The 135043-nt window shown below is 34.5% G+C and overlaps 20 protein-coding genes, 1 non-coding gene and 1 pseudogene across 32 annotated transcripts; 7 read left to right on the top strand and 15 right to left on the bottom strand.

The window, feature by feature from the left end:
- Positions 1–996: 996 nt before the first annotated feature.
- On the bottom strand, positions 997–2483 carry LOC140866774 (protein S40-6-like). Its single transcript, XM_073271820.1, has 2 exons — positions 2329–2483; positions 997–1891 (listed from the first exon to the last, which is right to left on the bottom strand). Exon 2 carries the CDS (start codon positions 1885–1887, stop codon positions 1312–1314), a length of 576 nt encoding a protein of 191 aa, XP_073127921.1. The 5' UTR covers positions 1888–1891; positions 2329–2483; the 3' UTR covers positions 997–1311.
- A 1171-nt stretch (positions 2484–3654) lies between these two features.
- On the bottom strand, positions 3655–16997 carry LOC140866770 (starch synthase 3, chloroplastic/amyloplastic). 2 transcript variants are annotated; one of them, XM_073271815.1, is made up of 18 exons: positions 16717–16997; positions 16240–16303; positions 15735–16150; positions 14482–15622; positions 13316–13527; positions 12881–13151; positions 12274–12449; positions 11608–11715; positions 10987–11096; positions 9636–9741; positions 8932–9102; positions 8621–8749; positions 7697–7879; positions 6871–7002; positions 6635–6746; positions 6313–6436; positions 5673–5815; positions 3655–3879 (listed from the first exon to the last, which is right to left on the bottom strand). In XM_073271815.1, exons 1-17 carry the CDS (start codon positions 16840–16842, stop codon positions 5686–5688), a joined length of 3711 nt encoding a protein of 1236 aa, XP_073127916.1. In that variant the 5' UTR covers positions 16843–16997; the 3' UTR covers positions 3655–3879; positions 5673–5685. The 2 variants fall into 2 exon arrangements, with proteins under 2 accessions (XP_073127916.1, XP_073127917.1); XM_073271816.1 differs by lacking the exon at positions 3655–3879 and having other exon boundaries at positions 5483–5815.
- Positions 16998–28651: 11654 nt separating this feature from the next.
- On the top strand, positions 28652–29864 carry LOC140866724 (protein S40-5-like). The gene has a single exon (XM_073271758.1). The coding sequence runs from the start codon at positions 29000–29002 to the stop codon at positions 29651–29653; it is 654 nt and encodes a 217-aa protein (XP_073127859.1). The 5' UTR covers positions 28652–28999; the 3' UTR covers positions 29654–29864.
- Positions 29865–40663: 10799 nt separating this feature from the next.
- Positions 40664–43964, top strand: LOC140863137 (protein DETOXIFICATION 40-like). Its single transcript, XM_073266321.1, has 7 exons — positions 40664–41052; positions 41120–41751; positions 41845–41901; positions 42016–42254; positions 43055–43173; positions 43410–43496; positions 43631–43964. Exons 1-7 carry the CDS (start codon positions 40729–40731, stop codon positions 43697–43699), a joined length of 1527 nt encoding a protein of 508 aa, XP_073122422.1. The 5' UTR covers positions 40664–40728; the 3' UTR covers positions 43700–43964.
- Positions 43965–45789: 1825 nt separating this feature from the next.
- Positions 45790–46173, bottom strand: LOC140867798 (uncharacterized). The gene has a single exon (XM_073272855.1). The coding sequence runs from the start codon at positions 46171–46173 to the stop codon at positions 45790–45792; it is 384 nt and encodes a 127-aa protein (XP_073128956.1).
- A 2027-nt stretch (positions 46174–48200) lies between these two features.
- On the bottom strand, positions 48201–52379 carry LOC140863840 (tobamovirus multiplication protein 1). Its single transcript, XM_073267568.1, has 12 exons — positions 52265–52379; positions 51977–52147; positions 51550–51640; positions 51419–51471; positions 50575–50667; positions 50314–50385; positions 49805–49877; positions 49622–49667; positions 49433–49496; positions 48857–48910; positions 48678–48755; positions 48201–48591 (listed from the first exon to the last, which is right to left on the bottom strand). The coding sequence occupies exons 2-12, from the start codon at positions 52127–52129 to the stop codon at positions 48499–48501; spliced, it is 870 nt and encodes a 289-aa protein (XP_073123669.1). The 5' UTR covers positions 52130–52147; positions 52265–52379; the 3' UTR covers positions 48201–48498.
- Positions 52380–53064: 685 nt separating this feature from the next.
- On the top strand, positions 53065–55084 carry LOC140863838 (probable serine/threonine-protein kinase PBL23). 2 transcript variants are annotated; one of them, XM_073267565.1, is made up of 6 exons: positions 53065–53183; positions 53327–53511; positions 53595–53784; positions 53900–54291; positions 54413–54643; positions 54968–55084. In XM_073267565.1, exons 1-5 carry the CDS (start codon positions 53066–53068, stop codon positions 54629–54631), a joined length of 1104 nt encoding a protein of 367 aa, XP_073123666.1. In that variant the 5' UTR covers position 53065; the 3' UTR covers positions 54632–54643; positions 54968–55084. The 2 variants fall into 2 exon arrangements, with proteins under 2 accessions (XP_073123666.1, XP_073123665.1); XM_073267564.1 differs by having other exon boundaries at positions 54413–55023.
- LOC140863839 (N6-mAMP deaminase) lies at positions 54307–57648 on the bottom strand. 2 transcript variants are annotated; one of them, XM_073267567.1, is made up of 12 exons: positions 57499–57648; positions 57259–57329; positions 57005–57096; positions 56871–56930; positions 56555–56767; positions 56389–56465; positions 56227–56296; positions 56020–56133; positions 55832–55898; positions 55555–55659; positions 55290–55452; positions 54307–54577 (listed from the first exon to the last, which is right to left on the bottom strand). In XM_073267567.1, exons 1-11 carry the CDS (start codon positions 57573–57575, stop codon positions 55328–55330), a joined length of 1071 nt encoding a protein of 356 aa, XP_073123668.1. In that variant the 5' UTR covers positions 57576–57648; the 3' UTR covers positions 54307–54577; positions 55290–55327. The 2 variants fall into 2 exon arrangements, with proteins under 2 accessions (XP_073123668.1, XP_073123667.1); XM_073267566.1 differs by lacking the exon at positions 54307–54577 and having other exon boundaries at positions 55191–55452.
- A 2046-nt stretch (positions 57649–59694) lies between these two features.
- LOC140860040 (homeobox-leucine zipper protein PROTODERMAL FACTOR 2-like) lies at positions 59695–64950 on the bottom strand. 5 transcript variants are annotated; one of them, XM_073262789.1, is made up of 13 exons: positions 64583–64950; positions 64056–64236; positions 63213–63480; positions 62990–63107; positions 62686–62874; positions 62145–62582; positions 61954–62055; positions 61628–61828; positions 61360–61534; positions 60897–61168; positions 60624–60719; positions 60159–60537; positions 59695–60068 (listed from the first exon to the last, which is right to left on the bottom strand). In XM_073262789.1, the coding sequence occupies exons 3-12, from the start codon at positions 63431–63433 to the stop codon at positions 60172–60174; spliced, it is 2178 nt and encodes a 725-aa protein (XP_073118890.1). In that variant the 5' UTR covers positions 63434–63480; positions 64056–64236; positions 64583–64950; the 3' UTR covers positions 59695–60068; positions 60159–60171. The 5 variants fall into 5 exon arrangements, with proteins under 5 accessions (XP_073118890.1, XP_073118894.1, XP_073118891.1 ...); XM_073262793.1 differs by having other exon boundaries at positions 60897–61153; XM_073262790.1 differs by having other exon boundaries at positions 63213–63475.
- Positions 64951–74968: 10018 nt separating this feature from the next.
- LOC140865256 (uncharacterized) lies at positions 74969–77671 on the bottom strand. The gene is made up of 5 exons (XM_073269827.1): positions 77178–77671; positions 76613–76779; positions 76404–76501; positions 76216–76300; positions 74969–75430 (listed from the first exon to the last, which is right to left on the bottom strand). Exons 2-5 carry the CDS (start codon positions 76671–76673, stop codon positions 75231–75233), a joined length of 444 nt encoding a protein of 147 aa, XP_073125928.1. The 5' UTR covers positions 76674–76779; positions 77178–77671; the 3' UTR covers positions 74969–75230.
- A 2635-nt stretch (positions 77672–80306) lies between these two features.
- On the bottom strand, positions 80307–82695 carry LOC140859897 (nuclear transport factor 2A-like; annotated as a pseudogene).
- On the bottom strand, positions 82602–83707 carry LOC140859896 (probable dolichyl-diphosphooligosaccharide--protein glycosyltransferase subunit 3B). The gene has a single exon (XM_073262509.1). It carries the CDS (start codon positions 83619–83621, stop codon positions 82602–82604), a length of 1020 nt encoding a protein of 339 aa, XP_073118610.1. The 5' UTR covers positions 83622–83707.
- A 7478-nt stretch (positions 83708–91185) lies between these two features.
- LOC140866247 (pentatricopeptide repeat-containing protein At4g21170) lies at positions 91186–93300 on the bottom strand. 2 transcript variants are annotated; one of them, XM_073271194.1, is made up of 2 exons: positions 91987–93300; positions 91186–91833 (listed from the first exon to the last, which is right to left on the bottom strand). In XM_073271194.1, the coding sequence occupies exons 1-2, from the start codon at positions 93055–93057 to the stop codon at positions 91312–91314; spliced, it is 1593 nt and encodes a 530-aa protein (XP_073127295.1). In that variant the 5' UTR covers positions 93058–93300; the 3' UTR covers positions 91186–91311. The 2 variants fall into 2 exon arrangements, with proteins under 2 accessions (XP_073127295.1, XP_073127294.1); XM_073271193.1 differs by having other exon boundaries at positions 91186–93300.
- An 899-nt stretch (positions 93301–94199) lies between these two features.
- Positions 94200–95545, bottom strand: LOC140864004 (thiamine thiazole synthase 2, chloroplastic-like). The gene is made up of 2 exons (XM_073267861.1): positions 94580–95545; positions 94200–94484 (listed from the first exon to the last, which is right to left on the bottom strand). The coding sequence occupies exons 1-2, from the start codon at positions 95483–95485 to the stop codon at positions 94317–94319; spliced, it is 1074 nt and encodes a 357-aa protein (XP_073123962.1). The 5' UTR covers positions 95486–95545; the 3' UTR covers positions 94200–94316.
- A 1039-nt stretch (positions 95546–96584) lies between these two features.
- TRNAL-UAG (transfer RNA leucine (anticodon UAG)) lies at positions 96585–96664 on the bottom strand. Its single transcript has one exon. It is a non-coding gene; the product is annotated as a tRNA-Leu (tRNA).
- Positions 96665–97792: 1128 nt separating this feature from the next.
- On the top strand, positions 97793–99517 carry LOC140865346 (probable xyloglucan endotransglucosylase/hydrolase protein 8). The gene is made up of 4 exons (XM_073269953.1): positions 97793–98379; positions 98473–98573; positions 98651–98853; positions 98989–99517. The coding sequence occupies exons 1-4, from the start codon at positions 98184–98186 to the stop codon at positions 99401–99403; spliced, it is 915 nt and encodes a 304-aa protein (XP_073126054.1). The 5' UTR covers positions 97793–98183; the 3' UTR covers positions 99404–99517.
- An 814-nt stretch (positions 99518–100331) lies between these two features.
- On the top strand, positions 100332–101958 carry LOC140866841 (uncharacterized). Its single transcript, XM_073271895.1, has 4 exons — positions 100332–100479; positions 100612–100729; positions 101613–101704; positions 101797–101958. The coding sequence occupies exons 1-4, from the start codon at positions 100464–100466 to the stop codon at positions 101859–101861; spliced, it is 291 nt and encodes a 96-aa protein (XP_073127996.1). The 5' UTR covers positions 100332–100463; the 3' UTR covers positions 101862–101958.
- A 595-nt stretch (positions 101959–102553) lies between these two features.
- On the bottom strand, positions 102554–106232 carry LOC140865479 (chaperone protein dnaJ 50). The gene is made up of 10 exons (XM_073270140.1): positions 105950–106232; positions 105802–105864; positions 105637–105703; positions 105130–105189; positions 104346–104396; positions 104130–104210; positions 103714–103826; positions 103396–103513; positions 103098–103224; positions 102554–102822 (listed from the first exon to the last, which is right to left on the bottom strand). Exons 1-10 carry the CDS (start codon positions 106075–106077, stop codon positions 102719–102721), a joined length of 912 nt encoding a protein of 303 aa, XP_073126241.1. The 5' UTR covers positions 106078–106232; the 3' UTR covers positions 102554–102718.
- A 5766-nt stretch (positions 106233–111998) lies between these two features.
- Positions 111999–115362, top strand: LOC140865295 (gibberellin 2-beta-dioxygenase 8). Of its 3 annotated transcripts, none has more exons than XM_073269890.1 (5): positions 111999–112041; positions 112729–112824; positions 113465–113928; positions 114466–114787; positions 114883–115362. In XM_073269890.1, exons 2-5 carry the CDS (start codon positions 112786–112788, stop codon positions 115135–115137), a joined length of 1080 nt encoding a protein of 359 aa, XP_073125991.1. In that variant the 5' UTR covers positions 111999–112041; positions 112729–112785; the 3' UTR covers positions 115138–115362. The 3 variants fall into 3 exon arrangements, with proteins under 3 accessions (XP_073125991.1, XP_073125990.1, XP_073125992.1); XM_073269889.1 differs by lacking the exon at positions 111999–112041 and adding an exon at positions 112272–112427; XM_073269891.1 differs by lacking the exons at positions 111999–112041; positions 112729–112824 and adding an exon at positions 113211–113310.
- A 2161-nt stretch (positions 115363–117523) lies between these two features.
- Positions 117524–119427, top strand: LOC140860280 (probable pyruvate, phosphate dikinase regulatory protein, chloroplastic). Its single transcript, XM_073263217.1, has 3 exons — positions 117524–118071; positions 118299–118938; positions 119075–119427. Exons 1-3 carry the CDS (start codon positions 117586–117588, stop codon positions 119176–119178), a joined length of 1230 nt encoding a protein of 409 aa, XP_073119318.1. The 5' UTR covers positions 117524–117585; the 3' UTR covers positions 119179–119427.
- A 221-nt stretch (positions 119428–119648) lies between these two features.
- On the bottom strand, positions 119649–123257 carry LOC140860281 (uncharacterized). Of its 2 annotated transcripts, XM_073263218.1 has the most exons (6): positions 123131–123257; positions 122887–122964; positions 122475–122681; positions 121877–121991; positions 120394–120619; positions 119651–120313 (listed from the first exon to the last, which is right to left on the bottom strand). In XM_073263218.1, the coding sequence occupies exons 2-6, from the start codon at positions 122890–122892 to the stop codon at positions 120232–120234; spliced, it is 636 nt and encodes a 211-aa protein (XP_073119319.1). In that variant the 5' UTR covers positions 122893–122964; positions 123131–123257; the 3' UTR covers positions 119651–120231. The 2 variants fall into 2 exon arrangements, with proteins under 2 accessions (XP_073119320.1, XP_073119319.1); XM_073263219.1 differs by lacking the exon at positions 122887–122964 and having other exon boundaries at positions 119649–120313; positions 123131–123223.
- Positions 123258–128396: 5139 nt separating this feature from the next.
- LOC140867835 (putative F-box protein At1g47765) lies at positions 128397–130234 on the bottom strand. Its single transcript, XM_073272887.1, has 2 exons — positions 130155–130234; positions 128397–129498 (listed from the first exon to the last, which is right to left on the bottom strand). The coding sequence occupies exon 2, from the start codon at positions 129492–129494 to the stop codon at positions 128400–128402; it is 1095 nt and encodes a 364-aa protein (XP_073128988.1). The 5' UTR covers positions 129495–129498; positions 130155–130234; the 3' UTR covers positions 128397–128399.
- Positions 130235–135043: the final 4809 nt, after the last annotated feature.

Genomic DNA, 135043 nt, shown 5'->3' with positions numbered 1-135043 from the left:
GCATTTACGGTAGCTTCCAGTTCGCAAAGTTGTAAAATGAAAGTCGCTATACTTCCCTAGATATCTATTTCTTTAACTATGCTTGTTTCATTCATGGGAAGAGATTTAAACATACTAAGAAAAAGTGCAAAACCAAAAGGAAGTTATAAAGGAAATTACTTTGTCAATGCATTTACTCATCTCTACCTAAAGGCTTTCAGCTTTTGAACAAAGCGTTGGAGGTAGGTGAAAGAATACATCTTTTTGATATTGTCATTAAAAGCCAATTCAAAAGAGCAAACCACCTTTCCCAGAAAGATACCCTTTATTCTGTTTCTAAGCACTGTTCAACCATTAATCCCATAGCGTAACATTGGTAACTTAAGATGGATGCAATCGTAGCATCTATCCTATTTCTCCACAGAATTAATATTAAGCAAGATCTGCATTTGAATAGGCAAATAATCATAAGATTGATTACCATATCAAGCTAGAAAACTGCAAAGAAGAATAATGCAAGTAAAAATTAATGGATGTTTTTTCATGTACAGAGTCGGTACACCTATACGTGATCATCGGAGAGTGGCTCAAAGCATAACGAGAATAATCCTACTGAGGCTGAATATTTTATCGTTTGAAATTTATTGAATTTCATCATATTAAGCACTTCCAGCGTGCAATTCCATGTAATAGTTAAACCGTGGAACACTACTATTTTTGTTTAGAAAAAAAAAAAAAAAGACTGTATGAGGGCCAAATATTATTGACTGTAATGTGAAACAAAAACACAAAACAAAAACAAAAACAAAAAGCCAAAGACATTGTAAAATTTATCAGATACAGTATGGTACCGGAAGAATGATGACATAAACGGTAAATGTAGTTCGAAACACAGACAGAAGCCCAAAACAAAAATCTTTCATACAAAATCTCAGTGCCTGTTATATATATATATTATAATATATGATATATAACTTTACATTACCACCACCAAAGGAAACAAAGCAAAAGCCCCAAAAAGAGGAGGCCCAGTCTGACAACCAAAAATTATGCTCTGTAACAAATTGAGTGCATAAATGATTATCATAAATTAACTAGGAAAAAAAACCACTAAAAATTAATATAACACAAAAATCACCCCTAGAATGTGAAACACAAAAATAAGCATAGGGTAGGAACATTTCACATTTTCACTTGCTACTGTTGACAAAGATTGATCATGCAAGGATTAATGAACAGAACAATAATACTGTCAAACAGAGATTATCTTTTGCAAAATTTATATTTTTTTCAAAATTTATGAATAAATTTGTTTTTTTTTCTGGGAAAATATTATTCCAGAAATCCAGTCTTGGTTAAAATGGCATTCCTTAATTTGCTGAGATCTCTTCCTTTGAGAGTTCCTCCAACACCTTCGCACATGGAGAATGAAGCAATCTGAGTACCAGCGAGCCTTCTTGCCAAATATTCATGGGGTGGGACCATTTCGTTCCCATCATCATCATCATCATCATCATAATAACTCTCTGCATCACCAACTAAACCATGGCAATTCTTCCATCCCATGTAATCATCATCATTGCCATGTGCAGCAGATGCATCATCCCACAGGTTCTTGTTGGACTTTCTCTTCATAATCTTGGACCAGTCCGGAATGTCCACAGGAGCTGACGACTGCTGAGGCTCCGTCCATGCTGTGGAGGATCCGCCGCCGCCGGCGGAGACCCTTCTGATGTCCCGCGGAGCAGCGGCGTTGCGCCATGCATTTGATGATGAAGAACCGGGAAAGTGGTTCTTTCGGGTTTTTGAGTTGGAATCTTCTCTTGCTTTCACCAGAGACCACACCTCCTCTTCTTGAAGATCTTCATCTTCAAATAATGGTTTCCTACCACCGTACATATCTGCCATGCCGCTGCTACAAGCTGCGAAGACCAGTTAGAAACAGTGGGAGCCAAAATCTTGAAATGCAACTCGAATCAACAAATCCAGTAATTATATGCAGACCAAAAAAACAAAAAAAGAAAAAGAAAAGAAAGAAAAGAAAAGCAGACCGTTTATTTGAGTCTTTAACTTTATATGAGAGAAACAACTAACAAGGGAGTGGGGTGCAAGTGTACAGAGGATATGATGAGGAACAATCAATCATACTTTTGGTTAATAACTCAAAAAGAAAAAAAAAAAAGCACGTATTTGCGCAGTTTTTATCTCAATTTGCACTGTGATTGGTTAGCCTCCAAAAAGCCGAAAGAAAAATGGGGAAAATATCATGTAAAATTCCCAATAAATACTGCAAACTTCCAAAGAAAAATACAGATATCAAGAACTTAAAAAACAAGCATGTAGCAGCACCTGACGGGAAAAAAGACAAAATCCTGAGGGATATACGTGACGGGCTTTAACTCTCCTTGGCCCTCAAAGCAGCAACTGCAATGAAAATGGCCAAAACAACTTGAAAAGAAATGGCCCTTTAAAATGAGAATCTGCGTTTCAAAATGATCGCTATGTGGATTTATTCACTCTCATCTGCATATATGGGTTGAATCTGAAAGGTGGGTTTCTTCTTGTACGGGAATAAAGTCCAAAACGCCCACAGAAAGTATGTGATTGAAGATAAAGGAGAGAGAGAAGTTGGGGTCACTGTACTCCTTGGGACTTTCTGAATGAACCCATAAAAACAAACATGTCAAGATCCCATTTTTCCCCTTCTGGTAAATAAATAGAAGGTGTCATAGTTATAAAGATTTTCCTAAAGTGGTTTTTAAATTTATATTTATACACACATAGATACATTAATATATTTTGTGGGTGTATGGGTTGTTGTTTGTTTAATTGTACAATTAACTACATAAAAAAAGTTCCTCAGAAGTTTCAAAAAAAGGCTGGATTTTGATTGGGAAATGGGAAGAAAACGATTGATCCCAGCTAACCTCACTGATTTCTGTAAACCTTATCCAAGCTATGATGACAATTTACAACTAAGCCCCCCATTAGGGTACTACGACTTGTATTAAAAGCAGATACATATATTACAGTATAGGTACTTAGGTAGTAAGTAGATAGAGGCTCAACTTTATCGAGAACGCCTGTGAAGTGAGGCTATGTCAAAGTTCAGTCATTATATACTGTGGATGGTTCAATTCATGAGTAATTCTACTACATCGAGATAAGTACTCCTTTTTTTTTTTTTTTTTTTTTTTTTGTAGAAGATGTTCGTGTACTAACTTGTGGGGAGAAATATAGAACTCCAAACATAGATAGATTCTTCCCTCCATTCACGTAAAACCTGTGTTGTGTTCATTTTTTTTTCGTGTGGTTAAGTAAGAGTTGAAAGATCAAATCCCAAATGTAAATTACATTCGATGTGTAGTGACTTTAATGTACAAAAGATTCACGATATTGAGACATAATAAATGCTACCAAAATTGATCATTGCTCAAAACACAAAAGAGCTATAAAATAGCCATAAAACCCACGTTCACAGTCATAGAGTTGGTCAATGAGTACTTCTTGAGAACATGTTACATTTAAGGTGAGATATTCAGATCAAAACAACTAAATTCGCGTTTGGATTGATATCGACTAGGTTTTATTGTTTACAATGACGCATCTTATTTATTTACACATTATAATACAAAATAAATTGAATTTTAAATGACATCATTATTAGATGAATAATTAACATGAAATAGTATAAACATATAAGGAGCGGATTTAAAAGGTACAATCTTATGTTTTAACGCAAAAGTAACTCAAATATAGAAAATGATTAAAACCCAAGCACGTGGAGATTTGGGTTTGTGTGTTTTATTGATGGGATCAAACTGTGACTCAACTTCTTATGCATCGTTTCTTGAATGCTCCCCTGTGTCCTGGGTTTTGGGAATTATTGCTGAGATGACCCTGTACATAACATTTACAAGTTACAACCAAATAAAAAAGACAGTAAATTTCACCAACAATACTGAGTACTGTGGCTGACCCTTCAGTTTTTGGCGTTATGGAAACTATCTGAACTGCGTGGGGTATGTTATAGGGTCGTGGTGACAATTATGTGTCAGCCCAAACCAAGTATTGTAAGGATGAGAGGTCCCCTCAACTCTAATCACAATTCAATGTTGCTTTATGTAGACAGGGACTCCACCACCTTTCGGTTTTGGTAAATCATAACACCAAATTTGACAATTTTAAATGTTTAGTATTAGTATTATTTGTTTTGTTTTGATTTTTGAACTCCTAACAAAAATAATATGATGGCTCAAACTAGTGACTACATGTTGATACCGATTGAGATGATTGTCGTAACAAGTTGTGGAAATAATATTTTGTTAATGCCATTTGGTGGGTGACATATGATACCTTATAGTAATTGTCCATATTTGCGGAGCTTTTGTAGTTAAACGAGGACCATCACTAATAGTGCATGGTTTATCATGCCAGCCAATATTGCCTATTTCAATATCTGAATCAAGCGCATATTATTGTAGGGCACTGCTTATTCTGGGTTACAATAAAATATTAAAGCGAAATGTATAATACATTATCCTGTAATGGGGCACAGATAGCGAAAGCAAAGAATTTAATAACTTCACCGAATAACAAATTATGGCCAAAAAAAAAAAATGACTAAAGGCCATCGATAAATTTCAAATTTCTCGATTTGGGAAAAATTGAAATAATTTCAAATTCATTTCATGTGTAATCATAACGCATTTCAAATACACTCGACATAAATATTATTTGAAAATATACTTAAATATCATTACTCAAATCAAATCAATCCCTAAAATTCATACTACCAAGAATTTTGCATGGGAACAAGAGACTGAAGGAAGAGTTATTTTATTCTAGTTTTTTGAACAAATTGTGCATACGATACTAAAATTTTCTCATTCCATTGTTGGGTCGCTCCCTACACCAGATGGGGCCTCATTTGTAATCTATTTAATAATTTAGTTAATAAGACACAATCGTCAAATCAAAACAGGAAATGTTACTAAATTCTTTATTATTAAAAGTTATATATTAATAAGCGGATGCACTTGAACCTGAAAATGTCGAGTCTTACTGGGCCCAAAAAGGTATGTAGTGATGAGATGACGTAGACCCACGTACTGGCCCCCTTTTGGGTCCAACATGCAATCATATCCATCATGTATTACTACTATTATATATATATAATAAAATAAAAGGGATTCCGTAATCAAGTTGGCCATTTGAAACTAATCGAGCATTTCCCCAAAGTGATGTCTGATTAAGAAATTTAATTGGACATAAATCATCCATATATCAAATCATAACTCTATCCTCACTTTTGATGAGATCAATTAGCAGCACAAAAATGCACCATGCTAAACCATTGGCCCATTTCAGTCAACTTCAACTCACTTTTCTTTTTGATTTTCAACTCTTGCTTGCTCTAAATTTCAATTAATCCCATCTTGTCACCAGAGACAATCACTCACAAACTCTCTAGTCACAAAACCATCATATCGACAAAACCATATTCTAATGTAAATTTATGAATTTCTCTAAAAATAAATGAATAAATCATTTTACAATGTCAATAAAATTGGCTGGATAATAAGAAAGTATTTACGGTATCGATAGGAATTCGCAGATTTATTAAATATTTATTTGAAAACGTAATATTTTAGCAGAAACGGCAATTTTAACTAAAGCTGTACAAAACCCACCTTAATATCATTCTCATTTCCGAGCAGCATGGTAGAGCTCCAGATAATCGAGAGCAGGACGATTCCAAGACCAATCTTGCTCCATGACTCGCTTGCATAAAGAATTTAGCCACTCTCTACCATCATACCAAGCAGATATTGCTCTAACAACAGTAAACATAGTAAGTCTTCCCATTAAAGCAAAGATAAAACTTTAACAATATGAAACACAGAGAACCTTACAGAGGATCATCTCTCAATCAAATGCATTTTCCCAGTTATCTTCTTTATACATCATTTTTTTTTGGGTCCGGAATGAGTCATATAATACTTTGATGCATCATTCTGTAGAAATATATCTTCTTCCTTCTCTTCTACACGTTTCATTTGTTCCAATGCAAGTTTAAATTAGTTTCAAATGATACCATTTAGGTAAACTGTGTTTTTTCAGTTTCCCACGTTTAGTTGACTGAAGGGACCAAATTCAACCACTTGGCAGTGATTTGAGAATCAATGGTGAAATCTCTGGAAACCGATCCTTTCCCTTGAGATGAAGCTAAAATGACTGAGCAAGCTATTTACATGTCATACCAGGCTAGAAATGCAACTATCCATGGTGTACCATAAAAAACTAAGAAAACATGTAACTGTGCCTAATTACCTATTAAGAGCATAATCAACACCACCAGCATCTGCACCATCAAAACTAAATCCATTTGGTTCGAGACCATGACCTTGTGCTCTTTCTTTATCATGGTCAACATCAAAAACAGTATCATAGAGTCCTGCAGGGTAAATTTGGAAAAGACCAGCTTAAATAAGTTCAATGTGAAGATAAGAAACAAAGAAAAATGCCACCAAGGAACATCATGCATATTCTACTTAGATAGTTGGTTAGTTGCTCAGAAAGTTCTCACCCGCACCAACTTGGACTGCCAGACAGTTAAAAGCTTTAACAAAACCATCAAACCAGAACAACTTACCACCAGTTTTACGAACAATAGGAATTGACCCGTATCTCATGGCAGTGAGTTGAGTAAGTCCACATGGTTCGAATATTGAAGGGACCAAAATGAAATCTGCACCAGCATAAATCTGGGCAACATACAAATAAAAGTACGTGAAAATAAATCTGCACCAGCATAAATATGGGCAACATGCATTGCACATAAAATATGATAACATACAAAGAAAGTATCTAGTTTCCATGAGAAGATACCAAATGAGAAAGAGGCTCGTCATATGATAGGCATAGGCGTGCACGATCATTATATGAAGAATGCAACTGGTTTGCCAAGTTAACAAAATCATTCTGGATCCGATGATCAGGAGCTGAACCCAGCAAGACAACCTATCAAAAAGCTCACTGTCAGTACAGCAAATTGTAAGTTGATATCTCATTTGTTTCCTGAAAAAATCTCAAATATCCAACAAAAAATAGCTTCAAGCATTAGAAAAATGATTTGATCTAAAACTGAACGAGCTATGCATACTTGTGTATATGTCAACAACACAATGAGGAAGAATCTGTGAGAGGCCAGGAGCAAAACATAAATGAATTGACCACGGCAAAGGAATAGTAGTTCATTCAATGTCCAAACTCATGCAATTCAATTCAAACAAGTAAAAATTGAACTACTTTGTGTAATTCATCGCATTTATTGGACAATTTTGAAAGAAATAAATTGATCTTCCTATCAACATTTGTTGGAATGATGATTCAAACGCAAATAAATCCTCTTGTTTAAATCAGTCTGTCAATTGAACCTGTATTCTTCTTTCTGATAATGGGCATTCTTCACAATGTCAATAGGCCCATTGGCCATTTCCGTCTTGTGCTACCACTCCCCATATTTATCCTCGGAATATATTTCTCTCAATTATTCTATTCTCAGATGTGTGATAGTAGGAATGTTTTTAATACTTCAATAGAAAAATAGTTTCTCTTCTCAAAATATCAATAATATTATTTTCTTTAAAGTGCATCAATGAATAACCCAAAAAAGGCACTGCATGAGTAGATTCAACTGAAACACTAGACAAACCTGTCCACCACGTTCCAGTGTGCGCCAGATGGCATGTTTAATGAGGTGGATTCCCTTTTGGTGAGTCAAGCGACTAATGATTCCTATCAAGGGCAAATCATCTCTTTTCAACCCAAGTCTTTGCTGCAAAGCTTCCTTGGCAGCTTTTTTGCCTTCAACTACGTTTTCTGAAGAATAGGACACCTGTAATTGGTATGCATGAATTTCACACCAGAAAAAGAACAAACGAGTGTAGCGTTACAATTTGAAGTACAAGCATCACAATCGTAATATTAAAGGTCTCAAATCATCACCCTTCATGGTTGTTGACGTTAATTGAAAAGTATTTTAGCAAATTGTTCAAAAAATAAAAAGAAATGGATCCCGGATGGCATGCGAGAATAGGCCAATCATGCATGAACCCTAACTTAAATAGAAGGAGAAACAGAGAGAACTATCGCATCCATCATCATTTCATGTAAAAACATGTTGGACATCCTCTAGGTTATAAGTTTCGTAACCACGCTATTAAGCATAGTAACATCACCCTTGACCAGTTTTACTTGAGCCGATACGGTAAATAAAGGAGTGGCAATATACATCTCTTTCCAACTCAAGAACAGAGACATGGAACGTCAGCAGAGATAATTCTACACTAGTAACATCACCCTCGACCAGTTTTACTTGAGAGCCGACACGGTAGACAAAAGCATGGAAATATACATCTCTTTCCAACTCAAGCACAGAGACATGGAACGTCAGCAAAGATAATTATACACTGGTAAAAACGTAATGCATGACAATACACATCTCTTTCCAACTCAAGTACAGGGATACGGACGTCAGCAGAGATCATTATACACCATTAAGAAGGAAATGTCAACACATCCATCTCAACCTCCAGAAGCCCGAAATGAAAGATAGTTTAAAATGTAATTTGCTCACCGGGATGAACTTATCATTGTATGGATCCCATATGTCTGGGTCAATTCCATTCAAAATACCATGGAACTTGAAAATGTTTGGGGCTATGGAAGGATTTCCCGAAATTTCCCGAGCATAAGTAGGAGATACCTGAAGGCAAAGTAACCAGTTATGTCAAGACAATAAAATATGTAAACAGCTATTCCAATTTATGCTTCTACTTCTTAAATTTCTCAGTCATCAAGATACTGACATAGGCCGAAAGCACAAAAAATAGCAACTAAGTTCGCCAGTCGTTGAATAATTTATTTGAAGGTCTCAGAGGAACTTACAGTAGTAGCCTTGTCCGAGAACTTCATGGCCTTAGCTATTAACTGTGCTCCAAATTCAAGGTTGTGTATGGTGAAGACAACACGGGCTTTACTGAGACCATAATGCCTGTAATGATCCTTGAATAGCCATGCAACTGGAGCGCTAGACCAATCATGACAATGAATTATATCCTGGCATACGACAGGCAGCAAGCAACACATTAGGAGATCGAAGTCGGTAGGAAACGGAAATGCCATTAATCTTTTGACTGCTGTTTGTTTTATTGCTCTAGAACAAGATATCAAAGATGAGAGATGAAAGAAAAAACACAAACTCAAAGAAAACAGCTCGATCCCAAAGTAAAAAATACACCACTACATTGATAAACACTGAATGATACATGTTTCCTCAAAAGAAAGGCAAGGTCTAATATCAAAATCATACATCCCGCCACAGATTTTTCAAGCTTGCATTAAGCTTTCTATTCACATGTACTTCTGATTATGGCTATGCATGACAATGAAAGTAACAAACAAGATGGGCAGCAAAGAAAGATTAATATAAGCCTCATAAGTTCGAATCATGAACAATTTGTTTTAACATAGGAATCCAGTTCGCTTATCCTCAATCGGGAGTACAAATAAATTGGTTTGCACCATGTCAGGGACAAATGACACATGAATAAATACATTAAACTTGATATTTGATGTGAATTAGCGCTTACCGGATGAAATCCACCTTGCAGAAGAAATTCAAGAGCCGCGTGGCAAAAGAAACCAAATCTTTCCCCGTCATTATTGCGACCATATATACAACCAACCCAAAATAATCTAAAAGAAATATATAAAACATAATTTAGCTAGATCCAGTAACCTTTGATGATAAAGAGCTTCAAATGATAAAAACAGGCAGGCTTTCAGATATCAAATGGTACACATTTAGTACTGAAATGTGTACTCAGCATTATTTAGAAAAAATCTCGAAGTATATCCATGCATTAGATATTATAAATGAGGTTTCCATATGGCATCTTGAAGACTTGCATCATTGGCCCATTGCCCTCGGGACTATGCACATAAAAACCTGAGTTATAATCTAAAATACATTCCTTACTAGGGGACAAGATGATACATATTTAAGGACAAAAAAGCGAGGACTTATCCTTAATTCTCCTGACTAGAGCTTGAAAAAATAAAGAAAAAATCATACACCTCCATTCATGAATTGATTTATCTATCACCTCTAGGCTTTATATCTGAAATTTATAAATAGAATCAACATCTAAAATGGTGTCCATCAAATGAATACTTCAATCCAAAACTACGATGAAAACTGCCTCAGTCATATGGCAAAAAATAAAAAAATTTGGGCCATTTACTATTCTACAGCATTCCAGTCTTTCTCAGCAGGAGGGAAAAATTCCTGAACAATGAAGACTCAATTGTTTCAGTTGCACGAAATGAAACTTAAAAGCATTGATATTCAAAAGGGACTTATTTCTCATTTTAATTCAGATAGTGACCAATTATGGTGATGAAAAAGTCTGACATAGTTCTTTCAGCCACCAGGAATAATTTATAGTCCAAATATCAGAATGTGAAAGGACCAAAGGTTTTTTTTTAATAAGGACCAAGGTTAGATCCACTCGATTTTGAAAGCATGTAGCTTATCTAAGAGACATAATTAATTTGGAACGAGGGCAGTTGTATTAAACACCCAATTCAGAAAGAAAAAATATTAAAAACTTGATGTGCTAATCAACCAGAAAGACTTTAAAAATTAACGGGATTGGCTACATTCTAAACCGTTGACGAAACCAAATTGATTAACAGTCAACCAAATAGATTAAATTGACTTTTACTCCGTTCTAGGATAACCAATTAGTCGATTTGATGACCAAATAACTAATATGATGGCTAGAAATATTCTCAACAATAAATAGGAGCAAGTCGCTAAAATGATATAAACAACCATAACGGAGGAATGTCTTTCCAAGTGCAAACATGACCAACAACCTCAAACAAAAAAAAATTCCACATTTACACAATTAATATGAGGGGAGGACTAAAAGTTACCCGTTCTGAGGTTCCAAAAAATAGACAGATAGGCCTTCCACCTTGCCAGACCAAACTTTAATTTCAGTCCCACTCCAAAAGTAGCTTTTATGAAACTGCATATCCTTCACCTATTTGAAAACATGTACAGAAGGCAAAACAGAGGAGAAATTAAAGCAAAAACGATTGAACATCCATGACTATCTAAGCTACATCCATTTCACATTTTCAAATTGGTTCTTCAGAAATAGTTTCTAATAGCTGTACTGAAAACTCCCTGACATAAAAAGCCTTCCTATTAACTTGAGATATAGGAAGGAGATAGAAACCTAAACTCCTGAAGATTATTATATAACAATGTGTAACACCATAAATATTACCAAGAATTTTTTGCAACAATTTAGCAGTTTCACACTAGAGACTACAGACTTGTGCCAATACTTTTCCCATCACATGTTACAAAACATTCACGGGTTTTCACAAAAGGCCAAGTCCATTCATTTTTGGACTGTGCAAGACCATGTATAAATTTTGGAATGTAATAATATTCATCTGCGCTCTTCTATAGATGGAATTTGAAGCATAGTCAAATCCGGTATGAATTAGTTTAACAGAACTCAAGCAACACATGGAAAAACTCACATGATCATATTTCAAGCAATCATACTTAGGAATAATAATGTCCACATTATGATTCATGTCCTGAACAGCTCGAGAAAGACTGGTAACGACATCACCAAGACCCCCAACCTGCAAGAATATGATTAATAAATACAATTCAAAACATAATAAAATCATATATATAAATGCTTACTGATACATCACATTAGTAGAGAAAAACTAAGCAAGATATGAAAAGTCACACAAATATTGGCTTTTAAAAACTAGAAAATAGAAGAAAGATGAATCTTCCTATAATTTCAAATTACTGAGGGCGAAATTATCATGATGCATATTTTTCACTAACACCAATCTCCAACCACATGGATGCCAAATGAATAAAATCTGAACTAATGCCCGTTTCTTTATATTGTTAAAAATTTAATGCAAAATATATATTTTTTAATAATCCTGAACTCAGCAGTTCCACCCCAACAATTCACTTCCTAAAGATAAAGAATAGAGGAGAAAAAAGGAGAAGAAAAAGAGAATCAGCACGCACTGATGGTACAGCTAAGGGACTGTGTCCATGATGCTTCTTCTAACTTCTACATATTGGATTACTAAATATATCAAGGTTGCTTATGTCAGAGTAGATAATGAAAAATTAATCAAAGACAACAGATAATTAATTAAAAAAAAATCAACCTTAGCAATAGGAGCCATTTCAACTGCAATGTGCACAATGTGCATAGGTGGTTCCTTCACAACTCCACCAAGCACGGGTATGTGATAGTCCATACCGTTCTTGTTGTCAAAGACTCCACCGTCCTTACTCTCAGAGAACACAAAGTCCATTAAGTATGCATCCAAAGGAACCTTGACTGCAAAATGTGAAGCAAGATGTGGAGGAGAGAAGAGGAGACTTTGTAAGATAAAAGAACATCAAAAACTAGAAAAGCGATGTGACACAAAAAACCAAAAGGTACAAATCGTTCTAAAAAATTGAAGTGGCACATGACACATCAGCCAACAGAAACAACTACAGATATCAAGCACATTGTGTTGTCCTGTCCATATTGAATAACACATGCAGAAATTGTAATATTACCATATGCATTCAAGTAAATGTCATTGCACGGCGAGGAAGCTGGCGTAATATCAAGATTTTCTATGGAAAATAGATAAGCAAAGATTTTTCATAGAAGGAATCAAATTACCAAGAAAAGGCTCGAGTTATTTGTTACTATGATGAAAAGATATGAGCATAAACATCTGAATTGCATATTAATATTTTTATGCAACTCGATCTCACCAGTTGCTTTGAGATGAGAACCATTTTCATCAGGAGACATTATTTGCGGTGCAAATGGACCCATTCGATGCGTCCAGCGGTTGAATGAATATCGCAACCAGATTTCTGATTTCCCATTGAGTACTGTGTTGGTGGGATTATAAAATACTGTGATTGTGCTTCCAGCTAGGACATCAAGGGGATCAGTATAGACAATATGCTTCTGAGACAACAAAAATGTTTTCAAAGTTCTTGCCTTCGTTTCCACTTTCATAAGAGCGGTTTTTTTTGCCTGTTGAAGGAAGCACAAAGAATAAAGCGAATATGTACTTGTAAAAACAATAAGAAGCACTTAGTATCTGTTCCTAATACCAATACTTTACAATTGGAGAGCAACAAATATCTGTCAAAACCATAAACAGTTTCATCTTCAAATATAAATTCCAGAAAACAGACCTTAGCTTGTATAGCTTCTTCTCTCAACAGCCTTTCTGCCTGAAGTTTATTATATAATCGTTCTTCCTCAAACAATGTGAGTTCCTCGAAACTGGCTTTGGGGACAATGGCATGAAAATCATGGCGACGATTATTGTCAAAAACAATTGCTTTCTGAGGTGAACCATCAGCAAAAACCCAGTCCAAAACTATGGCTCGGTCAGGTAAAACAACTGCAAAAAACAAATACTACTTTGATGAACAATGCAGGTTAATTTCAACAGAGGGGAGTGAGATAAATGAAGAGCACTAAATATATACTTTAGGAAGATTTTTAAGGGAGGAGATGTGTCAAGACTCAAAATCATTAGCGCGTGAGAAGAATTGTTCAACCGTTGAAATGCGTACTCGAACTTCAGCACCGATACGTAGCAATAACTTTTTACGATTTCTGTGTATGAACATGCTCATAAATCACCAAAAGTTCAGAGAAATTCCAATGGATGGAAAATTCACATGATATGAGTACACGAGGTAAAAGGGCCACAACGTTAGTGAATAGTGATACAGTTAACTCAAGGTCACTTTATACATAGGTGGACCCAATTTAATGAAAAGGCTAGTAGCTGATGAGATAAAATGTCCACGAAGATAGAGGAGAAAATGACTGGCACCCCCAAGGATCACTCAAAATATTCCAAACAATAGAATTATCATAGAAGAAACAGTTAAAAAAAGGTACTCATACTCAAGTGTCATCAATCATCAATGGAACCAGTATTAGACAAAAAAGAGAATCAAGCCATGCCTAATGACATAAAACTTGATGCCATACAGAAATGGAAAAAACAGCCAGTTACCGCAAATATAAAGTGATAGGCATTTGATATTATGTGTGACGACTTGTTTGTTTTTTAAATAATTCTGAACTCACAACACTCGAAATAGTCAATTCTGACGATAAGCAAGCAACTGGAGAAAAGTAAATTCAATGAAAGGCTTCAAGTAGAGAAATCATTTGTACAGTACATCAAGCCCAACCATGAATAAGGTGCAAGTGTGCAACATTCTAAATAAACCGAGTAATCTATGAGGCATCTACATATTAGCATACACCATACACAATCCTAACAAATAACAACGATTCATTTTGATGAAAGTAAGAGAGACTTCACATTGGCACTCACCATCAGTGTACCACCAGTCTCCATCCTTGTTCTTAGATTTGATGAGCTTTGAAAAAATGGACAGTCCATCCTTCCAACCATTATGCCCTCCATGAATCCATATTTCAGTAGCTTCAGAAAGTGGGCCCGAGCTCTTGTTATAGTAAAGCCTGACCTTATCTCCACCTTTAAATTCGCTAGGCTCTATGTACCAGACATTATTGACAGATGTAACAGCTCTTTTCATAAACTCTTTCAGCGCACTCATACTCTTTGCAACTTCCTCTCTTGCCTGAGCTCTATCAGCTTCTTTCGCTGCTATATCTGCTTCTTTACGCCTTTTTTCTTCTTCCTCTTTTTCCCTTTCAGCTTTCTGCCTTGCAAATTCCTCCTGCTCCAAGCGTTTCTCTTCAAGCAAGAAATTTTCAAAATCAAACATATCCATCCCACCATCAACAGTAATATGAAAATTTTCTTCATCATTGTTGTCATATGCATCATTTCCATTATGGAACACAAAATCAATCCTGTATGCTTCTTCAGGAACATGCACTTGGCAAGACCACCAATCCCCATTGAGATGGCTCTTGCTCAAATTTATGTTAAATGACTTCCATTTCCAGTCATTATACGCTCCCATGATAATAACAGCAGGTTCATTTTTCAAAGTGGAGAGATTTCTGTTAAAAAAAATTTCTATGTCTTTATCAGGTCTTGCAACCTCAGGGTAACAAAACACTTTATTTCCTTCCTTGAAATTTTTCTCGACGAGCTTATTTATTTCCTCTTTACGTAAGTTCTCTTCCCTCTCCAACTTTAGTGCTAGAAAAGGGTCTCTTATCTTTCCATCATCACCGATTGAAACATCAACTTCCTTAACAGCCTCAGGCTTTACAAACTGACTAATGGTAGTATCATCAATAATTTTCGTACTCTCAGCCTGCTGCACAGTATTTGAAATAGTTTTGTTCTCATTTATTCTTGGATCTGTTTCATATGACGCATTCTTTCCAGCCATATGTCTTGATTTTGCTTCTGTGGATGTGTCCTTCTCGATACTCTTGGGCTGTAAAGCTTCATCATATTTAGTATATCTCTGGCTTCCTCCAACAACTCTTGCAAATTCAGGAACGTCATTATCCTCAGTTGATGCCTCCTTTTCCTGCAATCATATATCTCGATATTTTATGACTTCTGGAATGCTAATAATTGAGGCGTCCAGGGGCTATAATTTTTTATTTTATTAATAATTCTCTACCTGAATATATACTGACCTCACTCTTGGTAAATCTTTCTGCAGTTTTTGGCTCCATAACATTGTCAACCGCTTTCGGAATTGTTCCTTTTGCATTGTAATGACTTATTTTTTGATCAGACAATACTCCATTGGTTGACGCTGCTTCAATTTCAATTCTGTTGCTCTCGTTTCTGCTTTCGTCCTTAACTTCTGATACTTTACCGAAGTTGGCAACCAATTTGTCATCAGTTCTGATTTCCACTTCAACTGTTTTCGTGTCGGAAACCTCGAGATCATTGGACGGTGAAGTGCCAGGACCTTCCTTTGCCTCATTTTGCTTCATGTCCCTTCCCGGGGTGCTTGTAGGTAGCTGTGTTCTTGGCATGAATCCCCTCGGTGTGGAATCTTTAGACTTTGGAGTGGAAGATTTTCTCTGTTTTCTTCGTGAAAAGTCTGAATTACATGGATAAATGAAAAGCATGAGAAAAAAAAAGTAACTGATATTCAAAAAAGACTTATGTCTATCAATCAAAATAACCAACCGGCAGTAGCAGTAAATGGATGTATGATCCTGGTTGCTTTGTGAGCCCTTTGGCATCCATAGGACTGCAATAGTAAACGTTCTAAAATACTTTAAAAAGTCCTCAATCCATTCTATTTTTAGCAAACCATCCAACATCAGTCAAGAAAACCGAATGAAATGACATACATATTTGCAGAGTACATGCTATTACTGTTGAAACACACTCCCTATAGCACTAACTCAAAAGGCAAACAACTCACACAAAGAAAACATCACGGATTCGAGCCGAAGCGCCACACGGCATTAATGGCAACCCAACACAATAAACATACGGACTAAATTTATCACGGGAGGAAATAAGATTGAGAATTCAGACAATAAGTATGGATCAAGCGTAGACCACACACAGTCTCATTCATCATTAGAATTTAGACCACCCAATGACACATGACAAGCGGAATCACAGATAAAAATTGGCATAGCAGGGAAGATTTACAATTGAGGACAAACTAGGGTTTCCATTCGGCGAGAACCCAATGAGTGGGGAAATCTTCAGCTTAGTTCCTCCGCCGAAAAATGTTCTGCAACTGATTGGCCTTTGCAAAGGCAGAGAAACTTCCATTTCCGTACTTATGCCTCCGCTCCGCTACTCTCTTAAATTACTGAACACAAAATCAGAGGTTGGATTTTCCATGAAAATTTAGCAGAGACAACTGCGTTTGATCTCTCTCCCGAGTGTGTGTGGTGTACATGTGATTCTGTGAAGTGCTGGAAACGAAAAATCCCGAAAATTAAGTGGCGCAGTTGCTGTATAGTCTCAAATAATCTTGACCGTCCATCACTTGCTTTGACTTCGTTGACCTCGTGGGATATATTCTTTTTTCTGTATAATTATTATTCTTTATTTAAATTTCCTATAAAATATAATCGGGAATACCAAATAATATTGCCACGTGGCTGATGAGAGGTCCTGCTGTGGCTGATGTTTTCTTTTTTCTTTTTTTCTTTTTTTTTTTTAATAAGTGGCTGAAGTTATTTGCGCTAAAGAACGGAGGAGAAATTCTTAAATCCACGCAAAAAATCCCAGACGGTTTGGGTCCACCTGCACGTATAAATATTATATTATTTTACCACATCTTTTATACGATAATCCTAACTCGGTAAATTTATAATGACATACTATTACGTTTAAAATAAATAAAATACAACTTATTCAAAAATCAAATCAAACAAAACACCACCTTCTTCAAGCCAATCTAGTTGGGTGAATTTTCTTTAAAGATCGTGTACCTCTCCGGCTGAGGAAGTGAATGTGGATCCGGCCATTATAAATCGTGCAATTATTTTAGGGTGAAATTGTAAGAAGATACATTAATGAATACTCAAATTTTATCGAAGGAAAATATCTCATTGTAAGATTTGTACCACAGTTGGCAGAGCTATTAGCGACAAATGAGTGCATAATTAAGGCCTTAGTATCGTATGGAGAACTTCGATAGTGGAATCGGATGCCCTAAATGCGATTCTCTCTTATCGTCGTTAAAACAACTTTTCCTTTCTCCATGTAAGAAGTGAACAACTTTTTCTTTCTTTGCTCGAGCGAGCGCAAAGTTTTCTGTCTAGCCTTTTAGTTTTGGCTAGGCATGCACTAGAGTGAAGAAATTTGCTCGCTCAAGCACACGGTGCTCTGTCTCGCCACTTTTCTTTTGGCCAGGCGTGCTCAAGCTGCCAAATATGCTCGCTCGAGCGTGACTTCTTCTGCCCGCATTAAAATTTTGTCCAAAAAAAATAATAGGATCATAAGACCCCACCCCATCGCACCGTGTCGAGCCGGTTTCGCGCGTGTTTGTTGCATCGATTAGCGTCTTGCCCCTTTACAAAACTTTCGGTGCCCTAAGGGCTCAATCCCATAATCCAAAGTTGAACTAGTTAAGGAAGCCAATACATTGAAATTCTTCCAAATCGTGAGTGAGATAGTTCATTTCATGGGTCTTTAACTGAATGAGCATTCGTCAGTTCAACTTTGGATTATGGGATTGAGCCCAATAAGGTTATACAATTTTTATTAAATCTCAATTTATCGTCAATACGTGTATCAGGATGGATTTATTGAAATTCGTTATTCGCAATAGATCCATTAACCAGAGTCTATCCGAAAATATATAGATTTTGTTGGACATGTACTTTAAAAATGTTTATAATGTTATATAAGTAAAAAAATTAAAAGTGTGTTTAAACAATATTTTTGTAAATTGTTTTTGAAAAACTATTTTTAAAACTGTTACAAAATTATACTTTTTAAATAACAATTGAGAAGTGTTTTTAGAATAAAAAATCATGATAAATATAAAAAACAACGTTACTTATGAAATGTTAAAATATTTTTATAAAATAATTTTTCAAACACATATTTATTATCAAAACACTTAAAATATCATAAATATTTCTAAACGAAACACTTATAAAAATATTTTATAAATAGTCGCCCAAAAAGATCTATTAACATGCGAATTTTGGATTTAACCCGGTCCACGAACTTGAAAAACCTGTTTGGTCATGACAAGAGGCGCAAAGAGGCAAAGAGCCCACAACCACCACAAAATGACTTTTAAAAAAACGATCCGCGCCACAAGAATAGGCGGCCACCACCCTTTTCCCGCCTCTGGAACCAATACTCGCCCCCATTTTAAAACCCTATCTCCCCCCATTCTCTCAACACCATCCCCACTCTCTCTAGGGTTTCTACTGTTTATTTTCCCCCTAAATCCGCACTTTCCTAAACCTTCATCACCATGAAAATGAAAACAAGGGTTCGAGGCGGCGGTTTCAGGTCACTGGCTGCATCGCCGTCGTTTTACACTTATCTGAAGCCCGGAGCTCTCGCGCAGCTCAGATACTCGAGAATCACTGCTAGATCCAAAGAAAACGGGGCCCAGGCTCTGATTGCTCTCTGCCAGCTCAATGCTGCTTCTGATTCAGCGTTCTCACTGCCTCATTCCACGGCTTTTGCCGTGGATGGTATTCCGCGCTTCAATCTGAGGGTTACGACTTATCCTCGATGTCTTCAACGGAAAAAGCTCACTGCTGCTACGCCGTTTATTTACGAGACTCAGTCCTGATCTCCTGTTTTGTTCTAGTTGTTTATCGATCGCCTAGATTTAAAGCCAAAAATTGTAACTTGGGTTATTTCTTTGTAGGTTGTTAAATTCGGTTGTGCCTATCTTTTGTAATTGGAACACAAATATGATTTAGGAGGAACGTTAAATGAATAAATTGAATAACTGATCAGTTGCTATGATTTGTCGTAGATTCCACATCAAAATGCGTTGATTATGTTTGGTACTTATAATTGGCAAGCTGTTCATGGTTGCGTGATATAATAAATGTGGCTTTGTTAGATTGGATTAGATGAGTAGATGCTTGTTGAAAAATCATAACTTGTCTGGGTAAAATTCATTGAATGCAACTTGGGAAATTGGATTAGATTTGGTAGACTCTTGTTGAAACATGGTAAATTATCTTGGAATGATTATTGAATGCAATTTGATGTTTTGTGCTTATGGGAACCAATTATGATCTATACCTTGTATATGGCTGTGTTGTGTCTATTCGATCTCGTGCTGTTTAAAAAGTTTAGAAGATCTTCTCCAACTGTTAGGCCCTAATCTTTGACATGTTATCTTTATACAACTATGTTTTCCTGATTAACTTTTCGCATTTCACTGCCCTGTCTTTCCCTGGGCCAGAATGAGGTAGTGTTGGGGAGATTTTCTGACAAGCACATCTCAGCTTTTCATTCACAAAAGCTCTCCAAACATTGCCTGAGAATATGGCTGTGGGTTATTATCTTATATTATTCCACTCAAAGATTTATGCAATGACTGAAGTTTAGGAGAAACAACATTATTCTGTTTCATGCTTTATGTTTGGAATACATAAAGAATTTGTTTTGGCTGAGTATTTTATATGCCTTGATAAGGCAGAATATGAATGTCCAAACGATGTTGATCAAACTTCTCTTCCGATCCTCTGTTGTTGAGGTGGAGAGCTGCCTATATACCCAAATAGAGTAGAGTCTCAAGACTCAAAAAGTTTCATCTGTTCACAGATTCATTTTACAGCTACAGCTCTTGGAAAAGTGAAGCTTGATTTTCTGCATGTGTTATAGCTACATGGAAGGTGTCAGTTCTTGTAGAAGTCTTATTTTATGTATGTTTTCCCATCAGTTTCAATATGCCTTGTTTCCCCTATCATTGGAATAGTGTGTAATTTGTGGATAGCATGGAAACGTTCCAGCTTTGGACGATCGGATCGGATTAGATTGCCAGTCATCATGAGGCTAGCTGACTAAGGTTTGAAAATGTCAGTTTATTGTGTTAGAAACTAAGAAGTTCAAGGAAAAGTAATTATTATGTTTCAATAAAAAATATAATGATGCATGTCACCTTGAAATGGAACAGACATTTAGTTGCTATTTACGAGTTTAGAAGCTTAAAAACAATACTGAATTTATCAGTCTCCCCATGCAAATCGGCAATGTACATGTGTGAGTTTTTACATCTTTTATTGAGCTTTCAATGCTTAACCACACTGTCTTTGTGTGGATTTTTCATAGATATTAGCTGTTATGCCTTAACTCATTCTAATCATAGCAAGATCCAATCATGCAAATATTAATACGGCAGGTGATGAGTCAGTCGAATGCTAATCTGTTACCAATTCCAGTCATAAAATGTTACCTTTTCAACAACTTGTCATGACTTGGAAACTGAATCCTGGTTTTTTCTGGTCATACAGACCCAAAGTTCCAAACAACAGTTTTAATATCCAAACTGAGATTGGGAAACAAGTATTGTACAACAGCCATGTCATGGACTCATGATGCTTTCAGTGCTGGTTCTACAAATGTAATACCACCCAGAAGTAAGATAGATTCGATATTTTGCGCCTTGCAGTCGAATAGTCTGGCTGTCTGGGAAGAATAGCCCATGAGAAAATTGAAATTCAGTTGGCCCACTAGCCCATAAGGGCCTTCATTTAAGCGAATGCAATTCAGTTAGCCCACAAGGATGAGTGAGTAGCCCATAAGAAGGGAATCCAGTTGGCTCACCAGCCCATGCTGTCTAGTCTTGACTGAATTCAGCTACATGGTCGATTATGATGAAAAATTAATGATTTATCATTTTAAACACAACCAATTTGTAGTGTAAATTCAGATATTGGGTTTATTTTGTTTTGTTATATTTTTCCAAATATGGTGACAGCTGCTTTTATGTACTGGCTTAGGTAGTGTTTGGAAGAAATTCTACAAAGCACTTCTCAGTTTTTTTTTAACAAAATTTTAAAATTTTATTAAGAAAAAGCGGAGAAGTGCTTTCAAGAAGCTCTCCCAAACACTACCTTAATCTTGGTACTGTGGATTGTGAGGTATATTTACTATACATGACAAATATCACGGGGTTTTTTTATTATTAATTTAAAAAAACAAATAAATTGCAAAAATACTACAATCCTCCGTTGCAAATAGCGGAAATGTAGCGTCCGCTGGTGCTGCCAGCACCTTTGACTTGGGGACCTGCATTTTTTGCAGGTCCCCAAGTCACTTTCTTTTCTTTTTTCTTTTTTTTTTAAATTTTTTTTTAATTAATTATATAATTAATAAATAATTTTATAAAATCATTATTTAGATAATCTTTATATTTTATATAAATTTTGTAAAAGTTTGATTTATGTTCGGATCGAGTTTGGTTTGAAAAAAATTTTAATAGTATTTTACGTCAATCCGATCCGAATATAATCGGTTTAATTTTTTTAACCATTAAATTTTTTATTTTTGTTTCCTTAATAATTTTTTTAGTTGGACATCAAATCGGAATTTTAAAATTAAAATTTAGAATTTTTTAGAAACAAAATTATATATTAATAATAAATAAATAATGATTTAATAAAACAATTATGAATTATATAATTAATTAAAAACAAGAAGACCCGAATATATATATCCGAATTAACTCCTTTAGGTTTGTTAATTGAACTGAAAGACCTCCATAAATCCAAACAAATTAAAATAAACCAACAAATGTGCTAACCAACTTTATAATTAAAATATAATATAAAATAAAAAATAATAAAAAATATGTCTTAACCAATATTTCTGTAAATATAAATATCACAAATAAATTCATTTAATCGGTTTAATTTTTATAATCGTTAAATTTTTTATTTTTTGTTCTTTAATAATTTTTTTGGTTGAACATCAAATCTAAAATTTAAAATTAAAATTTAGATTTTTTGAAAAACAAAATTCTATATCAATTATAAATAAATAATGATTTTATAAAAATATTTATTAATTATATAATTAATTTTACAAAAATTAACGGTTAAAAGAATTAAACCGATTAAATGAATTTATTTGTGATCAATTATATTTATTGAAATATTTGTTCACACAGATTTTTGATTATTTTTTATTATATTATACTTTTAATTACAAAGTTGGTTAGCACATTTTTTGACTTATTTTAATTTGTTTGGATTTATAGAGGTCTTTCAGCTCTATTAACAAACATAGATGGGTTAATTCGAATATATATTCGGAGTCTTCTTTTTTTTAATTAATTATATAATTGATAAATACTTTTATTAAATCATTATTTATTTATTATTAATATATAATTTTGTTTCTAAAAAATTCTAAATTTTAATTTTAAATTTCGGATTTGATGTCCAACTAAAAAAATTATGAAGGAAACGAAAATAAAAAAAATTTAATGGTTACAAAAATTAAACCGATTATATTCGGATTAGATTGACGTAAAATACTATTAAAATTTTATTCAAACCGAACTAGATCCTAACATAAATCAAACTTTTACAAAATTTATATAAAATATAAAGATTATCTAAATAATGATTTTATAAAAATATTTATTAATTATATAATTAATTAAAAAATTAAAAAAAAGAAAAGAAAAGAAAGTGACTTGGGGACTTGCATTTTTGCGGGTCCCCAAGTCAAAGGTGCTGGCAGCGGACGCTGCATTTCTCTGCAGCGTCGGAGGATTGCAGTAATTTTGCAATCATTTAGAGTATTTTTTGAAATTTATTTATTTTTTTAAATTAATAATAAAAAACCCCAAATATCACATGTTCGGTGGATTATATATGCATGCATATTTGATGCCCCTAAAAAATATACGAGTTTAATTCGATCCGAACCCAATAATCCATATTTTTGGAAATATACTTTGAGACACATCTAGTCTTATTTTATAAGAATCCAGTCTGGGATGGCCCTGTTAGGGAATAGACTCATGATCATAAATTCATGGGCTTGAGCCCTAACTGATATGGTTGGAGCCCGACCCGAGCCCTGGAAGGGCTCAACATCTAGAACCTTCCAGTACTCTCGGACACATGAAGATCTGCAACAGATAAGGACAATATCTTATGAATCCAAGATTTGATATGATTTTAGACTCATCAATTAAAATCATACTCTAACACATGTTCTATCTTGACAAGGTAACCTACCCCTCCAAGCCCCTATAAATACAGGTATGATTCATGATTTATTCATTATCTCTTCTATTCACTTTTGTTCACACACTCACGCACACATATTCTCTTGTTCTTACTTTTTGTCAAGCTCTTTCACTTTCGAGCACTGACTTAGGCATCGGATGGGTCACGCCGAAACACCTTCGGCGCCCCTAATTTAGCTTCTGTCTGTGCAGAACTCCGTTGTGCCCGATCCGATTTATTGAAGATTTAGACATTCGCTTTACCAGACCGAACCCGGAAGAAAAAATCGATATCATCAATATTGATATTGGATCGAGATATTGTTGAGCGTATATGATCAATTTGAGGACGAGTGGAAATGCCTTTGGGTGTTTTCCTGAAACATTGAAATATAATTTATCATTCGATTAGAATTTATAATCATTCAATCAAAGCTTAATTAAGAGTTAAAAAACAAATTTACTTTGTATTTTCAATCTATCCGATCCTTTCGTACAACTTATCTTTATATAGTGCCCCGACCAAAGAACAACCGCAATCTCATTTCAATGTTTTACCAGATATTTCCCATACAAGAAATGATTGATTTAACGTATGGTTGTCACGTTTAAAAGCTAGCCAAAAAATAAAATAAAAAATAGTCAGGGCCGACGAAATCAAAGAAGGTTCGTGAGTGCTACTCTCGATTTTTTTTATACAACTTATAAATGCGTACATCTGAATTGAAAACATATTAATATATATAACGTCTACGTTGTAAGTCACAATATTTTTAGTTTTAAATTCGAATATTCACACAAACATCTTATATAAAATATATAAAAAATAATATTCAATATATATATATATAAAACGTACTCAGCCTCGATCGGATGCTTAATTTGACCGGTACTGAAAGGGAGTGGACCCTTATGGATCATACGCACTGCCCGTAGTCGATCATTTAATGAGGACTATATATATAATATTGATAAAGATTACTTAGCGTAGATAATAAGTATATAGGTGTCGATTTACAGGCATTTTCGATGGCTGAGCTCTAAAGCATGGAGGCTAAAGACGAGTTAATGGTTGTGGAGAGATCACTTCATGTATTTAGTCAACAAATGGGATTCTTTGTAATTATTAGCTCAATTACACACACACACTCTCTCTCAAATAGTGCTTAAGGCCGGGATTAGTCATTAATCAGACTTTAAAGTATTAGCTACATGTTGTCGTTGATATTAATGACTATATTAATGACTACTTGTGTCGAGACTTATTTTTTGGTTTTTTTTTTCTTGATAAGAAAATTAGATTGTTGTTACATATACAATTGCAGAAAACGCAATTCAAAATTTTCGATAAACGATCACTCGGACTTATAATGATAAACTAATTAATCAATATTGTTTCGAAAAATAATTTGTAAATTTGATTTCTTAGGTTTTTTTAAAAAAAAACTTATTTTACAACAAATTTCACTAATCAAACGAAGTAGTGTGATGGTTAGAAACTTAGAATGATATTATTGAAGTGAAGCCCCAAAACTGCATTTACATTTTAGATTATGATAAAATTAAGTGAATTCAGTTTGGATCACCGTCCCACGTAATAAAGGGTTTATCAACATCAAATAAATAAATAAAAATATTATTAATAAATTGCATTAAAAACCCTACCAGACAGCATTTTCATGTAATTATTACTTGAAGAGAGATACATCATACATATATAGCACTTCATTAGTTTTAATATATAGGTTATATAAATATATACAAGAACGAATCCATGAAATTCAATTAAGGAGAGCAAAAATGATTTTTTATTGGATACGTCGATAGATCATTTAGAAAAAGATCTAATATTGCAAACTTAGATAATAAAATACTATAGACAAAACAAAATTGAGAGATGACGATTGCAACTACTGGCCCCATTGACTCCATCTCTGTGTATATACACACACATTAATTAAATAGTTTAATGATATATATATATATATATATATATATATATACTACATCCGTCTCATATATGTTGTCTTGTTTTCGTTTTCACACGAATTAAGAAAAAATTATTGGAAAAATAAATTTTATATAAACTTTCTATTTTATCCCTATTTAATGTATTAAAAAATGATTGCACAATTTTCAAGGTGTAGTTAATAGGGGTATATTAATAAAAAAATGTAAAAAAATATTACTAATATGGTGTATGACTATATACTTGGGACAAACAAAAAGGAAACGTGGACAATATAATTGAGATGAAGTGAGTATATATATATATATATATATATATATATATATATATATATATATATGCATAAGTTTCAACATAATTGATATTATGTGCATGATTAAAGCATTTAATACATAATTAATTAATTCTACAGAATTATATTATAACCTTTCTTTCGCAGCAAATAGATCAATTATATAACTTGAAAGATGTAAATTCCTTTTAGATTCTATACCCAGTCAATTGTTCCAATCATATCATAATAAAGTAAAAGTTATAAAACTATTTTCTGAAACCTATGATTCAGGAATCTCATGATAAACAAATATCAATATTATAAAACAATATCAAAAAACAACAACATATTAAATCATGCATGCTATAATATATATAAAAAACATATTAAATGTTCCGCAGTTCCATATATTAGTTATTAGTATTATGGAATGAATAGTATATATACATACCGCAGTAAATTTAAATATTTAATAAATCAAACTTTTGATAACAGTAAGAGAAAATAAAAGCAAAACATATTTTTATTAAAATAGTACTTTCTCAAATTAATAAATATCGCGCACACACACACATGCAAATAATATATACGTACGTACCAACAAGGATATATACAACAAACATTTATATGATCTGTAACCATGCATAATTACTGAATAATAACAGAGCAACAATATATTTTGTATAATATCGGTGCTTAATAAATATATATATATTATAATTCGGGATCATAAAAGTGGTGATTTGGTTTATAAATCGAAAAGGTGATCATCACATAAAAAATAACTAATAATTAATGAAACGATCAATCAATACCTCGTGCATTAAAAAAATGGGGTTCACATACCAAACGAACCGTACGATTTATTACATATATACATAAATAAACAGTAGGTGTAATATTATCTCATATGGGAATCAGTAGCAGGTAGGATTCAGATTCTTATTTTAAACCATTTCTTGAAGCCAGCTGGGAAAAAAACTAAAACTTTTAGATCAATTTAATTATTCGCGAACAAGTGTTGTTGTTTTATGAAAAGATGAGATATATGTCATGCCAATGAGGTCTTGACCGGTCAAGACTGAGGCTTGAGACTACGAGATCTCAGGTTCAATTTCCGCTGACCGCGGGTAGATTTTTTAATTTATTTAGGTATCCGTCAGTTGTGCGGGCAAATTTCACTCTTTAGTATTGCCAATATAATGTAATTTCAATATTTGATGTAATTTGTACTAAAAAAATGAGATGTCATTTAATTAATTATTGGAGTCCATGACGTAGAGCAATTAGGTGGCTTGTTCTTTTTAGCTGTCATGTCTCGTAAGTGGTGACCTGGTGGGTGGGTCCACAATATTCTTCCTCCATTAAATTTATTTATTATTTTTTGTACTTCTGATATTTCACCTTATGGGCCACCGCCAATGGGCGGGCCCATGTTAGGTTCCGTCAATGCATACCTGGATCCAAATCCCGCACCGAGCCCGGTTGCACTTGTATTATTCATATACACGTAACCAAAACACTGATGCTAAACGAAGATATGTGCTTCTTCAACATTATTTTGATTTTCTTCTGGCGGTGCGAGCAGTCACTTATCTGAAGGATGATCGTAGTTATAATGGAGCTATTGCAATAGGTATTTCTTCTTTGTTTAGTTGTTTTCAAGATGTAAGAGTTTTCCATGCATGTTCGTCGATCAGTGAACGTGGTTGCTCATTCTATTGTGCATTTTTATTTTTCTTCCCAAAATCTTACCATTTGGGAGCATTGAACTTTTCTGATTTGGTTGGTAGATTTTGTAATTAAAGAACTTCATATTAATAATATTAAAAGTTTTTACCCGTAAAAAAAAAACACCGATGCTAAACAATTGCAACAACTAAGGATAAATTGATAATTTCAACATAGTTTTACAGACACTACCTCAATGATATATTCAAGAGTAGGGAATTATCAATATTTATGGAGTCTACTGAAAAAATAGTAGGACCCACATGTATTGATAGATCTCATTTCTCAACCCTTGAGTTGAGTCTACATTGAGACAATGTTTGTATAGATAAGATCTTACTTACCCGAATGCTTGCAAATCAGTTATAATTGGTATTTATTAATTTCACATACACATAATTAGGGCACGGGCCTAGGTGCCCACATGTTTCTTGTTTTGTCTACGTCAAAAAGAAGGATCGAGGCTGTTTCTTTTTAACCTTTTAAATTAAAATTCATAAACGTCGACACACACACACATATATATATATGTATAATTATTACCAGAGCTCAAGTACATTTAAAATTAAGATAATTCCTTTCTAAATGCAAGTAAAGTGCGCAAAAAATGTTGTGTATTACGAGTTAATAACGCATAAAAGCACGGTTGACTGGTTGAGTCTATGCTATGTACGCACGAAGTGTTTATGAGCCACGCGCACATATTTTTATTAATTAATGAATTAAAGAAATATATATTGAATTAAAACATGGGAAGTCGCGATTGATGCTATGCTTGACCAATAAAGTCCCTGTCTAATCTGATCACCAGGGCAAGTAAATTATATTTCATTATTTAAAATAACAAATCCATTAATTAATTTGATGCATATGAAATGATCTGTGATGAGTTTGAAATTAGAAGCTAAGTGTCGTGTTCATCTTCTCCTTAATTATTCTCACCATACATGCGTTTGCCTTTTTCAATTGCGCAAATGAAAGAAATGCAGACAAAATGAAACTCAAATGAACGTCAAAATGCAAGTGGGGCCAAGCCAACGTTTTAGTTTCAACCGCAGCCTTAGAAGTCGATGCTCCTGTATTACAATTAACAGCCTACGGGCGTATAAGTACATGCATAAGCCTTACATATTTCGCTGTTTTGGGGTAGCCGGAAAGTCACCATTCCGGTAACCTTCACAACTAAACTAAATTTATGTTATTATAATAATCAGTTTCCTTAGCTTCTAGCTAGCCGGGTTGTTTAAGATTTTAATCAGTTTATTAATTATAATAAATCATGGCCAAGGGCCGGAAATTAACCAGCAGTCGCAGCGAGAGGTATTTAGCAAGTTTTGGCTCAAGTAACGGCCACGAAACGTTGAATAACGGCGCGGCGGAGCTGGAAGAACACGAAGTCTGGTCTTTTGTGGATAACACAGCCGATGGGTATGATCACTCTCCCGGACGAGACTGGAACTACTCCGGCGCCACCGCGGACATCCACGTGAGTTCCTTCGGCATATACAACAGCAGCCGCCGCCCACCTCCGCCAGTTTCCCACCACCACCACCGCCAGGTCGGTGGTCTTTCACTGGCTTTCTATGATTCCAAGACCTCGTCGTCGCCGAGGATCGTCCACCAATTCCGGGGTCAAGACATGGAATCACCACGTGGCGGACGCCACGTGGCAACGTCAGCACCAGTGAACGTACCAGATTGGTCCAAGATTTATCGGGTCGACTCGGTTGAGTCGCTGCACGAGTTGGAGGACGACTTCGACGACAATGATCTGGAGGTTGTTCCGCCGCATGAATATCTGGCGCGTGAGTACAGACGCAGCCGCAAAGTGGCCGCCAACTCGGTGTTCGAGGGCGTGGGGCGAACGCTCAAGGGTCGGGACCTTAGCCGGGTCAGGGATGCAGTGTGGAGCCAGACCGGGTTCGATGGGTGATTAATAAATATAAATTTTGGTCATTATTTTTATTTGTCTAAATTAATGGGCTCACCAATGTCACATTTGGTATGCATACATATTTGATACTTCTCAAGAGTTGGTGATTTTTTTGCCTTGACCAAGTGAGTTCATTTGGAACCATTGATAATAATCTTGTATTAGGTCAATTATCATATGATTCAATAATTATGTTATTATCATCTTCTTATTTCTTGGTAGTGCTATATAAACAGTCATGTTAATTAGTCGTGTTAGTGTTAGTGTAGTACTATAAATAGTTACAAATTCATTCACAAGAAATACTGCGTACCATTTAAATGCAATATTAATCATTAATATATATCACAAGATTCTAAAATTATAAATTATAAATTCAATATTCTAGCTTAACTTGAGAATAAATCCAATCTAGCTAAGTGACCAATAACTATAAACAACAAATGAAAACCTAAAGTATATATTTCTAAGTTAGAACATATATATATACTAATTAAGTCATTATATATCGAAAGGTATATACAGGACATAGTGGATAATGCACTGATGTTGTTGGTAACATCAGAGACAACATCAATCAAAATTTAATATGTTTGAATAAAACACTTGAGCACATATAATTATGCAGCGAAAACAATTAATAAAGTAAAATAAATTAAAGAACAGATAACACACGACTGTGCACAAGTCAAGTGTTTGTACATATGCGATGCCTCAAGGAAAAAACAAAATTACTAAAATAAAATAATACCAATTACAAAAAGCAATCGTAGTAATTCATATAAAATTCAGATTCTCAACAAGTTGACTGAACAAGTTGAGAAATCCAAACAACACTCTAAATTCAATCCTAGATTGTAAATAGAAAAGATCAAATATCTCAAACAAATCGAGATATTTACACCACACCCTAACAACTATAAAACAAATATAGAAAAACCAAAGTGTGAGAATAAAAAACAAAGCCGAAAAAAAAAAATGGTCAGAAAGATCTGCAATAGGCAATGGTCACGGTGTTGTTTGTCAGTGTTTCTCAACACGTCGAATAACCCCAAAAAGAGGCGAGAATTCTTCAACAGTAATATGTGATATTTGATGGCTTGGTTTTTCAAAATTCTTCTCTTTCAATTTATGTATATTTTCTGCTCTATTGTCTCTCTCTTTCACGCTTTAAATAAGTATAGTGATTTATTTCTTTTAGATAAAGTGCTATAATATGGAAACAAATCTTCAATTCAAAACTAAACATGATCAAATAATATATCAATATCAAATAAAATATTATCATCTTTTAATTAAGGATAATAAAAAGCACAAGAAAAACAAAACATATATAAAACATATTAATTAAAGGAAAATAATTGAGTAGAATTTATGCTTATATCCAGACATATTTTCTTTTCATATATAAGCATATATATAAAAAAAGATGAGCGGCAATTTAAAGGCCTCAATTAAGTTCTCCCACATTGTTGGACCCATAATATGTCTGCATTGGAGAGTGACCATTTCCTTGGTGATTGGTAAAGTTTTTGGCCTTTTCCTCTGTGCAAACAGTCAGACAAGCACAAGGAAAACCTAAAAAATAAAAATGAAAAAGCACTCATTTTAAATGATCGGAAAGTAAATGGATTAAATTAATCGTAATTATGTAAATTATTTTATATTGTGTGGTGATGGACGAGCTAGGGTGGTGGGGGCATGCATGGCAAGTGGAGTGGAAAAAAAATTGAAAAATGGCACAAATTAAAGAAGCCATGTCTGTGTTGAGCTTTTTCAAGAAAAGGAAATGACTCCATTTTCTTGGGCTCACGAGTGCCCTGTGCCACTGGTTTCAAGTTCCCAACACCTCCAATTTTTGCTCGATTACTTTTGGATTTTTCATAGGACAGTGATAAGAATTGTACCCAAAAACGATAAATAAAATAAATGGTTGTGTCATGGGTGTTGAAATATGTCTTATATCAGTTGGATAGAGTTTTTGTGAGTTGTAAAGATAACTCGTCCTCTTGAGCTAGTATATCGGGGTTGAGTTAGCCAGGTAGGTTCAAGTTTAAATCTTAACATTGGGCTGGATGTTTAAATAGATTACTAATTTTTGTGTTAGAATATAATTTTAGTATTTTCAAACTTTTATTGTTTTTTTTTTGTGTTTTGGAGAGGATATAATGGATATCTTATATTCGAGATATTTATTTGGTGTTTTATTGTTTTATCCTTTTATTTTACTGAGGTTGATGAGTTTTTTAATTTGACATGAATATTTATGGAAAAAATTGGATTATTAAATTAAAAAAAACAGTCATATCACAGGAAACCATTTTATTAATTTATATTTATAAAATTTTATAACGTGGCATTTGACTAGTTCTTGTCGTTCAGGTGATCAAAAGTGTCCATATATTTCCTTTTTATTAAAAATAATAATAATAATAATTAGTGTCCATATATTTTATGTGGTCATGAAAAAAATATCAAACATTGTTTATCATGATCTCCGTCCTCGAAATATCGATAAGAACGCATCAATGAAGAATATATATATAAAAAAGAAACGAAACCCACTCGCATTAAATTTTCAAAATTCAAGTTCAATCACCAAAGTTTGGTAAATTAGAATGTTATTATGCATGCCTTCGACTAATTATCCAAAGATGAGTAGCAGCATTGTCATATAGGAGCCTAAATTATTTTGGACCCCGATTTCGATATCTTAACCCAATTTGTGCACCACGTACAAATCTGATTGGTATGCAATATGTATGCACAACTTGGAGGCCCTAAATCATGGAATGTCCCTACAATGAAGCCCATTAGAGTCCTCTGCCAGATATGTAAAATGGTCGAGCACAACTTTAAAAATCGATCGACACTGCGTGTGTGTTCTAAGAGTTTGAATTATTAATTAATTAATTAACCATCCATATTCAACATTTTATACCTCATATGTTTGGATTTATGCACATTTTTATTTTTTAATCTTTTTTTAAAAAAAATATAAGAAATGACTTTTCTTTATGAAATTTATGAAATTATATATATATATATATTTTTGAATACAATCTCTCATTAATTTTAAAAAGTATATATATTTATGTAACAGATCTATGTCCAATAAATCAATCAAATCTATGTTATTGAAATGGTCAAATTCAACTAAAATGTGCAAACTCTACCTTGGAAAAACAATATAATCTATTATCCCTGTGTCACAGGGGGATCAGGCAGCAAAAGATTTATTGTGCGGCCACTAGCTACTTGATATACTTGTTATACGCTTTCGTGATTAATTATATACATATGGTACTGTTTGGTTTAAGTGATATGATAAGTAATTTATAAATAATTAATATAATATAAATTAAAAATAAATAAAAAAAATAGTTAATACATTATTTGATTTGATGGATATATTATAATTTATTTGATTTAATTGATGTAAAATTATTAATTAATAAATAAATAAATAATATGACAAAAATAAGACAAAATTAATTGGGATACCATTTACCAACTAGCTTAGCCAGAATCTCTAGGAAATAATAGGTCCGCTACTTTAATAATATAATAATAATAATATTGGTTTACGTAGAATAAGAATCAAATTAAAGCATACTCTAAATTTTTTCCCTCTAAATTTCAGTAACAACCAAAATGCATTATATATCGAATTTTCGTAAACTGCATAATTCGACAGAATTAATCTTTATGGAGTTTATGGTGTTTCATGTATATAAAATTAAAGGGAAAATTAGAGAAGATAATATACTTTTTTTCATCCACCATGCATTTCTCTAGCTGGTTCTCGAAAATTTTAATATTATCATATATCGTCATAAGAACTTGAAAGAATAGCGAGGCAGTGTAGAAAAGGACTTATAATATCTAATCAGGAAATGTTTGGACCGTAAGTTGTTTATTCCTTTTCTTTGTAATACAACGCATGCATTATCATATAATTCATTTGACATCAACCACAAACACAGATACAAATATATTTATATTATGTATATAAGGATCATATATATTTTTTAAATCCATTCTTAATTAGTGTTTTTATTATCTATTATTATTATTTTTTTTCATGTTGGTTTGCTATTGTATCTCAGTTACAGCGTGATATCCGAATGTATATTTTGATAGTTTTGTGAAGTAAATTATATATATATATATATATATATATTTATTTGTGTGAGTGCTATATATATGCATTTATTTAGGAGCAACCAACTGTACGTGTGAGATGGATTGGGAAAATGCGGGACATATTTAATTTTTTTAAAGGCAAAACTCGTGGGTACTTTGGAGTTTGGACCATTCATTCATTTATTATTTTTTTGAGAATGACCATTCATTTATTTGAATGACCACATGTGTATTTATTTGGATTAGACATGTATCTGCTGCAAGCTCCACTGTTCATATCACACCTTTTTACCATCCCAATTCCAATCATCATCGACCGATTATATTTGCCAATTATGACATTCATTTTATACTTTATTACTATAGAAAAGATAATTATAAGATCATCACGCTTAATTAATTGTAACTTGCCTAGCTACATAATCCTTGAATACAATTGTTTATAGTATTACTCGATTGATGTGACTTGATTACATAATCCTAACACCAACAGTCCTCACTGAACTATGTGCAAATTAACTCAAATGAAGCCATGCCAATCTGTGCCTGCTCCATGTTAATTAATGATATATACTTGCCCATATGCATACACTTGTCAAACTAAGGGAGTGTTTGCAATAAATCGTGCTTTTGTAAAAGTGATTAATTTATAGATTATAAAAAAGTTAAGAAAAATCAAAAGTTGATAGTGTTTGGAAACAAATGTAAAAATCTAAAAATCAAAGTTTGATAGTGTTTGATAAATAAGTGATTAGAGTGATTTTAACATGACCTTCTTATTAGAATCATTTTTGAAGAATCATAATCACCACATGACTAGTTTTTGAATTTCAATTAATTTAAGCATAAGCTAACACATAATCTAGGTTTAAGAAACAAAAAAACAATTTTTTAAAGCCAAAACCTAGCAATCACTTTTTTTTGGTCATTGCAAACACTCTCTAAGCTTCCAGTGGGAAATCAACACGTGGTCTGATAAAGATTGAAACTTGAATCATTTTTTTTAAGTGAAGTGTGGTAAAAAATTTTTACTAATATTGAGTTAATCAAGATCGATTTTGTTAAAAATTTGAATTAATGTAATCAAGATCGGTTTTACGAATTCGTATGAAAAGAAGTCTCTTCCGTGGAGTGCAATTTTAAAAAGAACAAATTTAAGTCAATAAACATAATTTATATTATTAAAATTTGATATTTTATTGTAAACTTTCCAATCCCAAGTAAGCTAAGGGATAATTTTGTTCATACACTTACAAATATAACATTTTCAGTTTAAGGGTTTTCTTTATAATATATAAAATAATATAAACACACAAACTGACATATATTCACGCAGTTTTAATTAACTATGGAGGAGCACATCTTTTGCCAGAAAAACTTTATGCGATATATAGCTGGAGTGGAAGTTAGATTTCATAGATTAGATTCCATTTTTTTTGCAACAAGCTGCACACAGAGATTTGGTTTGTGACTAATGGAATCTTTCTTTCTTTCTTTTTTTTTTTTAGGAAAAAGAGAGTTAATATATATATATATATATATATATAATTGTAAGTTGGTCAAAAAATGTAATTAAAATATAATTTTTTGGTCATTTAAATAATTAATAAAAATATCTTAAGAGAACAAATAATTAATAAAACTGTACTTTTAACTATCTTTATAAGAATTATGGACTCAATGTAAGGTCCAAAAAGTCCACTAGCTTAATCACGATTAATTGATTAAATTATATGATTTAATGCATGTTATTTATAATGTTTAATTGTTATGTTTAATTATGTGATTAATTTAAATACCTGAAATTGTAAGCATATGTATGATTTTAAAGTTTTCATGTTGAAATTAATCTTGGGACGCAGGAACGAGTCTAGCCTTGAAACGAATTAAGAAAATATTTTAAATTAGGTTTAAAGGGATGCAGTGTATTTTTATTTAAGTGGGAGAATAAAAAATTTTAAAGGATTTTAAGAGTAACTAATAGGTCGTGTTGGAGCCCATTAGTCACAAAAAAAAGCGTTCAGAATTTATTTCTGAACACTCATTTTGAACGCTCACTTTTTTTTTCTCAAAATCTCTCTCGAACACTGCGATCTTCAGGCTAGGGTTCTTCCACTTTTCAAGGCTCGATCGTTCCGCCGTCCAGGTTAATCCCAATCAGACGATTGAGGCAAGTTTTTACTGTTTTTAAACCCATTCAAAAATATATGTATTTTTAAGGTAAAACCTAGGTGTTTTGATTGATGATATATGCACGTTCTTGAAAAATTTATGAGTATTGTAGTAACCCAGATTCTATTTTAAGATAATAATATGATAATCATGATTAAGGGTCCAGTCCAAACTGCTGAACTGTTGAGCTGCTGAACTGCAGCTAGGGAATATCAGCAGCTAGGGAATCTGCTGCTAGGGATTATACAGCTAGGGATTCTAAGGAAGTTTGAAAAGCTGCTAGGGAATCCCAAACTGCTATTAAGGAATCCCGACCTGCTGCTAGGGAATCCCGACCTGCTGCTAGGGAATCCCGAACTGCTAATAGGGAAGCCCGAACCCTCCAGGACAGGCAGGCAGGTGTGTGGACGCTTGCATGAATGACAGTTGGCGCCTAAGCATGAGCTATCAATAATGGTAGTGACTCAGCTCAAGCATCTGATACGTGGCGTGCTTATAGGAGCTCGGACGTCTCGACGTCAGCTCAAGAATCCCGATCACCCCAAATATTTGTCTATAAATAGGAGCTGGGGATTCAGTTATTTTTCACATCACTTCCATCTCACTTCATATCTTTGCCCGAAAAAGAGTAGCTCGGGAATTCGGGAAGGAATAGCTCGGGAATGAAGAGCTCGGGGTCGGACCAAGAGGCCAGGTCGGGTCGGGATTGAGACCAGGTCGGGTCGGGAGTTGACCTAGGACAGCTAGGGGTTGTCTTTTTCCAGCTTAGTTCAGACTTCGGTGTTAGGTACTTACACATTGACTGAGATTGCCAGCGAGTATACATGTTTATATGTTGCATTTATTTGGCATTATTATGTGGCATGATGTATGTTTTACCGTTTTATATATTCATATATCATGTGCACATACACGTTGAACCTATACCTTGTTATAACCTGATTTTAGAGCCGCTCAGCTCTATACTCGATAGTTTGTCACTGAGAGTACCGCGACGGCGGGGACATGTATGTCTGACTACTCTGGTGTACTAGACGAGTGTGATTGCACCCAGAGGTTGATCCGTGCGGTGGCAGCATTCATGTGGCGCCGGTACTGAGCATGACTTTTCAGATGACCATTTACCAGTCATCATGTTGCATGCATCATATACATATGTTTACTCATGTCTATGTACTGGGCGTTAGCGCTCACGTTCTAGTTGTTATCTTGGACACCCATTCCACGGGGCAGGTCGCAGGATGGACAGAGCCGGTAGCTCGAGGCAGGATTAGGGAGCTAGAGCTTTTCAGGGGATTTTATACAGCATGATTTGTTTAGCTGTATTAATGTTTTAGACAGTTTATTTTAAGCATTTCAATATGGTTGTATCACTACAGATTTAAGCCTGGATATGTTTTACTAAGCTGTTATGTAAAGTATGGAATATATTTCCGCACGTTTTTAATATGTTTAAGAATTTTGCTGTATTAAGTTTAATGCATGCTATTAGTTGCCAGTTAGGAGGTGATTCCATGCAGGGTCACTACAAGTATGTTGCTTGATTGTGATACGTGAAGCATTCCTGATGTGTTCAGTTCAAGTTTATTGAGTTTTGAATGATTTGAAGGCAAAAAATCAGAGTGTTGGGGTAAAAGTTGGAATGAGGGTTCTTGATTCAAAATCTTTGAAATGGTTGTTGTTTTGGGAAAAATTATTTTGAAGTTTTGATGTGGTTGAATATTATTTTTGATGGAAAAACGTCCCAAAGCATTGTGGGTTTTGAAATTGTGCAGAAAAGATCAGTTTTTCGAAGATAGGTGTCGCGACGGCGCGCCCGCGCCTGAGCTGCGCAATTGTGCTCATAGGCGGCGCGCCCGCGCCGCAGTTTCGCAACTCTGCGAACGGGCGGCGCGCCCGCGCTACAGGGGTAGCGCGGCCGCGCCGCAGGCTCAAACTTCCCACCCCATTTTACGAGTTTTTGGGTTCCAAAAATCATGTTTTTGATATTTTAATGTATTTTAATTATTTTTATGAATGCCCATGAAGAATTTTAAAGTTTTCAAGGTCCGAAATGGACAGAATGCGTCACATGGATCGGTCAAGTTATGTATTGCATGATTATGTGATTTTCTCATGAAAGCTAATTTCTCATGAAATGTTTTGAAGGAATTTAAGCATGGCATCACGAGAAATTTTATGAGCATGTTACGAGGTTTATGAAAATGATATGATACGATATGATTTGATAAGATGAATGATATGATACATGAAAAATATTTTGATGAATTATGCGTCTTGTGGTGATTATATGGGGTATGCACTTCGAGATGAGCTCCGGAGCGGCTATCCAAACATGGCTCACGGGATGGCTATATGGGGTATGCACTTCGGGATGAGCGCCGAAGCGGCTATCCAAAGAATGAAAGTTTACGGGCGTAATGCCATATGCTTGTTGATCAACAGGAAACCATGAATGGCTCGTTATGACGATTACCATACTACTCATACTCTATCACCTCAAATATTTTTATGTTATGGCTACATCAAAGTTATGTTTATTGCATGAAAGTTTAAGTTAATGTTTTTCTTTTAAAGTAGAAAATCCCTTTTCTGCCTGTTCTTGCTGAGTCTTTCGACTCACTATACTTGAATGGTGCATGTAACGATGATGTGAATGCTTATATTGATGATTATGTCGTGATAGGGCATGAAGAAGAGGCCGGGGTCGGTCCAACGGGCAATGCATGAGTGTGAACGCTTTAGCTTGGGAGATGTTTTAAAAACATATTTTTATTTGATGAGAGGCAAACAAGTTTAATTTTCTTTAGTTGTTGGCCATGTTTGGCAAAGATTTTTAGATATTATTTTATTATGTGCAATTTTTATATGCTCCTTTTAATAAAGAAGATGATGCTTTCGCAAAATTTTTATTTTTACCAAATTTTAAGTATGTATGTTTGAGTAACGTTTCGATTGTGAAATTAGAACGTTACACTCAAAGTACCTTTTTTTGTTCATTCATCAAACTTTTTGATAGTAAAACGTTTTTACTTTGCCAAAAAAGCCTCATTATATTTAAAACTCGAGATTAATATTTATTTTTAAAACAATCCATCATATATGATTTTATTTTATTCCTTCCAAATTTACATATTTTTTTTAGTAATAATCGATTTAAATTTAATTTAGATTTTTGAAAAAATAAATTTATTTATCAACGTGCAAAAATACTTGGGTTTGGATGGGTTGCCCACACAACCCCACAGCAGGGGGTGCTGTTGGGGAAACGACATCCCTCTTTCTTTCCTGTTTTTTTTTTTGTTTTTTTTTTATATTTAGTTTTTTATATTTTTTTAAAAATATTCTTGGTTTTTTTGTTTTTTTTTTCTTTATTTTGGCCTTTTTAAATCATACATTTTAATTTTTTTTTTAAAAAAACATTTATTTTTTATCTTATCATTTTCTTGAATCATTTTTTCGTTTTATAATTTTAAAATTCGATTTTAGTTCCAGAAAATTTCGATTAGTTCAGTTTGATTTTTGGTTTTCATAAAAAAACCGGTTCACCTAATTAACAAAATTATAAATAATTATATTTGGTTTTTTTAATTAGACTTTACATGTAGTTTATGATATTTTTTAAATATTTAAATAGTTAAAATTATACTTAATTTTAATTTGTCGAGCATAATGTGTTTTATTATGATAAAATCTCATATCCAAATATTAATTTTATAATTATCACTTTTACAAATAAGTTAATTTGGGTTTTTATAGAATTACTTATAATTTATGATATTTTTAAATGTATATATATATTTAATATTATACTTAATTTTTTATTTTTTTTTTAAGAATAATGTGTTAAATAATACAAAAAAAAACAAGATAAAAAATGATATATTTTTTTAAAAAATTAAAAATTATAAATAAATTTTAAAAAGTCAGAAGAAAGGAACAAAAAACACAAAAAAAAAATTTCCTCAAAATTTAAACACAAAAATTTTAGCAAAAAAAAAACTGATCATAAAGAGTAAAGACCAAAAAATATAAATAAAAATAAAAACTTAAATATAATAAAAAAGAGCAAAAAAAGAAAAAAAAAAAAAGAAAGAAAAAAGAAAAGAAAGGGGGCTGTGGGGGAAACGATGTCGTTTCCCACAACAGCACCCCCTGCTGTGGACAACCCCATAGCAGGGGATCCAAACCCAGTGTTCATATGTTTGATTATTATTTTTTTATTTTTTTCTTTTAATTTTAATTTTCCTTTTTCTATTCATTTTAAAAAAAATTAAAACAGGGGATGAGAGTATTTGAATATAAAACGTTCGATTTTTTTGAACATTTGCATTTCAATTTTTTAAAATTGTTTGGTTACCAAATTTATTTATTTTCTGAGTAAAACATATAATTATTTATTTTTGTTTCTATATCGACATATTTAATCAATTGGTATATTATTATATTATATATTGTAAAAAGATAAATTATAACAAAAACATTGATAAAAGAGAAATTGAAAATATAAAATTAAAAATTAAAAATTAGACTGTATTTAAAAAAAGTAAAAAAAGAAAACAAAAAACAAGGTAAAATCAAAATATATATAAAATATTTTTTAAAAAAAACAAAAAAAGAAAGAAAAATGATGTTTGAGGGCCACAGGGGATCCATTCCCAATACTTGGTTATATATATAATATAATACTATACACAGAATGAACGACGTTTCATACTGCCCACACTTCTCATTAACAAAGTACAGCGGCTGTAGGCATGGATAACAGAGCCAAGGAGGAGATCCAACAACCAATTCCGGCGGCGATCCAGCCGACACCTGCCGCCGTGTGCCACTCCAGCTCCGATCTGGAGAAGTTGCTGTCCGACACCGATTCGCCATTCTTGAAGCGATATCGTGAGGCGACATGGATCGAACTAAAGCTCCTGTTCAAGCTCTCCGCACCCGCCGTCATGATGTATTTAGTCAACAACCTTATGTCTGTTTCCACTCGAATCTTCTCCGGCCAGCTCGGAAACTTGCAGTTCGCCGCCGCCTGTCTCGGCAACCAAGGCATTCAGTTATTCGCCTATGGCCTCCTGGTACGGTCTGTTTCACTCTTCAGTATGTTATTGGGATATATCGATGACATGTATACTAATTTTGCAGTTGGGAATGGGAAGCGCGGTGGAAACGCTCTGCGGTCAAGCCTTCGGCGCACGTCGGTACGATATGCTAGGAGTGTACCTTCAACGCGCCACCGTGGTTTTGATGCTATTCAGCCTTCCGATAACTCTGGTTTACGTGTTATCGAGGCCGCTCCTGATCTTCATAGGCGAATCCGAACGCGTGTCCACGCTGGCGTCGCTGTTCGTTTACGGCTTGATCCCGCAGATATTCGCGTACGCGGTGAACTTTCCGATACAGAAGTTCCTGCAAGCGCAGAGCATCGTGGGGCCAAGCGCCATGATTTCATTCTCCACGCTTTGTTTTCACTTACTGGTGAGCTGGGTAGCTGTGTACAAGATTGGCTTGGGATTGCTGGGAGCTTCGTTGGTGCTTAGCGTGTCGTGGTGGATAATCGTGGTGGCTCAGTTTGTTTACATAGTGAAGAGCAAGAGATGTAAGGAAACGTGGAGTGGTTTCAAGTGGGAGGCGTTCACTGGTTTGTGGGAGTTTGTGAAATTGTCCATGGCTTCTGCGGTGATGCTGTGCTTGGAAACTTGGTACTTCCAGGTTCTGGTATTAGTCGCTGGATTGCTGGAGAACCCTGAGCTTGCCTTGGATGCACTTTCTGTATGGTAATTATATATATATTTATAATCGATTATACAAAACATTTGATATATTTCATTTTCAGTACGTACTTGTCATGAATTATATTCTTTGTGCAGCATGTCGATAAACGGGCTACTATTCATGATCGCCATTGGATTCAATGCCGCCGCCAGGTTAGTTTTCGACTCGATATATATAGACGTTTCAAATCATTTGAGATTTCTGAGATAGTGTTAACGTATAGAAAAAAAAAAACTGATGAAAGAATGTTGTTTTTTGGAGTTAAGCGTGAGAGTAAGCAATGAGTTGGGAGCAGGGCACCCGAAGGCGGCGTTTTTTTCGGTGGTGGTGGTGACTGCCGTGTGTTTGTTCATTGCGGTGGTGGAAGGAGTGGTGGTGTTGTCCCTGCGCCATGTCGTTAGCTACGTGTTCACTGGTGGGGAGACGGTGGCGGATGCGGTGGCGGACCTTTGTCCGTTGTTGGCCGTTACGCTCGTTCTGAATGGCATCCAACCCGTCTTATCTGGTGAACATGCATTTTCTTGTCCACTTCCTAATTTTGTCCTTGTGGTTTTTTCGTGTTAAATTCGACTTTTGCTTCCAATTTCGTGCGTGTCTCTTGCTATTTCACAAACCAATTAATTAAAAAAATAAAAATACAAAGGAAAAGCAAGAAATGTCTTTCTCAAAATTAAAAAAGGAACACCATTAACAAAATTGTCGAATGAAATGCCAGACTTTACGAAAGAATCCATGCTCTATCTCAGGAATTTGGATCCGGTGGAGCATCTTGATAACATTAACACGTGATGTCTTCAGAGCTTATTTTTTGCATACCAACTTCTATTGTGCATTGGTTTAATTAAAATTCTCTTAAAAAATGCCACAAAACTTGTGACGATAAATATCCATATATATTCTTTGTTATTTAAAAAATAATTTCAAATTTGGCTTGATTGTTTCCTCATAAATCATGATGGAGTACTATATGGGCTCCACAACGAGTCTAAAGTTTTCTGGCCGCAAGTATTCAATTTTTGGCTCGTATATATGCGTCAACTTCATAGATCATGTGACGTACGATGCAATATTACAACACATAAATATATTGATTAAAAGCAATCATTTACGAACTGAAAGGTGTGGTTAATACTCCTTTAATTTATTGTCCAATTTGATGTTGTTCGGTGGCAAAATATTTATAATTAAGTTGTTTTTGTTTTTGTTTGTCTTTCCTCAATTATTGTGTAGTTTTTGTTTTTGTTTTTGTTTTTTTGTCTTTTTTTTTTGGTCTACTTACGGAAGTGAAATAATATGTTATGGAAGGGGTGGCTGTGGGGTGTGGATGGCAAGCGTTTGTAGCGTACGTAAATGTTGGGTGTTACTACTTGGTTGGGATCCCAATTGGATGTCTCCTGGGCTTTACATTCAAACTCGGTGTTAAGGTACGTATTCACGAGATCCTGTGAGAGATTTTCGGGGTTGATTAGACAAATCGATCATTTGAATCATTCATGAAAAAAAATTAATATTTTTTTAAATATCGATATGTTGACCCATCTCACGAATAAAGATTTGTATCATAAGAGATCTAATCATATTTATATGTTACTCAATCAAAGAATATATTTAACGTACACGCAGTTGGGGATTTGAACATTATAATTATTAATGTTGGTAGGGTATTTGGTCGGGGATGATTGGAGGAACCACATTGCAAACTCTCATATTGCTTTGGGTAACATTTCGTGCCGACTGGAACAAAGAGGTGCGTTTGTTTTCTTTATTCATTCTTCCTCTTTTTTGTTTTTTTTTTAAAAATTGGGTGTGAATATATATATATATATATATATATATATATATATATATATATATATATATATATATATATATATATATTAGGTGGAGAAAGCGAGGGAGCGATTGGAAAAGTGGGAAGACATAAGAAAACCACTTCTGATCAAGGAATAGTGTTGAGTTGGAGCTGAACAAACTGTGAACGGTGGAAGTGAATTTGATTGGTCGATCAAGTCATATATACTTTGACCCAAATCAATATATATAACTCTTATAATGGTGAAACATATGTACGGTGTCTGTTATATTGCCAATAATTTCATTTTATGCTTGCTTTGTGTAGAGAGGAAAAAAAAAAGAAATTATAATTTTTAAGTAAATTGAATTTAAAATATCTAGAACTATATATTATTTGGGAAAAGAACATAATGTTCTATATATTTCTTGCTCATGAACAAATGTACGTTTTGGTTAATTTGGTTTAGCTTGGATTAGTAATTTTCAGTTTTGAATTTCATGTGAATTAATGCATGCGATCGATATTGTAATTTGGAAAAAGTAGTCATTGACGCTTTTGATAAAGAATTAAGTTGAGTGAATATTTAATTTGATCATGGACTGGAATGATTATAGGTAAAATACCATAAATTAAAATACTCATGCGAGTTACATAATTTTGCTACTTTTAATCAAAAAATTTGAGCAAAATCTGTGATAAATAAATTTTCAATGTTTGATTACATATCTATACAAACTGATAATCAAATAAAGTATCTCAAAGTTCAAAAATAATCGTGCAAAATTTGAATTTTTTTATTAAATTAATGTAGTTGGTTTGGATCGTTTGTTTTTATCCAAAGTTTTAACTAAGTCAATTCTTTTAGCTCAATTTCATTCGATTTCTAAACAATCTAATACAAATTAATGAAACAGACGACAGATAGAAATGATGAGAAATGAAGCTTATTATACCAGTTTTTTTAGAGATAAAATAACATTTTATATTTCAAAAAATAATATACAATAAATTAAATCTTTTATTGTAAATATTTTCAAATTAAATATTGTGATGTCCGATCTAAACTTGAATTAAGCAATGGGTAGGACAGGACTATGGGCCACGGAGTTGGGTTTTATCCCGTTAGATTAGAGTACTCTTTTCTTAGCGAGGAAGATATTGAGTAATTTGAAGCAGGCCCACTCTGAAATGGGCAAAACCTTGAATTTTGTTATACTCCGGCCTCCAGTATGGCCCAATTATATAAATTGATTTTGTATTTAAAAAATAAATAAATTATTCCTAATATTTCAATCTTCATAGAATCTTATTGATAAAAACAAAATTTAAAAATATGAACATGGAAGAGGATGATGTCCTTTCATTACAATTGGAATTTAGGCTTAATTCATATATGATTTATGCAATTGGCGCCGCCCTTGTTTCTCCAAATTAATTAACTTCATATTTCCTTACAATATGATATATCTATATGTATATATCTATATATATATATATATATATATATATATATATATATATATATATATTCTATTTTCAATATTCTCGTTCTCAAACTCACGTAGCAACTACTTTGTATTCATTAAAAAAAGTGGGTAACCAAGTCGTTTTTAACCAATATATGTTTTCAGAATGAACCTATACCGCTATACGGGAGACGATCGAGTACTTCATTTATCATTGTTTCTAATTCAAACCACGAGCTGCTTGAGATGACACACGATTTTGAACCGGGCCCCGGGGTGACTTGAATCTTTTGGGATGAAACTAATATATTATGAAAAATGCTAGATGTACATTTTGTAGTGTACATCTCGGCTTACATCAACTCATATATCATTCATTTTTTGAAAATATTACATGTACACATTGAGTTACATGTCGGGTTACATATTACACATGAAATTACAAAATTATCCCTTTATTTTATTTGCAAAAACTCTTTCCAAAATACACTAAGGATGTTTATGTAATTTCAAATACATGTAACCCTTCGTGTACATATAGCATCACCCTTCATTTTTTTTCTCGTCCGGTTACATATCACATGTAGCAATGAAACCCTATATTCTGTTACAAATTAAACAAAAACAAGCTGCGGAAAAGAAATGGTCACACGAAGCTTCATAACATATTGTTGGACGGGCTAACCCACAACCCGCTACAACCCACCATCCAGTCTGCCATGTTGAATGGGCTGAGAAACCTATCTATATGACGGTGCGGGGCAACTCCGCAAGCTAGCCTAGCAACTTTTTTGATACATTAGGTGGTTCGGATTTGGCGGGAGAGCCAATCCAACATGCGTAGCCCATTTTGGTGGGAGGGCATTACTAGTTACTATCGAATCCTGTTTGCAGTACTGAAGCCAAGACTTTAACGCGCTAGCAATCTGTCTGTACAAATCCGTTTTCGCAGAAAACGACGCGACGGAGAAACCCTTCCTCAACTTCTTACCAATCTTGATCTTCAACCTCAACATTTTCACTCGCAACCACGATGGCCTTCTCATTGTATCAGCTTTCTGCAACGACTTGTAAATCAAGAACTGCGCCATTCGATGCTTTATTTCATCAGGGTCCTCTCTTTGAAGCTTTGAGTAGCCACACTTTTTGCTCAAAAGAGCCATCTTCTGATTTAGTTTATTATATTGATCAAGGCAAGAGGTTCTTTTTTTCAGACAATTTCTAAGTATATGAATTAGGTGCAGTATTTATAGTGAAAAGATGAAGAGTCGTGGAGTGATGAAACATGGCATGCGCACTTCAACTATAGTTTGACAACTTATAATATAAAATATAGTATAGAGGTAGTATCGATCATGATATTAAAAAAAAAAATAAATCTTATGAAGCAGCCGAATTATATATATCAACGGCTTGGCCCAACTCAAACAGTGTAGTGGATTATGTTTTTTCTTAATGGTTTGATCTCATATTAAACTAAAAAACATTGTGATCACACTATACTTTTTAAAACTTTTATATTTTACTTAATTTATATTTGATGATAAAATAATAATTAGCTTATATAAATGTAAATTATGTAATATATATATATATATATATATATATATATATATATATAACCATGCTTGCGATGGGGAGAAAAAAAGTGTCGAATGAAAAAAAACAAAAAATAAATAGAGTTCGTGATATTATTCGTAGGTAGTATTTACTGAAAAATTTGTTTAGCTTTTTGTAGCAAACGTGGCATCAATAATGGGATAAAATAATCTATATTTGTAGCGTTTGAATTTAATATACATAATTAATTAAACAATAATAGTTCGACAGATCGAACATACAGGGCCTGATGGGGAGTGATTAATTAGACGATGATGATGTAGCTGTATCCTTGTAATTACATATTAATGTTTAATAAATTATTCAACTGGTCAAATGATTAATTACTTTAATCTCAAGAGGCGGCAAAACAACACACTCGTATATATATATATATATATATAGAGATATATATAGCTTAAAATTAAAACGCGAACCTTTAAAAAAAAAAAAAAGCTCTAGAATAAATAATTTTTGTATGCTAGTGAATATTTTTTTTATAATTTCAAAAACACCCTTTAACAACACAATATCATATTCCATGATATATTTTCATACTATTTTCCCTCGTACCGTTTTAATTTTAAAAATCGATAACTATTCATTTTAATTTTTTAATTTTTTCCCCTCGGATAAGTAAAAGTTAGTTTCATATATGACGTAAAACAAGTGTGCAGCCTGACTCTTATGACATAGGAAACATATTAATTGTGATGCAGACAGGTTTAGCTAATGTTGGAGCCCAAAGCATGATTAAGGACTTAATAATGGTAATTTAAGTCTTAAAATGATTTCAGTGTGCCTTTAAAAGTCAAAGTTGGTAGGGACCCGCATCTCCACACGGGCTCAAAATTATTTAGATCTTTTTTTTTTTTTTTTCCCAATCGCTTGCATAATCAATTCTTATCATGAGCGGATGTAAAAATGTCTTGTCAAAGCTAAATTGTGTTTGCTCCTCCACCAGTAGATGTTTCACAAGGTTAGTACGAGGCTATCTTTAAATTATGTTTACATGAAAAGATTTGAATTTGTGAGAAGATTGAAATGAATGAATTTGAAATACATAGTTTTAAATTACTAAAATCGGAGAATGATTTGAAATTGAAGTAAAAAATAACATTTCATCATTCAATCTACAACCTTAAAATATTACTTCAAAACTTCATCTAATGACTATAAAGGCGACCACCCCATTTTTTTTTCATATGACATGAGACAATCCCTTTACCACCATGGAGATAACACTTTATCCAGTGCTCGGCTTTATAACATTAATTATACTAATGTATTATATATAAATCATTTGATCCATGATTTGAACACTACCTTAAGAATAAGATCTAATTAACCGACTAATACGATCGACTAAATTGTTTCACGTAATTTATTAGCTTACGAGCTCCTGAGTTGGTAGATATTGGGATTTGTTTTGTTGGTTCCCAGAGTTTCAACTAATCTGTGCATATTAGGAATCAATCCACGGAAGACCAAGAGAGCTCCTTCTACCAACCAAATTACATTTGGATCGTGTGGCACCTCATGAAAATTGGAGATAACGTAAAAATTCTGTTGAAAGTTAAACGAAACAGGATTGCTACCAGAAGAATTCACCACATCGAAACTTATAACCACTCTGACAAATAACTTGCTTTTCCAAGCACAAAAGCTAGGAAATTAATTTAACAGTCATATCGAGCACAAAATACAGGCATAAGAAACGAAATTCCTGACGCGAGCCATCACAAATAACGAATCTCAGAACAAGTTCTAGGCTCTGAATTGATCTTCAATTCCACCGACTAAAATTTGAACCGTGGGAGCCTTCAAGAGTGATGCAAACACAAAGAGATGTACCTGTGTGATGGTGTGGTGCAGGATTTTTTTGATCACTAGCGGATGGGGTGGTATTGAGCCGATATTCTCTTGGGAGGAAGCTTCCGCAAAATGTACAAAACAAGAGCCGATGGTAGGATCTCGACAAGCTGTTTTAATAATCTATATTAGAACATGAAAATATCTAATGCTCACAGGTGTCAGGTTGGCCTGTACAAAAAGACAGAAGCAGTACCGTATAATAGATCAAATTTAGCACAGGATGGTCCAGTACATCAAGTGTTGCATCTGAATCAAATGCTGATAGCATAACCTGCATTAGAAAGGTATACTTCAGCCAGACTAAATAAGGACATTTTAGAGAAAATTAGAACCAGCAGTAAATGTAGGTCTAAAAACTAGAATATAACTTACCACGAAGCATCTTATAAGAAAACAAGTGAAGCATATAGCTGTCACAGATCCAACCTGTAACAAGAAATGTCTTAAATAACCATCACATAGATAACAAATTCAAATGAAAGCAGGGATGAGCTATATCCTACCATGCAGTACAATACAGAAAGCTCTAGGCCCACATGGCGTAAAATGAATACTAGATTACTAACCAAACACCCACAACCATGTCCAACACGTATTAGAAGTTAAAACAAATTATTGCAAGTATTTATTCATAGACCCATATCAAGATGATGCAGAACACTAGGATGAATGGTGATTCACATAGAAACAAAAACGAAATGCCCCAACACAGTTCCCTCGCCGTTTAAAAAATTATCGAGTACGTTTTTCTTTAGTTTCAACATGTGAGACATCAGCAAGTCAATTGCATCAAGCAGGCTTTCATTCTCAAAAAGCCAGTGGAAAAGCATCCACAGGATAAAAGGCAATTCCACCAAATTAGACCTGCTATAGGTAGTCATATAGCGAAAACTAGAATTTCCTGCACAACACAATCGCATAGATGTAAATCTGGTTCGATTCACAAACCTCGTGCAGTTTCTTTCTTCTTCCTTTAGATTCAATGGGAAAGCGTCTCAGCATGAAAAATAGCCTAAACAAAGAAAAAAAAACAATTTCAGTGATGCAGAAACTTGAGATTGGAAGAAATCAGTTGAAACTTGAAAGAAATTAATGTTGCTCTTCTACATAAGGGACAGATGAGAAGATGTCACTTACTTCCCTCCGTATATCAGAAAGCCCAGAGCTGCTATAAATGATACCACTGCAGAAATTAAAGAGGACAATCAGCAACAGGCAGTTCGTCTATCAGTAAAGCAGGGGAACCAAGAGATTAGAAAACCAAAGCTGCAGCAAAACATAAACATAAAAAATGAAACCAAAAAACTACGAGAGATTGACCTGCAATAAATATCTTTCCGATGAATTCCACAACTGAATTATCATCTATCCAGAGGTACACCCAGATGCAAACCTTTTGTCAACACAGCCAATATCTTATTTAGATAATCAAACCAGATACAAATATGAGAAATCGATTAGGTAACCAGATGTCAGCTCAACACAGAAATTCCTCCAAGAAAACATAATACTTACATTCATATACCCAGCACCATAAGTATGTTTGGCGAGTTGAATGAAAAACTAGAACAGCTTCTACAAACTATGCCTTCCATTTTTAAAAGAAGTTTTCTTTTGAATTTTAATCAAACACATTTTAAAAAGGAAAGAGATACTAATTTCTAAACAATTGATGCCCACACAGCCCAATCATGAAAAGTGAAAGGGACAAAAAAACATAGAGTAAAGGAGGATTTGAAAGGTAAATGGTATGAGAATGACAGCTGTAACCAACATGTACAAGATGTATAAATAAGCCAGAGCTGCAGTTCAAATGCACAAGCACTAACCTGTATGAAGTAAATGACACTATTGATAGAAATGTAGCTGATTCTCAGTTTATCTGTTGGCAAACTTCTAGCCTGAACAAATATAAGGAAAAAATTTTCTGTGAATTCTCATGTCACAAACGCATTCACAATTCACAAGAATCTGAATTCAGCAACGGTTCAATCAGGGCTGGAGAACATTCTTCCAGCCAATTATTGACAGCAGTTCAGATACTCATAATCCAATTCAGATCTAGTTCGTCAGGAACCCTCCACTTATACCTGATGATATATCTCCGCCCAAAAAAGAGCAAGAAGAGTATATGTGGAAAAGAACAGCAAGCCAGGAAGATCCAACAGCAGCAGAGTTAGTGCCTAATTAATTACAATTAATATCAGCAGATGAGAATAAAACCACTAAACAGCTAAATAGTCCACAGATGATCCTTAAGTGCACAATTTAGGTGCTGAACAGGCTTATAAAAACACAGTAGTTGACTATTATGCACCTTTCAACTGAATAAAAAAGATTCTCGGAGAAAGTGACGGTCACCAACACAATGCAGTAGAAATAGATAAACTATTTTATCATCAGCGTCTAACAACTGCTAAAAGCAAATTATACACGATAAAGTTTGAAATGTTAATAGTGTTGAAACACAACGCAATAGTCTCGACTAGTAAAACAGAAAGTTATATGGATAAATACAAAGAAAAAAGATGACCGATATTAAACCAGGACGATTAACCCACTACGTAAAGGAAATATAATCGATTTTTTACCATTCTTCTCTGTTAATCAAATTCAGAAAGACTTCATAAGCAACCGGCTAGCACCTTAAAATTCATCGGCATTGCTCCTCAAACGATAATGACAAGCTTCTATCTTACAGCAAATTTCACAGAGTATGAGATGTTTGCATTCACCACCAATGTATTAAATGTTTTTTTGACACTTACCTCCCTAATAAGTACATAAATAATAAAAATAATAACATGTAAAAGAGGAGGATAAGTGCTAAATACATTAAATACAGGTAAGGAGAGGTAATAACACGTAAAAGTACATAACATGAGCCAAAATTGTTAATAGCATAAGTAATAGTTAGGAAGGTGAAGCTTATACCTTAGGATGCAAAAGAAATACTTTCATGTGAAATCCAAACATTACAGCACGCACTGCAATGGGTGTGAGTGACATAATGATTACTCCAAAAACGAGACATGTAGGTAAAATTTTCAGCAAACTTTTCATACCTCCATTCACAATGAAGTTCATAAAGTGGAAAACCTTCTGAGTTGTCCAACCATACTCGGGCACCCTGAGCTCAATTCTTATCAATTGAATCTGCAGAGAAGAGAAGACACCAAATCAAAAAAGAAAAAAGCTGCCAAATTAATAGAAGTCATCAAAAGAGAACAACAACATGAGGCCAAAATATTATAATCGAGAAAAAAATTTAAGAAGAAAAACTGAATGAACAACTAGACAACTTCAGGAAAAATGACTTTAAAACAACAAGACTTGATCTTTTTGTGAATCATGGAGAGAAATTTATACATTACAAATACAAAAAAAATAATTAAAAAGATACAATCACAGACCAATACCAATATACCAATAATAATAAAATCTAATGACCCACTATTATCTCCAATAAAACCGAATTGTTAATAGACATACGAGAGCAACTAAAGAAACGAGAGCGTAAGCGGCGCAGAGAGCAAAGAATATCCCGTCTTGCCACTCAACGGATTCATTGATCTCGTTCCACCAACCGGCGGAGAGTCTTCCGACGCCGGCATCAATGGCCGGAAAGCTCGTTGGCATTCTCATCGTTTCAACTCAGCTCTCCTTTTCCAGAAAAGTAGAAAATAAAAATCGATCAGCTGTCAATTATATTATACGAGGAGATCAAATCGAAGAGGGAAGAGAAAACCCGAAAGCACAGAGAAACGCGAAGGTTCTTACATTACATCAATTAGGGATTTTCTGTGTGTCACGACAAAATTAAATTATTATATTCAATTTGGGGGTGGGAGAAAACTCCGAGTCAGAGGGGACTTCGATTTGTCTAGTGTCTAATATCTATCCGTTCATTTTATTATAAAATTCAATTTAAATAGTATTATATAAATTCATAATTTTTTAAAAATATCGATTTATTTATCACAACAATTTTAAGTTTTTTGAACATGAAATATACTTTTTGTGCTTAAAAATTTTGAAAATAATTTGTCATAAAGTTCTCTTTAATAACATATACTTTTTAAAGTTAAATAAAATATTGTTTTTATGTGATCGAATATTCAAAAATTGATATAAAAAAAAATATATTAGTATTTTTTCTTTAAAAAAAAAGTTCTGGTGCCCCGACACTAATCTAGTGGCTACAGTGCACCGGATGAAATTACAGTATGCATGAAATTGTCCGAGAAATTCGATTCTGAATCGCAACGTGGAATCTCATCAATAATCTGCATGAAAAGTGTTTTTTTTTTTTTCAGTAAATAAAAAAAGTAGGTGTTTTATTATGCTTGGACACAATGTTTTCATTCAAGATCCTCATTTTATTCCAACATGCGTACTTTTACAAATCATGAATCAATAAATTTTGTTGGGCACCCCATTTGATCTTCATAGAGAAAAATGGATACAAGAATGCATAATTTGTGAAGATTCTCTTACAAAGTGGAAAAGATTCCAAAGGAGAGGCGGAAAGGGTGGTACAAGGCATTCTGTCTTGTTGCAAGGATAAAAAAAACCGATACAATGAAGAAGAATCCATTAAAAACTTCCAAAAGTTACGTCAATGAAATCAAGGCATCACAGAAATATGATGGTGGGGAGGAATTATTGCCAATCTCCAGAAGTCTTTCTATGTATACAGGTTAGAATCAGAAACATACATAGCTTTTTTCTTTTCGTTTTTTTATGATGTTCTTGAAAACGTACATGATTTTCCATCTCGTCTGGAGATCGACTCTAAACGATTCTTAAATTGTAACATGATCTTGATCTTACAATGTTTAGGCAATGGAAAGCAAAGGATGATAGCTGACGATATACTAAGGCATGGAAATGTGATGAGAGTTCCGGCCACAGTATTCACCTTTCGCGAACTGGCCATTGCTACAGAAAACTTCAGTCCTGAACTTCTAGTTGGTGAAGGAGGCTTTGGAAGAGTCTACAAGGGTCACCTTAAGAACAAGGATCAAGTATTTGCCACTTTTCTCTACTGCTTTTTGGGTTTCAAGTTATGTTTCACGTATGATTTTATATCATGTTATTTCTTGTCAAGATTGTTGCTGTGAAGCAGCTTGACAGAAATTGGATTCAAGGAAACAGAGAATTCCTAGCAGAGGTCTTGACATTGAGCGTCGTTCACCACCCAAATCTGGTAAATTTGATTGGATATTGCGCAGATGGCCGCCAAAGGATACTGGTGTATGACTACATGCAAAATGGATCCTTAGCATATCACCTTCATGGTAAATACCTCAATATGATTGATAATATTAACATTGGGAAAAAAAAACTTGTCTGAATAGGTTCGATTTCTTGGTGGTTTCGTGTGTAAAGTTGCTACTTTTTTCATGTTTACAGGTTTGTCAGCAGATAAGAAGCCTCTGGACTGGTACGCCAGAATGCAGATAGCTAAAGGTGCAGCACAGGGACTGGAGTACTTGCATGATACAGCAAGCCCTTCAATCATATTCCGGGATTTCAAGATATCTAACATATTGTTGGACGAGATGTTCAATCCTAAGCTGTCAGATTTCGGACTTTCTAAGTTGGGTCCAAAAGGTGGGGAGGATCATGAGTCCACTAGGTTGATGGAGACGTACGGATACTGTGCACCAGAGTATGCTCAGGCAGGCCACCTTACCATTAAATCTGATGTTTATAGTTTCGGTGCTGTGTTTCTTGAGATTATTTCAGGGAGAAGAGCAATAGATAACTCAAAACCAACTGAAGAGGAGAATCTAGTAGAATGGGTTAGTTAACCAACTTATTTTTCAATCAAATCTGTTGAATTTGCGTTCCAGTTTCACAAGTTGAACGAAATTTTATCCTAAGCAATCTCCAAACATGATGTTTTGAATCTGGAGTGCACAGGCAAAGCCGCTTTTCAAGGACAGAAGCAACTTTACATTGTTGGCCGATCCATTGCTTGAAGGGAAGTATCCGGAGAAGGATCTGAATCAAGCTCTTGCTATTGCAGCTATGTGCCTTCAAGAAGAAGCCAGCACACGACCACTCATTGGGGATGTTGTCACCGCACTTGAATATTTAGCCATGGAAACAGACGAAGATATGAGTGCAACAGACACGTAAAAAATAACCGAGGTAAGGAAATTTTCTTGGACCTTTAGTATGGACAGGATCAATATATTCTTGTTACATATTTTCCACACTAGACAATTGGCAGGCAAGGAAGAAAACGGGATAATGTGGTATAAGCATTGTTAGAAAACTTAGACAGCGGCATGCTTTTTCACTTTGGCTATATTCATGGAAAGATAATTCAGCTATAAACAAAATTTAACTCTAAGTTTACAGCGAATGATAAAGAAATCGGCCGTCCTTTTTGTTTTTGTCTTTGGCAATTTTTTTTTAGCCTACTAAATCTTGTGAGAATTTTTCCTGAAAATCTACTTATCTACTTACAAGCAAAGAGTAGGCCAACTACCACACACCAGAAACTAGGCCAAGAAGACCAATGTGCAAATGGGGTTTGTTACTAAAATCCACTGCTTATTTCGTGGCAGAGGCTTCAGGGCAAGGAGAAGAGATGGTTTGAGATAATTTGTTACGCGTGATGTTGTGGGCCATTAATTCTTTGTATGATCTCTTCTTTAATTTCATGTAAAAGATTTGGGCCATCTGTTGTTTAGGCTCTGATTGGTTTTACATGAAGAAACAAACAAGAATTGCTGAATTCAGATCATACTTTTGGAACAATTAAACGTCTCAAGACTGAAGTTAGGCATACCAACAGTGGATCAACACCTAGCCGAAGCTGTGATTTGATTATAAACCGATTTTACAAAATGATGTTGCAAATATCTCCTTCAGTTCTCCTTTTACTTCATCGCCAGCAAAAATAACCTCAATGGCCTTCTGTGCTAGCAGAAACATTTCCCTCCTTCCAAGACCTTGCAATCAAGAATTTAACAAAGAAAACCAATAAGGAGGCTAACACCTTTAGCAAAAAAGAATTTTACTCTCATAAAAACATAAAATCAACAAGAACCTACCAAATGCAGTCAAGGCAAGGCTGTACTCATTAGATAGACTGGTAGAAAAAACTCCGGCATCGTCTGTGCATAAAACTAATGGGTGGTTTGATTTATACAAATCAGCTGCAAAGATATCATATGTTGGACATGGAATTTTTTTGGTCGTCAGTTTTGGAAACTATTTAGTTTTTCTCAGGCGCACAAGGGAAAGACAGGTTAAAGTCATCAGGTTCGCTCCCAAAAATTGAAGCACGAACAGAAAAAAGAGTATCAATGGAGAATTAAGAAATCTTACCAAAATGATGAACATCCACCGAAGCAATTGTTTCGGTTCTAATGTTGGAAGTCAAACAAATCTCCACCTGTGAATCAGGACAAAAAACTAACAAGTGTTTAGTGACGGGCATTGATGGATTGACAGGAATTTCTGCGCGTCAGTGATTGCATTTTATATTGAACTGAGTAATGAATTAGGAATCTAACCGGGATCTTGAGGCTTTTTAATACTTCCCACTCCTCCTCTTGAAAACAACAAGCATGCCCAATTCTCTGCGGATGAAAATCTAGCATCGCGAGGATTTCCTTTTGATTGGGAACCTACAAGCACTAAGTAGCAAAGTAGATTATTCAAAATAATGCAAATGACAATATCATGAACTATAAATGACCAAGAACCAAAGTCAAATGCACCTCGCCACAGTGAAGTGTGATCGGAAGCCCTTGATTTTTTGCAAACTCTAAAGCTGGTAAATATGTCACCCTGGTACAAGATACACTCAGATAAGAATTACCATTACAGAAATTAAATGGAAGAACACATTATATACAGGTATACAACAATTGGTAGAATACCATTCCCCAATTCCTGGATTGCCAGAAAGATCTATGCCCACTACTCCCAAGTTTTTCATTTCCAGAGCTAGTTCAACCTGAACAAGATGAAGAGTTTTTAACTTCCTTCAGGTTTGAAAACCTGACAACTTGAAGCATCTTCATTCATAAAAGGGCACAAACTTACTGTTTCTATAGCAGCATTGGTAGTTTCACGACGGTCGATACTGAGAAGAAGCCTCACATATATCTTTTTCCTTTCAGTTCCATTACAAACCAAAGGAGCACGAGCAGAAGTTTCCACGTCAGAAAGATCAACCTCAACAGCATTGACAGATCTTATGCCCTCGAGAACTGCTTCCATGTACGAGCGCTTGCTCATACCTTTGGAATCATTCCTCTGCAATTTAAATATGGAGAGGAAACAATTCCTTGCTTACTAAAAATGTCAATTACAGATCAAAGCAGCTACGACAAACTGTTACCGGTACCAAATCATATACCTTTGGAGTTGTTCTCAATTCCAAGTAAACGACATTATCAGCAGCAAAATCTTCAATAACCTACATAAAAAGAAGAGTAAATGAAAGTTTTCTGTATGAAACCAAAAAACTTCATGAAAAGAACGGGGCCGCACCTCTTTGGTGATTCTTGTGACGGTTTTGTGATCAGTAGTAAGAACATGGATTAAATCAAACATCTTGAACACTTCACTGAGCGATCGATCATCTGAATTTTTTGTGGGTGGGAGCAAAATTAACCTCAAATGATCAGGAAACCACATGACTGGGCATTGAGAAAACAAATGAAATGACAGCGAACATCTAATAATGAGTCCAATTCAAACGCTATGATGCCTAAAAAAATTTCACAGGCAGAAAAGGTACATACTTTTCATAATAACATGCTCCACGTCCGAAGAAACTATAGCTCCCTTCTCACTCAATTCTGCAGCCAGTTCCCTGCTCGAATAATTTTACTCACAAGAATTAAAACTCAGTGTGACCCTTTGGCCATAACTACACAAAACATCTAATCTAAAACAAAAAAAACATCTCTAATGCTCAGAGAAATCAAAAAGTACCGAGTAAATTGAATAATGAAAGAAAATGTGTAAGTTAGTAAACATACAACAGCGTGGAGTCTCTAATGGAGCCATTTAGGTGCGCGTGTAGTTCAATCTTTGGCATCGACACACACCACTCCATGTTTCCCACTCAACTTGCTCCACAATACTGTTTTCTTGGACAAATACGCTTGCGGAGACTTCTCGGTTTTGAAGCCAAGAAGACTTCTTTTCTCCGTCTCGCCGAAACCCGACAGACGAAAGCAGTCAATCACGGATTGGGCTTCGGTTGTTGGGCTTTGCTATTATTCTTGGGCCAATTGTCATCATTTCAGAGGTTTTAGTTAGGTACTATCGAATACCTAGGATTTTTTTTGACATTGGTTTGTAAACTATCAAATATGTGTTATTATGACTATATATATACATATAAATAAAAATATATATATAAATTTAATATTAAGGAAAAGTTTTAATTAATTTCACCTTAATATTGTTTGACCTGATTCTATAGTTAGTGGCAATTAAATTATTTTGCAGTATTAGGCTATATTATTTCAAAAAGATTTATAATATTATGCATATACAACTCCACTCAGAGGAAAAAAAACAAATTAATATTTTTTTAGAAAAATACATTATGTTAATATAATCTATTACATATGTGTATCAAGTGTGTATTTTGTGCTCATCAGTTTCATAATAGCGCAAGAGAAAATATCAAGAATTCAATTTTGATTTTTTTTAAACAAAAAATTATAATCTGTTGGACTATTTATTTGGGAAATTAAATACATTCATGAGGAATCAAACTACATTTTTAATGATAATATATATCCTTTTGACAATACTTCAAAAATATTTGTGGTGTTTTATAAATTTTTATTAAAAAAATTAGAAAATTTTTGCAAAATATTTTGGATTTTTTTAAAATTACATGAATCTAAACTATGGTGGATCTCGTGTAACAAAGACGTGGAAACAATCCATATATTATCACTTGTACATAATCATTGTTGTTTTTTTTTAAGAATATATACACTTAGCTTGACGTGTTTTTTAAAGATTAATTAAGCACGAAAATAAAGCGCCATTGATGTCATGACAATGGTAATAATTAGTAAGTTTCATCAACAGTATATGAACATTATTAATTAAGCCTTTAATTTTCTTACCTGATTCTTGTCTCGAGTCGAGATTCTTCTACACCAGCAATAGTAGATGCGATGAGTGACCCCAAAAAGATAAAGCAATTAGCTCATGAGTTTGGTGTCTCTGAATACGATCGATGTCTGTACTTGAGGAAACCACACTGTATATGTCCGAATCCGTGTTTACTATGGCACTTCCTTTTATGTTCAAAATTCATTTCTTACATTAATTCCCAGAACCAACCCCCCACCGTGGGTCGTAGTACTATTTCCATATGTCATGTGCATGGTATATATGACCAAACAATGATGCCAGCTCCATAATTTTGAGATAGTGGTACCACAAATCTATCATTTTGAATATCCAATGCTCGGTGCAAGCTATATAAAAGATAATTAGTATCATATATATATATATATATATATATATATAATTATCTTATTCAAATATATTAACTTATCATTCTTATATTATACATCTTATGTCATCTCATTCACGAGTCAGAATCATGGTGCATAAGTATTTATTAGTATTTTGATGGATGATTTCTTGACTTCTTCCTCCTAACTTGGTCTACATCTCTTATAGTAGTTATACTACTCCCATTGGCACGTTCAATCATATATGACACGTTGTTGAGTGGTTGTTATACCATAAAGCACCATCGGACCGCGGCCATCGACCATTGGAAACACCGGCCCACGTACACAAGTCGAAGTTCCTGTGAACTTCCGACGAAATCCGGCAGCCCTTATGGAGGAGCATGGATAAACATTTTGGTGAACTTCCGATAGGTTTAAGGCCAGCTAACTAGCTCTGTGAGCTCTATATATAGACCCTTGGGGTGCTATTTATTGATGCATTCTAATATCGAGTGTTTTCAAGTTCAACTATATATCTCTCATTTACTATTCCAGCTGACTCCTTTTTTCTCAATGCAATTCAGTTTAGGTAGCTCAATATATATAATCAGAGTATTGTAATTTGATCCAAACGTTCATTTGCTGCGAAACTCGAAATACGAAAAAAAAAATTGTTTTAACTCATGATCAAGATCAAGACAAAACATCAGAAATAATGAGAATACAAATGCAACTGAAATCACTGCATGTTCGTTAGGAAGAGCCAATATTTCATGGTTCCATGGCGTTCCTACTAAGTAGGCTTTCTATCAAATGCCTAGAGAATATATTAGTTCTGACACAGAAACATGGTACACACTACACATGTAAAATTGTAAATAACAAACTGTAGTTTACTACATGATTTAATTTCCAGAGGGCAGAGTCAATACCCGAACCAATTACCCTCGCCGAGCGGTATAAATCTAGCTACCTGGTTTCTCATTAATCTTAGATTTAAGATATGAATAAAAAAAAGCACCGCACTGCGAGGATTAAAGCAAGGTGCGTTCTTGACTTCTTCCCTTTTTTTCATGCCCGCAAACAAATCGTTCATCGCCGTTAGTCCATCTCAACCGTCCCTGCAACGTACAAGACAAAGAAAGCCGATGTTAGATTCTGATATATAACTCATTATTACTTCAGTCTGCTTATCAACTGGGAAAACTTACCACAAGATTCTGGTCATGTGGCATCACATTGTACAGCGCCTTTGATCCTTTCAACGGTGCACTTAATAAGGCTATTAACAGTAGCCACCGAGCCTAGGGAAAGTTTTGCTGTAGGAACAGAATCGACTAATATCTGAAAGGCAACAGTCAGTAAAGATCCACCGGATCCAACCTCAGGAGTTTCTCTCGTCGAATTATTTGGTCCATCAGGAAGTATAGCAAAACCAGATGGTAGAAGAGCTACATAGTCCGGATCGCCCCCGCTTAAGACAACATTCATAGCCACAATATCGACTGGAGCATAGATGACATAAGATCCTGTTGAGTCGGTGCAGCTCTCTTGTAGTATGAGCATATTGCATTGGCTTGAATTTGCACTCTACAGTAAGAATGGTTTTATGGTCCATGATATAAAATTATATTAGGGGCAAACATAAAGATGATTGTCAAATTTATTGAACTCACATTGACGCGTAGTAAAGAGACCGAGTTTCCTGGATGACGGCCATTTGCTATATGCGCCATTTCTTGAACAAGGCCGCCGTTGGAGAGAATATCCCACTTTAATATCATAGAAAGAAATCAAAATGATTTAGCAATAACCATAAATGGAAAAGGCAATACTACACAGAGTGAATACTGTTACACTGACAGTTGTTGAATTCTTGGACTTGACAATCTACAACCATCTTAAATATTCACCCCATCATTATATGAAAACAATATATATTATTGTACCTCACTTCTTGAATTCTCATCACGTAGAAAATTGAATACTCTTTTTGGCGGAACTGGGAGCCAAAATGAAGTGGCAGCACTAAGCACAATACCAGGAGGTCTGCCTGGATCATCCATGCTTTTTCTAGTCATGACTCGAACATCGTCTGCACCACTTCCAGATAAAGTTGTCCAAGTGTGCGCAGTCGAAGCACCAACACCTGTGCAGAAGCTCATCACCATTCTCTCGGCCAGCTTCAACATACTCTTTCTACCTTCTGGAGAAGAAATCACTGAAACAAGTACACAATACTACTAAAAATTTGAAAAGCTACAGATTCAAAACACCTAGTGCAGAATCCTCTTAAAAAGAGGCCAACTAAATAGTCAGATTGTATAGTTTTTGGGGGGAAAAAGGACCGAATTTCTAAATGTCGTAAGAGAGAACTGATCATTATACATCAGGGAATAAATTTATACATACCACCAATATCTCCTGCTGAAATATTATTAGCCATAACACTTGCCAGTCGTTCACATTGTCGGTCAAGTGTTGCAACCCAACGTCGGGCACCAAATGCAAGCCCAGAATTGACAAATGGTTTGTAGATGTTGTGAACCGTTCTATCATCCACTTCGACATGTTCGATCCATGTAACCTAGCAAATAGAAAATAGGGCGCGTCTGAGAAGATGAACACTATTGTATTATCAACCCATATTGAAATTTAAAATGGCCAGGATTACTCATACCTTTGAGTAACCATTCGGTAATTCTTGAATCAAACAACCAGATGGCCTCCTTCTGCATCTTGGTAAGGAAGTGGGTTGTAAATTATCCAAAGAAACATCAACAACAGCCCAAATTCCATCGGCATGGTGTTTGCAATATCTCGCAAAGTAGCTTTCGCGAGTTGGGACCAATGGAGATGGGACTTGGAACTCAGCAGACATCTGATATTAAACAAAACAGTATCATAGGAATAGACTAACTGACAAACTATTATGATATCTTTAAAGTAAAAACAAGTTCATTATAATTTAACTAACAAATTAGTATAACCAATATCTAGACATACCACTTGTAAAGCTCCATTATAGTTTCCAGCCACACCAGTGGATAAAACTTCCAAAGTCATCGCTCTAGATACGATGCTTGAAAACAAACTAGCCCATTGATTCTGTAATAAATATCAAACGTAACATGAAACATTTTACACAGGAGCAAAAACATTGTCATTTGACGTTGCACCCATGCAAGAGAGCATACCGAATCCATTAGAATCTCCACGAGATTGGCATGATTCATGATCACAACAGTTGACTCACGAGATGCTTCGGATTTCCATCCCAAAGGCTTCGGACCAATCCCACGTGGGAATGTCCGCACATACTCATCCTCATTCAATGTCTCTGCAGAATTACCAATGCTAGGAATCCATAAGGGCTCTCCAACTTGTGCCATTCTTTTCAATTCTTCCATTGCTGCAACGGAAAGCTCGATAATCATAGGCTTGTCCGCATCCGTAGGGCCAGATACTGTCCTCAGAAGATCAGGAGCTCCATAAATCTCTCCAGCCATGCCTGCCTGGGGGCCGAAATTCCCCACTCCTAGATCAAGTGAACGAGATGCTCCCGGAGAAAGATGTGGATATGAGAGCATTGGTTTTCCGACGTATTTTGCAGCGATACTGGATATTCTATCGATCTAGAAACATATGCATATAATTCACATAGGTTCAGAATGCTATATCTCAAAGTAAATTCTTGAGAAATGGAATAAACGAGTCATGTTCTTCAATTTTATATACCTCTTCTCTTAAGCGAGCATTTTCAATCCTCAGATGCTGCTCATCAAAAGACATCTCACCTATGGCGGCTGGGCCTCCGCAGTTTGGACAGCTAGCATTGCTGATAGCTTCCTTATACCGTATGTTCTCAGCACGAAGCTTCTCATTTTCAGTTCTCAGCTGCGTATTATCATGGCGTTCGTGTTGAGCCTGTAATATCTTTCACTCACAACTTCAGAACTTTCATAAAAGAGAAACAAAAGGCTAAAAGGCATCGGTCTGACATACCAGAAAAGTGGAAAAATGATCGATAAATACACTTCACCTTCATTTGAGTACGCTTGTTCTGAAACCAAAATTTAACTTGCAATGGCTCCAAATTCAATCGACGGCCAAGCTCCTTCCTCTGTTTATCGTCAGGGTGAGGGCATTCCTTAAAAAATCTGTCAAAACATGAGTAAATTAATGGATCGATATCGTGAAGAGAAAATGACCCTTTACAACATATCAGTGAATGGTAAATCACAATAGAACGTCATTGAGCGTACGATTCCATATCCTGGATTTGAAGTTGTGTATGGCGATGATATTGCTTCTTCTTGGGACGTTGATTTGGATCTTGGTCATCGCCAGAGGGGGCTTCCAGAATTTCCGTCCCCGATTCTCTTTCATATTCATCATCCCTTAAAAGATCCTCTTCGTTTTCCGGCGGCTTATGTCCCATATCCAGCAAGTGAAGGTGGCTATCAAACATGTTTGGCTGAAACATCTTAAATAAAATGGTAATGGAGTCTGCCAAGAGCTAAAGTCTCTAATCTGACATAAAATTACAGTTAAATCAGGAGATATCTTTCTATCAGAAAAATAAAAAGTAACAACACAATAAAATCTGAAGATATCTTCAAGCAATTAATGATGATATCAAGCCAACAGATCTCTTTCTTTATTCACCACAAGAAACATATGTACTTAAAAACAGCCATTTACAAATGAATCAGACAAGGGCCAGGCCGGGGTTTAACAATACATATACAAGACACTTCTCAAACGATTTCTAAATCTAAAAACATAAATTTGGTCACGCTCCTAGGAATAATTTTGTAAGTTCATACTGAATAATTTTGTGTGGGATCATGAATCAGATCTTTAAAAACATCTACAGTAAAACCTAAAGAAACTAATGGCCGACTCTTGAAAGAAAACCGTACTCCATTAAAACATGACATGGGATGGTTGAATTTGCATTTTTTTAAAAAAAACCATATCTTATTTGTACTTTATAACTTGTCGAGAAGGAGACCCGCAGGTCCTTATTTAATTCAAACGTACAACATTGCAACAATAATTATAATAATAATAATACTTATTTCAGAAAAAATAACTAGACCGACCTTACAAAATACTCCGTCGAATCATGCAGATGATCCTCTGAGCTGCCGGGAAATTCAATTCTTTACCAAGAAACCCTAGAAAGATCGGAGCTTTATTGCTTTGCAATGCGGGTTCAGCTTTATATATGGATGAATTTCAAAAGCCAGTACGATGAGCTTAAATAGATTCTTCCGGCAGTGCCTGAGCCCAGAAAAAAACAAATGAAATGGTCACATGAAAGTTGAAACAACAATGGACTTGTGGCTTTTATATAGTCTCCGGTTTCCAAGGAAGACTTTTACATAATCTTCTGTGTCTTAACGTGCCAAATAGAATACAAACAAAGAAAAAAAAGGGTAAACCAGGAGTTGACAGCGTGAAACCGCCTTTTGACACCAGCTATATATAAGTATAACTCCCACGAGATACACGGAGGGATACTAGAAAACAAAAGCACACCCCATAAAAAAAAAAAAAAAAACTTATCGATCTCGGAACTTGATGCATGCGAAATGGTGGGAAAAAAGAAAAAGAAAAAAAAACTCACAGTTTTCGTAAACCACCCCATTCAAGAATTAGGGTTAACCAGAAGAACGAAGGTTGAGATCTGGTTTCTAAGGCCGAAACACCATTAATAATAATTTCTTTGTTTTCCCTGCAGGAATGTGTATAAAGGGATTGTTTTTTTGCTGAGGTTTACTGCAGATGGCACCTTTCTTGTGAATAGAATTTAAGACGAGCAGTGGGGACTGAGGTTTGAAAATTAAACCCAAAAAAAAAAAAAAAAGGAGAGGCGGATATATGAAAATCAAGAAAGAGGGAGAAGGTGAAAGGCGAACAGGTGTGGAGAAGATGTGGTAGCGGAGGAGTTATTGCAGAGCGTGTAGAGATGATGCCATAGCATTAATGGCTGTGTGTGTGTGTGACTGTGTGTGGGGAATTATATTAGCCCACTGTTTATATATTTATATATATACATATAGACACATGGTTCTTAAATCTTAGAGGTTGGTATCCCATGTTTAAATTTGCTACATAAAAATTAATCATTGCATGATACTTTATAAAAACATATGATTTCTTTTTAATTTTGACTTTTTTTATAAAAAAAAGTTTGGATTCTGATATTAATTTTGAGTAATAGTATTTATTATTACAGTGGCAAATATGTGGATGTAATTGGATTTTATAACAAAGAAAGGTTGATTTCTAAAATCGTAATCAGATTTCATATTTTTTGTATATTTTTTATACACAAAAATTCTTGTGAGACTGTTTTATTGATTAATTTTGTGAGATTATTTTCTTGTACCAAATATTATTGGGGGATAGGATATATATGTGTGTATTTGAGAGTGGATTCAAAGCATCAGGAGCAATTGTTTCTATTAGTGAACTGCATTCAATGTATGATACGATTGTCATTCCCCCCTTTTCTTTTTTCCTTCTTCTTCTAATGATATCTATAAGCATTAATACACATAGCCTCCTTAACCATTCATAATCTGATCCCTAGTACACAAGCAATAAATTTTCAGTCACGAGTAATTTGATATTGCAAATGTTATTTCGCTAACAAAATTATTTATGTGGCATGTGGTTGATATAATATGTGTGCAGGTATATATACCTCTTTTATAAGCATAATTTTACAAATTGAAATCGAATTAAGTGTATAAATCGAAATCGAAACATATAAAAAAAATGTGATTTGGTTTATGCTACACCGAAATTATTTCTACCTTTGCCCTGATTTTTTACATCTTTCTCTAGATTTTAAGATAAGAATGCATTCGATAAGAAAAATTTAAGACAACATTGCTATGATTTTTTCGATTTCGGTAATTTGGTTTCGGATTGGTTTTGCGGTGCACTACACCCTTGATCAAGTTTTGTAATCTATATTCGAATTTAAAAGTTCTTTATTTATGTTTTAAAAAAAAAAGAATTAGAGATATCCATAATTGTTCGTTTTAGTTGTATGTATACTCAAATTGATACGATTACTTGAAGCAAGAAGATAAACACATATTGAGAAGGGAAAAAAATTAAAAAAATGAAATATTGGATTTGTAAGTTTATATATTATGATAATTTTTTGTTTCTGTTTTTAGTTTCTGCTCATTACAAAATTATTATTTTTTAATTTGAGAAATGAATATATATTTTCTGCTAATTCGCAAGATAAAATAATAATAAAAATTTATATCGGGTAAACATTCAAAAGTAGCTAGATTTTTTTGTATATGAAATGATTGGAATAATGGATATTGATGCTTTAGTTATTTTCTTCATTTTTAACATCGTTTCATCATCTTTGAAAAATTCCATCCCGTGACAATTTTTGTTTTAAAGAAAAAAATTGATAATCTCTGAAATAATAAGACAAGTGAACATCGTCATAATTAAGGTAGGACCTGTATTTTTTTCTGTACACATAAATATTACGTTGCATGAGCTAAGACCTTGTCTTAATGTTTCACATTAATTAGGAATTGATGTCATGAGCAATCGAGCATCATTACTCTTGGTTCTTGCTAATTCGGTCATTTGGGTCTAAAGTCGCTTTCGACAAATTTATAATCTAATTAATTTGCAAATTTCATCAAGCCAAAAAAAAATTAAATAAAATCGTCCAATAATTGAATTGTTGCATTTAATTAATTATTGTTATGAAAAAGTAAAAATATATGGTAAAAAGTAAATATTTTAAAACTCAAAATATATCAAACTCTACATTTTATAATAGTATTTTTCATCACAAATATAGATCTACATTTGAGATTAGTTCAAAAATTAATACATCGTTATCTACATCATCACACACTAATTTTCCACATTTTACAACTCAATATTCAACATTCAACATTCAATATTCAATATTCAATATAATAATAATATATTTTTCAACACTCCCCCTTGTGATGATGATCGCGATATGATGACTGTCTTCATTTCGTGTTTTATACTGCCTCGTTAAAAACCTTACTAGGAAAAATCCAGTGGGATAAAAACCATAGTAAGGAAAAAAGAGTGCAGCCACGTAAACTCGCCCTCATGTTAACATGAGTGATTCTTGACATATTCCGTAGATTGCACATCTCAATGTTGTATATATGCTTTCTGAATATCGTCGTGGGAAGTGCCTTTGTGAAGAGATCTGATGAGTTCTCACTTGATTGAATGTAACATATATCAATATCTTTATTCTTCTCAAGCTCTTGAGTGTAGGCAAAAAATTTTGGGGGATATGTTTGGTTCTGTCACTTTTGATGTATCTTTCTTTCATTTGAGCAATACATGCAGCATTATCTTCATATAGTGTCACAGGATTCTTGTCTACTGTCAATCCACACGATATTTGAATATGTTTGGTCGTTGACTTTAACCATACACATTCACAACTTGCTTCATGTAATGCAATAATCTCGGCGTGATTTGATGAAGTTGTTACGAGTGTTTGTTTCTGTGAGCGCCAAAAAATTGCGGTGCCTCCACGAGTAAATACATATCCGGTTTGGGAACGTGCCTTATGTGGATCAGATAAATATCCAGCATCAGCATAACCAATGATACTTTGATTGGTGTATTTTGAGTACAAAAGTCCCAAATCTGTCGTTCCTCGTAGATAACGGAATATATGTTTAATTCCGTTCCAGTGCCTCTTTGTTGTATATGAACTGAATCTTGCCAATAAATTTACAGCAAAAAATATATCAGGTCTAGTGCAATTTGCAAGATACATAAGGGCACCAATGACACTTAGATATGGTACTTCTGGATCAAGAATAACTTCATCATCTTCACATGGACGGAATGGATCCTTTTCTATGTTTAATGATCTTACAACCATTGGAGTACTTAATGGATTTGATTTATCCATATTAAAACGTTTAAGGATCTTTTCTGTATAATTTGTCTGGTGAACAAAAATTCCACATTCTTTTTGTTCGATTTGCAAACCCAGACAATACTTGGTTTTTCCAAGATCCTTCATTTCGAATTCTTCCTTTAAGTACATCATAACTTCTTGAATTTCTTTATTCGTTCCAATGATGTTTAAATCATCAACATATACAACAATAATTACACATCCGTGTGTTGTTTTCTTGATGAAAACACAAGGGCATATTGGATCATTTACATATCCTTTTTTCATCAAGTGCTCACTTAGCCGATTATACCACATTCGGCCGAATTGTTTTAGCCCATATAATGATCTTTGCAATTTTACAAAATAAAATTCTCTGGTTTTTGAACTTTGTGCTTCAGGCATCTTAAATCCTTCAGGAATTTTCATGTATATATCACTATCAAGTGATCCGTATAAGTAAGCTGTAACAACATCCATAAGCCATATTTCCAAATTTTCAGACACTGCCAAACTAATCAAATATCGAAACATAATTGCATCCATAACAGGATAATACGTTTCTTCATAATCAATTCCAGGCCTTTGAGAAAAACCTTGTGCAACAAGTCTAGCTTTATATCTGACTATTTTATTTTTCTCATTTCGCTTTCGAATAAAAACCTATTTGTATTCAACAGGTTTTACACCTTCAGGTGTGAGGACTATAGGTCCAAAAACATTACGTTTATTCAATGAATCCAATTCAACCTGGATGACATCTTTCCATTTGGCCCAATCATGACGAGTTTTACATTCACCAAAAGATTTTGGTTCATGATCCTCATTTTCATTTATCATGTCACAAGCCACATTATAAGAAAATATCTCATCAATATCTTCTATGTCTTTTCGGTTCCATATTTTTCCAGTATTAATATAATTGATAGAGATTTCACGATTCTCGTCAGTTTGTGGTTCTAACAGAACATTTTCATCATCAGGTGTTTCTTCTGAAACACCATTTTCTATTTTATGATCATCGTGTTTTTCTATGCCTTTTCTTTTCCGAGGATTTTTATCCTTGGAACCGACTGGCCTTCCACGCTTCAAGCGTTTTATGGCATCATGAGTGTCTTCAATTTGTTTCTTTGGAATTTCAATTCGAGCATGGGCATTTACAGCATGTATATATGATTTTGTTACCCCTTTTGTGTCTGCAAATGCATCTGGCATTTGATTTGAAATTTTTTGCAAGTGCACAATTTGCTGTACATCTTTCTCACATTGTTTGGTCCTTGGATCCAAATGTAACAATGATGGTACATACCATGTGATTTTTTTTTCGATGTGTTTCTTTTCTCCCCCTAACATTGGGAAGATTTCTTCATTAAAATGACAATCAGCAAAGCGTGTTGTAAACACATCGCCTGTCTGAGGCTCAAGATATCGAATGATTGATGGACTATCATAATCGATATAAATGCCGATTTTTCTTTGAGAACCCATTTTTTATCGTTGAGGTGGTGCAATAGGCACATACACCATACATCCAAAAATTTTCAAATGAGAAATATTAGGTTCTTTACCAAATGTAAGCTGCAATGGGGAGAATTTATGATATGCACTTGGTCTGATGCGAATTTATGATAGGCACGTTTAATCAATGATTCAGCTAATCCATTCTGTGTATGAACATGAGCAACAGGATGTTTAACAGTAATTTCCATTGACATACAATAGTCATTGAAAGTTTGAGAAGTAAATTCTTCAGCATTATCAAGTCTTATTTTTTTGATTGTATAATCGGGAAATTGATTCCGCAATTTTATTATTTGAGCCATTAATCTTGCAAATGCCATATTTCGAGTTGACAATAAGCATACATGTGACCATATGCTAGAGGCATCGATCAATACCATATAATATCGAAATGGTCCACATGGTGGATGAATTGGCCCACAAATATCACCCTGAACGCGTTCAAGAAATATGGGTGATTCTGTTTGGATTTTAGCTGGCGATGGTCTTATAATAAGTTTTCCAAGAGAACATGCTTTACATTGAAACTTATTATTCTGAAAGATCTTCTGGTCTTTCAATGGATGACCATGCGTATTTTCAATAATTCTTCGCATCATTATTGAACCAGGATGTCCCAATCGATCATGTCAATTTGTTAATATTGAAGAACTATTAATCACCATATTTGATTCGATTGGACTTATATGTGTATAATGCAATCCAGTAGGAAGCATTGATAATTTTTCAACCACATATTTCTTTCCTGATTTATATGTGGTAAGACACATATATTTCTCATTTCCATCAGTTATCGTCTCAGTATCATATCCATGAGAATATATGTCATTAAAACTCAACAAATTTTTTTTCGATTATGGTGAATATAAAGCATCATTTATCAAAAATTTTGTACCATTTGGTAACAAAAATTGTGCTTTACCACAACCTTCAATCAAGTCTACAGGACCTGATATTGTATTCACCATTGTTTTTGTTGGTTTTATTTCCAAGAAATATCTTTCATCTCGCAGAATAGTGTGCGTTGTACCACTATCCGGTATGCAAATTTTCATGATATTATTTCCATGTTTCTCATAGCATTTTTCATATCAAACTTCACAAAAATGCAATAAAAAAAAATTAAGTACAATACAAATGCAAAATATAACATGCTTTATAATACAAGAATGCATGAAAAATATATACAAATTTATTACAATCTAGTCCCACCAATCTTTTAATCAATGTCTTCGAAATCATTCAAAAAATCTGCAGCATTGAAACTAGTTGAACCAATTAAATGGTCACTATCTTCAACAAAATTGGTCTCTTTTCCTTTTCCCTTTGTCGATTCTTTATAGAGCTTACATAGGTGCTCAGGGGTTCGACAAATATGTGACCAATGTCCTGGAGTACCACATTTATAACAAACACTCTCAGATCTTTTTGAGTGATTTTCATTTTCACTCGTATTTTCATATTGCCTTTTTGGTGGGTGGTTCGTGACGTTCTTTTGAGATGAGTTATTAAAATAACTATCTCGATTATTTTCATATCCACGGCCACGACCATGACCGCGATAATTTTTACGTCCACGCCCACTTCCTCGACCTCGTCCACGACCAAAATCTGGTCTATGCTTTTGATTTTGGTTTTCATTTTTCATTACGACATTTGCTTTAGGAAATGCCGTTGATCCAGTGGGTCGGGATTGATGATTTTTTATTAACAATTCGTTGTTCTTTTCCGCCACAAGAAGACATGCAATGAGTTCAGAATATCTCGTAAAACCACGCACTCTATACTGTTGCTGTAGAGTTATATTTGATGCGTGAAAAGTGGAAAATGTTTTTTCAAGCATTTCCATCTCTGTGACTTCAAGTCCACAGAATTTTAATTGCGAGATTATTCGATACATCGCAAAATTATAATCACTGACTTTTTTAAAGTCTTGGAATCTCAACGTATTCCATTCATCACGGGCGGTCGGAAGTATCACTTCCCTTATATGCTCAAATCTTTCTTTCAACCATTTCCATTAAATCATTGGGTCTTTTTCTGTGAGATACTCACATTTCAACCCTTCATCAAGATGTCGGCGTAAGAAAATCATTGCCTTTGCTTTATCTTTTGAGGTTGATATATTAATTTTTTTGATGGTATCACTTAGACCCAATGACTCAAGATGCATCTCTACATCGAGATTCCATGACATATAATTCTTTCCAGTGATATCGAGCGCAACGAATTCAATCTTTGTCAAATTTGACATGGTGGTACTAAAAAAATAACAATGCATTTTATTAGTTAATTTTCATTAATATGACAATACAAAATAATGGAAGAACGAAGATTACAAGTGTGTGTACAAATAGAGAAAAAGTAAGTGGTGAAAAATCGCTGGTGAGTACAAAACTCGTGAGCATGATGATCATAATCGTTATGAAAAATAGCCTTAGAAATGCCATCATCTTCATCTTCGAAAAATCGAGGAGAAATTATTTTGAGAGAAAGAGTGAATTTGCTGTGATTGAAAATGAGTTTGAGTGAATATATTTATAGGGCAAAAATTAGCCGTTTGTTACCGTTGGGGTAAGAAAAAATCAAGTATGTGTTGAATAAAAATTCGTGATAATCGTGTGATGCATATAATAATAATCATAATTAAATATACGCAATAAAATATATATCATATCACGTTATTATAAGGTCAGTGTCCTAGACAACCTTTTATATAATAACATGAAATTATATATTGATATAGTTAGTATATATACATAATAAATATATATCATATCACGTTATTGTTTAAAAACCTTAGAGACTTTTTTACTTGTCGTATCCCTTACTGGGAGTGTGAGATGTCGTCTTAACATCCTCCCATGATTATAACAAGTTTTTAAAAAACTAAATTTTTTTTCATTTCTGATAATAACATGATATTATATATTAATATATACACAATAAAAATATATAAACAGTAAAATAAAAATTCTTACTTGTTGAATATTTTTGACTTCTTCTTGTATTTTGGAGCGTCGGAAATTATAGAGAACCTTCGAGCGATCGTGCTGATAACGTGTTGTGAAAAAGTAAAAATATATGGTAAAAAGTAAATACTCCAAAACTCAAAATATATCAAACTCTACACTTTATAATATTTTTCTCTCAACTCAATTGTATTTTTCATCACAAATATAGATCCACATTTGATATTAGTCCAAAAATTAATACATCATTATCTACATCATCACACACTAATTTTCCACATTTTACAACTCAATATTCAACATTCAATATTCAACATTCAACATAATAATAATAATAATAATAATAATAATAATAATAATAATATATTTTTCAACAATTATCATTATTTCACTCCCCACGTAATTCTGTCATTCGTTTCACCGGCCTTACATGCCTCTGCAATTTTTTATACAATTTCTTTCATATTTTTCGTTCTCATCATGATATCATATAATTTTTTATTATAATTCACTAATTTGTAATTTTTTTTCCTATTTTATTGCGTGGCACAAGTTAACTACACTTTTTTGTCACATTCTTATATTTTTTTATCACGTCATTATTTTCTAACATCCCATAAACGTGCCTGCAGTCGATATCCTGTAGAAGTTGTGCTGTAACATGTCTGATCCTGAACCAAAACCATTAATTTTTAATGTATATATATACTTGGCTCTGTGTAATTAGATGCTAAGATCGACATTGTATTCTCCCTTAAATATGAATTTTCAGAAGTAAGCAAGCAGCACAGCTATTCGAGTCCCAGGCGCCCTGTTTTACCCATGGAGTAGTTAATTATCATATTATAAATTTGTCGTCACTAAAAGAATCATGCATGCAAGAAAGCTAAGAAGCTTGAACTTGGAGGATATAGCCTAGCATCTGCGCTTGGAAGTTGCATGGGAAGTGCACATTCCTTCCTCACCATTTAAAAACAGCTTGGAAGGAATTCCATCGCCATCGACAATCTCGATGTCGCGTATTCGGTTCTTAGTAAACGTCAGTACTGATTGCTGCTTACCAGTTATCCTGGGAAGTGGGATCCTTCACAGGATCTGACCGATTCGTCTCCTTGATCAGGTAGTTTGAACCTGGCAACTGGCAAGCCTGTCAAGAAAATGGCGGTGTTCAAATCTTCAAGCAATGTTCCATTAAAAGAATAAGCCCTTTTGAAAACCTATGCCTGATTTCTTCAGCAATTTGGTAAATTTCCAACATCTTTGTCATTTTCTTGTCTTGGGAAGATCACCGATGATGGGCTTCTTCTCACAGCTCATAACTTTAGAAGAATCAAAATCTTGATAGTACTGTCCTGCAGCACCATAGATGTAGTCCAGATTGTCCTACTTACGGGTATATGCCCCCGTCATCGAGTATATGAACTCCCCTGTCATCCACCCCATGTTAATTTCCAGTGATCTATAGCCGCCTCAAAGGATTTTGGTTGTCAATTGTCACCTGAGCAAGATAATTATTACCATAGGCTTGCAATACATCATAAGATATCGACCTTTTTGACGTGGTAAGTACTTGTTTGACGGGTTTTGATCTTGAACTTCGGATACCTCACACAGCAAACTAGCATAGTTGTTGCTGTTGAGTTACAGAAACAGGTTTAGAAGACAAAAAGCAAGCAAAGAATGCAAATATCTGAAAGGGATCGATTCAGTTTTTACTGCGAGATTTCGGTGCAGGACATTTGTAGCCATCGTGTTTACAAGCTTGATAGTACGTGGCATTGGATTTCCCGGCGGCCTAATCTCAAATTGAGATCCGGTTAAGTAGATCTGAGTCTGAATTTGGCTCAAATCTCCTGCTGTTTGGATCGAATTTTTCAAATCTGTCTGCGGATAACCGGAAAGTGTAGTCCCATTCCCCACAGGAGCAGGGAGTTAATCCATCTCCATCTTCAAGATGCCCGCATTCAGTATCGTTGCCATCGACTTGAAGGCCCAAGGTTGCGCACTCGCATTCTCTTGTTCGATAGATGAAAGTGTATGTGAGAAGATCCCGTTGCAACTATTTTGTTCTGGAGGCGGCTTCTTGTCATCATCATAATCTTGAGCTCTGATGGCATATATCAGAAAAAGATTCAAGAAATTGTAAAAGATTACCAATCTCAAGACCATTTTAAAGATGAATTTTCTCGTACAACATTGGACTATAGTAGTTGATTCATCTGAGTTTTGGTGCTTCAGAAACTGTGAGCGTTACCTGTATGAAACTGGAATACATGATCTTAACAGAAAAAAAGAAAGTAATTATGTTTCATTTTATTTGTCAAAAAGCTAGAGATCCAAAACTGAGATTTGGGAAGAAAGATTTGGATTCAGTGAAGGAATTAGTCACGTGAAATCTCCTCCTCTACTTCAGCTAAACATTCGGCCAAAGGCCTGTCTTTCTGTTAGCGAGAAAATTACTGTAGATCCCATGAAAAAGTTCACTCACAGATCTCATAATTCTGCATCATGTTTCTGTTGCTGGAACCTTCGTAGAATATTCAATTTGAACAAAAGTAAAAGAACATCGTTAACAAAACAAACAATTGCATCTAGCATTCATCGCATCATTCAAATACAGTAAGTTACACCAGCTAACTTCGACTCTTTACACCGAGTGGAAAAAGAAGACAAAAGGAAGAAAGAAATATTCAGCTTCCCAAATCACTGTCACATTTGAACCTTAGATACAACTCTTTTGCATTATATCTCCAGCCCCTCTGATCCCTCGCAGCTGCCGCTATAAAGAGGACTTTCGAGAACTTGAAGGGGCATTTGAATTCATACTTCTACTAGGCCACTTCAATGTTAGCTGGTTGTGAGCTGCCTTCGACAAATTTGGATTTCGATTTTGCTACACGTGATGACCTTGATGACAAAGACGAATTAGACTTAGGGGAGGAAGTTGACTTAGATTTCTTCCTTTTCTGCTTTTTCTTTATACCAGAAACATTCATGTCGGATCCTGATTGTTGCATGGATTCTCCATAATCTGTTCATGAAAAAGAGAAACAAAATTATGAATAAGAAGCCGCTAAGATCCTTCATCACCTCAAAACCTCTAATAAAGCAACATGATGAAAACATAAATGAGAGGAAAAAAAATGCCAGATATTCACAGTTATATTCATTAATGAATTAGCAATAGGTTTCAATCCAGTGACTAATATATCAAACTGTAATGTTGCCAAAGAATTCTTGAGACAATAAGGAAATTAAACATATAGTTGCCTCTCAGAGCAAAGCCGATGGTTGCCGAAGTAATGATGCATTGATTCGATAATATGTTTAAATCTACATGCCCTGTGATTACAAATTCCCTGTGATCCATGAAACCACCAGTTCATGGAGCAGCTGCAAGCCTACCAGTGGACAGCAACCAAAGATTGCATCCTACCATTAACTCAAATGTTGCAACAAACAAGTCCATATTTCCCCCTGACACGTGCCTAGTAATCTTATTTACGATACCTCTCTGACAAATCATTAGAAAAATAAAACAATATTTAGGGCATACTTATCATTTTCAGGCAAAAAATATATTTTCTGAAAATACATAGCATGTGATATTACAATCATTGAGCGAACCATCCTATCTTGAATTCCTTTACCGGTCACTGTCTATATGTGGTTCTAAACATTCAGTTGGAAGTTGTATAGGGTTAAGCATTGCTATGAAGTATGATCAACAGTGAATCTAAAAAAAAATTAATAATAAGAAAATGAAACTTCAATTTGGAGGAAAAACCAAAATTGGATTGAGATGCAAGAACCAACCATGGGACGACCACGGAGAAAGTGCAGAACCTGAATTACCGATCGATGTTGCTGTGAAATCAGCTGTTGTCCTAAATTCGTTCATCTACATTAACAGAAAACAAGAACAGATTCATTAAGTGGTTAAAGAGAATTAAAGGACATTTTGTTACCAAATTAAATTAAAAACTGGTACAAAATAAACATACCCAACTTGGTGCACTTCCGGAAGGGCCATCCCAACCAATGTGTGCCACATGCTTAACATCTGTCGGAGACCCAATCTCCATTTCACGCTCCTTTACAACTACAAAATTCAAGAATTTGATTTAGCCCCAAAAATCAACACAACATTTCAAACCATAAAGGAAATCGTCCATGCAGAAAATCTGCCAAAATATAAGAAAAGGGCAATTACCAAAGATTTGAGACAGAGTATATTTGAATCCTTTATAGATCCCTTTCATTTTTGTTCCCATTGCAGAAACTGTACGGGACTAAATCAATTCCAGCAACCCTTTTCTAGGATATATGAAGCACAATGCGGAAGAAAGCACCAGCAAATCGTAAAAGGTGTCACTTTGCCTATCACAAGAGCAAAGGCATTATCATAGGGCTAATATCACTCATTAAACAAATCTATGTCATTACATTCTGAAAAGGTGAAAAAGAAACGAATTTCGGCATCAAATAAGGTGCATGGGTGATTTACTTTCTGAATTAAAAGCCCATCTCACAAGAAAAGCATCTAAACAACCATAGGTCATGTAATTATACAATAAACGAAATCAAAGATAACAAATGCGCATGAAATTGAACAAAATACAATCTTTTTGGCATATACATTAGCAAAGAGCGATTAATGCGCATGAAATTACACAAATTTAATCCATTCGACACCTGCATTTGCAACAGAAGCAACAAGACCTTTTCCGAGCGTACAGAGTGAAAGAAAGGAAAAGGGAAAAAGGGCATATACGTACCTTTACAGTGAAGAACCTATATTAATTACACAGAGAGAATGGAGATTCAAAAGAGAAACTTCATCTCCAGCCCCCCTACCTCAAACCCCCACATATCTTCGAACGCTGTAGGCTTCCACGTGTTACAATGAGCAGACATGCAGACCAAATCGGATCTATGGTTCTTCAGCAACGGTATGAAGAAGCAAGAATCCAACCACGAACATCAAAAAGAATATGTGGGCTCAACTTTGAAAAGAAAAATAGAAAAACCTTTGGATGGTTGAAGATTTCGAGTAATTAAAGTGGTTTGGCCATTTTCACGGGTGCAATTCAACGGAGAAGGCCATTTGGGGATGGCTTCGGGAATGTGTCTGCGACGAAGGAGAAAGAACAGGAGAAAGATTGAATGATTGGGAGCGAGAAAAAAAGATGGACAGCCAAGAAAATCTCGGAGACGAAGGTGTAGCTGATTTGAAGGACAAGATATTCACAAAAATTCAGTAGCTCTTAAAAAATTGTGCTAAGGTTCCGTTTGTGGCTTGTTACTTTACGAGTGAGAAATTTGTATATCGAATTTTATAATATAAAAATTTATTTATCAAAATTTTAATATGTATTAAATACAAAATCTCAAGATATTATTATTGTATAATTACATTATATTTATTGTATCTTTAGCTTTATTTTTATGTACATAATATTTGTTATACCATTAGCCTTATTCTTATTTCATGTATAATTTATTCAAACACAAAACTCTTACAAAACGATTTCATATATTAATTTTGCGAGAAAAATATCTTATTTGATCTGCCATATAAAAATATTACATTTTCATTGTAGATATAAATCAGATTGACTAGTCTCAAAGACCTCTTATTCAAAATGTTAATTCATTTATTTTAAAAAAAAGTCACTTTGTATGTAACATGTGAAAGTGATAATTTGTTTTTTTTTTTTTTCATGTTATATTTGGGTATAATGATGTTAATTTGCGAAAATGATTTAAAATGTCTATGTTTTTCAGGAACTTGAAATATCTTGCGTTTGTTAATTTAATTTTTTTTTTTAAAATGCAAAGGAGGTTATTGTATATCAACGAATTTCCAGAGTACCCAAATAAAAAAAAAAAAAAAAAAAAAAAGGGATGTGCGCGTAGAATTTTATTGTCCTATCCATAGAGGTCATTCTTGTAGAACAAACAAGACCTAAAACATGCTCCACAGCCCACAAGAAATGGACAAATAATTTTTAAAATATACTCGTATATAATCGAAACGAAATATTTGTGGATCATTAATTCTTTTGTGAAGATAATGCTCGAAAAATGAGGTCCTTTTCTGCTCGTGCTGTCATTGGAAATTATCGGTTATTTTACATGTTATATATATATATATATCTAATAATAGTATGTACTAGCATGTAAAACAATTATATAATCTTTTGAGAAAATATAAATTTTTATTAGCTAGAATGATCTGATCTTTGTGGAGATCCATTTTGTTTTGGCAGAATCTTTGCGTCAATGCAAGTTGGCGATTTTGTTTAGGACTATGCAATTGGAGATTTTAACAATTATAGTACCATTCGATTTGTTCGCGCACACAGCATTAATTTTAATTTTATATTATTACAAATTATTTTTCGAATATTGCCAGTTGTGCAATTTTTTCCAAACTTGCTACCACGTTTTAGTGAATGATCGCTATGTTGTGGGTTTCCATTTAATTCGTGCATTTTTCTTGGGAATGCCTTTTTATATAATTTTAGCTGTTTTGAAATTTTATTATGTGACATCATAGCATGCAGTTGCTAATTAAATTCGATTTATCAATGGAGACAACAATATATAAATTCATGCGAAATCATAAAATATATATTTATTTATACAATTTTCACCACTCCATTTTACTGAGAAACATATCAACCACAGTTGAGGCGAAATATGTCGTTTTGCACAAAGTAGCTTCCTAGTCCTGTGGGGATCAGCTGAAACATATGCAATTCATATTGTTGAACATCTTTATTTACTAAAAACGAAACATTATTATATATATATATATTAAAATAAATAAAAACGACAAGTTCGAAGTTTCTATGTCCGCGTGAATAACAAATCATGGCATATATTATTATCATATTATTTTTATAGTGACATCTGAATTATTTTTGAAGCATTCTGCTGAGAAGAAGAACCTTTGGGTATATTGCAGATGTTTTTGGTACATTATAAGAACTATACTGTTTGAAAACCTACATTTTTTAAATTAGGTTAGGAGATGTAAAATAGGGGTGGAATAGAGTCGGGACCCGTCCCGTAAACCCCCTACCCAACTCTCTTCCCGAAAAGAATCGGAAATTTTTTTTCCTCCCGATCTCGTACTCGAAACATTTCGGGACCCGACTATTCGGGATCCCGTCGAGTAGGGAGAGAAAATCCCGAATTTTTTTTCATATTCAAGATTTCGTTCAAAAATAAAAAAAATTGTGTTAATTTTATTAAATATACTATTTACAAACTTATATTTATAAATAAAATTAAATATTCAACTTAAAACATATAATATTAAAATATTTTGGATAATGTTTCAAAGTTTTGTTAAGAGAAAAAATGTATCGGATAATTATTAATAAAATGTTCTGATACAATTACTAAATAATTTTTGGTAAATAGATTGTCAAATTAATCTTTTGAGTCTTGTTCTACATATTTGTTCTAATTAGATAATTATAAATATGAATTAATTAAATTATTAATTTAATTTTTTAAAAAATTACAAAAAAATAAAATGGCATTTTGTGATTTTACAATTTGATGGTTCAAACAATAAAAATTATATGAATTAAGTTCACAATTAAGTGTTATATGAGTTAAAACCTAATAATATTTAGCTTATTATATTAATAATATTAATAAAATATATTGTTATATTATTTCGGGACGGATCGAAAATCCCGTCGGGATAAGGTTTTATTCTCGATCCCGCTCCCGATATTAATCGGGATGGGAAAAATCCCAAAAGTTCGGGTCGAAAAAATTTCGGGTTGAAATTTTTTCGGGACGAAAATGGGATTTCGGGAATTTTTGGCACCCCTAATGTAGAACATATTGTTATATATTTTCTAACATGCATACTATATTTTAAACTTCAAAGTTATTACATATGGGATTGTGATAGTTTTTGGGAAAGATGGAAATTTTAGGAAAACGAAAAAAACATGACATATTTTGGTCGGAAAAATGTTTCATAAACAAACCGGACCCTACTAGTAGAGACCTGGCTAAACCTCAAGGGATGCTCCTCTCCAAGCAGTTGGAGGCTGCCGCTAACAGAAACTAGAATGCCGCCACAAAACGCGGATGGCTGCGAATCAACGGTGCTAATCATGTGCCGACATTGATCAAACGGCAGCTGATCAAGCTTAGCAGATATATCAGAGACCCCTTGTATCTTCTGCCGCTCAAATGTGAGCATGGGAAGTTGACTGATACAGCGAAACAATCTCACTTCGATTACGGTCGAACAGATTGTAATAGTGATCAACAAACGCTCTTCCCACCATCTCAACCTCTTCTTCCATATCTCCAATTGTATTATCAGAAGGCGACTGATACATTGTCTTGCTTTTGAGAAAGAATATTAATAAGCTAAGGGGTCAGGGTATCTTACACTGCTGTATGGGTACGCAAAGTAGTGAAAAGGGAATGGGAATTAATATGTATTGACTGACGTTATGAAGAAGAGTGCAATCTGAGCTACGCCATGTATGCTTTTGTGCTGGACGTAAGGCAATCTTTATTGATTTTCATTTGTTAAAGAAATGGAAGAGAGAGAAGATCTTAGGACAATACTCCAGCCCAATAGAATATTTTCTTTCATTAAATTTGTTAATTTAAAGAAATCGTCTATTTATACCAGCCATGCCAACTAACACATCCATGCGTTAAAAGCCTAGGGAAGGAATAGGAAAAGAAGCAGAAAACAACCCCCTCAAAGCAAGGAAATTCAAGTAGAGAACTCAAGGTACGAGGCAAAGTTAACAATGAAACTAAAGAAGCTAATTGAATGACAAATCAATTGCTTGCATTGGAAACAATAGAAAAGATGCAACTACACTTCAATGTAGCACAGCACCGCCACATATAGACTATAAACGATATGGCATAAAAGGTTGGCATAGATAACAATTGTGAACAAGGTGCAATACAAAGAGAATGCAGGATGTATAACAGCCTGAATGCCTAGAAACACGACCAATTGGATAACCAAACATGAACTGAACTTGGGAGGTGTCTTACAAGCCACAAGGATTCGGAAGTCGGAATAATGCTGAATTAATCATACAAATTAGTATGGCCAACAATACTGATCGAACTGAAAAATTGCATTAAACTGTGTAAACATGACTGACTCTAAGTGAAAAGAGGAGAAAACTATTAGGGAAGTTTGAGAAATGATATGTGTTCGGTCAGAAATATTCAAAACGTTGATTATAAAACTCTTTGAGGACCGAAGATATTGGGAGAAACAAAATTTCACTGAATCTGGGTCTATATATATATGATATATCAAAAATAGTCAATAACTGATTTTCATGATACTCTGTCTAATTGAAGAAGTCAATCAAGAAAATTGAAATTAATCAATTATATAGTGTATGTGAGTAAGTGTGAGTGTAGAATCTAAAAGTGATGGTTAGACAACAGGGATAGAAGCATTGTCCAGCTACAATGTTAGATCCAATGCAAATTCATCTTAAAATAACAATACCTGTAAATGAATAAAACCAAATTGTTATCAAGAACAGAACCTTACAGATCATTTATATCGTTCCAATTTTCCCTCTGTGCATTTTTTTTATCACTATTTCGCCCAAACAGAATTCAACTACCTTTCATAAAGCTAACAGCAAGCATCTCATCATTGTGTCTCTTCCTACTGAGAATTATAGAAACTTATAATTTCCCATAAATCATAATATTCTACTCGTTCATTTGCAAGATTACAGATAAATGAAGGCAGGCGAGTACCAAAAACAATGCCGTTCACGAATCACCACAGTCCATCATTTCTTGCTACTTTTTTCCCCCAGTACAGCAAGTAAATACAGATTTCTTACCCAACACAAGTTTAAAGGACATTTCTTACCTGGTGAAAGATGCACACATTATAAAGCAAAGATTAAGTCAGAACCGCACATAGTGTGAGACACGCACTAAAAGTCTAAAATACAACACCTCTTTATCAAATATGTTGGAATTGTAGTTTAGGATGTCTCAAGAAAAATGAGATATATCAATTGTCTCGATGAAGAGAAAAGTATCCTCGAAGTAAAAAGCTCTTCAATGAGCTACATCTTTAAAGTCCCACGAATTCTTAATAATGCAAACTCTTACCTAAACGCAGAAACACCCAGTATTCCCAGACCTTTTTATTGCACTCAGCGCCAGCTAGAAGGCCAATACCCGTGAATACCATACCCCGTCTTCCAATTGTCCAAGAAAACCACCTTCTTCACCGCCCAGAAAGATGTAAAGAGCACAAAAAGCATCAACACTCTCTGCACACTCCTATTCCTCAGCCTAACCATGGCATGAGTCACGAACGCTAGCAAGAGACCCACGATTGTATATAAGAATCCGACAGCAAAGCCCTCGGCCCCTAGCTGCATCCCTGAGCCCTGGTAAAAGAAAACAAATTTCCCCGGATCTTGCCTGTCCATCATGAACATTGGCATCTTCCTGATAATGTTAAACATCGCCCCAGAAACGCTGAAAAAGTAAACAAAAATGGCTCCAGCCATCCATATATTCTTATCGTGCAAGAAAGTATTCCCAGCAATCAATTTCTTCAAGAAAAAAGGAGTCCAAATCAATACAACAGCGACTGCAAAAAAGATTTGTTTTTTGGAAACTACAGGAGGGCGATTAATAGGACCAACGGAGAGCTTAGTCCTAGATTGAATAAACTCGGCCATGGATTCGGCCAATCCGGAATAATCGGAGGCCTCCATTTGGATCGTGTCTGCTTTTAAGTCAGTGGCCGACGGAGGGACCAGACGGATGTGAGGAAGAGAGTTGATCCCGAATGAAGCAAAAGAAGCCTGAGATTCTGCGAATTCGATTTCGAACAAAAAGAGGGATTTCTGGTTAGGGTTATTGGATTGGAAAGTGGAGGAAACAAGGGAGAATTCTTTTTTTAGAGTTGGAAGAGAGAGCTCAGGCTTGGAGTGGAGCTGTTTTGCGTCGAAGAAGATGATAAATTGGAAGGTGCGAGGGGTGGGCAAGGCGAGGATGCGGCGGAGGAGTGGTTCGGTTAGGTGGATGACGCCGGTTGAGGACTGCGACTGCAGGGAAGACAGCTCAGAAACAACGGATTCTGATGAGGAGACGGCATGGGATGTGAGGAGGCGGAGGAGGAAGAAGAAGACGGCGGCGCAAGGGCTTAAAGAGATCGCCATTGGTGGCGAAACCAGTGTACTTTTTTCTCCGATTAGGGTAGTTGGAGCAATAGAAGCGAAGACTTTTGCGTTAAGGGTCGCGTTTCGATTTTGGTCAAACTGGAGGCTGACTCGGATTTCTCCTTGCTTGTCTGTCCAATCACATCGTGACACTTCATTCTTAATCTCGGAAGAAGCCCATTTACCCGATAGATGAGATGTTAACATATGGATAATATCCAAACCATGCATTCAACGGTTCGTATTTTTATACATAGACGTAATTAATTAAATATTGTTGACGTAACATGTAACGCCCAGAAATTCGGCACGTAAATCCGCATGCATAACTAGGGGATTTAATAATTTTTAAAATAATGTGAAAATGTGTTAAATTAATTTTATATGTTATTATATGAATTATGTGATTTATTGGCATGTTTTAAATATTGGTTCGGCATTTAAATCGGTATGATGTGATTTATGAATTAATCTTAGAAAGTTTATTTTATGATCGCGTAGGCGGGACCGTGGACGGACAAGATGCCAAAATATTTAGCCAAAAATATTTTATGAGTTTTATGAGCCTTAAAATAATATTTTAAGGTATTTTGTCAAGAAAATTTTAGTATTTAATAATATATTTATTTAAGAATTTATTTTTAGCCAAAATAAGTCATTTTAATGACTTTTATTGATCTTTAAAAATCCTTTAATTCTATATTTCGTGATTTACTATTATATATCAGATTAGTAGATATTTTTAAAAGTTAAAAATCTTATATTTAGGTTATATTATCTACCTAATCAATTTATATTGGTTATTATCCTATTTTCTACCTAATCTACCCAATATTAAACCCCAAATTTCTCCCTACCCTACGTCTCTCCCCACTCAGCCGACACCCTTTCTTCCTCACCACCATTCTCACGACTTTTGACAGAAAACACTAGCTCTTAGCCGATCTCTTCAAGGTTTTGGTGTTCTTCGTCGTCCCGTCGTCCCGGCGAGCCCGATACGTGTCGATATCAACGTTTTGTTCAAATCTTCAACAAGGCACGTTTGATTTCCATTCTTTAACACCATTTAAATCATATTACAAATATTTTATGCTTACAAGATCTGTTATTGCATGTGTTTTGATCTAGAAAATAAAATATTAAAGTTCATGCATGTTCCTCACGTTTTTGCACTTCATGGCTCGGTTTTGCACTATTTCTGGACATGTCTTGGGTTCGAACTGCTGGCTGCTCATTCAGGGGTCTAAGGGGGTTCCTAAGGGTCGGTTTTGGCTAGGTGGTTCACGGCTGGAAGGGCTGGAACCAATGGAAAAGGGGCTGGGACAGCAGCTAGGCGTGCAGAATTTTCTGTCGGGTTTGGGGCCTTTGGCCGAGCCATGCATGGGCTTGGCTCGAGTCAGGCCTGGTCAGGGGGATACACTTGGACCCTGGGGTGGTCCAGGCGTCGGACCTCCGGCCATTGGTGGCCGGAGCTGGTCGGAATACGCAATGTATCATGGGCTGTCCAGAAAAGGGGTCTGCGCAGCTTGCATGGGGTTTAGGGGCCTTGGCCGAGCCATGTAAGGCTTGGCTCGAGTCAGGCCTGGTCCAGGAGTTGCACCTAGACCCTGGGGTGATCTAGGTGTCGGAGCTCCGGCCATGGGTGGCCGGAGCTGGTCAGAAAGTTAAAGGGAGTAAGGGCTGTTCCATGGGAGGGGCTGTGGCGGTTCCTTGGGTTTTAGGGGATGTGGCCGAGCCAAGCAGGGCTTGGCTCGAGCCAGGCCCTAGGCTGGGGTTGCACCTGGACCCTGGGGTGGTCCAGGCGCCGGAGCTCCGGCGAGGGATGGCCGGAGTTGGGCTGTAGCAAAGGGGAAAAGGGTCATGGCCGTGAGGTGTAGGAAGTGAGAATGGGGAGTAAGTCACGTGTGTTCTTGGGCCGGGCTTGGGTCCTTGGATCCGGGTCCGGTTCGGGTCTAAATTGATGGGTCAAATAATTTTAGTCCGGGTCTAGATTTTTATTATTTAGGCTCGGGTGTTTTTATTTTAATTAAATAAGAGATTAATTAACAATTAATGGGTTGGGCTTGATTAAATTAATTAATTAGACTAATTTAATGGGCTTTAATAATTATGGAAGTGAGCCCACTAATTTGTCATGGGCCGTGTGATCCATGAGAATTATTGGGCCAAGTGGAGTCGGGTTTAAGAAATTTTATCGGTCTAATTAATAATTAATGGGTAAACAATGCTTTTATTTAAGTTAATTATTTAATGAGCTTAAATTATATTTTAAGTGAGCCCATTAGTTTCTCTTGGGCTTGGGGGCCCAAGAAGCTTAATGGGCCAGGTCAGGTTGGGCTTTTGGGTTTTTGGGCCAGTCTAAGAATTTTTGAGTTTAAGTCTAGGGGTCAGCAGCTCGAACAAGTCCTTGGAAAAATAAATGTTCGTAAATATATATTTAATTCATGCATGAATTTTTATTAGATATATAAGTATTATTTTTAAGAAAATAAATTAAATATATATTTACGGACAAATTTTCATGAAATAAAGAAATATTGAAAATTTTAAGTTCATGCATCATTAAGAATTTTCATGATAAGTTTAAGAGCATGTTATAAAAAAATATTTTTATGGAAGTTGAAGTGAAGGTGGAAAGTGATGTGGTTGGAGGCCGGGATACCTGGGCCCGGTGACCTTCCTAATGATGTATAAGTATGATGAGCCTATGGATCCAGCTGAGAGGGCTGGTGAAGTGGCAGCACAGAGGTGGAAATCCCACCGCCGCGTACGTTGGTTTATAGATTGATCAATCGCTCAGTATGATGCCACCGACATGGATACGACCTGTTGAGAACTAAGAAAATATGATAAGTTAATTCATGATATTTATGATGATACATGTTATAGCATGATGATTAAATAGTATGATTTTTATCTCATGTTTATATTCATAATATTTTAAGAGCATGCACGTATAATTATTATTCACGTATTTTATATGATGTGTGCTTGTGTGTGGTTTCATTTTGTTATATAAGGATAGAACGTGCTGAGCCTCTAGGCTCACTAGATTTAAATGGTGCAGGTGAGCAGATTATTAATGAAATTAATGTGTTCCCGACTGGCGGCGAGGGCGTATGAGTATCCAGGCGGCTAGTACCCGTGACCATCGCTCAATTATAAATTTTATGTTGAAACTAGAACATTTATTTCCGCATATGTTTGACTACTAGATTTTTAGTATTTATTTTATAAGTTTGCATGGATTTTTGTTAAGGAAATATTATTAGAAATTTTATTATGACAATCTTATGGATTATTATTTAGTAATTAATGTTAGGTATTTATTTGCGTGCATGTACTTTCGTTAATATTTATGTTTAATGTGTAAATTTATATTAAATTAAGTAAAGTTATTTTTAAGTACAATATATATATGTATGGGCATATATATATTTATATTTATTATTTTATAGTTAGAGAGTTATTTTAAAAAAAAAAAAATTTCACTAGAAGTTTTAGGATGTTTCATTTGGTATCAGAGCCTTGGTCCTTGGAGGGTTACTAGCTTGCTGCTCGGAGCTCGAAAGCCGCACTGCCAGTCTGTAAGTTTTGAATGATTTAAATTATGTTTTATGCATGGAACACATGACTTATGTTTTAACGATTTATGAAAGGAGAATTTAAAGTTATGACAGTCTTAAAGTTAAAAAAAAAATTAGTTATGCAATGCGGTTACGTAGAGAATTTATGGAAATTACAGTATGTTTCTGAGACGTAAGTTTGACATTTAGATTTGCAGATTAAGTTATGATTTTAGATTTTAAGTTTGACAAGTTAGGAATTTTTTTTTCTTCTTTTTGAGATTTAAGTTGAATTTTAGATATATAAATTAAATTATGTTTTTGGGATTTAAGTTTAAAAAAAAAAAAATTAGTTTTGAAACATTTTAGTCATGTGTTATTAGACGACTAAGTTAAATCAAATTTCGAGGACGAAATTCCATTTAAGGGGGAGAGAATTGTAACGCCCAGAAATTCGGCACGTAAATCCGCATGCATAACTAGGGGATTTAATAATTTTTAAAATAATGTGAAAATGTGTTAAATTAATTTTATATGTTATTATATGAATTATGTGATTTATTGGCATGTTTTAAATATTGGTTCGGCATTTAAATCGGTATGATGTGATTTATGAATTAATCTTAGAAAGTTTATTTTATGATCGCGTAGGCGGGACCGTGGACGGACAAGATGCCAAAATATTTAGCCAAAAATATTTTATGAGTTTTATGAGCCTTAAAATAATATTTTAAGGTATTTTGTCAAGAAAATTTTAGTATTTAATAATATATTTATTTAAGAATTTATTTTTAGCCAAAATAAGTCATTTTAATGACTTTTATTGATCTTTAAAAATCCTTTAATTCTATATTTCGTGATTTACTATTATATATCAGATTAGTAGATATTTTTAAAAGTTAAAAATCTTATATTTAGGTTATATTATCTACCTAATCAATTTATATTGGTTATTATCCTATTTTCTACCTAATCTACCCAATATTAAACCCCAAATTTCTCCCTACCCTACGTCTCTCCCCACTCAGCCGACACCCTTTCTTCCTCACCACCATTCTCACGACTTTTGACAGAAAACACTAGCTCTTAGCCGATCTTTTCAAGGTTTTGGTGTTCTTCGTCGTCCCGTCGTCCCGGCGAGCCCGATACGTGTCGATATCAACGTTTTGTTCAAATCTTCAACAAGGCACGTTTGATTTCCATTCTTTAACACCATTTAAATCATATTACAAATATTTTATGCTTACAAGATCTGTTATTGCATGTGTTTTGATCTAGAAAATAAAATATTAAAGTTCATGCATGTTCCTCACGTTTTTGCACTTCATGGCTCGGTTTTGCACTATTTCTGGACATGTCTTGGGTTCGAACTGCTGGCTGCTCATTCAGGGGTCTAAGGGGGTTCCTAAGGGTCGGTTTTGGCTAGGTGGTTCACGGCTGGAAGGGCTGGAACCAATGGAAAAGGGGCTGGGACAGCAGCTAGGCGTGCAGAATTTTCTGTCGGGTTTGGGGCCTTTGGCCGAGCCATGCATGGGCTTGGCTCGAGTCAGGCCTGGTCAGGGGGATACACTTGGACCCTGGGGTGGTCCAGGCGTCGGACCTCCGGCCATTGGTGGCCGGAGCTGGTCGGAATACGCAATGTATCATGGGCTGTCCAGAAAAGGGGTCTGCGCAGCTTGCATGGGGTTTAGGGGCCTTGGCCGAGCCATGTAAGGCTTGGCTCGAGTCAGGCCTGGTCCAGGAGTTGCACCTAGACCCTGGGGTGATCTAGGTGTCGGAGCTCCGGCCATGGGTGGCCGGAGCTGGTCAGAAAGTTAAAGGGAGTAAGGGCTGTTCCATGGGAGGGGCTGTGGCGGTTCCTTGGGTTTTAGGGGATGTGGCCGAGCCAAGCAGGGCTTGGCTCGAGCCAGGCCCTAGGCTGGGGTTGCACCTGGACCCTGGGGTGGTCCAGGCGCCGGAGCTCCGGCGAGGGATGGCCGGAGTTGGGCTGTAGCAAAGGGGAAAAGGGTCATGGCCGTGAGGTGTAGGAAGTGAGAATGGGGAGTAAGTCACGTGTGTTCTTGGGCCGGGCTTGGGTCCTTGGATCCGGGTCCGGTTCGGGTCTAAATTGATGGGTCAAATAATTTTAGTCCGGGTCTAGATTTTTATTATTTAGGCTCGGGTGTTTTTATTTTAATTAAATAAGAGATTAATTAACAATTAATGGGTTGGGCTTGATTAAATTAATTAATTAGACTAATTTAATGGGCTTTAATAATTATGGAAGTGAGCCCACTAATTTGTCATGGGCCGTGTGATCCATGAGAATTATTGGGCCAAGTGGAGTCGGGTTTAAGAAATTTTATCGGTCTAATTAATAATTAATGGGTAAACAATGCTTTTATTTAAGTTAATTAGTTAATGAGCTTAAATTATATTTTAAGTGAGCCCATTAGTTTCTCTTGGGCTTGGGGGCCCAAGAAGCTTAATGGGCCAGGTCAGGTTGGGCTTTTGGGTTTTTGGGCCAGTCTAAGAATTTTTGAGTTTAAGTCTAGGGGTCAGCAGCTCGAACAAGTCCTTGGAAAAATAAATGTTCGTAAATATATATTTAATTCATGCATGAATTTTTATTAGATATATAAGTATTATTTTTAAGAAAATAAATTAAATATATATTTACGGACAAATTTTCATGAAATAAAGAAATATTGAAAATTTTAAGTTCATGCATCATTAAGAATTTTCATGATAAGTTTAAGAGCATGTTATAAAAAAATATTTTTATGGAAGTTGAAGTGAAGGTGGAAAGTGATGTGGTTGGAGGCCGGGATACCTGGGCCCGGTGACCTTCCTAATGATGTATAAGTATGATGAGCCTATGGATCCAGCTGAGAGGGCTGGTGAAGTGGCAGCACAGAGGTGGAAATCCCACCGCCGCGTACGTTGGTTTATAGATTGATCAATCGCTCAGTATGATGCCACCGACATGGATACGACCTGTTGAGAACTAAGAAAATATGATAAGTTAATTCATGATATTTATGATGATACATGTTATAGCATGATGATTAAATAGTATGATTTTTATCTCATGTTTATATTCATAATATTTTAAGAGCATGCACGTATAATTATTATTCACGTATTTTATATGATGTGTGCTTGTGTGTGGTTTCATTTTGTTATATAAGGATAGAACGTGCTGAGCCTCTAGGCTCACTAGATTTAAATGGTGCAGGTGAGCAGATTATTAATGAAATTAATGTGTTCCCGACTGGCGGCGAGGGCGTATGAGTATCCAGGCGGCTAGTACCCGTGACCATCGCTCAATTATAAATTTTATGTTGAAACTAGAACATTTATTTCCGCATATGTTTGACTACTAGATTTTTAGTATTTATTTTATAAGTTTGCATGGATTTTTGTTAAGGAAATATTATTAGAAATTTTATTATGACAATCTTATGGATTATTATTTAGTAATTAATGTTAGGTATTTATTTGCGTGCATGTACTTTCGTTAATATTTATGTTTAATGTGTAAATTTATATTAAATTAAGTAAAGTTATTTTTAAGTACAATATATATATGTATGGGCATATATATATTTATATTTATTATTTTATAGTTAGAGAGTTATTTTAAAAAAAAAAAAATTTCACTAGAAGTTTTAGGATGTTTCATAACAAATCATGAAATATTAAATCTATCATTGAGTATTATCATATGATAGGTTGAAATCTACCCGTTTAACCCCTTCGTTCATCCCATTCATAAATTTTTTTATGCATAATAATCTTTTAAAACATATGATTTTAAATACAATTAATTTTAAAATAGAAGATTTTCCGATTTATTTTTAAAATTGTACCGAAGATGCTGATACCATTTATTTACCCGTAAAATTTATAACCTCTCATTCAAACTTTAAGCTTATATATCTTCTCATTGTAGAAAAAATAATGTAATATTATATCACATCATAGAACCAAACAATTAGATTCAGCACACTCTCCAGTATATCTTCCGAAACAAACCCTTGAAAAAACATACCCCAATAAGTTCTTGACACCATGAAATGCGGAAATGGTTACTGCAGCCTTGATCAAATTGCAGAAATGAATATTGAACAATTACCCAACATTTACCTAAAACCAGAAATCAATCTCTTGTATTTTTTTCTATCAGGTTTATACCCTAATACTAGCATTTCATCATGTAATTTCATGGCTTTCCTCAGTTCATTTTCATGACACAGACCTCTTATCATAAGTGAAAAACTTTCACTACTCAACATTTTGCATGCTTTCATGTAATCAAACACCTTGATTGCTTCTTCGATCCTCTTCTCTTTCAGTAGAGCTGCGAGAAATACATTGTATGTCGCTATTTCTAAGACACCCTTCAATCCTGCCAACTTATCATGCAACAGAATTGCCGAGTCAAGTCGTCTGTTACAGCAGTAGTGTTTCACAAAAGAACCACAGGTGCTCAAATCAATCAAACACCCTTGATCCAAAATCAAACTCCAGAGCTCCTCCGCTTCCCTCCATCGACCTACTGAACACAATTTGCTGATGTACTTGGAAAGTTCTATGGTGGCAGAACAGAACACTCCACTTATTATATCTTTTAACAATTTGCTTATATCTTGTGAGGGATTTTCCTGGCAAAGAACAGCCACAAACTTATTGTAACAAATCTCAGTAAGTAAAATTTCCTTTTCCTGTATGATATTATACAACTTGATTGCATCTTGCACTCTACTTTTCTCCGATAATAATGCTCCAAGCATACATCCATAGGTAGAATGTTGTACCTCAATCTCCTCGTCGCAAACTTTCTTGAAAAACAAATCCACAGCATAAGTAGCTCCCAAATCACTAAGCTTCTGAATTATCAAATCATAATTAGAACCTCTTGGTTCTGGTAGATATCCCTTTTCCAAAATTAAATGCAATACACTGTCAATCACTTCTGAATCTTGAACTTTACATGCCCCATCGAGAATTGAACCGTAAGTATTTAGACTCGGTTTGATTCTTTCGCTGCACATTTTGTTTAGATAATCAAATGCATCTTCAAAATCCCCTCTTTTGCTACAGCAATCAATCATCAAATTAAACATAACCAGAGTGTAGATACCCATGTCTAAAATCATGGAAACTCTCTCAAATTTCCCCTCTTTACATAAAATTCTGGCAACCAAAGACCAAGTAAACTGATCTCCTGAAACCCCGTTTCTAGTTATTGAAGCATAAAAGCACCAAGCAATTCTTAGCTCATTTTTATCAACCAACAAACTCAGCAAAGAATTGCAAGTAACTACAGTCAACCCAACCCCATATTCCACAGCTTTCTGATATATCTGTAAACTTTGTAAATACATTTGTTTACTGCAATACCTTTCAGTAACAGAGTTCAGAACTAGGGAAACGCTGTGAAAGCCTGCACCTTTGCGCGATAGAATCAATAAATGAACAATCTTGGCTGGCGGGTGGTCTTGAATAAGTGAATCAAGAATTGATTTTCCAAGCTTCGAAAATCCGGAGTCGAACAGTATTCTGGTCAGCCTGCACTGAGAATTGAGGTCCGGGGTGAAATCAATATTATTACTCGCCCATTTGAAGAATTGAAGACATATTTGAGGCCGAGTTTCGATTCTATTAAAGATTTGGTGGAAGCGGTATGGGGTAAAATTGGAGGAAAGATTGAGGGTTTTGAGCAATGGAGTCCAGAATTTGGCGTGTCTTTGCAAGAGGATAGTGGAGGCTTGTGAAACTAACTGGGTTTGCTTTCTTTGGATCCTCCAGTTGTTTATCGGATTTGTTACTGCAATTGAGAAGCGTTTGGATTCATTGAGATTTATATACTGTTTTGTTCTGCTCATTTCTGCTGAAGGAGATCAGAACACTCGAGACTCCGTGGAAAAAGATCATGTGATTCTCTTTCGTTAGTTACGCTACGGTTTCCCATGCTTTTAACTGATGTCGCACTTTACAAATATTAAGGACTAAATCGCTATAGAGTTCCCTGTTTTCTTTTCTTTTATTTTCTTTTTCTCTTTTTCTTTCTTGTAGTCAATCGCTATAGATCAGTTTCCTGTAATAACTATGGAAGAAAACAACCCTCTGGCTTCTTCTCAATTCTTTTCCTGACACTTCTTTTGATGCTCTATTTTGCTGGATGTTTGAACAAGGTTCTGGCGATGGTTTTGAAAACTTTGTTTGCTTTTTTGGAGCACTAGGGAGGCCAGAAATATTCTTATTTCCAGTGAATGGTGCTTTCAAGTGATGATGTTCTTGAATGTGCAGCTAGAACTGGCAATAACTTTCGAAATATACATTGTAACAATGACTCCGTGGATCAACTTTCACCTTCATTTACACCTCGGCTCGGCAGGCTCCTCCTCCGGGAGCTCTCAGTGAATGTGGATGCGGAAGTTAAAGACTCTTTCGACCATTTTGGCGTTGGATTTGTTGGAAGAGAATGTGATGATCATATACTTTTTGTTGAGGGCAAGTGCATAATCTTTAACCGCCAGATTTGCTCCTCGTTTAGCAGAACTCATTGCCATTAAGGAAAGTGTTCTTAAAGCCATCCAGTCCTGTTGGAGGTATTGGATAATGGAATCGGACACTTTGAAAGCGATCCAAGCTACTCGTGCAGTGGCTACGTACCTTCTCCAAGGATGAACCTATAGCTGCGCGAATCCATAACCTCTACTCGCCTCAGTTTGCAATTTTACATGATCTTGGTTTTGAATGTTGTCCTTTTGTTCTTTGTATTGCCTGACTACTTGTTTGTCTGGTGAATCTCATTTTGAAGTCAATAGTTAGAACTTGTTTCAGATTTAAATGCACCTTTAACATTGATGAAGTGCTGGTTTCTCGTATTTGTGTATTATCATTCACAGAACCCTTGGCTTTTACCACATTCGTCTTGAGAAATTAATATCGACAAAAACTTGATTTTGGATTTGGACCATAAAGCTTTGAAACAGAAATGACTAGCTACCATCAAGTAAAAACATGAAAACCAGAAAAAGATGAGCATTTCAACAAAAATCATATACCAAACATCTACAAACTATCTTCTTATTACTACAATTTATTTGCTGCCTGCTACTTTGAAGCTTATTAACTCGATTTATGCATCCACAATCTCATCAGATGGCATGGAGGCTAAAGTGAATTCAGGCTGACCAGTTTTGATTTCACTGTATGAACCATCCAACGCATTTGGCTGCCCCAGAGCTTTCAATGCCAGGTGGGCAGCCTTTTGTCCAGAAATCATCATAGCCCCGAAGGTTGGGCCCTGTAAAATACACACACACACACACACGCAAGTTCATATCATTCATTCAACATCATTGAATATCAATGGTAAAATTAGAGCAGTTGTCGATTTACCATTCTTGGGGCTCCATCGATCTCTGCAACTTCCATGCCTGTAACGATCATTCCAGGCACAATTTCCCTCGTAAGCCTGACAATGGCGTCTTCAGCTGTGTTCATATCCAGGGCCTTCATGCCGGGAACGTTGTCAATCATTCCGATGCTCTTCAATCTCTTCACCCCGGTGGCGCCGAAAGGTCCGTCGTGGCCGCAAGAACTCACCACCACTTTCGACTCCATCACATTCGGGTCCATACACGACTGTGTGTCGTGATTCATCGACACCAAAGCCCAGTTCGTGACCACTCCAGCCACTCTCCCACCCTTGACGATCAAATCCTCCGCCGCCACGGCGTTGAACAGCTTCACATTGGGCCGCGCCAGGAGTTTGCTCATGATGGTGGAGGTGAAAAGAGCGGCGTGCTTGATCACAACGTAGTGTTCCTGCTCGTCGTACTCCACCTCGAGTTCGTCCAGGAACTTGTGAGCCGGCTTGCGGACGACCATGGCAGAGAACAGCTGGCCGCCGAGCCAAGCGCCGCCGCCTGGGCTGACGGATTGTTCGATGATGGCGATGTTGATGGCGGGGTTCTTGCTGAGCTCGTAGGCGCAGGAGAGACCAGCAGAGCCGGCGCCGACCACGACGACGTCGGTGTCGGCGAAGGTGATCATGTCCGTCATGTAACGCCTGGTCATCTCGCGGGAGACGATGGATTCTTTAATGGGATTGAACTTAAAGTTGTCGAGATTGTACGATGGGGTGGCGGACATGGAAATCGGCATGTTCTGCCTGGAAGATTTGATGGGTTGAGCTGGAACATCGCGAGTGGGGATGAAGGAAGATCCATGGAAAGAGGTCTTGTTATCCAAAAACGCAGTCTTGGAAAGAGGAGAGGTGAAGGTTGTGGCCATGGCTGCCATTTGAACAAATGGGATGGTATGTGCAGTGAAAGGATCAAGATTTGGTTGCTATGGAGCAGTTGAGAAGAGAGATATATATGCTGGAAAAGTGAGGGTGGGGATTGAAAATATCTGAGAAAAAAGATCTGAAATGGTGGGGAGATAGTAAGATAGAATTTGAACGATTCAGAATTATTATTGTTATTTAGTTAGTTGAGTGCATTGATGGCACCTCGGGAATATAATATTGGGAACTTGCGAGTCCATCAATCTGTGCATGCTGACAAAACCAGCACTCTGACTCCAAATTCATTACGTGGAAAGAAACTAGTATCACAAAGTTTTAAGATATTTTTTCATTATTAAGTGAAAAGAAAATCGCAATATCGATTGCGGAAAAAAAAAGAAGATACATTTGTTTGAAAAATGAGTTATTTCAACTAAAATGTGTTTATGATTATATATTAGATTTCAAATATATCGTGTAACGGTGTGTTTTACATGTAACATGACTCTTGGAAAAAAAAAAATGGTGTTGCTATTTGCTACTGTCTCATTTATTAATTTTATATTTATATTGTCAAGAGGGCAGCAAGATGCATCATGCAAATTGCAAAAAATATCTCCAACACAACGTTTTCACTTTTTCCCATATGGAATTGTGAAACCTAATCATATTTTTAATTAGGTATTTGACATATCACATATAAAAACATAATTATTATCAAAACACCCTAAAAAAAATCTCCTGGAAAAGGTTGATAATGACTTGTGGAAATAATGATATACTTTTAACTAATATAAAACATCAAGTACTCCGCAATCACTTTCATTTTCATGGAAATAAAATAGATTAGTTAACTATTATCGACAGTTTATATATTTCATTGGGCTGGACTTAAAGTAGGGAGTGGGCTGAGCGAAGAAGCCATATAGATAAAGAACTAAGGATTGGGTTTCTATACTGAAGCTATATAATATAAGAGTTGGGCTTCTATATTTCGCCACTGCATATTGCACCAGGTCCATCAACAGGATTCATATCACATTTATTAAGGTTTATTTATATTAATTAAATTAAACAAAATAAAATTAGAACAAAATAAATTTCGGCTAGAGATGACAGCTGTGGGATTTGAACCCACGCCCTTTCGGACCAGAGCCTAAATCTGGCGCCTTAGACCACTCGGCCAAACTGTCAGAATTGGAGTAGATTTTCACAATATGTTTATTAAATTTTATTAAATCAATTATGTATGATAACTTTTTGTCCGTGTTTTTTCGCGTTGTAGACCACATAAGCTCCTCCCTCAATAACTTCTCCCAACATATTTTTACATTAACTTTTTGTTTTGTATTTATATTTTAGAGCCTGATACAAGTGAATTTATGATTTATGTAGTATAATTATTTGGATCATTTGCTCTAAAAAAGTCACACAAGATATTTGAATAATGTTATGTTCCGACTATTGCGCATAAATTCGGAATCAAGTGCATGGAGAGTGGAGAGCTTGTTTTCAGCTGGAAAACTATTCTACAAAATATTTTGAGTCGAGCCCAAAACCAAAGTATTGCTATATATTCTTTTCTTTTTTTTTATTTTCATGTATTTTTGGTTAATAAAATAATATATATATATATATATATATATCTTTTGTGAGATGATTTCACAAATTTATATCAAAAAACGTGGTTGATTAGATCTATATATTAAAAAATACATTTTTTAATTAATCGAGTCGGATTGAAAATCTGTCAAATAAATTAACCCATGAGACTGTCTCATATAAGTTATGACGACATAAAATCTTTGAACCCAATCAAACTTATCTCACCACATACTTAGTTTCCTATTATAATCACCAAGATATCTCATATCAATATAATTGAATGATACACTCATTCCAACTTTCTTAAAATTAATCTATTCAACTTCATTCGTACCAGTCAACATGTTTCATAAGTAATTCCACACTCCTTCATCTAATTCATGTGTAGAAATTAATAAATTATACTAGTTAGAAAGAATATTTTGAAAAAATCATTCATTATACATCTTCTAAGTTCTAAGATAAACTAATGTTGCGTGTGAATTGATAGATAAATTTCAAATACATCGATTTAAAAATATCTGACTTGAATAAATACACAAAATTGAACTAAATCTCAAATCCAATCATGAATCTCAAATTCTTCTCTCAAATCATTCTCCAAATAAAATCTCTCACTTCAAAAGCAACATAAGAAATATTTTTTACCCTAAAAACAAAAACAAAAAATAAAAGAACAAACTATGTATATCGCAATTTTAACAGCAATAGCAAACCTTACAACTCCAACAAATAGATCTACTCGACTACGTACGTTGGGCTCCGTCAAGAACCAGCTGTGACTGTCATATATATGGGATTATTCTAAGGCAGGATTAGGTTCTCCCACGTTCTTTCATGCAAACATCTTGGTCCCATCCATTTTTACTTTCTTTTTGGGGCAGCCCCGAATCTCAATTCGAAATCTCTCCACAGTTGTCGGTCATTTCCTTTTCTCCAATGCCCTTTTTAACAAATCAATTTCAAATCTAATCAAAAAAATAGATCTTGATTTAGGCCCGGATCCAAATTCTTACATTTCTTAAGTACAACTAGTTTGATTACTTTACTTTAAATATTCTGTTCGTAGACAGTCTCCAATCTCAGAATTCTAAATTCTCTCGACAAATGGAGAAAAGGGCTCATCTTTCTCTCCCTCTTCTTGTCTTCACCGCCAATGTTCTTGCTCTACTTGGCCCATTTTCTGAGGCCGCAGTGTCAAAAGGGTCATTTGATGATAATTTCAGCAAGACTTGTCCTGCCACTAACTTCAAAACTTCTGCAGATGGGCAGATCTGGTATCTTTCCCTGGATAAACAAGCAGGTTGGTTAGCTAGCTAGCGGATGGTGTTTGAAGTATCAGAAGCATTTAATGAACACGATTTTTTTGGAATTTGCCCATTTCGTTTTCTTGTAGGTTGCGGGTTTATGACAAAGCAGAGATACAGATTCGGTTGGTTCAGCATGAAACTCAAACTTGTTGGAGGCGACTCAGCTGGAGTGGTGACTGCTTATTATGTAAGTTTTGCACTTATTTCTACCGATGGAGAGAATCGATCGATAGTTTATCTTAATCCCCATTTAATCGGATGCAGATGTGCACTGAAAATGCGGCAGGGCCGGAGAGGGATGAGCTAGACTTCGAGTTCTTGGGGAACAGAACAGGGCAACCTTACATTATACAGACAAACGTGTACAAAAATGGAACTGGCAACCGCGAGATGAGACACAGTTTATGGTTCGACCCCACCGAGGATTATCACGATTATGGCTTTCTGTGGAACAATGAACAAATACTGTAAGTTTTTCTAGTCTTTTTTGCTCTCATCTTATTGTAGTTCTTGCTTCTAGAAAATGCATTGATATTGCTTTATGTATATCTATATATTAACTTGTCAACCATATGTTTTTGACTGATACATCTTGTGAATAGATTTGTTGTGGATCAAGTCCCTATCAGAGTTTACAAGAACACCAACTACACAAACAACTTCTTCCCCAACCAGAAGCCAATGTACTTGTTTTCGAGCATCTGGAACGCGGATGACTGGGCAACAAGAGGTGGTCTAGAGAAAACAAACTGGACAAAAGCACCCTTTGTGTCGTCTTACACGGGTTTCGTGGCGGATGGGTGCCAATGGGAGGACCCTTATCCCGCCTGTGTATCCACCACAACGGAACATTGGTGGGATCAATACAATGCGTGGCATCTCTCGGAGACTCAGAACATGGATTATGCTTGGGTGCAGAGGAACCTCGTGGTGTATGATTATTGTCAGGATAAGAAGAGGTTCGCCACAATGCCTGAGGAGTGTTGTCTGAATGAACCCAGCACCTGCGTTACTTGAAGATATTCATTCATTCTCTCGATTGATTTTTGCTTGGGAGGGGTTTCGGTTTTGTATTGATCGTGTATTCTTTGACTTATTGTATTCGGTTAATTAATGAAATAAGTGCTACAATGGCCAATTTTTAATACTTTTGATATAAAAAATTTGATCAAATCAGATATTTGTTTCAACTGGCTTATAGATCGTTTCTTAATAATTGTTACGTATTTAATAAACTCTTTGTTTAGTGTGAAAGTTATGAATTGATGTATCTAATATATTTGGTTTAATTGAAGTTGAGAGGTGCAAGCAAAGTAATTTTGGATTTTTGGTGGGAGACAGCCCCTTCTTTTTTAAGGCGGATATAAATATCATTATTTGTAATTTTATACATTTTTTAATACTGAAAAAGGGTAAAAAAATTTATATTAATCAACTTTTAATTTATTTGATGGAATCTTATTTACAATTATTATTAAACCTAAATATAAGTTTATTGATATTTTTTCTTCCTTAAATTTTCTTTCTTTTTATTATTTCAATTCAAAGATAATTTTAAAAATGACATTGGTTAAACAAATTTTTTTATGACCTGTTTCCAATTTTTTTTTTTTTGCAAAATGATATTCAAACATATAGGAAGTACAAACTACAAAAAGTAAACAAATGTTAAAAATTGAGACGGTTAGATTTAAAATTTATTGTTAAGAAGGGGTTTAGTACATGTCGCCCGCAGTACACTACTCTGCGGGTGATATGTAACCCCATGATTGGTCAAAATTAGTGGGTTCCACGTGAGCCCCACTAATTTTAACCTATCATACGCCGTTACGTCACTCGCAGGATACTACCCTTCGAGTAGCATCTACATGGTTAGATTTCAGATTTACGGTCAAATATGGGTCATTTAGTTAAATAATTAAAACAAAAAAAGGCGGCCAATAAAATTAATGTGTGAGTCATAAAAAATATATACGGCAGCATTCGTTGAAGAAAAGAAAGAAAGAAAGAAAGAAGAGAGAGTGAGAGTGCGATCTGTAAAAATTCTCTCTCGATTGAAGAAGTTTCCGATCGCACAATGGTGTGCGAGAAGTGTAAGCCTCTTCTGCTCTTTCCCGCGGCATCAATTTGTCAGTTTTACGCATAATTTTGGAATTGGTTTATTAGGGCTTTACCCGATTGGGGATTCGTATTGGACGATGCTGACAAATTATGTGTTTGTGCAGGTGAGAAGAAGTTGTCGAAGGTGATAGTACCGGACAAGTGGAAGGAAGGCGCACACAATACCACAGAAGGTGGCGGCCGTAAGGTTAACGAAAACAAACTCCTTTCCAAGAAACACAGGTTCTATTTTTGCATATGTCAAATATATTTGCTTTTATTCTTGAGTCAAACAGCATATACATTGCAATTTACAGACTTTATTTGGTGATTGAATTTACTCGTATGTTTTTGCTGAATTGTTTGCTATCTTTTAGAGAAGAGTTGGAGTCCCGTTAATTGTTTAGAATTCATTAGAACATATAAAATTGTAGTCTTGATGTACTGCCGTTTTGTGTTTTAATTTAGTTGTTTACTTTGGTGGAATCCGGCAATCCTTGAACGCCCTGCTCCGTGGTGCAATTGAACCAAAAAAAACCGTATAAGAGAGGAAGATTAAGCCAAAACCTCTTAGGACAAGTAGTATAAATATGATTTTCAAGCACATTATGATGCTACCGACGGCAACCCACTATATAAATCTGGAAGACGCGCGTAAACAGGGATACACAATCCTGTTTAGCTTATAGAGACCATGGATAAGAACATCCAGAGAATTTAGGGAGGAAATCTGATACCATCTTTGATAAAGGAAAAACAGTATTATGTGGATAGGTAGAAGAAAGTCCTTTGTTTGTTTCATGCGTCGAACTTCTGATAATGGACCATATTTAAGCATGGTTCTTGTATGAACTTACTGTAGGATTTTGATGTTTTTCGATACTATTAATTTTTAAAGGCAACGAAAGAACTTAGGATGTTATCAAGTCCTTTATTTGCTGGAGCAGTAATGCTTATTATGACGTACGAGGAGACGAAAGTTGAGAGAGCGTTAGTTTATAGAAAAATAATGGTCATCGAAGTTGGAAAATGGAAGGCATATGCTGTAATAAGACTTCTCTTATATTATAAAATAGATAGATTATGAGTCACTGTTGTTTCATTGTGGAATTTGTTGGGTTGGCAGGTGGACACCATATGGACAAACAAAGTGCATTATCTGTAAACAGCAAGTACATCAGGATGGCAAATATTGTCACACATGCGCATACAGTAAAGGTAAACCTTTTCTACTTGTACCTTTGAAAAAAGCATTGGTATGTGGTCATATTGTGTGGTTATTCTAAGTTATTCTTTTCTTTTTGATCCAGGAGTTTGTGCAATGTGTGGGAAGCAAGTAATCGACACCAAGTTCTACAAGCAAAGCAATGTATAATGTATTAAATGACCAAAATCGTCAGCATTCAAAGTGCATCTACTTTGGAATCATGTTGTTTTTATCAAGACATGCGAACAATTTTTTCCTTGCATTATGTAATCATCGTTTCCACACAAGCAAACACTAAAATACCTTTTATAGAAGGTTAAAATACTAAAAAAAAACTAACGCGAGGTTGAGGGAGATAGACAGGTTTGTGATGGCAGGGGAATCGACACCATTGGGGATTTGTCGATGCTAACTACCCCAAGGTGTATCTCCAATGGCTCAAATTTTCTGCACATCAAGGAACTACGTCGATGGGTTCTGTCGATGACAGAACACATAGACAGAGCACACCATGTGTTTTTCCTTGATGTATTTTTCGATCAATACAGCCGCCACACTAGATTCCTAGCAAATGGGTCTAATAACCTAAATTTCAATCCGAACTCTCTTATTAAATTGCTCTTTTGCGGGTCAAGGGCTCCTTCTCCCTCCCCTTCTTCAAACTCCGATTAAATAAATAAAGACCATAGTGATTCAAAAAAAAAATATAGACCAAATCATCATCAATATTGTTATGTGGTTTTCAAGGTAACCGTATTCACCGTATAACAATTTAAAAAACTCAATTCCAACACTGAACTTTGCGAGAATTTCCTAGTAATGTCCTATAATTATTCGGCATTCAGTTGAGATGCAGAAAATGCAAATAATAATAATAAAATAAATATTGGGGTCTCTCTATTCTAGTATAGAAGTATTTAATTGTCAAAATTTTTATAAAAAATCTCCACCAAATGGGCGTGAATTCTACCATAAAGCTACAAGCAAACGGTCCTCTCAGCTACCGGATTTCATCGATAAATCTTCTATCTTCTGCGCTTTGATTCTTTTCGCATCTCTGCCATGTAGCTTTGGAAGTTGGTTTTCTCCCAGAGTCGTCTATGAACAAGATTTTCTCTGGTTGATTCATCTGACATGCCCAAAAGCCAAGATCAGATGAAAAGTTCCGTTTGTCATTGAAATGCATGAGAAATCTACGCTAAAACAACTGTAAAGAAGTGCGCACACAGGATTATAAATCTATAATCGCTATTTTTCCTTCCATACTTTCATTTCAGGAAGATTAAATACCAAAAAAGTTAAAACCATTACTATTGAAAGTAATTTTTTTTGGAAGATAAGACCAAGAAATAATTTGACAAATTTCAAACCATTATCATGTATTGATGAAAATTTATCAAATACCCATATATTTCCATGAGTCGAAAGGCATCCCTAAGGACGTTCTTGTTAAGTATGAAGCATCTTCAAAAGAATATGGCGCTTGTTTCACCTTGTACCTCCAGAACCAACTTCCATTCCATAATAGCAACTGTAGGTGAAAGTAACTGGTAGTTATTTGCTATTATATGTTCCAAATTTCAATAGCAGCTTCTGCGTAAATTAATATACTGGAGCAATTTTTACAGAAATTGAGATCAACAGGTAAAATAATGGCTTTCAGATAGTTTGCCCATTACTCAAATAATGCGCATATACCGACCTTCCCCACAGTGAAAGGAAGTAAAATGAAACTAATGCCGAGAAGTCCCCAAACAGTGGGTTTTTCTGCTCCCTTTATCTGAAGTTCTAGTTCCTTGCTAAGCTCTTCTTCCATGTTCCTGCCAAAAGAAATATAACTTCAATCCATTATTATTTCCAATACTGGCTACAAAATCAGCTTGGCCGTGTTCAGATCAGCCTCAAAAAGACGAGAAATGCGTGCATTTTTAATCCAGTGCAAGAAAACGCAGCAGGATGGCGATCCACTAAATGCATGTGAGGATATAAATACTGGACAGCCATTTATGATGAGTCATACTTGTCAATCTGCTTGCTACTCTTCTTCTTCTTAGTCACCCCACCCATGCGTTCAAGTTCCAAAGCCTTGAGCTTATTTTTGTAAGCTGGAGTTCTCTTGACCATATCAACAGCCTAAAATAATAGAACAAGAGATGATCAACTGGCCACAAAGAATGAAACGAAGAGGAAAGAGTCAGAGTTTCATGTATAGTGGCTTGCTCTTTGAATTTACCAAGGCAAATAGCCGAATATTAATTTATTAAGCACAAGAAGAGGGATAGAACAGCAGCCAAATTTCCTCTCTCAAATTCCATTTAGAAGACAAAAAAATAAGCATAAAGGAATACTATTTTACACTCTGATTATATTGTCGTAGTCCAATTAGCGAAATCTTGCAAACCAATCTCAACGATGTTGAGCAAAATTTCCAGTTACCTGCTTATACCTCGTCCACTGGTTTAGATACTGAAATGCTGAGAGCACCAAAAGAAGACCCACGAGGACAGCACGTGTATCCTATCAAATAGAAATTAACACACTCAAGTAAGATTGGATGATGCGTCTTTTATACAACGACGTGATTTAACATTTCGCAACTAATTGTGTAAATTACAGTTATAAAAGTGACTAAAATATGGAAAAGGAACTTACTGTCTTATGACCATAGTAAGCATGGTAGTATCGAGCTGCATTGTAGAATACCTAATGGATAGATAGGGCCAGTATTGATTAATATCAGAGCAAAGAACTGAAATTAAGATGCATAAAACTTTAATAATTCTTTTTGGATGAAAAATGCCGAATGAACATCTAATTATCCTCCGTGCCTGATTAGCATTTGCATGAGTAAAAATCATACAGTATTGATATACACGTGGAATGTAAAAAATATCTCTCCAAATATCTGCCACTTATCAATTGGCGGTCTAGAATGATTGGAATTTCGAAATTCAAAGCAATGACTGGACAACAAAACATGACATGATAATGACAGCACAAATAAACATGAGGCATGAGGCAACATATTAGGAAAAGGGGGGAGAGAGAAAGTGTCATGAAACACCAGATTTTCCATGTGGTTAGCTGTCCAATGATCAGATACATTGAACTTGAAGTGAATTATTCATTTAAATACATGAATTGATAGTGACGGAATGAAAGAAGTCAAACCAATTCAATGATACCTAGGGATATTTGGAGCTGTGACGACATGCTTCACTCTGTACATATGTTTGTATTTGGGGGAGGGATAATTTCCCAACTTGCAAGTTAAAAACCAAAGGTAAATCTATTTGCTATTACGAGCAGCTAACAGTACTACAGAAGAAATCATATCCATTAGATACATGAACTTGATAGCAGGGAATGGGATGTCTTTCTAAAATATTAGGAATACATACTTCACAATTTCAGCACAAACATATATCAAACTAACCTCTTCTGGATGTGCAATTGCATAATCGTACTGCTCCCTGGTGGTTTCATCTTTGAGGATCTAAAAATGGAAGTAAGGGGTAATACATTATAAAATGGAACTGCAAAAAACAGGGAACTGTTCTTTACCCAAAAAGTCATTATCCAACATACAAAAAAATCTCAATCCAAGGTCTACAAAAAAACCACATGAGAAATCCAATATTTACATTGCTTTATTATTTGACGATTATTTCGTGAATTCTGATCAACGTCGAAAGTCACATTTCGAGCAAACAAATTAAATTATCATCAAAGTTTGAAACTTTACCAGTTAACTTAACTCTTCTGTATGATCAATATTTGTACATACTCTTGAACAACATTTTTGTTTTAGAATATACGTTTAATGCATAACAGAGATATAGAGCACTTGGAAACAATAAATCAAGGTTCACGCCGTATGCTTATAATTCACAAAAATCCAATCGATTGTAGAACAGGAAGAAAAAAAGTGCCAATAAACTACCTCATAAGCATTAGCAATTTTCACGAACAGCTTCCTCGAATCAGGATCGGGATTTTTATCCGGATGACTGAAGTAATATCACATAAATAAATTAATTAATCTAAAAATCGAATTAAAACCAAGCAATAAACTGTGTTACATAAAAACCAAATAAAATTGACTTACTACTTAAGAGACAGCTTGTAGTAAGCCTTCTTGATCTCCGAAGAATTGGCATTTTGAGTGACACTTGAAAATTACAACAAAGATGAAAAATGGAGTTAAAAGACTGAAGAGAACCGTAGGGAGAGTCGGCGTACTAAGGTTCACCTACCCTAAGAGATCATAGCAATCATCCTCGTCGCAGTAGATGGCGACGGAGGGGTGAACGAGAAGTGACGCCGTTATTATCATTGTCAGCACGCAGAAGTGGATAGACGCCGCCGCTGCGGGTGGCGCCATCGGCAGTGCTCCGGACGACTGGTAAATTGGGGATCCAGAGATTTTTAGCGGGGAAGGGTGGTGTTGGTGGTGAGGGGTAACTGAAATTACAATTTTGACCTTCTGATGTTTAACGTTTCGTCTACTTTTCTTCTATTACTTATATTTTTTATTTATTTATCTTGAGAATTCTTCTTTATTCAATTTCATCTCAAAAGAAATTTAAAATATTTGCCAACTATCATAGCTTTTGTGATTGAATCTCAATTTCCAAATTCTTTTTGAAATTACAACCCTGTCAGTATTTATAATTTATAAAGTCAATGCAATTGATTTTTGACCTAACATACTTATGTTTGACGCATAATCTAACTTTAACTTAAAAAAAAGAAATTTGGAAAATTTAATAATAGATTAGAAGTTGTGACCACTATTTTTTTTTGTGCGTGTAAACTTGGTAAATAATTTTCATAATCTACTGCCTAACACTGAATCTCGCAAATCATGATAGTGTCACGCAAACCAAACTAGAAAACTGTCACACCACGCCCCCAGACCACAGGACTGGTCAATAATAGGACAAAGATATCACAATCACCTCTCGACGTCCTCATATTGACCTAACCCCTCGATCCACCAGTCTCGACATCCTCGTCATGCCTAACCTCTCTATCCACCAGAGCTAAAAATCTAGACGTGGCTCTCGTTGTGTACCACTTTTCCCCACAAATTTAAGAGGTAGAGCTTTCACACACAGAACACTCTCATTTCATGGTAACTCATCTCTTGATACTATTATGTCACGCATCGAGCTCAAGTCCCAATAATCATGATTGCACAAAACATATCTATGACAACTATTTCTTATTCATCATTGATTTACGAGGATATTTATAACTCCAGTTATCATGAGAGTTTATTGTAATATCTTACATGCTATTTTAAACTTTCATTTTAACCAATGTGAGATAAGAATATCATTAAAAAAAAACCTTGTACGTCAACGACTGCAAGCTTACTAGAAAAAGATTTGGTAAGAGAGAGTTAAACATATTATCATAGATCTATCGGCGCTTAAAATAATATATTAAGCAAGTGAAATTACAGCAAAACCGAAATCTTGTTCCATAGAAAATAGTTGAAAACACCTAATAAAATGTTAGTGTTTGCATAAACCAAATAAGTTTATGGAAATTGAAATCAACTTCATGACTACATATAATAATGGATCGGTATTATTCATATAGAACTTTAAAATATACCAAAGTCTGGGGAAAAGAAATAAATTCCACATGAAATTTTGTTTCGAAGTTGATGAGGTGAGGGCCAGGAAAGCAAATGGAATGCCACGTCTTTGATTAATTTGGAAAGGCCGAATCTCCTAATGATTGACCCCTAAATCAACTGCAGCCTTTTGTTTTGTTTATCAAAATTTGCGATTTTTGATTCATGCACCCACAATTTCATGTCCCGACTGACACTTGATTGAGACCTCTTCCATCGAATTCCATTCTTTTCCCACTCATTTGTTTACATTATCATCCAATTAATTTGCACGTCAGTTTTATAAATTCAACCGTGTAATTAAAAACAACATATATCTAACAAAGGGCATCTAAAAATCTTCAGAATACTTCGTTTGAAGAAATTTTAAAATAAAGGGATAGTTTTAACAAAACACTATTGGTGTTGTAGATATTTTATTGTACGTAATAGCATATGATTCCAAGAACCAATCCGATAAAACTTTTTGTGTGTATATGCATACCCCACGTCGAGTTTTCTATCTTATCCAAAATTAAATATGTTCCATCAGATTCTAAAAAGAAGATAATTACAAGTACAAATCTAATATATCATAGTAATTAGTTAAGTGGGGTTCCCAGCCACATCACATCATGTGTACCCAAATTGTACACGGACGTCGGCCGGCCCGGTTCAACTGAAATTTGTATCACTTGCTTTGCCATTATTTATAAATGATTATCAGTCATTTGGGTCCCTTTATTAATTACGATCTTAAGTTAGATAATGTTCCGCAGATTTCGACTGGCCAGCAAAATAAATGTCACCTGACCCCATTTATATTCTGTTCAGCATTTATATTCTAAGATTTTACTAGTTTTTTTTTTTTTTTTTTTTTTTGGCAATAATTGTATTCTGGATTGTGCTCGATTTGTAGGAAATCGTGGAAACTGGAGAGCCATATGCATAATATCATGGAGAATATTGACAAGTTTTGAGGATTAATGTTTGGTTAAGAATTTGTGTTGATTTTTTTTTTAAATTTTTTTAGTAAATAAACATTAAAAATGATTTAAGTTTTAATTGATATTTATTTTGATTTTTATGAGCAATATTATTGAATGGCACGTTTTTTGATCAGGGGGGTTGTGAATCACCTTTTTGTACAAAAAGAGTGTGGTTTCGAAAGCATTTCAATTATTAGTCAAGAGAATTTTGCATATTTCATATCATTGTTTGGCCCACAACCCATGATTAGATCTGCCGCTTTTTAATTATTCTAATGTTTGATTTGGAAATTTGAGCACATCATGTGCGCATGTAAATTCTGTAGGTAGAAAAGAAAACTATCATGTAAATTATATAAAATAATTAAGGTATGTTGACAAGTGACGTCGTGTCTATGATTCTGACTCGATATTTTTTCTTCATCATTTTTTCCATAATTAAGCTAGCTTGTCGGCACCATCGGTTAATCTTATAAGTACTATGTTATTTCTGTACGACCATAAATTTGTATCATTAGAAACTAATTAGGTTTGATTTGATCTGGCTAATGGCTAATGAAGTAGGGAGACGGGCGTAAATAAATTGGTCAAATTTTTTATATTGATACAATAAGTTGATCTTTTCATGCACATATAATTATATTTTCGTCGGATTTCTCAATTTCAGTTCAACATATTGATATATAGTATCTAACTCTACATAAACAATATCAAATGTCATTTGCATCAATGATAATCAGAATCGCGTCGACACCATGTCATGCATAAATTTACTTTTATTATGTCTATGTATCAAGTGCCATGATCATATGAACAAGATTTTGTAAAAAATATATTTAAATCTGTTTTAAATTTATTATATTATAAAACATAGACATTTAGAGTAACTACTTTTTGTTTTTTGGTGTAACATTACCCAATTTTCAAATCTTTTAAATTATTTAAATATGTTTTAAATTTATATCTATACTTCTAAATTTTAAATGGTTATATCTCTCTTAATATAAAAAAATAATGTTAAAATTCATTAACTTGAAAATAACAAAAAAATCATATTTAAATAATTATTTCAACTGCAAAAATATGCAACGCGTGTAAAAAAAACTAATAATAATAATAATAATAATAATAATAATAATAATAATAAATATTAATATTTTAACACGCTTGCGACTAGTAATATTTAAATTACGAGTGCCGTGAATAGGGGAACAAGTTTTTGAGTGCCCTTAATTTCTCCTCGGGCAAAAGCACATGATGGCTTTAAATTCTCGTCCTACACATAATTTTGTTTTCCTGAATTAAATTGATAAGGACTCAAGATTAGGCATGTGATTGGGACTCTAGATTTCAATTTTTCCCTATTTCATTTACATACATAAATATATAAAAAAAATAAAAAAATATATATTGGGGAATGCCGACATATAATAATTAGAAGTAGACTGTGTGCCGTTAATACAGTTGGGTCCGAGAGTAGTTAATAATGTGCACTGTTCCTAGATTCATTGGAGAGATTGTAAAAGCAGAGACTTGGAAGAAGGACAGCCAAATGAAAATAAGAGACTTGGATATTGATGCATGGGTGGATTTATCATCATCGCTTACTCCAGATTGATTATTTTATATATAAAATATTAAATATCTGTTTACGACGATATTGTATTTTAATCCGATCGGATAATCCCATACAATATTATTTATTAATCGGTCAAAAATTCTATTCTACAATGTTGTTATGTTTGCAATGCTTCTTAAATGTGTCAAAAAGATGAGAAAAAACCAAATTTAATTTGTTGGAACAATATATGTGTGTTTATAAATATATATATAATATATAATATTTTTGTTGGAAACTTTTCACCAAAGGCCAACATTAATTTGTAGCACCAACCAAAAGGTCATTCTGCCACCTCTGTATTTTCTCGTATATAAAAATCGTTGGAAATTAATACATGCTCAATTTTTAAAATTCTTGATGGAAGACTCCGGTGACAATTAATATGAATATATATTGATCATGCATTAAAAATTTTATTTAAACAGCATCAAATCAAAGGATGCAAAGTATTTTAGGTTGTGTTCAGCTAAAAAAATTTCAAATTCATGGATTTCAAATATACTTTTGTTGTTTAGGAAAGTACCACCATAAACATCAAATCAATTTCTTTTTTGTTTGTATAATATTTCATGATAATTATGACGGATTTCAAGTTCATTCAATAAAGTGGTCATTTAGAATCCATTTTAATCCTTTTAACTAATATGTAAATAATCAAGTTATGAATTTAAGATTTTTTTATATTTCATTGTTAACCCTAAAATTGAAATCGAAATTCATAGATTTGAAATACTTCCATCCAAGCGCAACCTTAATTCTTATCTTATATCGGACTGCAGTAATTGTAAAATTTTGTTTATCATGCACTCGATCCACCAAAATAATCAAAAGGATCTATACACCAATTGATTAACATGAGACCATTAATTAATACACATACTATATACGCTTCAGTTATAAAAAAAAGGAAAATGACTTACGATGTAAAAATCCTTTCACATTAAATTCTTATTGAATTTAAAATCACAAAATTATCCATACACTGAAAAAAAAATCTTTCAAAAATAGCATTAAAATTAAGATAGTTTTGTCGTTGCAAAACACAATGTGTAACCCAATTTACAACATACAATATACATGTAGCATAACCCATAAAAATATAGTCCAAACATCACATAATAAATGCATATGACATGAAAAAACAAGAATTCAGCCATGAGAAAAATCGTCATATATAGCGGCATGTTTCTCAAATTAAGGATCAATATGCATGACCCGTATATATATAAATTATATTAGTTCTTACAACTTCACTCAATTTTTATGTTATTGTAAAATTAATTCACATATAGTAAGTTTCATGACACTAAGTTCAATCATTTGAATTCAGTATTCAACCTGTTTGGCTATATTACAACCATAATTTTTGTGATTCTCATACGCATATAGACGTAATGTTAGCATTAATCCACTGTTGAATTTCAAGATCAAAATCTCATTCAATGTTGTGAGACAACACCTCGTGCCACGATTTCTTACATACAATCTAGATGGTGTGTGTATGATTATGAATACATAAAAAAGAAAAATCTATATTTGGTGTAGACAATATAACATGTAGTCTGGTATCATGGAATATATGTTAATTTGTTGTGACCATGTGAATGGCTTGACTATATTACACCAAAGCTTTATGTCTATATCATTGAAATTGCTACTCATCATCGAATGAGTGTTCTGAAACATCGACCCTTGCATGTACCCGACCAATGAATCAACTCAATGACATAATAATAATTAATTTGCCAAATTTTAATGAATTTTGACTTAAATTTCATGTATATTGAGCACTGAAATTTCTGAAACCCTGCAACACTGTCGTCTTTTACCTAAGACTTTTATGTCTGTCATTCACTTGTTTATTTTGCATACTTTTGACTTGACTGCTTTAATTCGTCGTAATCTCTATATTTGGTAGAATATCTCAGAGAATCCAAATTATAAATTAAAATCAATTTTTTAATTAAAATAGTAAGATACAATCCGATTCGAATTCGGACCAGCTAGCGAGCGCCCTATATATAGGCCGGAGTAGTACTCTAACATAACACGACCTCGTCCGGTGCAATAATCTTTGTATTTTCAGGGCAAGCGGGGAGAGTCTCTTAGAAGGTAAAAACACATTACATTGTTTGGATTAGTGGTTGTATTACAAGCTGCGTGTTCCTCTCTCTTAACATAGATTCTCAATCCTCAACTAGCTAGTACCATATCCCTATGAAAAATTTTCAATTCAAAATTATTGCATATGGCCTGGCCCCCATTTCTCTTATAAATATCTATCCACCCCACTCCAATCTTTTAGGACAACTAATCGATCCTTTGCATCCTACACCATTTCTATATCTCTCTAGCTAGTCTCTTTCCACCCTCTCCCCTCTAAACGGCGCCCCCTCCCTAGCCCAAAAAGCCATTAATCCTCGTACCATTCCCCGCATCTCTAGCTTGAAGCTTCTTCCAAGTCATTGATGTAAAACTAATACATCGATCGGTAGCACGTATGCATCAAGTTTATGTTATTGATTACTAGTAGTATTACATTATAGGATGTAATTACAGTTTCTGGTAGCCTTGAAGTGTGTGTAGTACTAATACTAAATATGGCACCACGTGAACATTTAAACATTCTTGGTGAACACATTTGTTTGTATGTATATATACATGTGGTGTGTGTACATCGCCATGCAAACATTTAACCACATCCTCTCATATGGGTTTGGTGCAAAATGACAGAGACCGTGCATTGATTCTTTTCTAATTAGTTGCCATTCTTGACTTTATGATTTGTAACATTTGCAGGATCAAAAGTTCACTTCTCAAGAAAGTGGGAATTAGCTAGCTAGCCAAGGAATCGACATGGTGTTGTCTTTGAACCAATCGAAGTATCTCAACAAAGTAAGTACATTTAAGTGATATATCTAGCTATCGTTTGATTTTTCTACTTTAGAAGTTTCCCGAGTATACTCTTCTTTTTTTTTTTTTTTCAAGGAAAAAAAGAAAAATTATTTATGTTATGAAAATCTTTGATCAAAAGATAAGAGAAGAAAGTTGTATTAAAGGTAAATGGGTCCTGCTATAAAGGTGAACATTGTCAATTTATTTAGCATTCAGTTTCACGCGTGTTAAATGACAGATTTGACCCTGTCTTCAAATTCATCAAAGGCGTGCAAATGGAGAGAAATAAGGCAACGTTTTCATCGAGGACAAAACAAGAAACATAGTCAAAATATGATTTTTATTCTCTTTCCACTTGTCTTTTAGAACCATCCACCACATGACCTCAACTTTCTATGAAACAATGCTCTATAGTTGTTTCTACTCCGATCCTATACCCGATCTGAATACCCAAACTTTCGAAGTTTCAAACTAATTGATGATCGAGTACTGGAGCGTAGACAAATTAAATCTTTTGTTTTCCAGTTCTCTGATATATGTTTCTCTAAATTCCTGCTGATATATATGATCAGCTTAACATGTATAATACATATGTATGTGTATATAGTGTATGCCACTGATCATTAATTGGGTGTTTCAGCTTGTGAGGATGGAAGAATCTTCTGATCCACCATTTGAGCAAACTTACAAGTATCTCTTCAAAAACAGCATCTTGAATGAGAGGAACATAATTAATCCCACCGATCCTCCTGTCATCGAAGAATGCCAGCTGCCGTTAATCGACCTCAGCCGAATGAATCTCGGAGAGTCCGAGAAGCAGGCATGCAAGAAGGACATATCTCGAGCTTCCAAAGAGTGGGGTTTCTTTCAAGTAATAAACCATGGGATTTCTGCAGACATACTGGAAAGGATGAGGCATGAACAAATCAAGCTTTTCAAGAGGCCATTCCATGAGAAAACAAACAGCAAAGATTTGAATTTCTCCACCGGAAGTTATCGATGGGGGACTCCTTCCGCTACCTGCTTGAAGCAGCTGTCTTGGTCCGAGGCTTTTCACGTTTTGCTCAGTGATATATTGGGTTCGGGTGGCTACAACAATCTCAGGTCAAATATACTTAACAACCAACCCATTCCCTCTCATTTACATGTCGTTTTGGGCACGCCATTTTAATCTTTTTTTTAATATAATCTATCTTATTTTTATAATCATAATTTTTGGCGTATATATATTCCAATCCGGCTATCTACCCATTTTATATCTTCATATAAATATTCCTTTCTTTCCATCTAAACGCAAATCCCATGTCTCACAAATTAATTAATTTTATGTGTGTCATTCTTTTTGACATATATGGCAAAGCAATACAGTAGTACTCATTCATGTGTTGACAGTTTTTTATGTACATTGTATTTCGAAAGTGTCTCAAAGAACGAGACATGGCGGAGAGGGCATTGTCTTCTCCATGTGCCTAATCCTCAGACACAGACCGCAGCAGTACTAAATACTGCTGCCACTGTGTACCTTCCCCTGCATGCATGTTCCCCCCTCCCCTTCCCCTTCATTTAGTTAAGCCACCATTAATAAACAAATCATGCTTCATTATTGATTGAACTCTACATATTTATTTGTCACACTTTTAGCTCGACAATGGAGCAATTCGCGGCAATGGTGTCTGAACTAGCTCAAATGTTGGTGGACATACTAGCCGAGGAATTGGGCTGCAAGTCTGATTATTTCAAAGAAACCTGCCTTCCCAGTACTTGCTACCTCCGATTGAACCGCTACCCGCGGTGCCCGAGTTACCCCAACATGTTCGGAATAATGCCGCATACGGATAGCGATTTCCTCACCGTGCTGCACCAAGATCACATAGGAGGTCTTCAGCTAGTGAAAGACGGGAAATGGATAGCTGTTCGACCCAATCCCGAGGCCCTGATCATCAACATCGGTGATCTGTTCCAAGTAAATATAATTGGCAATATTTATAATTTTTTAATCCGCTGTCCAAATTGATGAAATTGATGAAATAGATGAATGATGTTGTGATAACGTTTCAGGCATGGAGCAACGATGTGTACAAAAGCGTGGAGCACAGAGTGGTGACGAACGCGGAGAAGGAGAGGTTTTCGACTGCTTACTTCTTCTGTCCATCCTACGATTCGATCATAGAGAGTAACATGGAGCCTCGTGTTTACAGAAGTTTTACGTTCGGGGAGTATAGAGAAAGGGTGCAAGAAGATGTGAAGCGTTTGGGGTACAAAATAGGACTTCCTAATTTTCTAGTCAACTCAAGTTTAGACCGTGGGGCATAGCTAGCTAGTTTAAATCATGAGGTATATTATTTATTTTATAGTATCAATATATTTATATTAACTGAGAATATAATACAGGTTTCACCCCACAAATACTAGGAGTACTTAGTAAGCATCGTGTTTCTTTTATTTTTTGGGATGTGGAAAATGTGTAATGGAACCTTTTTCTTTATATTTTGTTTCGGTTTGGTATACATATGTGTTGGTCAGAATCTTTGTTCTTTTGGCTCGTAGAATATATAATTATATAATGTTGCCCGTTGCATTTGACATTTTTATTTTGATAATTAAATAAACATATATCGTCATATATTTTAGTGCCTTTAATCGTAGCATTGCCACATGTCACTTCATGGCTAATGAGCTATTGGAAAATTCTTCTGCCAACACAAATAAATAATATTGCTTATTTACCCATTAAAAAATATTGGGTCATCCGCGTGTGAAAGACAAGAAGTGACACACAAATTTTCAAATATCATAGTTTGGTATTTGCAAGTGTGAAAACAATAATTTATCTTTTGTAGGAATCCCATATCAACAATGATGACAAGAGTACTTGATGTAATTGTATAACCCAAAGTTATCGTAACATTAATTCCCTCGATTAATATTTTATTTGTAATTCAGCTGTCATGGCCATACACATAAAATGCACAATGTTAAACTTCAATGTCAACTCTCTTAGTCTTCGGATAGGGTAATTTGTCTTAACATGCTGTGTTCAAAATAATATAATGAATTTTCAAATCAATTTTATATCCAGCATAGGATTTTATCCTTCAAGCACAATCGGAGTTGATCTAGGTAAATCAAAATCATAAACCGATGATTTGTTTGGGAGAATTGCGCTCTACGCTCTTGAGTTATCGTTTAAGAGCACATAACCTTCTATATAATAATTATTGTCATATTAGTTTTTCAGTTAAGTGTGTATGATTTTTTTTTAATGTGAAATTATATTTTAAGAGATCAATTTACTAAATATCCATGATTTATATTATTTAAGTGCGAAATCAATACATTCATATGACAACAACGAGAGACAATCGAAAATCCTAAATCTTCAAGAGGCTTTGCATTTTCAATGCAAACTATGCCAAAGGACTTCATTGAAATGTACGATAGATATCTAAAATAGCTGATTAAAGTTAAAACTATGTGGTGAAAGATGATTTGGACAATAAAGATTATAAATATTAAAAGGAAATATATTTTAATTGTGAGAATCTCAAATTTCAGTAGACTAAACTTGAGGTGGACTGATCGGAGGTAGACTGAAATCTTGGTAAACTGAATTTGAAGTAAATTGAAGTTGAGGTCAACTGAACAGAGGTAAACTGAGTTGACCAAAGTTGATCGAGTGACCAAGATCAGTTTAGTAAGCTAGACTGAAATCCACCTTGAACCACCATCTCAGATAAAAATGAAGAAAAGCTCGAGGATGAAGAGCAGGACCAGTTTTGGGGCTGGTGAATGAAGATAATTAGTCTCTGTTATTGTAGTTTCAATTTAGAAGCCACTGCGTAATATGTTTCGAATGTATAAGACAATTTATCTCAAATTTGTGAAAGACAATGTAGCTTCAGTTTATGAATGAAAAACTGATATTTTTTGAAAAATTAAATTCCGAAACTTGTTATTTGATGTGAAAACGTTAAATAATGTCGATGTCAACGAGGACCAATTTCAAGACGTGACTTACCGACATTAATACACATATTTCTTAAGCATGAAAAAACAATCACTACCACAAGGATGAATAGACACCTAATTGAGAAATTAATGAGCTAATAAGACAATAAATATTAAATATCGAGTAATGTGCATTTAAGTGATAACACGAGATCGTGAGGATTTAGTACATGCCGCCCGCAGGGTAGTTAATATTAAATATCGAGTAATGTGCATTTAAGTGATAACACGAGATCGTGAGAGTTTAGTACATGCCGTCCGCAGGGCACTACCCCGCGGGTGATGTGTAACCCCATGATTGATCAAAATTAATGGGTCCCACGTGGAACCCACTGATTTTAATCAATCATGAGGCGTCATGTCACCCGAAGGGCACTACCCTGCGGGTAACATCTACTCAACCGATGATGGGATGCAATTTTCTCCGAGTATTTATGGAATCTTGGTAATTAATTATGCCACTACGTTCAAAATAATTTAATGTTGAGTAGATTTTTTATGAGTTGAGTCGATCCATCATATTTGTAATGAACATTGATGTTTTGACATTTTTTTTTTAATATTGAAAACAAATCTCATAAAATAAAATTGACCCATCAAATTATCTAATATTATATATTATTTAAGGTATTGAAATATCTTATTTATATATCAACTATTTTTTTTGAAAAAAAACAAAAACGAAAAACATTATGAATCTAACTATTATTCTCTGAGATTAAATAACAAGATAATAATAAAAAAATCGGAAGGATGATTTCCATTTCCTTATCGAACGCACCGGCACCGATCACCTCGTCCCCTCAACAATCGAAACCAAGCTCATCTTCGCCGCCCGTATCTCAGCCTTCGCCGCGTGATCCGAAGGCTGGCAGGATCAAAACCAGTCCTCAGTTGAATCGCTGGTCCAGGGCTCGCGCCATACGCTCAGGTCGCAAATTGGACCGTCCTATGCAGCAATTATCAGCTCAAGTTCGGAATTCTGGTAATCCGGCTTTGAGGACTATTGTTACAGATGAAAATACTGATGAGATTGAATTCCAAACATCTTCTCCTCGTAAGGAAGGCGGGAGTAGTGCAAGGTTTGTAACGGATGTGGCAGCGGGAGGGAAGTCCATTTATATGGTATCTGATGGGACTGGATGGACGGCGGAGCACTTAGTTCACGCGGCGTTGGGGCAGTTCGATTATTGCTTGGTGGACCGGGTTTGCGCAGTTAATACCCACTTATTTTCCGGGGTACGTTGGTTATTTCTTGTTAAAGTTCGTTCTTTTACTTAAATTCCGGTGGATTATTATTATTTTTCATCTCTGTTCGTTTGCATAAATTGTAGGACGTTTATTTCAGTGCTAGATAGACAGAAATGATTTGTTTCAGATTTTGTGCTTTTTTTGCCCTCCCAGAGGAAATGATATTAATATGTAGCTGAACTTATTTTTCGTATTTATGTTTGTGATTTGTTGAGATTGATGATGTGGAACCCTTGATGGAAATCATCAAGCAAGCAGCCAAGGAGGGAGCGATGCTTGTATACACTCTAGCTGATCCATCAATTGCTGAAACAGCTAGACAGGCTTGTGAGCTTTGGGGTGTGACGTGTACTGATATACTTAGCCCTGTAACGGAGACAATCGCAGCCCATCTCGGTGTCTCGCCCTCTGGCCTTCCTCGGTGGTCTCCAGGACGCAAGAACTCACTCAGTGAAGAGTATTTTCGAAGGATAGAGGCTATTGAGTTCACCATAAAGCAAGATGACGGAGCCTTGCCACAAAATTTGACCAAGGCAGATATAATTCTTGCTGGTGTATCTCGTACTGGGAAGACACCGCTGTCTATTTATCTATCGCAAAAAGGGTACAAGGTGGCCAATGTGCCAATTGTAATGAATGTCGAATTGCCAAGGAGTCTTTTTGAGGTTGACCCGGAGAAGGTGTTTGCCCTAACTATTAATCCTGTTGTGTTGCTAACAATTAGAAAAGCAAGAGCGAAGAGCTTGGGCTTCGGGGATGAGAACTGGAGCAGCTATTCTGATATGGACTATGTTAAAGCCGAGCTGGAGTTTGCCAGAAATATTTTTCAACAAAATCCCATTTGGCCGGTAATTGGTGAGTACATATACCTTTCTAGGTTCAGCTAGTAAACTATACATGAATCACCCGTGATGTGGTAAGGCCGAAGAGAAATATGAATGTATAGTTCTGATATTTGTTCATTCAAACCTGTCTCTTGCTTTGTTTCCAGAGGTTTCGGGGAAAGCAATAGAAGAAACAGCAGCAATTGTGCTGAGACTATACCACGACAGGAAAAATAGATGCTCAATGCCAAGGATTTCTAAACGTTACTAAAATGTGAGAACGCTGTGTTCTTAAACAGGTGTGGAGAAGATTCTCATTTGGATCGAGAAGTCGGTCCTTCACATGCCAAGATTTGTATTGAAGAAAAAGATTGACAATATGCCTGTTGTACAGTCAGGTGAATTTTGTAAATAGATCACGACCTAAAAATTGTTGTCATGTAATGGGTGTATATCATATTGATCTTGCCTAAGAACAACACCATGAAGCCGTATTTGATAATTTGATCTCATTTCGTTATGTTCCTTCGTGTAGCATGGTTGAATACAACACTGGGCAGTTTTTAATACCTTGGATCTTCTGATTAAACATATACTTGAATCCCTCATCTTACATATTCAAAATTTATCATTAGTTATGCAATGAACATTTTTTAGTTTTTATTATTATCAGTACAAGGAACCAGGTACTTGAGAGAAGGCTGGGTACTTGAGAAGCTATGCTTCCTGTGGTGCAGCAGCTGGACAGAGAAAACATTGATTTTTTCCACCTCTATTTGAAAAAGGGTGTATTAAGTGGCGGACACCAGTGAGCCCCAGCCTCACGGAATGACAAGTTTCCTTTAGTGTTTTTTGTTTTTTTAAAAAAAGATACCTTTGCTGTGTGTTGCAGGAGCAAACATACATGAATTAAAGGGTAAAAACTAAAAAGTGGCAAAATGACACGCACTTTCTCTCCCCACTGCACTTTATACAAAGATTGACTAGACAATTATGAAAAACAGTATACACTCCATGTCATTCTTTTTTTGTCTTCCATTTGTGTACAGAAAGAAAGATTCTTCATGCTTTCTGCTAGTGCCTTCAGTTAAATGATTTGTTTATGAGAAAAGGTTACGGTGAAAATGGTGAGATCCAACTGATAATACCCCTCGATCCAACAAGTTTCTTTTTCTCTGCTTGTTCTTTTTGTATTGCATCTTGTCCCGTCCCTCTTAGCAGATTAAGCCATCTTTCTGGGACGAAAGAGTCTGTAACATAACTAAGTTGAGTATGAAATCCTAAAATACGCGGTGTTTAGTTCAGTTCTGCTTAATAGATGTTACTAATTAAGAGCATTGTCATCCCCATTGATCTTGGTCATGGATAAGGTGAAGTAGATCAACACTATAGTCCCGATGCTTGACCTGTAACAGATACAAGATAATTACATAACGAGCCGGAAAATCAAGCAAAAAGTAATATTGGTTGGTTAGTTTACGCTTACAGAGTTGCGAAGAGGAAAAGCATCCTTCTGGGATCAACAGTGAAGGAAGGCGGAGAACGTCGGAAACTAAACCTTTTGTTGCCACATTTGCTTTCCGCTGCCGTGTTGCTGATGCTGCCATTGATGGTAATCTGATGATGGGGCTGGTGGGTGGTGGAGTGATCGGTGGCCCCCAACGCCACTACCACGGTTGGCTTTTCAGGCGTGCTGCTTCCGTGTAAAGATGCTGCGTATATAGAAACGTTAATGCTGCTAAATTGTAGAATGTAGTACGCATGTTGGGTTGCTGCTACCCAATTTTGGCATACTTAAAATAGTGCAAAGAATAGGCAGGGAGAATGATGATGCGTGCGATTTAAGAATAAAATCTTCCTAAAAAAAGTCTCATCTTTTTATTTTATACCTACCATATTTTTCTCGGCACATTGATTGGAATTATACAGCTAATAATCAGCAGTATTTTTTTGGTATTATATATTCCATTTGATACTATTTAATTTCTTATTATGGATAATATATTGACAAAAAGGCCATCCAGCACAACGAATTTCGGGTTTTATGTCATCTCTTTCGAGGTAAATTTCAATCTATCTTTAAGCTTCATATAAGAGTCCATGAGGTCGTGTTATTATATTGTATATTAGTTTAAAAAATTCAAGGTTACATGAGTTTTTGAAAAGAAATTCTATTAACATCCGAGTAATAATCCCCAAAGTTTTATGGAATTTTTGGCTTATGAAATGGAGTATTTGACTATCCAAGCCCTGCATATTCTAGGTTCACACGACTTCTTCTCAAGATAATTACGTGTCACATGATATATATGTACAACCAAATAATTGCTCATAAGATATTTAAAAAATAGTTATATATATTAATAACAATTGATTAATTATAAGGAAACCCCGAATATTTCTAACAGCACTATCATGATGGGATTAGTATTATTAAATAACATATGACTTAAAAACTATCCTTATAAAACAATCGCACTAACTTTCTTTTAAATCAATACATAAATAAGTTGATGTGTGAAATCTTAGCATGTGAAAAAAGGTTGACCACAAGACAAGTTTCGAAATGGCGTCTAGCTGTGACCAAACGTGAGTTACGAATGGCATTTGGCCTCTAGCAATTGATTATGGACCAAAAAAAAAAAAAAAAAAACCCTCGAAACAAAAGGCGTGCATGCGTACAAAATGAACTCAAAGACAACCCGAGTAAATGCAGAAAAAATTGCTGCCCTTTTCGAGTCTCTTTCTCTATTATATTCTTTTGCTATTTACAGCTTCTAATAATTATCTCATCCTACGTTTGTTACCAATTTTTAGTTACCACCTTTGCCTTCTCGTAGACCTCACGTGAAGCCTAATTTAAAAAATCATAGGAAAACCCATATCATTTTTCTGTATTTTATAAAAAAAATAATCCAATTTGAAAAGGTAAAAAAAATTATTAATCTTCTTTAGGGACCTAAACATACCTCTAGGTGAAGTTGACAGCATGCAAGCGTCTCTCTCGTTAGCTCCAAGAATCGAATTAATTTTCTTCTCTCCACATGATTTTCCGGATCCTTTTCTTGAAAGATTTCTCTGCAACTTTAATTGCAACCACCAATGTAATATATTTATAATTGTATATATATAATAATAATCAGAGTAATACTCCCGTGAAACGGTCTCATCCGTGAGACGGGTCAACCCTACCCACATTTATAATAAAAAGTAATATTTTTGGCATAAAATGTAATACTTTTTAATGGATAACCCATAAAAGAGACCCGTCTAAAAAAATAATATTTGAGACCGTTACATAGGAATTTTGGCCTGTATACATAAAAAGCAGATCAAACTTTCTTTTGAAACAAGAAGATAAATTAAAGTAATCAAACTTGTCACCCCAGATAATCCCATATTATCGCATCATTTAATTAATTAGAGCTTTTGAAAAGTCGGAACAGATATATAATTGTTAATTATATATTAATCCAGATGTAGAACACTTTCTTGAGATCGGAGCAGATAATATTTATATACTTAATTAATTAACAATAATAATTAATATTAAAGTGAAGAACTTACTGTAATTCTTGAATTTCCATTGATGTGATCTTTCTCAACGGGAAGGGATAGCCTGTCCATTTCCACCACAAAGCTATCGGACTTTATATTATTATTATTATTGTTCGAGTAATTACCAGAAACACCAGATTTTCGAACTCCGTCGATTCCTAATTCAAATTCTCCAAGCTTAACCACCGAGTTCTGGTTTTCTGAACCCATCTCCACCTGAAAATAATAATAAAGAGCGATGAATTTTATGCAGCTTATATTTTTATTTTGTGCTGAAAAAAACAAAAAATGGCATTTAATTACGGTAAAAGCAATGAAACAGTAATGTATGTTCATCAATACTTAAAGCAAAATATTTATAAAATAAAATAAAAAAACTTAGAGCAAAACAGGAATTAATAACAATAAAATTAAAGCTCACCAGCATCGGGTAATTTCTTGATTTCGCCAAGATTAAGAAAATTAAATCAGGAAATTAAATAATGGGTCAACTTTTTGCCTGCCCAAATACATGAATAGAAATCACGAGTTTAGTTCATCCTAGTAATAAGTCTCCCGTGAATGATAAGGTTGAAAGATCGAAGAAGCTTCGTTTGAACAAGAAAACCAATTGCTGACAAATTTAATTTAATTACAAGAAATATCTTAATCAACAAAAACTGAACCTCGATTAATCACTTCATCTTCTCTAGTATTTACGACAAGAAATCCTGTTGATGTCTGGCCAGAGAAGAGAGAGTTCACGAGGAGTGAATTTCAAGGATGATAGGGAATGATATGTGTGTGTGTGTGTATATATAACCGATATGGATTATTAATCAATTGTTGTTTAGTGTAGATGAATTATATTCAATTATTCATGTGTGAATTTGACCAAATACATTAGTTGTCAATATTAACATTTTCTTGTATATATCATTCATCATATACATATATATAGATAGTATAGTGCATGAAACGTCATTTTATATAGGTCGAAAATTGGAAATTCTAAAAGGATAGAAACTTGTGATGATGTATATATTTATATATCTATCAATATCATTATCATAAAGCTGAATGATTAACACAAACTTTGGCTACTAAATTATTTTGGACTTATCTTGAATTTTTTTTTATATATATATTAAGATAGCGTGTTGAATTGAAAATGTTGGATTAATGGATTAGGCATAAATCCTTTATTTCTCGCGCATGCAAGTACCTATTCTAGTTCATCTTGGCATTCCTAACCTATGTATATATATATTCACGGAATTTTCATATTAATTAATATAATTTTATATGGTCAAGTAAATGTTTTATGTGAAGAAATTTATTCAAAATAAATTTTTTCCGTGCTATATTTTTATCAGACTTTTGAAGGTGATATTTAGCAAAAAAATATTGAAAAATACATCACGCATCAAATAATTATTACACAAATTTTCGTATCAATAATAACTTTGGGCGGATTGGGCCTATGGCTACTTGAAATTAAACACCTTTTAATCAACCAACAACATATAATTTATATAATAACTCACGAAAAATAAGTCAGGAGTCAGGACTAATGTATTTTTACTTTTTTTTATTAAAAAAACATAGTATTTTTATGTAGTAATTTTTTGGTGTGGTGAAAAAAAGAAAAGAAAAGAAAAAATTTGCGGTGTTAAGTTGTGAGAATAGATTAGAGAATTTGTAGATAAGAAAAATATGGCAGTGAGGAAAGATGGGAAGTAGTTAATTTCTTTGGCATATATATATATGTATGTCACGTTTTCAATTCTTTTGGCAAAATAATATAAAAAAAATACAAAATTTGAGCATATTTATCGGAGACGGACCACTTCTCTTCCACGCCTCCGATAGCCCGGGTATCTTGCTGAATCGCCACACAATAATTTTATGTACTATGAATAGATAGAAGCTGTAAAAGTGTTTTGTTATACATATGAATTTAAAAATTTATATTCGTCGATTTGATTAATATATATCCTGATTTTGTTCTTTTACTATCAGTTGAAAATGTTAAAGTCATTCTACCTCATTCATTTTATGGATAAATTTAATTAATAAAAAAATATTATTTTTTGTCTGTTATACAATGAAAAAAGAGGTTTTTTTATTTCTCTTACGTCAAGTAAAAACGAAAAATCAATTTGAATGGATGAGCGCCTGTGAATTTAATAATATAGGTTAGAGATTTGTCTCACAAAAATTAACTATATAACAGTTTCATGAGATTTTTTTTCCATGTTTTTTTGGTCATTTGACTTATCTATCGACTATCGTTAAATGATTTCATTTTCAAATCACAAAAAATTTATAAATACGACACGACTTCCCGTGGATTTTTAAGTTTATTTGTTTCAACTCATATTCTTTCAATAAATGGGTAAATTTTAGAACAATCTTCCAAAAGGGTTGGGATCCATAACTTGATATATATTGTATTGTAAAATTATAAAGAATGCAGGTAAATTAAAAATAAGATTTAAAAATGAGTTTATGCTAGATGTATACTTTAATTTATATCGAGCTAGGATGACATTTCTCCTTTTAAATGGCATAATAGATAATAAAAAAATTTAAAGAGTGTAATTATCGTATTTTTTTGGCATTTTGTACAATAATAAAACGAACTACGTACCAACCAAAGAAAATCAAACATCCAAAAAAATGTTTAAAAATATGTTAGAAAGTCGACGAAGCTACACAGATATATACTCAAATTAACTAATCAAGGTATAAAAATTAAGAGGTCATATAAAAATCATAGTAGTTTTAGCTTAATGATGATGGATTTTTATCTAGAGCTGAAAGCAAGAAATTACACTTCCAAAAGCTTATTCCATTCATACAAAAACGAAAAGAAAAATCATAGTAGTTGACGTAAATAATGATATATATATGTTCAAAACTTCAATATGAATCGATCTCCTTTAATGTATATATTCACTTTTTAATATCAAGAAATGATAAATTATCGATCATATATCGGCCAATAAATTATATATCTTTCCCAGGAGATTAGATTATATATTTTTATTAAAATAAAAAGGGTTAGCTGGACATAAAAGAAATTTTTGTTTTTTGGGGTACGACTGACAAGAGTTTTATTTTAATTATAGCATCAAGCTAGCTTATTTAAAAAACCATATTTATTGTTATATATAAAGTATATAATATTATAGTCCATCCCTCATGTCATCAAATTCTCTTGGTCTCCTTCCCCTCTCTCATATATAGGGGTGCATATATATTAATTCTTTTATATTAAATTTTTGGCAATTTTACCGTTATTCCACATTCAAAAATGTGAATAAATCAAATGAAAATTTTATGCATGGACTAGCGGCGGAGTCTAATGGTTGACATTTTACTAATTAAAATGCTTAAAGATGTACCACATGCATCCGATTGCAGAAGTCAACTCATTGCAAGTTGCAGCGATTAAGTTAGTTAGTTTTTTTTTTTTAAATAAGGATAAACCTTATAACTGATATCTTTTGGTAAGCGTTGAGCAAACCAGCTAGTTAAATGAAATTAGGAAAATCACAATTTCTTTCGTGAAAGCGTTGATAAAAAAAATCATATTCATGATCATTAATCAAACTCTCGCATTCTCTATCGATTTGGACATGACTTTATTTATTTTTAACTATATTTTATGTTTGATGCGGTGTTCTATTTGTTTACTTTTGATCTGTCTAAGAAAATAATATGAATACCATGATAATGGCAATCATCGGGAGTAATCATTCGTTGAGAAACACCTGGAATCCATCTCGATAAATTTAGAATATTGAATTTATTGTAAGACGGTCTATATGTTTAAACGGCGGAAGACGAATGCGGATCGTTATCAATATTGTTTTTGAATTGTGGATTATATATAATATCTACAAATAATTAAAAATCTTTCTGATAATTGGCTGAAAATATATATATTTTTAATAATACATATATAGATCATTAGCTGATTAATTATTTAGATATATATATGATATATATATATATATATATATATATTATTCAGAATGTATTTATTATCAATAGATAGGTTTATAATATTTACGAAGTGCGTTGCAAATATTCATGCTCCTGTAAACAAGAAACTGATTAAACGATATTGATGGGGCAAACAATAATGAGGGTGCTTAATATTCTCGTAACAGTCGTCGCTGCATGTATTCATTTAAGTTTTTTTTAGAGAAGAAATTTAAGTTTTATATATAATAATTTAATGTAAACATAAAATTATAAAAATATCAAAAACAAAATTCTATGACCAATTTGACTCATGGGTTGAATTGATTGTATACGAAGGCCCAATTGATCGTACCCATTATGAAAGGTCATATAATAAATTATTAGAAAATTGCTTTTTTGTCTTATATATTTATTTTGTATTTCTCATTTTTATTTAAATAATTTTAGTTTATTTTTCAACGTAATATTGATGTGACACCAATATAAATATGATGAGAAGATAACGTGTACAATAGAAGACTAAAATTAAAATTTATCTAAATATGAAGGTCCAAAATCACGTATTAAACTGCAAATGATTTTTTTTTAAAATTTTCTTTTTCCCGAAAATCAGCTAATGGTTTTCTAGTAGAACAAAAATACTTAAGATAAAACTTTATCGAAATACTCCATTGAATATAATCTAGATTTAATTATTTATACGATATATATAGAGGTGACCGTCTTTGTAACTTCTCTTTCATTTGATCTGCATGTCTCTTCGTGATTCGTATTTCCCTAGCTAGCCTTCGTCTCTGAATCAAATTCAAATCCCCATAACTTTTCGTTTTCATTACGTACGGACTCTAATCTTACCAATGGTTTTCCGAATATTCAACAACGCTCGTTTCCAACTCTATTGCTGGTTATTCTGCGTCGTTATCGTTCTAATAGTGGCCTGTTTCCTTTCATGGCTAAGCCTCACCCCAAAGAACCCACGTTTCCATATCTCCGATACGCACCTTCTTCCTCTCAACACTACCACGGCCAAGAACTTTATGTTTAACCTCGAAATCTTGAATCCCAACAAGCGAATGGGGATCTTTTACGGCGGCATCACGCTGAGTTTGTACGACGGCGACTGTAATAATTGTGTCGTCGGGACGAACTCTAGCATTCCATCTTTCTACCAGGGGTATAGGAACACTACTTCACTCCACATTCTGATTCATGCCACTCGACCAGGGTCGAAAGCTAGTGGTGGCTATGTAGTTGGTGTGCAAACATATGTCCGGTTTCGGATAATCAAATGGAAGACCAAATTGCGGCGCATAGAATTCAAATCCATTAATCTCCATGTGCCGGAGTACTCCGATGCCGGGGAAGTTCAGGCGCCGGTGCCCGCCGCTGTTGAAATCAAAGCGGCATCTTCAAATTTCACGTTTTAATTAACCAACACGATCAGGTACGTACTACTGTCCTGTCCTAGCTAGTGCTAAGAAATATTCAACAGTTTGTATATCTCATCAAATATATATTATATATTCTATTTTTCTTTGATAGAATTTTTATCAATATTTGTTTTTATATATATCTATATATTTTTATTTTATCTTTAATTATATTTTGAATTTTAAAATTAAATAATCATATCATTCATAACATAAAATATTATTATAAAAATAGTCTATACAATTTTATATTCTAATATAATCCCGTTAAAAATAATTATTGGACATCAAAATTTTATGTATGCAATCATAGTCTCTCTAATTAAAGGACATCATTAACTCATGACATATGGGTTATAAACACTGTATCAATCACATTTCTTCGAAAAGGTGACTAGCTTGTAGCATTTCATTTGATTTTGTATGTATCAATCAATATGTAATGTATTATAATTTACATTTTCAAAAACAAACACAAATGAAAAGGAACAAGGAAATAAATAAATAAATATAGACTTGGTTAGTTTGTCTACGCAAATGGCTGCATCCCGGCCAAAGACACCAGAGTAGACCTATTATTGATGATGAAAAATTTTTTCCCTGGAGGCGCCGATGCCTTATGTTTGACGCTTGCAGAATTAATACTATAGAATATAGCATGTTCTGCTTTTACTATAAAGAGCAATATATCATCAGTCATTACACGAATGTAAAGATCGTCGTTGCCAAAATCTGGGAAATCTTTCAAGAAAGTCAAGGGAATGTCGATTTCGTTCCTATCCCATCTCATCTTCGTGTAGTCTTCCAATATCCAGACACGAAGTCTCTGTTTCACAATGTTAACAAACGATAACATCGCGCGATTCCAGCACAGAGGCCAGACGTTATCCGTGTCCGAGAACAAGTAACGTGGGATGCTCACTTGTACAAATTGTTCTTTCTCCATTTCTACGCAAATTAACTTGGAGTCACCGTGTTTCGAATTCTTGATCACGTAGAGGACCCCCTTGATGATTATGTAGCCTTTCAGTTTGTCATAATGACGGTCATACCATGTCACAGGGGAGTCGATGGTTCGCCATGAAGAATCGGTCCCTATGGTTAGAACTTGGCAGCCTAGACGGTCGTGGGTGAATTCGTCAAGATACAGACACACCAACTTGTAAACTTTGCTGGTTGATATGAAACACATTGTCATGATCAAGACGATTTTCTTGGGAAAAGGCAGAGTAAGAACCTGTTTCGTCGAAGGGTTCCTTATACTGTATGCGTGAGTTTTCTTGCATTCCTCCAACTGTAATCCATGGAGGAAACACCAAATGAAGCATGACTCTTCAGCAATTCCCCTATCTGGATTAGGAGCTTCAAGGCCACTCCTATACGCGATAGCAAGGCTAGCCTGCGGCGTCATGTGTTTATCTATGAATATTGGATCTCGAATTGTGTCGCGCCACAATGTGCACACGGTTCTGAATCTCAGCAACGATAAAACTGGCAAATAACTCAAGATTTCGAAGATTAAGTCATGTGGTAGGTGTGGTTTTCCCATGACTTCTGCTGAGCATGCCGTTCTCCTCTTCGATATTCCCCAGTTCGGCAACGTTCTTTGCCTCTTCAAGCTCATTTCTCTGCAAAAAATTTCTCAAGCATAAACGAGATAGACCAGCTAGAATAAAGTAGAAGTTGCATTATAACAAAATCCACTCCAAATTAAATACACAGGAGAATATGGGAAAAAATAAAAAAGAAAAGAAAAAAGAACACCATCTAGTCAATTTACAAAAATGGGACTTTGTAGGAACGTTCTCTTTCTCAGGGTACGAGGTCCGGTGACTACACAGCTAGCCCCAGTGATAATTGCATCAAAATTTAGTTTATATATACACGTTCCAAATTACATATGAAAGCTTTTTCGAATAGATATTCGAGTTGTCGAGGCAATAAAGGCTTTTGGCGAGGAATTAGATTCTTTTGCCTACCACTCTAGGTAGACGGTGGTGCGGTTTAACAGATTAGTGTCTCATCACGACGACCGTTTAATCCGTTTCGATACCGTTTTTTCAAACCATGATTATCATCATCATGTAATGTAAAATTGGTGATATTTGCGTTAGTTCGAAAATTTAATCAGAGCGACAGTGACTCTACTCATATAAAAAAAAAAGAGAAAAAAACAGAAAAAGAATGTAACCATGTTTGCATGGTTATCGGCATCCTCTGGCCTGCGTCTGAATATAGATGCAAGTGATTTGCAAATTCAATGGGATCGAGTGCGAGTTCATACCTCTTGAAAAACCGTTGAAAGAACGAAAAAATAAATTCAAAATCGATGAAGACCCGGAGTTGTCTGAAGCAGGGTTGATGATTTCGGCGAGCAATTTATAATTTGTGGGATAAAAAATCGAAAAACACACATTATATATATATATATAAAGTTTGAGCGACATAAAAATAATGGATTGTTATAATCTATTTTTGATATTCAAAGATACCGTTTTCTCAAATTACAAAAGGTTTACTTTTATTTAATAAAAATATAATTAAACTTATTTTAGTAAATTTGCAACTTTTGTATTTATCTACTATATTCTAATAAATTTTTTCTATATCTTTATCGAAATTTTAAGTTATATAAAGATATAATATATGACATAAAATTTAATATAAAAATTTTAAAGTTATAAATTTTAAAATAATCTCTAGAATTAAAAAAATATATATTTAACACAAATTTCTTTTAATATATATGCATGAAGTTAGTATATACACTAGCAGATTACTAATTAATATGGTAATTATCTTAGGAACATATCATTAACAAGTAAATCTCAATATTGTATCTATTTAGGGAAACAAATCTTGGAGAAAAACTATTCCAAGAAAACGTGAGATTACAATTACAATTTACAATTAATAAAATAGGTTGTAGGACTAAATTATATTTTTTGAATTTTTCTTCATACAATAGATATTCTCATTGGAATGAGTCTATTTTGTAACACATATCCTTTTGGTGTTACCCAAACTCTTTATATTAAAAATAATATTTTTTTATTGTAATATGAACATGATTAGCCTGTCGATCTGCAGTGACCCGCAACAAGAACACCTATTAATTAAAACTTAAGCATGCAATTAATTAATAAAATAATCTTAATCAGAGTAACTGCGGAATTAAAGTAGGTCAAATACCAGGTAAGCAAAACCTAGTGGTCAACCCCGCTATCCAACTTTGGTCAACGCCTAACCTCCCTATCTACGGGAGAACTACCTGCAACTGCCCCTTGGAATAGGGCTTCCAGCCAATAGAAAATAACCGAAAGTGAGCCTAACATGCTCAGTACGAGAGTATGAGTATACACTATTATATGCGCATGAATGCAAATGAACTGGGTACCAAGACACTCAGGTCAAGAAACTAACTAGGGGTGAGCAAAATATCGGTCAAACCGAAAAAACCGACCGAACCGAAAAAAATCGGAAATCCGGTTCGGTTTATTCGGTAGCTCGGTTATTTTTTAAAAAAATATCGGTTTTTTCGATTTAGTCGGTTCGATGCATGTGGATAATAGTGACCTGATACTAGTACATGTGTTCAATCATCACGGTGATCTGACACAAGACTTACGTATCCAACCATCCACAAATTCGTAGCGTGAGCTCCCCTACTATAGGATATTTTTAAGGTAAATGCTCAATATGCTCATGTATGCAACATCCAGTTAGACTTGTCAAAATGGGCTGAGCCCGTCGGACCAGCCCGCCCCGCCATAGAAATGGGTTGTGCAAATCTTAGCCCGTTTGGAGGCGGGCCAAACATGCTGAGCCCGCGCGGGCTAGCCTGCCAAATTTTTTTTATTATTATTATTTTGCAAAATTGTATTTTTTATTGTTTTTTATATATATTTTTTAGTTTTATTGAACTTCTTTTGAATGAATTTTGATGATAATTAAATATTTAGTATTTTTTTTTAATTTTTTCATATTTTATTTTACTAATTAATTTTATATATTATTAATTTTTCATAGTAATACTTTCTAATATTGATTAAACTATTTGATTAAATTTTATTTTTTATTTTCTGAGAATTTCAAATGTTATTATAATTTTTTTAATTAAAAAATAACATTTATTTTTAAAAAATTAATAAAAAAATTAGGCGGGCCAGCCTGCCCAATCGCGGCCCAAGGCAGGTTGGGTTGGGTTGAGCATTTGGAGGCCCGCCCCGCCCCGCCCCGCCTAAAGGCGGGTTGAGGGGGGTTGCGGGCCGGCCCGTTTTGACATGTATACATACAGTCATGATATGCTGTATATAAATGCATATAAAACATGCAATCATATAATTCATGCAAACACATAATACATGCATACTCAATCTGGATATCTCTAATAATACTTACGTACATTACTAAGACAGATCCTAGAAGCTCCTATCTAGGTCCAAGTCTACCATACAACACTACAACATAAATAACCATGCATTATCTAGCATGTCAAACATCACCTACTAGGCTCTAAAAGCTTAATTAAACTATAGTCTACTCCCTATTTTGACACTTGGGCTCTGCTGAGTTTGAACGGCCCGAACTGGGTTCGGACGTTCCGGATCTGATTTTCTTCTTATTTTCACCAAATAAGGACTCCGTAAAACATGTTTTGATACTTTTAAAATTATATGTCATTTTCTAACATGTTTAAAATCACTTAATCTTGTAAAATGGAACCGGGCTACTACACGATCTCACCGATCCTTCTCATTCGACTTTTCCATTTCTATTAAATCATTAAAAATATTTTTTAAATCTATATGTATACTTTTAGATTATATGACTATATTCCTTCTAATAAAAATTAGTGTTAAAATTCATTAATCTGAAAATAACAAAAATTGTCATGTTTTACTAATCATTTTAATTGTACAAATACACAACGCATACAGAAATACACTAATATTTTGTTAAGTTTTATAAATTAAGGCATGTTAAACTTCATTTTATTTATAACAATGTCTCATGACATATACATATTTTTTTAACAAACCATGACATATATATTTAGGAATGTATGATCCATGTTTCATCTCGCCCTCTTCCATCACTTGCGATTGGGGAAATTTGCAAAATAGTCCTGTAATTTGATTGCTTTTGTTTTTAGTCTCTTAAATAGTTAAAATTTGGTTTTAGTCAACTAAGTTGGGTATATGATAAGATTATATTTAAAATATATTTATTTGGATTGATTAATTATTGGGATTAGGACAATTTTTTTTTGTTTGAGTTAGGATTAGGACAATTTTAATGTTCTAAATTTCATGTGTTCATTATTCTTAAGGTTGCGTTTAGTTTAAGAGATGAGATTGTGAAAGGATAGATTAAAATGTGATTATTATTATAATTTGATAGGATATGAAATGGTTATGGAAAAATAATAATATGTTTAGTTTGATGAATTAATTTGGGATTGATTTTTTTTTCTATTTTCACCATGTACAAATTTATAACCCCTTCTAAAATTTAGGATTAAGAATCATTTCTAAATCCTATTATTAACGGGCTTAATGATTTATAATGATTTTCAATTTTGCAACTAAACATAGGATTAGTCGGTATTAATAATGTTATCCATCGTTTATCAATCTAAGTAAACGCAGCCTTAATTTTGGTGAATGTGATGAAAGTATTCAACCAATAAGTTCAATAATTGAGGTTGCCGGCGCACAACGAAAGGAAGAAATAAAATAACTTCAGTAATTGGAGAAGAAGCAAACTTTGAAAAAATATTTTCGGCCGATTTTTTTATAAAACTTAAAAATTTTATTTACGACTCTAAGAAGGAATGAAATACTGCAAACTCAAGGAAATAATAGGGAGGAGGATTTTTCAGACTTTTGAAGTGTTGATTGACTAATATATATCTCGTTAGGTGTCTAGTTTTATTCAAACTAGTAAACATGGCACACGTATGCGTGTGCAACGAAAAATTTTCAGTTACGATCACTTTATTGTTTTATTTTTTTGATTTTTTTTGTACTTTTGTTGAACATGTTATTGGGAAAAAAAATCAAATGAAAAAAGAAATGTAGAACCCAAATAAAAAATATGATGAAAATTAAAAATTCGTGAGATGATTGAAGTTAATGTATTATAAAAAAATAAGTTTTTTTTTATTTTATGTGAAAGTGGAGTTAGTGGGAGGTTTTTTAGTGGGGATTGTGGGTAGGAAGGGTAATTATTATGAAATTAAGGAATAATATAAGAAGGGAAGGAGGAGCAAAAATGGAACAAAAGATGGTATCCACATGAGCGGTTTCTCTAGGTGCCTCAAGTATTATAATATAGTATAGATAGTATATTTATTATTCACTTTTATATTTTTATTCACAAAACGTGTAAGGTCCAAAAAGTTCACTAGCTTAATCACGATTAATTGATTTAATTATATGATTTAATGCATGTTATTTAGAATATTTAATTGTTATGTGGAATTATGTGAATTATTGGATGTCTGGAATTATGTGACTGCTATGTTATTTTTTTTAAAGTTTTCAGATTGGTATTAATTTTGGGTCGTAGGTACGAGTCTAGCCTTGAATCGAGTTAAGAAAAATATGTTAAAATAAAAGTTAAAGGGATGCAGTGTATTTTATTGAGTGGGAGAGTAAAATTTTAAAGGATTTTTAAATGTAACTAATGGGCCGTGTTGGAGCCCATTAGTCACAAAAGAAAAGCGTTCAGAAATTTTATTTTGAACTCTCATTTGAACGCTCACTTTTCTTCCTCAAAATCTCTCTCAAACGCTGCATCAAGGCTAGGGTTCTTCAGAGGCTCGAGGCTAGATCGTCCTACCGCTCAGGTTATTTCCAATCGAATCAATCCAGGCAAGTTTTTACTGTTTTTAAACCCATTCAAGAATATAGTTATTTTCAAGGTAAAACCCTAGGTATTTGATTGATGATCTTTGAATGTTTTCTTGAAAATTTCTATGAGTATGTTGCTTGATTGTGATACGTGAAGCATTCCTGAGGTGTTCGGTTCATGTTTATCGAGTTTTGAAAGATTTGAAGGCAATAAATCAGATTTTTGGGTAAAAGTAGTTTTGAAGGTTTGATTCAAAATCTTTGAAATGTTTGATGCATTGGTATAATTTATTTTGAGTTTATGATGTTTTAGAAT

This window comes from Henckelia pumila, chromosome 4, assembly GCF_033568475.1.
Source record: "Henckelia pumila isolate YLH828 chromosome 4, ASM3356847v2, whole genome shotgun sequence".
Classification (NCBI taxonomy): domain Eukaryota; kingdom Viridiplantae; phylum Streptophyta; class Magnoliopsida; order Lamiales; family Gesneriaceae; genus Henckelia; species Henckelia pumila.
Note: the sequence above shows the minus strand (reverse complement) of the source record. Positions and strands in the feature narration are given on the sequence as shown.

Coding starts and splice junctions, on each gene's coding strand:
- LOC140863838 (XM_073267565.1), top strand. CDS start 53,066: ATGAAGAAGAATCCATTAAAAACTTCCAAAAGTTACGTCAATGAAATC. Junction 53,785..53,899: donor CTTAGCATATCACCTTCATG/GTAAATACCTCA, acceptor TCATGTTTACAG/GTTTGTCAGCAGATAAGAAG. Junction 54,292..54,412: donor AGGAGAATCTAGTAGAATGG/GTTAGTTAACCA, acceptor TGGAGTGCACAG/GCAAAGCCGCTTTTCAAGGA.
- LOC140859896 (XM_073262509.1), bottom strand. CDS start 83,621: ATGGCGATCTCTTTAAGCCCTTGCGCCGCCGTCTTCTTCTTCCTCCTC.
- LOC140865346 (XM_073269953.1), top strand. CDS start 98,184: ATGGAGAAAAGGGCTCATCTTTCTCTCCCTCTTCTTGTCTTCACCGCC. Junction 98,380..98,472: donor TTCCCTGGATAAACAAGCAG/GTTGGTTAGCTA, acceptor GTTTTCTTGTAG/GTTGCGGGTTTATGACAAAG. Junction 98,574..98,650: donor GAGTGGTGACTGCTTATTAT/GTAAGTTTTGCA, acceptor AATCGGATGCAG/ATGTGCACTGAAAATGCGGC.
- LOC140866724 (XM_073271758.1), top strand. CDS start 29,000: ATGGCCAAGGGCCGGAAATTAACCAGCAGTCGCAGCGAGAGGTATTTA.
- LOC140867798 (XM_073272855.1), bottom strand. CDS start 46,173: ATGGCTCTTTTGAGCAAAAAGTGTGGCTACTCAAAGCTTCAAAGAGAG.
- LOC140860040 (XM_073262789.1), bottom strand. CDS start 63,433: ATGTTTCAGCCAAACATGTTTGATAGCCACCTTCACTTGCTGGATATG. Junction 63,108..63,212: donor CAAATCCAGGATATGGAATC/GTACGCTCAATG, acceptor ATGTTTTGACAG/ATTTTTTAAGGAATGCCCTC. Junction 61,535..61,627: donor TACCGAATGGTTACTCAAAG/GTATGAGTAATC, acceptor TCTATTTGCTAG/GTTACATGGATCGAACATGT.
- LOC140865295 (XM_073269890.1), top strand. CDS start 112,786: ATGGTGTTGTCTTTGAACCAATCGAAGTATCTCAACAAA. Junction 112,825..113,464: donor AATCGAAGTATCTCAACAAA/GTAAGTACATTT, acceptor TGGGTGTTTCAG/CTTGTGAGGATGGAAGAATC. Junction 114,788..114,882: donor ACATCGGTGATCTGTTCCAA/GTAAATATAATT, acceptor ATAACGTTTCAG/GCATGGAGCAACGATGTGTA.
- LOC140866841 (XM_073271895.1), top strand. Junction 100,730..101,612: donor CTCCTTTCCAAGAAACACAG/GTTCTATTTTTG, acceptor TTGGGTTGGCAG/GTGGACACCATATGGACAAA. Junction 101,705..101,796: donor CACATGCGCATACAGTAAAG/GTAAACCTTTTC, acceptor TTTTTGATCCAG/GAGTTTGTGCAATGTGTGGG.
- LOC140864004 (XM_073267861.1), bottom strand. CDS start 95,485: ATGGCAGCCATGGCCACAACCTTCACCTCTCCTCTTTCCAAGACTGCG. Junction 94,485..94,579: donor TCGATGGAGCCCCAAGAATG/GTAAATCGACAA, acceptor TGTATTTTACAG/GGCCCAACCTTCGGGGCTAT.
- LOC140865256 (XM_073269827.1), bottom strand. CDS start 76,673: ATGGGAACAAAAATGAAAGGGATCTATAAAGGATTCAAATATACTCTG. Junction 76,502..76,612: donor TACTCTGTCTCAAATCTTTG/GTAATTGCCCTT, acceptor TGAATTTTGTAG/TTGTAAAGGAGCGTGAAATG. Junction 75,431..76,215: donor TTCTCCGTGGTCGTCCCATG/GTTGGTTCTTGC, acceptor TTTCATGAACAG/ATTATGGAGAATCCATGCAA.
- LOC140863839 (XM_073267567.1), bottom strand. CDS start 57,575: ATGGAGTGGTGTGTGTCGATGCCAAAGATTGAACTACACGCGCACCTA. Junction 56,768..56,870: donor AATTGAGAACAACTCCAAAG/GTATATGATTTG, acceptor TTTAAATTGCAG/AGGAATGATTCCAAAGGTAT. Junction 55,453..55,554: donor CCTTGCCTTGACTGCATTTG/GTAGGTTCTTGT, acceptor CTTGATTGCAAG/GTCTTGGAAGGAGGGAAATG.
- LOC140865479 (XM_073270140.1), bottom strand. CDS start 106,077: ATGGCGCCACCCGCAGCGGCGGCGTCTATCCACTTCTGCGTGCTGACA. Junction 104,211..104,345: donor CTTACTATGGTCATAAGACA/GTAAGTTCCTTT, acceptor TCTATTTGATAG/GATACACGTGCTGTCCTCGT. Junction 103,225..103,395: donor TTCCTTTCACTGTGGGGAAG/GTCGGTATATGC, acceptor TTTCACCTACAG/TTGCTATTATGGAATGGAAG.
- LOC140866247 (XM_073271193.1), bottom strand. CDS start 93,057: ATGAGCAGAACAAAACAGTATATAAATCTCAATGAATCCAAACGCTTC.
- LOC140863840 (XM_073267568.1), bottom strand. CDS start 52,129: ATGAGAATGCCAACGAGCTTTCCGGCCATTGATGCCGGCGTCGGAAGA. Junction 51,641..51,976: donor TCGTTTCTTTAGTTGCTCTC/GTATGTCTATTA, acceptor TCTTCTCTGCAG/ATTCAATTGATAAGAATTGA. Junction 48,756..48,856: donor TTCTTATAAGATGCTTCGTG/GTAAGTTATATT, acceptor TTTCTAATGCAG/GTTATGCTATCAGCATTTGA.
- LOC140860280 (XM_073263217.1), top strand. CDS start 117,586: ATGATTTCCATTTCCTTATCGAACGCACCGGCACCGATCACCTCGTCC. Junction 118,072..118,298: donor ATACCCACTTATTTTCCGGG/GTACGTTGGTTA, acceptor TGATTTGTTGAG/ATTGATGATGTGGAACCCTT. Junction 118,939..119,074: donor TCCCATTTGGCCGGTAATTG/GTGAGTACATAT, acceptor CTTTGTTTCCAG/AGGTTTCGGGGAAAGCAATA.
- LOC140860281 (XM_073263218.1), bottom strand. Junction 121,992..122,474: donor ATGGAAATTCAAGAATTACA/GTAAGTTCTTCA, acceptor TTGCAATTAAAG/TTGCAGAGAAATCTTTCAAG. Junction 120,314..120,393: donor CTTTTCCTCTTCGCAACTCT/GTAAGCGTAAAC, acceptor TATCTGTTACAG/GTCAAGCATCGGGACTATAG.
- LOC140867835 (XM_073272887.1), bottom strand. CDS start 129,494: ATGAGCTTGAAGAGGCAAAGAACGTTGCCGAACTGGGGAATATCGAAG.
- LOC140866770 (XM_073271815.1), bottom strand. CDS start 16,842: ATGGAAGTTTCTCTGCCTTTGCAAAGGCCAATCAGTTGCAGAACATTT. Junction 13,528..14,481: donor AGACTGGTGGTACACTGATG/GTGAGTGCCAAT, acceptor TGTTTTTTGCAG/TTGTTTTACCTGACCGAGCC. Junction 11,716..12,273: donor AAATGGCTCCTATTGCTAAG/GTTGATTTTTTT, acceptor ATATTCTTGCAG/GTTGGGGGTCTTGGTGATGT.
- LOC140866774 (XM_073271820.1), bottom strand. CDS start 1,887: ATGGCAGATATGTACGGTGGTAGGAAACCATTATTTGAAGATGAAGAT.
- LOC140863137 (XM_073266321.1), top strand. CDS start 40,729: ATGGATAACAGAGCCAAGGAGGAGATCCAACAACCAATTCCGGCGGCG. Junction 43,174..43,409: donor CATTCAAACTCGGTGTTAAG/GTACGTATTCAC, acceptor TAATGTTGGTAG/GGTATTTGGTCGGGGATGAT. Junction 43,497..43,630: donor GTGCCGACTGGAACAAAGAG/GTGCGTTTGTTT, acceptor TATATATATTAG/GTGGAGAAAGCGAGGGAGCG.